The sequence below is a fragment of the Camelus bactrianus genome, chromosome 10, assembly GCF_048773025.1.
Source record: "Camelus bactrianus isolate YW-2024 breed Bactrian camel chromosome 10, ASM4877302v1, whole genome shotgun sequence".
In the NCBI taxonomy this organism is placed as follows: domain Eukaryota; kingdom Metazoa; phylum Chordata; class Mammalia; order Artiodactyla; family Camelidae; genus Camelus; species Camelus bactrianus.
The window spans coordinates 38,322,891-38,454,010 of record NC_133548.1 but is presented as its reverse complement, the minus strand read 5'-3'; the positions used below and the strand labels follow the sequence as shown (position 1 = coordinate 38,454,010).

At 37.7% G+C, this 131,120-nt stretch overlaps 2 protein-coding genes across 4 annotated transcripts; both read right to left on the bottom strand.

Annotated features, from left to right (window-relative positions):
- Positions 1–67,629: 67,629 nt before the first annotated feature.
- COPB1 (COPI coat complex subunit beta 1) lies at positions 67,630–102,360 on the bottom strand. Its single transcript, XM_010964835.3, has 22 exons — positions 102,208–102,360; positions 101,282–101,431; positions 97,127–97,356; positions 96,550–96,719; positions 94,941–95,055; positions 93,594–93,686; positions 89,721–89,858; positions 87,789–87,908; positions 86,286–86,393; positions 86,056–86,202; positions 85,170–85,315; positions 83,758–83,854; positions 82,474–82,634; positions 81,490–81,610; positions 77,463–77,690; positions 77,121–77,300; positions 74,797–74,941; positions 73,620–73,739; positions 70,873–71,018; positions 70,206–70,295; positions 68,418–68,573; positions 67,630–67,976 (listed from the first exon to the last, which is right to left on the bottom strand). The coding sequence occupies exons 2-22, from the start codon at positions 101,370–101,372 to the stop codon at positions 67,917–67,919; spliced, it is 2,862 nt and encodes a 953-aa protein (XP_010963137.1). The 5' UTR covers positions 101,373–101,431; positions 102,208–102,360; the 3' UTR covers positions 67,630–67,916.
- A 3,797-nt stretch (positions 102,361–106,157) lies between these two features.
- Positions 106,158–117,512, bottom strand: PSMA1 (proteasome 20S subunit alpha 1). Of its 3 annotated transcripts, none has more exons than XM_010964834.3 (10): positions 117,419–117,512; positions 116,024–116,068; positions 115,643–115,744; positions 115,420–115,523; positions 113,607–113,695; positions 112,914–112,984; positions 112,671–112,800; positions 111,449–111,528; positions 107,824–107,934; positions 106,158–106,525 (listed from the first exon to the last, which is right to left on the bottom strand). In XM_010964834.3, exons 1-10 carry the CDS (start codon positions 117,419–117,421, stop codon positions 106,469–106,471), a joined length of 792 nt encoding a protein of 263 aa, XP_010963136.1. In that variant the 5' UTR covers positions 117,422–117,512; the 3' UTR covers positions 106,158–106,468. The 3 variants fall into 3 exon arrangements, with proteins under 3 accessions (XP_010963136.1, XP_074228451.1, XP_074228453.1); XM_074372350.1 differs by lacking the exon at positions 117,419–117,512 and adding an exon at positions 117,233–117,328; XM_074372352.1 differs by lacking the exon at positions 117,419–117,512 and having other exon boundaries at positions 115,643–115,739.
- Positions 117,513–131,120: the final 13,608 nt, after the last annotated feature.

Here is a 131,120-nt window from a genome sequence, read left to right as displayed (position 1 = left end):
GGTTGTGCTTTTTAAAACTTTTTATTCAGTAATAATTTCAGTGTATAAGATATAAAGAACACCCATACACCCTTTACCCAAACTCAACTATTGGGAGCATTTCCCCCCACTTCCTTTATCATTCTCCCCTCTCTAATCTCTTTCATACACATGATATATAGTCATTTATATAAATTTATGATAAATTAATGTGTGTATACATATATATAATTTATATATAAATGAATTTTTCAACCATTTAAGAGTAAGTTACAAACATTATGGCTCCTTACCCCTAAATGCTTCAGTGTATATTTCCAAAGAATAGGGATATTATCTTATGTAACCACAGTATAGTTATCAACTTTAGTAAATTTAACATTGATATGAACACTTTCGTCTAACCTACCATTCATATTCCAATTTTGTTGGCTGACTCAATCATGTGCTCTGGAGCATTTTCCCCCTGTAATACAGAATCCTGTCTAGGGCCAGGCATTGCATTTAGTTGTCAAATCTCTTTTATCTTTTTTAGTGTGATACAAAATGGCTGTATGAAGAACCTATTTTTTTGAGGGGAGAGGGACATTTTTTACACAGCAGCAGTAGCCAAAAAAGCCTTAATGCAGAAAGTTATCAATGTGAAAAGAAAGAGAAAAAGGAAAAAGAAAAGAAAGAGAACCCATATCAAGGAAATGCTGAGAAAGGACCAGTTATGCGTCCCTCAGTGTCTGTCTAGCTCTAAAATTTCCCATAATCCTTCAGGACCAAAAAGATAACTAAAGAGTCCTCCTTACACAGGTTCCCTTCTAAAGTACTAGGCAAAATCTCTCTCTGCTTTCAAGAAGATAATGATAATCAGAAAATATCCAAAAGAAAGAAAGTTATTCCCTGACCAAAAACCATAGCTATACCAGTCATAACTATTTAGACTGGGGGAATCAGGTATTAGTCCTAAAGTGATTGTAATGAATTCCTTACTATTCTGTGACTCTGCATCTGTCACAGGGGCACTTAGGGGACTCTGAACCTGATGATAGTTTGAACAGTAAATGAAAAAGAGGATAAGGCAGTAATAAATACCAGCTAGTGTGCACATATTTGTCGAGTAACTATAGTTTTCAGGGAGAAACTTACCTTCAGTAGAACCTATTTCAATATTTATTTGCCGAGCTTCTTCTTTCCTGAATTCTAACCAAGATTTCCTTTCCTTCCTACTCTGCACCACTACAATCCCTGTGTACAGGGCAATTTCAACACTAAAACCAAGCAAGCAAACCCATCCTGTAGAAACCATGTATTGGTTGCCTCCCAGGCATCCATCTCTCCTTCCTTTGAAATAGTATCTCCAAATTTCTGTAGTTCTGGAATGACTGATATCCACTCCCCAGCTCTAGGGGTTCACCCTAATTCACTTAAGATTATCAACTTCCACTGGCCACAGTAATTAGCTGATGGATGGGCATATGACCTAGGTCAGGCCAATCATGAACAGATTCAACTGCAGAATCAAAACTACAGTGAGAAACCACCACACATCCACTAGGATAACTATAATCAAAAAGACAGATAATAACAAATGTTGACAAGAATGTGGAGAAACTGAAACCCTCATATACTGCTGGTAGGAGTGTAAAATGGTGCTGCTACTTTATAAAACATTATGGCATTTCCTCAAAGGGTTAAACAGACTTACCATACAACCTAGAAATTCTACCCCTAAGTAGATACCCAAGATCAATTAAAACATGTGTCCATATAAAAGCTTGTATGTACAAGTTTATAGCAGCATTATATGTAATAGCCAAAAAGTGGAAACAACCTAACTGTCCATCAACTGATGAATGGATAAATAAAATGTAGTATATTCATACAATGGACTATTATTTGGTAATAAAAAGGGATAAAGTACAGATATATGCTACAACATAGATGAATCTTGAAACTATTATGCTAAGTGAAAGAAGACAGTCACAAAAGACCACATATTATATGATTCCATCTATATAAAGTTCCAGGATAGGAAAAACCTGCAGAGACAGAAAGTAGATTCATGGTTACCAGGACTGAGGAGGGAAATGCTCTGTGACTGGTAATGGGTATGGAGTTTCTTTGAGATACGAAAATGTTCTGAAATTAGAACTCTGCAAATATACTAAAAACCATTGAATTGTATTCTTCTTAAAGTGAATTTTATTGTATCTTAGTTAAATCTCAAAGCTATGAGGAGAAAAGATTCAATTGCAAGGGTTTTTTTTAAGCTAGTAAGGAAATGTCTTTTTACTTCAAGATATTCCTCCTATAAACTCTATTCCTTTATTTTTTTTAAATTCAACTCCAAGTTGAGTGCTCATCAAGCAAGAAGCCCATATGTTCAACTCCACCTACATATTCTAGTCCAAAATGATTTCTTGCCCTTAGGAAATAACCCAGAAGTTCACAGCAAGAAGAAACTCCCCTGAAAAAACAAATCGCTAAACACATAGGAGAATATGGAAGGAGGAACTAGTTGTCATTCAAGCCAATTAAAGATGAATTTTCATCTTAATCTATAAAAGCTTCCTTCTTAAGTACCTAGGAGATAATAGGTAAGTACATAAATCTTCATCAGAAGAATGACCCAGAACCTTGAGAAGGACCATAAAGATTATCACCCTTACCTTACTGAAAGAAATCCTGTGACTAGGGAAGTAATTGCTTTCCCAATGTCACCTAGCAAGTTGTTAGCAGGATACAAGTCCCCTGACTCCTATGCCCAGAGCTCTTTGCCCCGTGCCAAGCTGGGTGTTATCCAGGATCCCGCAGAGCCTCACAGCAGAGACAGTGTGATGCTACCAATCAAGAGAGCTGTTGAACGCACCATTTTAACTTAAGTTGAGCAATGATCTGGCTAAAGGACTGTCAAGAGACTTTAATGGGCAGAGGCAGGGTCAGATTTGGCCAACAGGTATGTTTTGGCCCACAATTTAATTTTTAAAAGATTTTCAATTTGTTGCCAATATTTGAGTTTAGACTACTTCACAAACAAATTCAGATTTCTAACTCTTCCTGAAAAAACTAAATGGGATGCCTAGCAACACTGGGTCAGCCTTATCACAGGACAAATGGCAAAAGGTAAATACAGACTGCCCTTGAGACAAGGTATCGGTGTTCCTGTTCTTCAGAGTGACCAGCTCTCTTGTATCACCCTCCACCCATTTGATGTTACCTGCCTGGCCTTTGTGGGCTTTAAAAGTTCGCAAATCCTACTACTAAATGTCAGTGTTCCCCACCTAGGTTGCAATCTGAATTCCCTTGCTACAATGAAGAACCTGGGCTCTACCCCAGACCTGATAAATAGGAATCTCTGAGGTTGCAGACCAAGAATGTGAATTTGTATATTTAAATACCCAAAGTGTCTCTGAGACACCGCCACAACTGGGAACTCTTGGAGGAGAAAAGACTCATCCCTACCCACTCTTTTTTTCAGAACAAATGATGACCCTCTCATCTGGAATGTTGGTTACTCACCATCTCTAAAAACCACCATTGCCCAAATACCATCCCTGGCCCATCCCAGAGAAAGGATCTGGGGGTGGAGTGCGGAGGGAGGTGCTGAAACTAAGATTCCCCTGATCTCATCTACAGCTGAGTCAGATAGACCCCAGGCCTGGTGAGCCAAGAGGGTCAATCCCCCACATTACAGAGTATTCGATCCTTATCATGGTTGATGGAAGAGCACCATCTACTTGTTTCCTTAATGGGCCACTGCTTCTAATGTCAATGAATGGCTGGTGGAGAATGAAACAACCCAGCCGGAGCTGCATGCATCTGAGATGAGACAGACACACAAATCTATTCCTTGTATAAAGATCATGCTGCTAAGAATAGAAACTGAAACACAGGCTGGAGCGTGCGCACACACAGCCGTAAGAAAGGCCACAACAGAGCTGGAGGAATCCACAGCTTAGTGGAGGATCATCTGAGAATCACAGAGCCTTAGAGCAGAAGAAGCATCTGAGTTCAATCCCTCTAAGGCTCTCATTTTAAAGATGGGGAAGCAAAGGCCCAGATAGAAAAGAGCAGTCCTCAACATTGCCTATAGATAGAGCAGAAGCACAACTGGAACTCAGATTCTGTCCCCTAGGCTGAGGACTGACTTAATGGAGTGCACTGCCTTGGGAGTCCAAGATAAGGCTAAGCACGGCCAAAGTCACACCACCCTTCTCAGGCGTGGCTGCCAGAAGGAAATAAGCAAGGGTGTCCAGTAATGCAATTTTTTTTTAAATAATAAAAAGTGAAAAACTACCTAAATATTCAACAATGGAGACTTGACTAAATAAATAATGCTATAGCTATAGTATGGAATACTATGTGGCCATTAAAAATAATGTTTATTTATATAGGAAAATAAAAAGAGTAGGATACAAATCAGTGTATACAGTATGATTCCAGTATTATAATATATAATAATGTATATATAATGTTTATATAATGCATTTTGCATATACACACACACACAATAGCTACCATTTACTGAGCACTTAAGATGAGCATGGCACTGTGCTAATCATAATAAACATATTACTCAATTTAATCCACAAATCAACCATATGAAGTGGGTTCTATTACTGTTTCTATTTTACCAAAAAAAGCTTCAGCACAGAGATATCACACAGCTAATAAATGGCAGAGTGCATATTTGAACCCATGAGGTCTGGGCAGCAAAGCTTTGGACTTAATCATTATGAACAGATTTTTTAAAAAAGAAAGATTGTCAGGATATTGTTACCCTAGGTAGTGAGATCACAGGTGAGTTTTATTTTCTACATTTCATTTTACTGTATTTATCTTTTTTTTTTTTTTTGCAATTCCCCATACTCTCCTACTCCCAGCCCCTGATAACCGCTAATCTACTTTCTGTCCTTACATCTACTTTCTTCCTATTTTAGACATTTCATATGAGTTTAATCATACAACATTTGTCCTTTGGTGTCCAGTTTATTTCACTTAGCATAATGTTTCGAGATTCCTCCACATATTCATGCTTCATTCCTCTTTATAGCTGAATAATATCCATTGTATGGATATACCACAATTTGTTTATTCATTCATCTGCTAATGAACATTTGGGTTGTTTCCACCTTTTGACTATTGTGAATAGTCCTGCTACAAACATTTGTGGACAAATACCTGAGTTCCTGTTTTCAAATCTTTTGGGTATTTGCCTAGGAATGGAATTGATGAATCAAATGGTAATTTTATGTTTAACTTTTTGAGGAACTGCCAAACTGTTTTCCATAGCAGCTACAACTTTTTACATTTCTACCAGCAATGTGAGAAGGTTCCAGTTTCTCCACATCTGCATCAATATTTGTCATTTTCCATTTTTTATTACAGCCATAGTTATCATTTTGATTTGCATTTCCCTAATGACTAATGATGTTGAGCATATTTTCATATGCTTATTTGCCATTTTTATATCTTCACTTTGGAGAAATGTCTATTAAAGTCCTTTACCTATTTGTTCAAGTAGGTTGTTCGCATTTTTGTTGTTGAGTTCTAGGAGTCCTTTATATATTCTGGATATTAAACTTTTATCATATGTTATTTGCAAAGGTATTCTCTATGGCTTTTCACTCTCTCAGTAGCATTCTTGGATGCACAAGTTTTTCATTTTAATGAAGTCCAATCTCTATTTCTTTTTAGTCAATAAAAATATAAAATTATGTTTATAAACAATTTTTAATGAGATAGGTAAAGCAGAAGCCAGAGTTGTACATGTATGATCTAACTACATAAAACAGTTGTACACACATGACCTAACTATATAAAAATAAATGGTAGTTAGATAGTCTAGGAGAACCAGCTATTCCAGAGAGACTGCAAATCAAGGTCAATATACAGAAAATACTTACGTTGTCCTCCATCCCTCAGGTTGAACTGTAATGGCTGCTTTATCTCTTTCTTTGCTGCAGCAGCCTTCCAAAGAGAGGCATGCTGCTGCTCTGTGGGAACTAAGCCCTGAAAACTGACCTCCATGTAGCACCCAGGCCTGGTTTATAGCAGCTCTCTCTTTCATCCACACCTCTTAGCAGGACTGTGACTATGGCTATTTTAAAGATTTGTGAAAAACTCAGAAAAGACCAAAAGAATGGGAGAGAGAAGAGGGGAATCCTTTCTTCTTTCAAATGATAAGCTAAGAGATCTCTAGTCTCCAGAACCAAAGGGCAGACACCACTTCAATTGCAGCTATATGACCTAGGTTAGACAGATGGTAGAACCTGATAATAAGGCAGAGCAGACAGCTCCTAGCAAGCTTTTTTAAAATACAGTGGTTTCTAGACCCTGTTCCTGCCCTCACAGAATTACACAGTTTCAGGAGAGAACTGAAAGGGAACGCTTTGTGATTGCAATCTTTCCTCCTGTGCCCCATGGGACATGGGCTACCTCTGTCTCTCACAGGTACAGCACCAGTGGTCTGGTCAGAACAAACAAGGGTTTCTTCATGGAGCCCTCAGGAGCCCTGGAGTGAGAGTGTGAGACATGGCGTCCTTAATGTTAGAAAGGGAAGGGGCTTGACAGATACACTCCACCCACTATGTCAGTCAGTATTAGAACACTAAGGGACCCCATCAGTAACAGCCCTCTTACCTACCCAAGTTTTGAACCAATTGCGAAAGAAGAGACAGAAAACCAATAGATGGAGATCCAAATTTCAGCTTTATTACTAATAAGAAATAGACTGGAGGATATGGCTTAGATGCGAGGCCAATTGTGCTTGCTTACATTGTTCCCAGAATAAATTTACCACTGAGTTACAGGCAGGGCTGGAAAAACTGCAAATCTCATCTTATGGGGATAACATCTGCCTCTGTAAAGCTTGTAACACATGGAGGAACACAGAAAAACTGCCCCCCTTCATCGGGCTGGCTCCTGAAGAAAACAAGGGAGGAGTTAAATTGAGCATGCCCAGATCATTGTTCCAAACTCAATTAGATACATCACACCTCTTCATGGAGAAGGAATGCGGAGATAATAAGGGATGGGGAGAGAGGTTAGGAGCATTACTCTGCTGATTTTAGTGTGCATCAGAATCACCTGCAGGGTTTATTGCCACACAGATACTGGACTCCACCCCTAGAACCCTGATTCAGTAGGTCTCAAACAGGGTCTGATAAATCTTGTTTTTTAACAAGTTCCCTAGTGACGCTGATGCTGCTTATCTTAGGACCATATTTTGAGAACCAATACTCAAAGAGAATCTCTCTGCTTAGAAATATAAAGAGGAATAAATGATTCTCTTGACAGTCAGGACTTGTCTGGACTGAAATAAAAAGAATTTATTAGTTCATGTAACTAAATGATACAGCTGTTGATCCAACTTCAAGGACGACTACACTCAGAGACTCAAATGGTATCTTCAGGACTCTTTCACTCTCTGTATCTCTCAGCTGTTTTTGTTCTAGATGACGCAAGTCTTAATCAGGGTTTCCCCTGGTGTTGGCAATATGGCCCACTTATTTCTCTTCTTCTGAGCCAGTGTTTCTCAAACTTCAGCATTAATCAAAATCACCTGGAGGGCTTGTTAAAACACAGATTGCTGGGCTCCAACCCAGGAGTCTCTGATTCAGTAGGTCTGGGGTAAATCCCAAGAATTGGCAATTCTAACAAATTCCCAGGTGATAATATTGATGCAATCAGAAAAATGGTGAACGGATGCTGGAAAGACTCAAACAATAAACGTTTACTACTCTATGTTTTATAGACCATGAAACTGATAGGTTAAATGGCTGGTCTGTTTTATCCCATTTAGGAGAGAAAAGTTTTTCCAAGGACACCTTGGTTTTGAAGTAAGAAAATCTGATGTCAGATCCCATCCCCACGGCTGACAAACTGATTAGTTTCAGGCAGGTCATTAAACCTCTTTACTCCTTTCTTTACTGTTTTAAAATGGGAATAACTGTAACACCTATTCATAAGGGGTGTGATGATTTCCTGAAACATGTAAGAGTCCTTCATAGTTATGGAAGTATTAGACAGATGGTGAGTTTTAAACTGGTTTATTTTAAAAGCCAATGTGATGAAAACAAATGTATGTATGTATATGTGTGACTGAAACATTATGCTGTACACCAGAAATTGACACAACATTGTAAACTGACTACACTTCAATTAAAAAAATATACATACAACAACAACAACAAAAACTATACAGAGTCACTTTTTTTGTTCTATTAGTACTATGTTCACCTATACAGTTGGCAAGATCAAATATTTGCTAACACTATGGAGCAAAAGTCAAGGGAAACAGTAACTGTCATTCATTGCTAGAGTCTAGCCTACATCCTATACTTTCAACATACACAGGGACCCAGTGTCCCAAGAATTTTATCTCTTTGCCCGAGGGATTGTTCTGAACTGTGAAAGTCCATTCTGGCACTAGCAGGCCAGGCCAGGCCAGGGAACTAACACCTCCCTCCTACTTCCCTATCCTCCTGGAGTAGCCTTCAGCCAATGATTCTTGGGAGAGGCAGCTTCCTCACCTTTGTTTAGGAAAAATCCAGAAGCAAGTATTCTCCACCATTTCTCATAATTTCCCAGTGGGATTAAGGTCCAGTTACCCACGGTAGTAGCTGGCTTTATAACACATCCCTTTAATGGCTGCTTTCTTTTCCCTGTATCATCCCCCTTCCCTTCAGCTTTCTGGTGTTTCCTGCATCCTCCAAATACACTACTTGCACTAGGATCATTGTCGCAGAGATATGCTTTCTTGTGTTGAACCCCAACCAAGATATAAATATTCTTTGGGGGTGGGCAATATCTAGCAAAATTACAAATTTACATGCCCTTTGACTTAGCAAATCTGATTCTAATAACTTATTTAATAGATATATTCATGTACAAAATAACAGATGAGGCTATTTACTGAAGCACTATTTGCAATAGCAGATAGCAAGAGACTGACACAATTTAAATGTCCATTAATTCAAGACTGGTCAAATAAATCAAGGTACAGTCACACAAGGAAATACTATGCAGGGGAAAAAAGAGGAATTCATACTTCAAGACGCATTTAAATGAAGTACCAAAGAGTATGTATGTATACTACCATTTGTGTAAAAGGGGAAGCATATATAAATGTGTAATTGGTAGTAATCATTGATTATTTATAGAAGGATAAACAAACTGGGAGATTATTCTTGTATATACTCTTTGGCACTTTTTGAGTTTTGTACCACATGAAAGCATTACCTATTCTGAAAAAGAAATTAACTAATTAAAAACTTCTTTAAAATGAGTGTGGAAAAAGAATTTTATATTCGGAAAATTATTTAAGAATTAGTCATTTTAGAAACTTGTTTATTTTTATAGAGTTAGATACCACTGTGATATCTATAACAGTACAAACTATAAAACTACAAATTGCAACATGTCCAAAAAATGTATATCAACAGCCATCCAGAGTTTTAGAAGGTATAGACAATGTGTAAACTAACCAGGGAGACAGGAAAAAAAATGACAGGGAAGGTTGTTGAAAAGCCCAAAGTCACACTTGGGGATTTTGAAGCAATCATTATAAATAACATTTCCCCTGTCCTTGAAACCTGCTGTGAGTTGGAACATTTACGTGCATATTCTCTTATGTTCACTGCAGCTACTATCATCACAATTTTACAGGTGAGCAGACTAAGGCTTGGGGAACTGAAGGGACTGGCTAAAGGTCATGTAAGCAGCACCTGAATTTGATTCCGGGTCTCTCTGACCCCAAGGCAAGATATATACAAATGTCCCCTCAGAGCTACCTATTAAAGATGCAGACTTTGATAAAAGCCTTGAAAAAAGGGATCATATTTTAGAGTCACAATACCCCAAGGTCCAGGACAAAAAGTACCCTAGTGAGCCGGAGGGAAAGCCCTTTCCTCTCGCCCCTCTGCTCAGATCTTCATGCCAGAGCAGGAGCTTACAGCCCAGCATGGGGGTTCTTGGTTCATATCTTTCTGTGTCTGGAGCATGCCAGCACCTGGGACCATACTACAGGGCAGGAATCTATTAAAAATGATTTGGAAAACATTTTTTGACAAACATTTAGTTTTGCTTCTGCAGTTCCTCACTCAGCGCCTGGCACACAGAAGTTTCTCAGAAAATATTTGTTGAGTGAAGGAATGAACCAATAATTGGGCAACATACTGTAAAGTAATGCAAGAAATCCAGAGGGGCAAAATACATAGTCCCAGGTCATAACTCAGTTGAGGAGACAAGACAAAAGTACCACCATATTTAGGTAAGAGTAGAAGACTGGACGACAAGTAAGGCCTCAGCTGAAGCCTAAGCCATAGGCAATGAGAGATGCAATCTCGCCCTGTAGGCAGGCGTGATGGGAAGATGACATACAGATAAGCAGAGATAAAGGGCATTCTGGGGAAGACAATTTTTAGTGGAGATGTGCAATAAGCCCAATATCTTGATGCACTGGAAAGAAGCACAAGGTTTGGAATTAGATAGGACCAGGGTTTGAATCCCATATCTACCCATTATCGATGGGCACAGTTACTCAACCACTCTGATAAGGATAATTAATAATGGGGCTTCAGAACCAGGCAGAGATATTCAGACAATACAGCCCCCACTGGTGGCCATTTTAGATGTTGGTCTTCAGGGTTTTGTCCTTCCTTGAATGCTTGCCTGAAGTCAGACCAGAGAGAAGGAAGACTATGAATAGGAGAAAGGAAAGATATTTCCCTCTGGGCCCTTGAGATTCCCCAGATCTGGAGCTAACTGGAGAATAATGGGGAAACTGAGGTCCACAGTGGATGGGTTAAAGCTGGATGGGGCAGCTGTACAGGAGATCCCCCATTGCTGGCCTGATACCATCTGAGCCTCTGCCACGCAGTCCCCCAGCCTCAGTGGTCACCAAGCCAAGCTCTAGGCCTGAGTCATCCAAACCTTCTCCTACAATGGACCTCACTTTCCTTTCCTTGGCTTCTTGCCCTTTGAGTCTTCACTCCTCTTTATTTCTATTTCAGTCTCCATTTCAGCTTTTCTGTCTCTGTTTCAGTTGTTCCCTCTCTCTCTTTCTACCTCAGTTGTCTAAAGTTCTTTTTCCATTTTACTCACATTTCTCTCAATAACAAGCCCCATCCCCCTGGACAATATTCCCCAAACAAAGCAAAATAAACACCCAGAGGCTTGGCTTACTCACAAAAGCATATCAATCAAAAACCCAGTGTGATCGTTTAGATTCATGCCTTTACACAATACTCAAAAATATATCTCAGACAGATAAAAGAGTTAAATATATAAAAGCCAAATCACAGAAAAACTGGCAGGAAATTGAATTCTTTCTTTATCAGATCTTTGAAGGAATAGTAACTTTTCAAGCATTGAAGCCAAAAAAGAAATCACAAAGGAAAAGATGAGCAGATTTTACTACATAAAAATGTGGAACTTCTGTACAAAGGGAAGTTAACAAGAGGTAGATAAAAAGAAAAATAGAAAAGTGTTTGCAGTAAGTATTCAAAGAATTAATGTCTAAATTATATGATGTTGGTGTCATAAAAAGAGAAATTGAAGCTTGAATAAACAGACCTCTTCCATAAACAGAAATATAAGGAAATGTGTTTAGCTTCATATTTTCAAGTATGTGCAAATTAAAACATTAATAGAAACCATTTCCCTGTTATTATATTAGAAAAAATTGTAACAGTGAGAATACCCAGTGCTTGTGGTTAAGTAAATTTACATAATTCTTTTGGATCCCTCTTTGGCAATCATTATCAAGAAACTTTAAACGGTTTGTACATTTGTACCTTAATTGCAGTCCAAAGGATTAGTTCTAAGGCAGCAGATTTTAAGCTATGCTTGCAACACTGGAAGTTCCACAGAATTGTCTATGGAACGGCTAGGAAGGGTATGTGTTATGCAGGGTTTGGAACTATAAAGAGAAATTAACCCTGGCTATCTTAAGCCAGAAGTCAATGCACTGAAAAAAACCTCAGAGGTTCACAGAATTAATGGGAAGCTACACAACCAGGTAATGAAAACAGGCACGAAACAAGAGAATTCCAGAGGGCTAGGCAGCTGGAACCACACCACAGGTCACAGAGCAAGAAGAGTCTGGTGCATGCGGCACTGCTGCTGAGAGAAAAGTGACCTTGATCACCCCCATACTGTCACATGCTCGTGATTCAAAGACATAGGAAATAATGCCTGATTAACTGAACCTAAATCACATGACTTGGGTTTTGCAAGAAAGCAGGAGGTTGGGGTAAAGAATCTGGGTCTTTGGCTACCCAGTGGAAGATGGGAACTCTCTCCCAAGTCTCCACATATATGAGGAGTCCCCAGACAGAAGACCTGGGTACAAACTGCAAGATGATATAGGTGCTAGACAGCTGGAAAGCAGGAAATACCTTCTACTGGGTGATGGGGTGCTGACCACATAAAGCTCTAGGCCCCCATCCTCACTTCAACTAAAGCAACTCCACTTTGCATTTCCAAATAGGTTTCCAGGCAAGATTTATTATTTGCAGGAAGGTTTCTGAAGCTTCAGCACATTTGAGAAGCCCTCTGACAGCATCAGGAAGGCTGGTTTAATGCACACTACCTGTCTCTTTTCTTCTTTGTTGCCTTCAAATAAAGAGGTTGGGAAGATGTTTTTGTAGCCTCCCTTGCAGGTAGGGGTGTTATAACACAATTCTACCCAGACAGACATAAAATCTATGGCTACTGGGGGTGATCCTGGGATGACAAAAAACAAAATGCAGATCTAACCCATATTATCTCTTCCTCTTTTCTTCCTTGAATGATGTCAGCAGCCATTTTGAGAACATGAACATGAGAAAAGGGCCAAGGGAACCAAAACTAGTTATCATTCACCTCTGAATGATTTGTTATATGAGAGAGATAACCCCTTATTTTAAAGGCCACTTAAAGAACCCTTCTCTTCCTTGCTGCTAAAAACATTATTGATACACCCAAGAGAAAAATTTTTTTAAAAAAGTAAAAATACATTCTAAGTTGTTCACTACAGAATTTTCCAAATTGCTTTAAAAAAAAACCATTAAATTTAAATGTCTAACTATAGGAGATTGCTTAAATAAATTGAACAAATATTAAGCTGGATAAGTATGAAGTCTTTATATGCTTATGACATAATAATTCAAACACTGTAATACATAACTTTATCTATGTTATTGTAATATACATAAAAACCCAGCTACCTACTATAGCCACAATCACTTTTTAAGGAACCGAATCACCCACAGCACCTGCTGAGCAAAGTAGCCCAAACAGCCATGTTCTGTGCCATGTGGCTCTATGATCCCTGCTCTCCACACAGCCCATTGCTGGAGGAGGGGAAGAGGCCAACATCCTCTGAGATGCTTTGCTGCAGAACTCTGCTCCACCAGGAGTGACCTGAACCAATGTGTTTCTCATCCTTTGGAACTGGAATTGGGGAATACCAAGAGAATCAGGCAAACCTCATCAGGGGCTGAAGCTTAAAGGATACACAGATCATGAGGTCAAGTATGAGAATGAGAGCCTGTGAATATGTGTGTTATTAGGAACTGAGAAATATTAGGCTGAGAAGAGATACAGGGTAGAGTGTGAGGAAGTCAGCCAGGGGGATGGAGAAAAAGAGATAAACACAGAGAGAAGCAAAAGCACAAGAAGTAGCTAACTGAGGTAAATGACCAAGTGTTCGTGTGAGATCAGAGGGCCCTGCTGAGTTCTGGAAAGCCGCCTTAGATCTGGAACAGCTTTTCCAGCTTCAGTCCAACAGGCCTCACTGGACTCCAACCCCTTTTGCTGAATTTTGATGGGACTCTTCCCTTCTAGCTAAGTGGTTTCAAATTGACCCTGTAGCTTGTGTGAGCATGCATTCCTGGGAATCATAATAGCCTAACATATGTATAAATGCAATCACCTTAAAGTTCTCTTTGCATATGGAGAGGAACATGAGCAAAAAAACAAAAAACAAAACAAAAAAACCCAATTGATTTGTCAGAGAAGGGGTTTGTGGATGATATTTCTTTTGAAGAATTCATTATTGTTATTCATCGTTGTTTTTTGCAGTAAATAAAATTATGTTGTAAAGCCACTGTGGAACTCCTGGAGCGAAGCTTTAAATGTGTGCATGCTGTTTGACCCTACAATACTACTTCCAAGAATATAACCAGAGGTAATGCATCAAAATGTAAGTTCTTGAATACTTATCACAGCATTATAGGGAGAAAAAAAAAAAAAGGAAATCAAAAAAAAAGGCCAAACAAGAATATCAGTTAAATAAATTATGATATACCCATGGTGGGATGCTGTACAACCATAAACGATCATACTGTAGACAACTATTGGATGGCACAGAAAATATTCACAATTTACTGCTAAGAAGAAGAAGAAGAAACCAAACAAACAAAAACAAAACCCAAAGCCCCCTACAAAATAGTAACTATTTTAGTGTTTTTCTTTTCCTATAGAGAAAAAAATGTGTACTACTACATAAAAAATATTAACATGGAAGGACAGATGCTAGCATGTTAACAGTGGTTGTCCCTAAAGCTGGGAGGCAGGGATGATTAGAAAAAATTTCTGTGTGTTCCCTTTTTGCTGTTTTTGTATTTTCCTCCCTTGATTACAGAGGGAACTAACCAAATCAAAGCCTTTGCTCTCAGAGCAAAGTGCGTAGATGAGAAGAAAGGACAAGAGGACAGAGACAGGGGTTGAGCAGGTTGGAAGAAGCTTGAGGTGGGGGTGGCCTCGGGTGCAGAGCTGTGGCCCCCACCCCTACCCAGGCCGGTGGGGACATGCTTGGATGCAGAGCTCCGGAAGGGCCTGGGCTGTTGACCCCAGCTGCTAACAGGCTGTGGTCACAGAGTCTGAAGCTTTAAGCCTGTGAAAAGTCCAGTCCACTAGGCAGAAGTGGTTCTGCAAGCATCCCAACATGCTGAAGGTGGCCTTGAGCACTCAGAGCCTGCAGAGGAGCCATGAACCCAGTAGAGGGGCAGCCAGGCCCCCTGGGCAGCCAGGGTGATGGGGTCTGGAGAGGACCACGTGCTGTGAGCTCAGAGCCCCTGGCAGGCCTCACCTGCTTCAGTTCTCTTTTCATTTCCACCCAGAGGGCTGTCTACCTTGTTTTAAACGCACACGAATAAAGCAGTTAGGGAGACATTTGTCAATAGGGGGAAAAAAAAAAAGCACAATGTGAGAGTCGTGAGTTAAGTTTTGTTTGGGGCAAAATGAGGAGTATAGCCTGGGAGACAGGACAGCCTCTCAGATAGCTCTGAGGAACTGCTCCGAAGGGGTAAGAGGGGAGGTTAGTTTATTTGTGATTTTAGTGAAGGGGGTACATGCAGTCAAGCACACGTTTTGGCAGAAGGTTGCTGCTAGTCACGAGGAGCAGGTGTCTCTGTTAATGATTTTAGTACTTTCCTTGATACAAGAAGCTGCAAGAAATTGAGCTCATAAAATCATCTCCTGAAAATATCTATCTGAAGGCCTATTCAGCCAGTTTTCTCAGAGCACAGAATGCCTCATTCCTGTCTTGGCCCTGAACACCTTTCAGGTTGTGCTGACAGTCCAAGACTGCACTAGCTAGTGACCTAATCCTTGTAAAGGCAGATGGTAAGCTACAAGTTCCACCCACACATTGAAGAAATACGGAAATGGGAGTCAGATTTAGATCTGACTCTCAACTCATGTGACCATCAGCAGGTCCTCTTCCTGCTTCATGCCTCAGTTTCCCACCAGTGACATGAGGTTAATGACAATATTTACCCCAACAGGTAACTCTGCATCTTCTTAATGGAGACAAAAAAGGATGTAAGAAAGGATATGTGAAAACTGCTTTGTAAATTATGAAGCACTGAGCTAATGTTAGTCCCTGTTCATCAGATGTATGCTTTTTAGTTCTCTGATTTTGAATGTTATTTGTATATCATGATATCTCACTGCCTTCTGCTTTCCACAGCTTGCAATGGAAGTTTCCACAGAGAAATGATCATTTAGGTGGAACCTCCTAATATAAAGATCACTACAATTTCTGAGGTGGAGTTTTGAGTTTAGCTCTGAGTCTCACAACAGAGAAAGTGTAAAAGGAACTGTTTAGGGAAAATGGAATATTCTTTAAACCCACATTGCTCAAGTAACAGTCGCTGATGCCCCACCCTCACGTGTTTTCCTGTATCTGTATGCCACCTCTGCTTTTAGTTGATGAATACTTTAAACAAGTCTAGCAAAAATTAATTCCTAAGAAAAAATATAGCACTCCTTTAAGTGCTTGCTGTATACTTTCCCTAATATACTGTACTTTATTAAGAAATGCATAACCATTAAAACAGGAAATGTTCATTCCCTAACCATCTAAGACCCTCTAACATGACACGTGTGCATGCACATTATGTGTTGGCTACGCATATAATCCTTTGGGAAACTCTGCTCTGGTTGTTTGATGAGCCCCTTCCAGAGCCTATCATGGCATGTCCACAATGACCCAGATCCTAGTTATCACCATGGACAACTCCCTGGACTATGCTGAGGAGAGTGAGACCCCTACAAAGGGACCAGACTTTCACATCAGGGGAGGGACAGGCTGAGGCTACCTGATCTCAAGTCCAATGCCCTTGGCTTCCCTTTACCAACTGCCTCTCCTGGGTCCCTTCCCCCTACATCCTAGATGACCCCTCAGTCAGGGTCTGTGCCCATGAGGTCTCATTAATGAACCTGTGTCTGATCCTGAGAGGAGGTGAGTTGATGCAACTTGGGTGACTCCCCAAAACCACCTGGGATTCTCTCCTGGTCTCTTTCCCTAGACTGTGATTTAAGGGGCTGATGCAATAGGTATGGAGGCGGAGTTCTCTAGACCACTAAGAGGCAAATGAGATTTGGACATACTGTACAGGATAAAGAGAAATGGCCAGAGGAGGGGAAGGATTTCCAGGGCTCAGAAGTTTGTGTCCTGAAGGAACACACCCAGCAGAGGAGGCAGTTCAGGGCCCCAGCTGAGACTAAGGAAGGGAGGCTGTTTAATGTGGGCTCCCAGAGAGGCTCCTTTTCCCCATTTGTCACCAGAGAGGATGCCTGCTTGTAATATACCCTAAGGTGCTATGTGAGCCAGCAGAGCCCCAACTGGGTCCAAGGAAAATTTTTACCAAGGACTGCAAGGTGATATGAAACCCAGGCAGGTCCCCTGGGGCCAGGCAGGAGTATGTCCACCTCACACAGGAGCCCTCCCAGGACCCCTGCAGAGCTGATGAGCAGCACTGCCGTGGACTAGTGTGGACAACCTGCAGAGCTCACCTGGAGATAAGCTCTAATACAGACTGTGGCTAGGAAGAGGAGTGGAGAGACCCCACAAAGTCTCATAGTTATGCTGCCAACACTCAAGACATGGACATGGGAATGCCTCTCCATTTCCCCTCAGCCTCTGTCAGGTGTTGCTGCTTGGGAGACACTGGGCTGGAGGAACCAGCCCTGGATTAGGAGCCAGGAGGCTAGAGTTCTTGCTCTGGCTCTGGGTGATGTTGAGCAAATCACTTTGCCACTCTGGGTGTCAGTTTCCTCATCCACATAACTATCTTCTTAATTCTTGCCCTGCTGCAATGACTAGGAAATTTAGGCTCTGAGGTCAGACAAACTTGGTTTCTAGTCAAATTCTTCCCAAAGGAACTCAATTCAGCAGAGGACACAGCCACACAAAGACAGACAATAGAGATTGGCACAAAAGCAGTAATCTGGCTTCTTGCTCAATCCCGCACAGACAGTGAGTGGCAGAATGAGGACTGGAAGACAGGGTCTGGACTCTAATGTAAAGACACATCAAACAGATAGTCATACAAATAATTAATGGAATGATAAATGTGATAGGTGCTGTGAAGGAAAAATAGAGGATGTGATGAAAGCACAAAACAGATGATAACATGACAGATAAACCATGTTAAAGGTTTTGGACATTTTCCAAAGTCATAGGAAATCATTTAAGCAAGGAGTGATGGTAAGAGTCTGTTGCAATGAAGACTGGATTGGACGGACACAAGAGTAGAGACATGGAGGCCTGTTAAGAGGCTCTTGCAGTAAACCAGACAAGAGATGGTAATGGTCTGGGTTAGGTTACAGGGACGTTAGATATACAAAAGGGAAGGGAGAGGCAATGTTAAAGATGTGCCTCGAGTTACTGGAGTGAGCAATAGAGTAAATGATGGTGCCACCTACTGAAACTGGGATATGAGAGGAGGGGCAGCTATTGGGGGAGAAGACCTTTAGTTCAACTTTGGCCGTGTTGGGTTTTCTAGTTGTGATGGTAGTTATTTTGGTTGTTTTTATCTGGGCAGAATAAGCTTGCCTGTGAAATTGAGAAAGTAGTTGGATTTGTGAGTCTCTCAGTCAGAGAGGAGTGGGCTTTGGAGTCAACCCCACATAGCAACAGAAGCCACAGTGAGAGAGGCAGCCTGCCTGGCCCTAACGCAGAGCAGGGAGTAGATAGAGCACAGACTTTGAATGACATCCAATGATTTCCATTCCTTCTTTACCACTGGCCATATGACCTTGGGCAAATTGCTTCATCTCTCTGAACATAAGACTCTTCATTTGTAAAATGGAAATGATTTTAGCAACCTCACCAAATTATCATGAGAATTATACTATAATACAATTAACAACTGAAAAGACCTCATCTGCTAGATGTGATGACATTTCAGACAAACACCCTTGTAGTGTATCTTATAAGCTTGGTGTGAAGTCTAATACCAAGGCTATGTTTTTGCTTGTATTGTTTGTTTTCTGAGGGGGAGGTAATTAGGTTTCTTCACTGATTTCCGCTGGGAGGAGGTACCAGGGATTGAATCCAGGACCTCCTGGGTGCTGAGCATGCATTCTACCACTTGAGCTAGACCCTTCCCAACACCAAGACAATGTTTTTGAACAGAGTAAGATATCCAAAGCGCTCATCACAGTAGAGAGACAGTATAGCTTCAGTTTCCACAGCTATTTTAGAGACAGACAATCCTGAGTTCCAGCCTGGGTTTACCACTTCCGAGTTGCATGACTTTGGGCAATTATTTCCTGAATTTCCCTTTCTGAAAAATTGGATGAATAATGAAATCAGCTTCATGAGATTGTTGCACGGATTAAATGAAATAATGATATAAAGTACCTTGTACTTACTATGCACTCAAAATATGCCAATTATTATCTGTAATAGGGCGTCTGGCACACAGTGAGTGTTCATTACGTTTGTTCCCCTGCGTCCTCCTGGCCATTCCTCAACCCTCCACATGTCCATCTGTGTGAATTTTAGGTGCACAGGGCTCACTTGGTGTCTGTTCACAAAGGAACCAGAGCTCTCTAAGTCCTTATTCCTCACAGCACCCACAATTCAGCTCACTCCACAGCAATCTATTCTCCCTGCTTCATCCAACAAAAACAACAGATAATATAGGACATTGTCATGTTGTTCTCAAGTACCAGCTCCCCTCCCTCACTGGGAATGTAAGAGACAGAGGCTCTGGACCATATGCTCTCATCATCAGCTGTGTTTCCATGACGACCAACCCAGCATAACTAGATGTTTCGGCAGAGATGAGCTGTGACACCCAGCTCCCCACCGAATGTAGCTGACTAGCTATTATTATATTCCTTGCACTGATCTAAGGGCTAAAGCAAGCTAGATATGGCTCTGAGGGGCGAGGAAATTTGTGTTTGCATAAGTAAGAGTCTGAATTTGGGAATGCATTTGGCTATCATTGCAGCAGTAACTGCTTTGGCTGTAATAAGTTAAAAGAAATCTGAAACAAAAATTGGGTTCTAAATGCCACAACAGAGGAAGATACCTATTGCTGTATGAACAAAACAAAGATACAGACCTAATTCTTCCTAAGAGAGTCAGAGCAGATTTCATTTTAACAAAAACTTTGGCATTTGCTCTAATAAATAAAAGGGATACTATAATACTATAAATGTATTAGTTAGGATGCTTTCAACTGCAAATAGCAGGAAACCTAAAGTAGTTTAAATAATTAGGATATTTGTTATCTTCATGCTCCAGAGAACCACTTTTCCAGGGTGGGTTAATTCAGTAGCTCAGGAATATCAATAGGACCCAAGTGCTTTCTGTCTTTCCACTCTTCCTTCCTTAGTATGTCTGCAATACCTCCTCTCATGGGTAAGAGATGACCAAAAACATTTTAGGTGTCAAAAGCTGACATTTCATCTCGAAAGAAGAAGAACATTTGCTCTTGTACACCCCTTTTTCACAGTGAGGAAAATCTTTCACAACACTCCCCTTGTTTCCTCTCAGGTCCCATCGGCATGCCTTCATCATGGATTCAAAGTCAAGGGTTTGCATTTTATCCTGCAGAAAATGGAAAACTATTAAAGAATTTTCAGGAGTCACAGACTTCTGTTTTCCATAGATCGCTTAGAGAGTAATATGGAGGATGGAATAGAGGCAGGGAAGGATGAGAAGCAAAGAGGCCCGTTAGCAAACTGTTGCAAGGTCCATAGAGGAGATGACGAGGTCTGAACTAAGTTTGTGATGATAGGAATTGGAGAGGGAGATAGGAAGTCTGATGGAGGAAACCGGAGATGTTAAATTGTCATGACATTAGACACATTGATTGGCTAGAATTCTACATTGATTTCTCATTTCTGTACCTGACTAAAAGAGTTTTACCATCAGATGAGCTGAAGAACATCACAGGTGCAAATTTGAGGAAACTGATGATTAGCTCAGTTGTGTAAATACGGAGTTGGGGGGACCATGGTCTACCCAGACAGCAGGACAATATAGAGGCTGGAAGCTCAGAAAAGAGATAGGGAGCTAGGGTCATTAGTATGTGAGGGATTGGTGAAAACCAAAGGAATGGATGAGGTCACCCAGAGCAAGAAGGGAAGGGTGCCAAGGACACACCCTGGGTGAGCAGCGTTTAAGGAATGGGCCATGGGCAGGAATTCAGTGAAAAAGATGGTTTCAGAGAAATCAGAGAGGTAGAAAGAGAACCAGGCTGAATGGTGTCTAGAAAGCTAAAGGAAGAGGACTTCAAAAGAGTGTTAATCCTACAGAGGAGCTAGGAAGACAAGGGACTGGTTTCAGCTGTAATGATTTTAATGAGGACTATTGAGGTGAGACGGTGAGCAATGCAAACTCTTTCTAGAAGTCTGACTGTGAAGGGGAATAGAGAAATAATGTGATGACTGAGGCAGTTAAGGGAGGATTGTATAAATGTGGAATGAGGCTTGAGCATGTTTATAGGCTGAGCAAAGGAGCCTAGAGCCAGGGAAATGCTATACATACCCTGCCTGGCCCAGATATAGGGCAATTTCGGAACAGAACTCTAGGAAAAGTTAGAGTTCTCTCCCCAACCAGGGCTGTTCCAGGGCTCCCTAGGCTCCTCAACCAGGAGGTTGCCAGGTGTCCCTTAGCCTCTCTCTGCTCCTTCAATGACATTTATTGTTCTTAGAAGATACAGGGAATCAATCATGATCTCCACTTAATACTGGACTACTGGGAATTATGCAAAATGCCGGCTGTCTCCCAGATCACCTTATTAGTGCCTTGGGGTGGTAATTTCATGGAAATGCCTCGGAGGCAGGAATGAGCTGCCCAGCAGGGATCCTTTTACACTAGGCATCTGTCTTCTGACTTCTCAGCCTTCTTTGGGCCCAACCCAGTTGTCCCCAGGCCAGATGCTCAGGGAGCTGCACTCTCAGCCTTCCTGCTTCCTTCAGACTCACAGTGCCCTTTGCCCTGGCCAGTCACTCACTGTCCATTTTCTGGTGGCACAACTCGGACTAGGAGCAAAGAGTAGGGGGCATACCTTGGGAGGGTCAGGAGTATGTAACCTGGAGGAGACACAAGAAAAGCTTTCAACACTGAACAGATTCCTTCAGAGCCTGGAACACCCAACCCTTACCTTCACAGCCCCCCTGAAGTATTGGTGTCTCTATAGAAACTGTCTGCTTCACCCCAGGTGTTGACTCCCAGGAGCCAGGTTACTGCGTCATCTCCATCACTGAGTAATTAGTCCAGGGTGGACATTGGGCCCAAGAGCTTCTTCCATAATCTTTTTCACTGCAGAACCCCAGCATCCACCACTGTACCTAGCACATGGTAGGCACTTGATAAATAGTTCTTGAATTCATTTTTTTAAATTGAGGTATGGTCAGTTACAATGTGTCAATTTCTGGTGTACAGCATAACGTCCCAGTCATGTATATATATATATTATATTCATTTTCACATTCTTTTTCATTAAAGGTTATAAGATATTGAATATAGTTCCCTGTGCTATACAGAAGAATTTTTTTAAGTCTATTTTTATATATAGTGATTAACATTTGCATATCTCAGACTCCCAAATTTATCCCTTCCCACCCACTTTCCCCTGGTAACCATAAGATTGTTTACTATGTCTGCAAGTCTGTTTCTGTTTTGTAGATGAGTTCATTAGTGTCCCTCTCTTTCTTTCTTTCTTTCTTTTTCTTTTCTTTCTTTCTTTCTTTCTTTCTTTCTTTCTTTCTTTCTTTCTTCCTTCCTTCCTTCCTTCCTTCCTTCCTTCCTTCCTCTCTTTTTTCTTCCTTCCTCTGTCTTTTTTAAAGATTCCACATATGAGTGGTATCATATTGTATTTTCCTGGCTTACTTCACTTAGAATGATGATCTCCAGGTCCCTCCATGTTTAGAATCCAGGCAGTGAGAGGGGCACGCTGATTGGGCCACATCAGAGACTCTAATAACCCCTTTCTCTCTTTAAGCCTCTAGTATTTGGAGATGGGCAAGAAAGAAGTGGATGGTTGTCCTAATTTGAAGGCCCTGGCTATGGTCCTCCCTCTATTGGTTATTGTTGCTTCTCTGGCTGACGGTGATTAACCATTGATGACCTCTGTGAGGCAGATTTCCAAAAGTAGGCTTTGTCATGGAGAACCTGTGGGAGTTCTTTGGGAGGGAACTGCAGGAACCTCCCCACTGCAGACAGAGTTGTCTGACACATCAGTCAAGAGTCCAGTCAGGAAGCAGACACCACATTCAAAAGAGTAACCAAAGAGACTGTAATGAATGGACTGGTGGCAGAGGAGTGGACAAGGTTAAAGGAGCCACCCAGGACTACTGAAGCACCCAGGGGGAGTCGGGGGGAAGCCTTTACCACTACTAAGCTGGAAGAGATATAGGGAAGGAATGGTTAACCACAGGAGAGGGCTGTATCCATAGGAAGATGAGTGAAGCTACTGTAAACTTGTGGCCCGGCATGGAGGGAATTGGGGCTAGGGATAAATATCTTTCCTCCTATCCTCTCATCTCTTACTGATGTTTCCTATTGCCTAGATCCAACTGGAAGCCAGATGGCAAGGGAGCCTAGCGATAAGGTCCGTAGAAGTAAACCTCCCATGCCACGGAGAAGGGCAGGGCAGGGAAGGGTGGAGAATGGAGCTGGAGGGGCAAGTGGATGAAACCCGGCACATGTGACATGGAAGATGGGGCTCTGCTCTTCCACGCTCCCTAGGCCATGGCTTCAGGGTGATCGCAGCAACTCTGCTGTCCAAGTTGTTTACGTCTAGTGTACGTTCTGATTAAGCAGCAGCTGTGCCACCTAGCTGTTAAATATTTACTTTGAATATCAACCCTGGGTACACTTTACATCTTTTTAATGTTGGAGTCTCCTGTCTGGCAGGCGGCCCTATTGGACAAAACAGCAATAAGAGGACCCAAGTGTCCAAATTGTCTGTGACATTCACTTCACCTTCAGGGAATACACAGAAACTTTCAGCTCTGAGCAGTGGGTGTGCAGACTATTCCACTGCACCTCTTCTTCTATCTGGCCTGCCATCTCCCTCCAATAGTCTTCTCTTCTGCTCAGTTAAACACTGAAGTTATTTCAGTAATTTACTGCCTAAGCAGACATCCAACTGTAGAATAGAATTCTGGTCTCTTCTTGTAGGCAACTCTAATGTCTACAAAGGGGTCTTTCAGAGCTCCTCCTCCATGCCCCAGCACTTGGCTTCAGGCAGAGAAGAAAGAGCTCGCTCACCATGGAGAAATGCTGCAATCTCCACAGGTCAGCTACCCTCAAGAAATCTCTGTTGTTTCCCCTATTCTGTATGTTAATAAATTTTGGAAAGGAGGTTATTGTGGTGGAGAGGTGGTAGATGGTGGCAGCTGGACAAATTCTGTACCCTCTTTGCAAGCCCAGGAGAAGAGTGATGGGTATGCGGTTAAACCTCCAAATGTAGGCTGCTCTCTTTAGAAGGTTAGGTGTTTAATTTTTTTTTCCTTTTGCCAGCTATCAGCTTTAGTGTGACCGTAGGGAAGTAGGAAAAGAGTCACCAACATCTTATTAAAAAAATAATTCCTGCTCTTGCAAAAAACTTTATTATTATTATTTTGTATTAAAGTCTAGTTGATTCACAATGTTGCATTACAAAAATTTTTAAATACTATAAATATGGATGTGATATAGAAAGTACAAAGCTCCCATAATCCCAGTTCTCTGAACAAACACCAGTGCTAGCAGTTTGATGTATATTCTTCTAGGCCCTTTTTTGCAATGCATACACATTTTATTAACTTTAAAAAACAGGATCTTAGAGTGTATATACCATTTTGTAACTTCCTTTTTTCACTCAATAGAATCTCTGACACATTCATAAAGATTCTCACTGTCAAAGTCTGGAGTTAAAAATACTGAAAGGGAGAAAGCCAGAATGTAGTGTTGAATTAGAAATTGATGGAAATCAATGAATTTCAATATATGTGGATAGATGTAGAAATATACATATAAGTGTCTATATGTGAGCGTGCACACACACATGCACACACACACAGATATACATTTATATATATACCCTAGGTGCCTAGTCTTAGGGTCTGGAAGCAGTGATATCCAAAACACAATGAGCATACCCAGCACTCAGTTTTTGGTTTCTAAAAAAACATTCTCCAATAAAGGAACTAGGGCTCCTTAGAGAAATGGTTGATTTCGGGGCTCAGTGAGGGAAAGCACAAGATGAACCCAGAACCTCTTTTTGTACCAGAAAGTAAGGAAATGCTCAAAAACCAACAGGGACAATTCAAAAGCACAAAGAAGCAAGCTTGTGGGGAACCCCAGCAGCCAAATCTAGAACAATTTGCACATTAAAATAAATAATGATAATAAAAGAGTATAATCCACTACATAAAGCAGGAAACAATGAGTGCATATATAAATAAGTGAGTAAATTGAAAGCTTGAAGAAGAACAGTATATTTGCATAATTTCAGAACACATCCCCACAAAATACTTACTAGTTTAAAAAGGGGAGTTGTTGCTCACTGGATAGAGTTTCAGTTTTGCAAGATTAGAAAGTTCTAGAGAGCTGCTGCACAACAATGTGCATATAGTTAATGCTACTGTGCTGTACACTTAAAAATGGTTAACATCGTAAATTTTATGTTTTTAACCACAGTAAAAATACTTATTAATTACAAAAGGAAAGTAATTTTTCAGTGGAGAATTCTGCAAGACACCACCTTAACCAAGTGATCAAAGTGAAACCCTGTACCACCTGATAGGATGCAATGAGAACACAGCATCATTCCTGTGATATATCTGCCAAAGATGCAGAACCTAAATCTCAGGCAAATCTAAATTGAGGGACATTTTACAAAATAACTGAACTGTAATCTTCAAAAGTGTCAAGGTCGGGAATGTCAAGGAAAGACAGAACTATGTCAGATTAAAAGAGATTAAAGGGGTATGACAAATAAATGCACCATGTGATTCTCAACTGGCATGCTTTTCTGTAAATGATCTCATTGGAATAATTGGTAAAACTTGCATGCGGCCTGAAGAAACTCACATAGGTGTAATGTGTCAATACTAAGTTCTTGATTTTTTTGATGTACTGTGGTTAAGTAGGAGACTGTTCTTGTTTTTAGAAAATACGAAGTACTCAGTGGTACTGGATCAAGTCATTGTGTTCTTCCCAAATAGTTCAAGAGGATAAAAGTTATTTTGTGTATGTTGAAATTCATCTGGTTCCACCAATACTTCTGTAGGTATTATTCTTGCAAACTTTCTGTAGGTTTGAGGTTTAAGAAAAAAAATTAGTACTCTTCTGAAGAGTGTGGCACTAAAATGCTGATTAGAATCCATCCACCGGCAAGATTGCTGGTAGAGGCTTCCCTGTAGCTTCGCCATAGGCAGAGAGCTGGCTTGTTCATTGGAGAATCTCATTCCTGACTTCCAGAGCATCTGGTGCCCCTTCAATTCCCGAGAGTACTTTCCAAGGTACTGCAGGGAAATCAACTTGCTTCTTGTTGGTGTCCCCTCTATAACTACCTTTGTTTGATTTCTCCCACAAGCAGAGCCTGAGACAAGCACTTGGGTGCAGTGGTGTATCTAGGAGATGATTCCAGGAAGTAGGAGTAAAGAAGCAGAGAGAAATAAGTCAAGGGAAGAAGGAAAGGTCACTATAAGGGTAAGTTATTGAGGTTATTGCCTCAATTATTGCCAGGGGCTGGAGAAATGTCGAACAAACCTCCCATAACTGTCTGCCTGGAGTGCTGGATGCTGGAGAACTTACACACTCTTTAATTCTCCTTTGGTTGAGGACTGCCTCTCGGTAGCATACATTCAGTCTCCCACAAAACACACTTTCACTTCCACATGAGCCAAGCAGCTCTTGCAGCATCAGAGAAGCCCCAGGGCAAGAAGAGAAGAGATGCAAGTCACATGCTGTCAGGGCAGCATCAGAGAAGCCCCAAGGCAAGAAGAGAAGAGATGCAAGTCACATGCTGTCAGGGCAGGCAAGGTTGAGCTGTGGCTGGAATCAGGTGGGCTGAGGAGATGTGAGTGAGGCATCCCAGGCACCTGCTGGAACAGCTTTACCTTCCTCCACTTTCTGAAGACAGTCTCCTCACCTGCTTTTTCAAGTTCAGACTGTCATCAAAGATGGAGTTTCTAGGGTTTTTTGGGTTTTGTTTTTATTTTTTAATTGAAGTATAGTTTATTTACCATGTTGTGTTAGTTTCTGGTGTACAACATAGTGATTCAGTTATACATATATATATTCCTTTTCATATTCTTCTTCAATATAGATTATTACAAGATATTGAATATGGAGTTTTTGTTTTTATTGATATTATCTTTTATGTGGGCTAATTTCTGAGTAAAGGAGAGGAAAAAGAACTTGATTTTGCTATCTTGTAATCAGAAGTCGGCTAATTGATACTTGTAATTTATTCAATACTTGCTCTGCTGGGAGAGATCCCCAAGCACTGTACCCAGCCTTCCTAATTATCTTATTTCCCAGGATTTCTCTGGCATTGCTGGGTTATGAAATGGGATTTGCTCATCCTAGGCAAACCACAGGTTTGTCTCCTTCCATCCAAGAAGGAACGCAATACAGGCTCTACAATTTTCACAGAAACCTGTCATCTCTGGTCCTGTCGATCTTATATTTTAAGTCTATAGATATTCCTGTAGTCATCAGATGGATAGTACAAGCCCTTACCAAGAAGCAAAAATTAGAACTGAGTGCAAACTACCTTTTTATAAGAAGCACAGTTGACATAGAAAAGACCAAGTAAGAGAGAGACTGAGAAACAAAGGTGCCACTCTCAGATAAGATCGGATCCTCTCTTACACACGTTCTCTTTTGTAGCATTTTATACTATTAGGATTAAATAATTGACTGTGAAATCAGTTGTCTGATGTCTAGCCTTCCCCCATTATAAGATAAGCTCTATGGAAGTAGAGATGTGTTATCATCTAAAAACTGTTTCTCAGCACATAATAAATAGTTGGATTTCAATAAATAGTTGGATTTCAATAAATATTTGTTGGGTATATGCTTTCAGTTGCAAGTGACTGAAGCCCCAACTGAAGTTTGCTTTAAAATACATTTAGAGATAGGATAGGTTCCCAGCTTGGTTGATTCGGCAGCTCAACAATATCATAAGAATCCTGGTTCTTTACAGCTGTCTGCATGGCATCTTTGACATTGACTTCATCCATCAAGCTGCAAGATGTCTGTACAAGTTCCAGGCATTACACAAAATGCAGAGGAAGAAGAGAGAACATCTCTCTATGGCTCTTTCTTTGAAACAAAGAATCTTTTCCCAGAATCCTCCAGTGTTCTTCTCAGCTCTCATTGGCTGGAATTGGGTCATATGCATATTCCTGGGCTAATTGTGGCCAAGGGGTAAGACTACCATTAGACAATCTTAGTCAGCCAGGCCTCTCCCTTGGAGCTAGGAGCAACATTAGCTTCCCCTGATGCACACAGATGCATGAAGAAGTGGGTAGCAAAACAAAATCATAATTTTGTTAAAATGGAAACTGTAGGCAACAGAGAGTGTCCACTATGGGTTCACACACCATAGAACTGTCCACTTAGCACACTGCAATTCAAATCTGCTAGCCTGGGCCAGACAACAGTCTCTGTAAGAGACATGGGCTGCCCTCACTACCCCCCCCCCCGAGGTAGACTGCTCCCCAAAAACATTTCTCCTCCCTCTTTCTTATTACCCACCTCTCCACTGAGTTCTGGAATCAGCCCTGTGGGCACAGCCTGAGTGTCCCTTGAGGTTTTTGCCACACTTCCATGGAAAACACAGTGTCTGCTCTTGCTCATTATCCTTATATAAGAATTTGTGATGAATTTCTCCTTGAATTATAGGTTTGTATCTATGGACAAACATCCTCTCACCACACAAGGACAATTACACAATCCATTATCATTCTTTCTTACAGCAGTGAAACTTAAGAGCTATGTGTAGTGCTCAACAGTCATGATGATCTCATCCCAGGCTCTTGGTACCATTATGTCTCTCCTCTCTTATACTGTGTCTAAGATCTGGCTGTTTTCTTATGTAATAAGTTGATTCTGGGAAAGACTGGACCCCAAGATTTTTGAGCCCTCCAGGAGAGACCAGTTTCCCCTTGAGTCAGCAATTGCTATCCCAGATTACACATCTTAATTTGATTTGAATTTGATTTCTAAAGCTTAGTGACAAGACATTGGACATATACTCAAGTCAGATGCTTGTGATTGTCTTTGGGGGACCATAAGGCCAAAAGACACCCTTGTGGGCATGCAGGAGATAGTCCCTGAAGGGAATGGATAAATTGATACTGCCATTGTTAATCCTCATGGCAAGAGTTCAATTCTTTGGTTGGAAGTAAGTTCTGGTGAGTCACTTCCATAGACTGGGGTAAGGGAGAAAATTCCTTCTCTCTCTGGAGCCTAGGGCGAGCTTGGCTTCTTCTCTGAAGTGGGGACATTCCGGGAGGGTTCCTGATGATGATCAACTCCAACTCCTGCACAGTGAGACCAGGACTGGAACACAGCAGGGAGATGGACCAGTAGGGGATCCTGAGGAAGAATCGGAGTTTGCGCAGTCATAGGAAGAGATGGCCCTGTGTTACTCTTCTCTTTCTTTATTCTGGAATCATTCCTCTCTCTGTAAATATTATGGGCTGGTCTCTGCCGGGATATGGGACACTGAAGAGAAGATCTTGTCTCAGATTTGGGCCAGAGAAGCCAAAAGGAGAGTCGTTCCCTTCATGAAACTCAAACACTGTTGGTAGTAGTTGCCAGCAAAGGACTGCTGCGCCTGTGGAGCAGCAACCTCGCCTGTCATTATAACAGAGGCAGCAGTTTGGCTGCATGGAGAGAAGGCCAGAGTGAAGAAATAGGAATAATTCTCCCTCTTGTCTTCCTTCCCTCTCTTTTCTTCCTTATTCCCCTTCTTCCTGCCTTTTCCCCTCCCTGTCCTCTACTTTCTTCTTTTCTCCTGGCTCTCCTCTCACCTCTTCCATCTTTCCCCCATTCCTTTTTTTTAAATAGGCAATGTATTCACATGGTCTTAATGAAAAAGTATAAAAAGTATGTACCCCAGACATCTAGGCAACCAATCCCCTCCCCACCCTCATTACTAGTTTCTTTTGAACTCTTTCAGGATTATCCTATGGATATGACAGCAAGGATAAATATAGAAATAGTTTACTCTTGCACAATGCAGGGGTTAATCCGCACATGTTTTCTAGGTGGCCCTCCACACCCACGGTTCCTCCACATCTGTGGATTCAAACAACCATGGACCTCATAGCGCTGGAGTCTACAGTATTACAAAACACCCCAGTATAAGTGGACCTGTGCAGTTCCAACGCGTGTTGTTCAAGGGTCATCTGTAATACATATACAGTTTTTTACTCTATTCTATAAAAATGGTAACATACTCTACTTACTGTCCTGCATTTTAAAAATTCATTTAACAATATACCTTAGAGATTCTTGCATAGCAGTACATAAAAAGCTTCCTCATTAAAAAAAAATAGCTAGATGGTATTTCATTGCATAGGGACATCATATTTTATTTAATCTTTTCCTTTCACCAACAGTGCATATTTCATTTCCCATGTGGGTAAATATATCTATTGGAGAAATTCCTAGGTGGACTTGCTGAGTGAAATGGTATGAATATTTGTAATTTTGATGTATGGTGCCAAATTGAGGAGGGACCTATTCTTGAACACATATGGACTAGCACCCTGAAACATTCTCAGGAATAACTAGAAGAGCCCATAAAGAAATTTTTTTTCCAGCAATTAATTTATGGGACTCAGTGGCTTGGGCCTAACAATTTGGGTTAGGATTTTATCTCCTGAATAGTGGTTATTTATTATTATAAGTCCCCTAGTGACAGAATGCCAGGTAGCCTCCCAAATCCATTCTCCTCATCTTTCATAGCAAAAGAGGGTAAGCGAGGCAAATGGCCATCCATTTCCAGGCTAATTCGCAGCTGGATGTGGCCTTGTGACTAAGTCATCACCAACACACTATGAGTGGAAGTGAAGGATGCCACTTTGCCTCACTTGTTTAAAAATAATCACTTGCTCTGGACTTCTCTATCCTCTTCTCACGAACTGAAACATGTCTGGGTCACACATGGCCCTTCTTTGACCATGCAGAGGAAGACAATGGCACTGAGAATGGCAGAACAATAAGGAAGAAACTTGGGACCCTTAATGACTAAATGGATCAGAAGGGCTCAGCCACTCTGGCTTGCTTACCTTGGGTTCTTTTGTAAGAGAGAAATGAACTTCTATTTTATCTAAGTCATTATATTTTGGGCCCCTTTGTTATAGCAACCTAGCCTTTACTCTAACATCTATCCAATTATTATCATTATTATTATCTGGAAATAGGCTCTCTCTTGGAGTGTTACCCTCAATGTCTAAGCCAAATTATTTACTTATATATAGTCTGCCTATCCAAAAGGACAGATAAGAGATAAGCAAGGGCCTTCCACCGAGTAGGCAATCCCTTTCTTCCTTCCTTTCACAATATTTATTGAGTATATACTATGTGATAGGCATATTGCTAAGTGCTGGGGATATATTGGTGGACAAAACACACACTGTCCCTGCCTTTCCAGTCTGGTAGCAGAGACAGACATTATTTAAACAGTCACACAAATAAATATAAAGTTACAGAAGTAATGAGTATAAGGGAAAGCAATGTTAGAGGAGATTGGAGAGGTAGGCAGTGGCTAGATCAAGCAAGATGGTAAGTCTGAGTGGTCTGCACCAAAAGTAGCTGCTGAAAAAGCTGGTCTCCTAGTCAGATTGACTGCCCGCCCATGCTGATCCCATTTCATTCATTTAACAAATATTTATTAATCAACTAAGTAGCTGATAGACATGAGGGAGCCCTTCTGGTCTTGGCAAGACAAAGTGATTGGATCTTGGGAAAACCTTAGGCATTAGTGCACATATTCCTTGGAAAAGAGAAATTCTCCAGTTAAGGTTGGGAACTTTTCTGGGAAGGCATGAGTTTCTACTCAATGAAGGTGTTCAAGCAGAAGCAGGATTAGTGCCTCATAGAGAAACAAAATTTGGAATTTAGAGACAGAACATAAGGTTTGGAACCCTGATGTTAAACAATTCTCACAAAGTCAGCAAGGAGTAGCAGAGCTGGAGCAGGAAGCCACAGCTTCACACAATTTTGAACTGACTGTCCTTGCTAAGGCCTTCCCCTCTCTGTGGCTAGGAGGGAGCTGCTGCCACGTGCCCCACCAGGGTCCCTTAACGGGTCCAGGCTTCACCTCTGCTGGTGCAGCCTGAGTTTGAGAAAGAATTTCCCAGGGTCTGGCAGAGGCCTGTAGGTATTTTCCCCTGCCTCCAGGAAGCCCCAGCTCAACCTCACCATTCCTCAAATATCTCCAGGGAAGCTGAGGAGGATTGTGGGTTTTCCATCAATATCACTATCCAGGGAACAGCGAGATAATGGAATGGAAAGAGGACTGGATGAGAAATCTGGTTACAGATCCCTCATGTTGACAACTCACTTTCCCTCAGTTTTCTAGGCTGTAAGACAGGATATAGAAGGGGAGGGGAGCTTTCCCTCCAAGACCCCTTTCTGCTCTAACACTTGATAGTGGGAGTTCTCAATGTGTATTCCCCAGTCAAACAGCATCAACAACAGTGGGGTCCCTCAGTTTGTGAACCACTGTTTTACAGTATGGTCTATGGTACCTAGTGCCTCTCGAGCCTGTATCCTTTCCCCTGGCAGAACGTGTGATGGTGTGGGAGGCTGCTGCTTGAGACTGTGCAGAATATGCTTTGCACAACTCCAGGGAGTAGCCTTCACATTGCAGACGTTCTAGATTTGTAGAGCTGTTAAGACAATTTTCTGGAAGACAGCAGTAAAGTGCCTTGAAGAAGGGACATATTTTTTCAATTAGATTGGAGGTGAAACTGGCAGGTGCTGGAATTTGGGGTTAGAAGCTGGAGCAGTCTGAGCTTGCCCATAAGACTATCCTCATTCTCCAGCTTTCTGGGTGTGAGCCTCTGCTGCTGCCCTTGTATTTTCAAAGCCTAAAAGGAGAGATTGAGGGAAAAAAAGAGTGGGGGAGGGTATAGCTCAATGGTAGAATGCATGCTTAGCATGCACAAGGTCCTGGATTCAATCCCCAGTACTTCCACTAAGAACACAAATAAATAAACCTAATACCTCCCCCACCAAAAATAATAATAATAATAATAATAATAATAATAATAATAATAATAATAATAATAATAATAATAATAATAATAATAATAAAAGAGATTCCAATGGAAACTTCCTTCTGTCACTGGCTCTCCTCCGGAAGGCATTTGTTTCAGGTCCAGCGATTCAGAAATGGAAAGACCCTTAGAGACTTCCTCACTCAAAGTTTTCCTTTTCCAGATGAGGAAACTGGGGCCCAAAGAGATTAAGCAATTTGCTGAAGGACACAGAGAGTTAGTGGCAAAGCCAGGATTAGACCCAGGTCTTTATTAGAGGTACAGCTCTGTTATAATCTGCATTCAATATGGCTCCAGCCCAAATTCTGAGCATGTTTCTTCTGTCAATTCCACCTTTCATATCTACCTCCAACACACACACACACACACACACACACACACACCCTCAGGCTCCTACTGTTCCTGCTATCTTCCTCTGCAAACCAGATAAGACGAAAGGATGTGAAATGCAGTCTTCCATAAAACCCATGGGACTGAGATCAGCTTTGAGGACAGTCTTGGGTAGTACAGGGAGTTGCATTTTAACTGGGAGCAAAGCCTCCATAGGTAAAGGGAAGGCCCACTGGCTTATTTTAGGCATTCAGAGCAGCTAGGGAAGGCGTGCTGGGAATGGAAAGTTTCCAGGCCTCTCAACCTTCCACCCGTATATGGTCAAGTGAAGCCCACCCTGCCAGCCTAGAAGAGTCTCCGGGCCTTTGCAGCGACCGCCCATTGCCGTCCATGCCAAATTTGGGAGGCAGCAGATTTAATTCCTTAACTCAGCTCTGAGTCAGAGGTGGCCCAAGCTTCAGAGCCCAAGCCAGTGCTGTTAGGGATAAAACTGCAAACTTCTCCCCCCAGGCTCCAACCACATCATCCTTGAATTACTAAGGGCCATAGCGGAAAATCAGAAATTCTCCAGCAGCCTCTGCAGCAGGCTTCCTCCCCAGGGACAGTGGTGTTTCTCTGTGGCTCTGAGCCCCACACGTGGGAAGCATTGTCCTTCTCTCCCTTGCTGAAGTATTTCTAAATTGGGGAACAGAGAGGGTAAGTCTGAGTTGGGGGTACAGAAGGAGAGAGAGAAATGGGTTTGCCCCAACCAAGCAACCATCTGGGAACTTCTGGCTGTAAACAGAGTCAATTCAGGTCACAGAACCAGCTCCCCAGGGCCCAAAGCCTCATGGGAGAATCACAGCATCACAGATTCAGCACCTGGAGATGGTCCCAGCTACTGCAAGCTTTAGAGGATGATATTCAACATGTCAATGAACTCAACTGTCATATCCACAGACTCCGCTCATTGTCTTTGCAGCCAAGGGTGGCCCTGCTTTTACCATGTGACCCTACCTTCCTTTGGCTACAACTGACTGGGAAGTGGAAAGCTGACCTCAAGTGTAACAAATCCACAGGCTGGCCAATGACCTACAGTATGAGATGGCACAAAAAGAGGGGGTGGGATAACTGTATTTCCTCCTTTAGAGATTTAAACAGAAACACTGAGAGAATGAGATATTTAGCTAGCAGGAGCAGACATTCAGGGATTATGATTTTGAGACAGCCAGGGCAACTATGATGAACAGGAAAGAGTTTTAAGGAAACAGAAGTTACAAAGAATCAGAAGCTATGAGTAGAGGCAGTGGTGAGAAAATGGAGCTGACATGTAGATATGCAGATCCTCGAGTCACATTCACAGACCAGTGCCATGAAGGTTCATGGAAACCCTGTTGTTAAGGGCCCGTTGAGCCTCTTTAGATCCAGAGCAACCTTCTAGGCCTCATGGCCCAGCCACACAATACGGGTCCTCTCCCTAGATTGGATAAGTTTGTCTCCCTTCTCATCTCTCTCTCTCACTCATAACAGACACATTACTTTAGATAAATTGAATGTTTCTTCGTTCCCAACAACTGAAAGAACGAAGCATAGCCTGAGCTCAGATTTTTAATAAACGTAATGATTTAAATAGAAGGCAGGACAATGTTGAAAGAGCAAAATAAGATCACCTACCATGCTTCCCTATTTAATAAATAACTAATAATGGTAGTAGCTTTCGTGTATTAGATATATACTTCGATGTATCCTTGTACACATTTGTACACAACTGCGATTATGGTGAACATATGTTTTGCTTTTGACTTTCACTGGCTTTTTGGGACTTCAGGAGATATTTAGAAGAAACATGTGGAAGAAATGAGGATTCAGGGAAGACCTCTACCTTTCTGACCTGTGTCATTTTATACACACACACACACATACATATACATACATACACACAGATACATACTTTATATATATATATATATATATATATATCTGTCCAACACTGTAGCCACTAGCCACAGACTATTTAAATTTAAATTTAAAATTATTAAATGAGGTAAAATTTAAGTTTCTCAGTTACTAGCCACATTTCAAGTGCTCAACAGCCACACGCAGTTAGTGACTACCATATTAGCACAGATATAGAACATTTCCATTATTGCAGAGAGTTCCACTGGACATTGGTAGGAGAGACTCTTCCACTATGCTCTATCCTACAGGGGTAGGAAAACTTTTTCTGTAAAGGGACAGATAGTTAATATTTTAGGCTTTGAAAGCCCTGTGGTCTCTGTTGCAGCTCTTCAACTCTGCCAATGTAGTGTGAAAGCAGCCCTAGATAAAATGTAAGCAAATGCCCATGGCTGTGTTCCAATAAAACTTTATTTACAAAGGAAAGGCAGTGAGCCACATTTGGCCCGCCTACCATTTGGAGTATCCTTGCTTGACCACATCACCCTATTTGTTTGCTTCACAGCACTAAGCATTTTGTAAGAATTACATCTTCATTTTTGAATTGTCTTCCTCCCCACATTAGACTGTAAGCTCCATGAGGACAGAGACTGTGTCTGTTCTGCTCATCACAGCAAATTCAATACTGACAGCACGTACTTAATTGATATTTGTGGACTGAATGAGTGAATAACGATGTTGCCCTTTACTGGACTAGGGAATGCCTGAGAAGGCACAGTTCTTTAGAGAAGATAATGCGCTCCCTTAGGGACATGCTAGTTGTATTATAATTGAGTTCCCTTAGGGACACGCTAGTTGTATTCTCTCTGGGGTACTTTTCACCTTCAAACTTCTTTAAGCCTCATTAGTGTGGAAGCCAGTGATATTTTTCAGGAGCAGGACAGAGTTACTGCTTTTTGGACCCCCTCCCTGGGAGGCTGTAATTGGAGGCCCAGCCATGGGGAAGATTCCCTGGGGCGTGAGCCATGAGCCAAAGGAGCGGGACTTGAGCCTGGCCTGGCCCTCTGCACATTTGTCAGTGTTGGCTCCAAGAACTTAGATTCTTTTCCCTTTTGGTTTGCACTGAACGAATTAGAAAGACCAAGTCTGTGACCCAAGGAATTACTCAAGGTAGAATTTTCCAAAATTTCATTCATTCATGTGCCCCTGCACAGTTTTTATTGCATTTCCATACCACCCCAAAACAGGTTTACTGAATATTTCCAACCCTTTCAAAATCTTTAAAATGTTTAGATCAGATGGGGTCACTCCTTGCTCAAAAATCGCCAGGGACTTCCCATCTCAGAGTTAATTTTAAGAGTTCTCAGCACAAGCCTACAAGGACCATACACTTTAGCCCTTGAAACTTCTCTGACCTCATTTCTGCCACTCATTCAGTCCACTCACCCACACTGACCACTGCGTATTCCTAGAACATTCCAACGCAGCTGCTGCTTCAGAGTCTTGATTCAACCTGCCCAGAATGCTTCACTCCTCACAATCATCTCTCAAGCCTTTTCTGACCACCTGGTACAAAACTGCTCTTTCAAATACATTTAAGAATCAGCTAGAAAAATTTGACACACATACACAAACAAAACAAAAACCTTGTCCATGTATTGTTTGGGATTGCATATATTTCTAGAATAATTTAGGAGAACTGACACCTTTATAATATTGAGTCTTCTTCCTATCCATGCTACATCTCATTGTTACTATTTTATTTTATTTTTTCATTAAAGCTTTACAATTTTCTTGATAAAGACCAGGAACATAGCTTTTGTTAGTTTGTTTCTAGATGCATAAAATTATGTTGCTTTTGAAAAGAGGATCTTTTTCTAAAAATTGTATTACATTAGATAATGTTTTTGCTGTTATATCATTTTAATATCTTGTTATGTCAAGTGCTATGACCCTATTTTGAATATTTTTTATTTGTGCCTTTGTCTCTCTCTTTTTTTTTCCAGATGACTCTTACTGGTATTAGAGAGGTGTCAAAGACCTACTGGCACCCAGCAGATATTCTTTCTGATGTAATCAAAAGTGTTGAAAAAGGAAGTAATTAAATATTATTTAATTATGGTGTTTATATGAAATCTTTAAGTTATTTTACATTCCAACAAGGCCATACTGGGAAACATTGATTTGTTAAATGTCACAACCAGAATGAAGTACCTTTTGAGTTATCAGTTGCTTTGGCTCACCTCTGGGCCTGTCTTTAGCTCAGGAGGTGTTAAATGGATGCTGAGCTAAGAGAAATGGGTGTGGAGGGTGCCTAGGGGAAGTGGGGGATCCCAGAGTCTGGATAAACGGAGGGGCCTCCCTCCCCTCTGCGTCCTGCTGCCCATACCGCTTCTCTGAGCAGCTGTGCCCACGGAGGTATTCCCCAGGGTATGTTTCGAGGGTGGAGGGAGCAGCCAGTGAGGGCCTCCCCAACTTCCCCACCCAGGCTCTGGATGGGAGGCAAGAAACGGGGGCTTCTTAGAACTGTCAGAATTTCCTGGAAGCCGATGAGAGCTGGGGCCATCTGGCTTTCTACAGCTGGCTTTCTGGTGGTGTTTGGGACCTGGAGGAGGGAGGCCCCTCTGGGGACATAAGCCCACTAGCTATAAACGCTGAGGCCCTGTGGGTGTTCGTGTTGGACTGAGAAGGAGACTTTCAGCCCTGGCTTTTCCACTCTCACTGCTGGTCATCACAGCCCCACACCCCCATCCCCTGGGCAGTCTTTGTTGCCCATACTTGTCAACTCAAACTACAACTTCTGAGAAATATGATCAATTTAAAGCCTCCATCTCTGAGAAACCCTTGAACTGAGGAAGGCAGGAAGCCACAAGCTTCTGGGTGGGCAGAGCCTACCTGGCTCCCCCACCCACCCCCAGAGGGGAACGCAGCTGTTCTGAGTCATCAAAGAAGCCTAACAAATAACACCTTCTTGCAGGCTAACACCCTCAAAAAGGCAGGTGCAGGTCAGTTGACAGCTGGCCTGAGGGCGCTGAGAAGAATGCAGACTTTGGGGCTATAAGGCCCAGGTTCCAGCTCTCCCACCTCCTGGCCGTATCTCTCTGATGACCTCTCTCAGTTGTGAAAGCCAAGTGACATTATGGTCGAATGTGTGATCATACTTTTTAAAAATATGTGTAAGTGAATACACAGTAACGTAAAAGAGCTTGTGTTTGTATATGCTGTGTTAATTATGGTACTGCTAGCTGCTGCAATGAACAAACCTCCAGATGTATAAAGACTCAAATGTAAAAGAAGTTCATTTCTCCCTCGAGTAAGTTCAAGGTGGTTTGGCAGGTAGCCCTTTTCCCCTTAGTGATTCAAAGACCCACAGTCCTTTTATCTAGTGGTTCTGCCATCCCCTGGGGCTTCAGAAGACAGAAGGAGAACTGGATGTGGAAGAGTCAGGCTCAATTCCTGAAAGTTTGGCCCTGAAATGATATATGTCCTTTCTGCTCACATTCCACTGCCAAAAACTATATGCATGGCCACACCTGGGTGCAAGGATGGCTAAAATATGCAATTCCTGCCCAGGTAGCTGCTTCCTGGCACCCATTTGTATCGTGGAGAAGGAACTGAAATTCTGGAGGACATGCCAAATGTGCCAAAAAAAAAAAAGTCTGGAGAATATACACTAATCTATTAACCGGGGTTACCTATGGGGAGTGAGGTTAGAGAAGATGGAGAGACTTTCACTTTTTAAACAAGTAATATTTTATAAGCACATGTCAACTGTATAATTAAGAAAAGAACAAGAACGATGAGCAGCTTCCTCATAAATTTCTGAGCAAATACATGTTATGTGTTGTTACTTTTATCACTGTTCTTTTGTCCAGTCCTAGAGTCAGAAATACACCCAAGAAAAGAAGGCTCCTATTACCTGTCCCTTATTAGAGGCAGACAGGTTTTAGGGTGGGAGTTTTATGGGGGAAAGCAGAGATTTTTTTCCCCTCAATTTTTTTTCATATTCATACCAAAGAAGACTTCAGAGAGGATACAAATTTAGGAAGACGTGGAATGGTAGACTCTGAAGGACATAGAGGGAAACACTTCATACACATTTCTGTAAATACATAATGTATTTACAACACATGTGAAAACATAAACATAGTTCTCAAAAAAAAAAAAAAAGAGATGCCAAGTCTTAAATCTTTGCCAGATGAAAAGGCAACTCAAGTTTTCTAACTTTATTTGAACACAAATTATTTAATATTTTGCATGTAGAGAATAAGAGGTAATCATTAGCATGAAAAAGGAGAAGAAAAAGATTTACAATCAATACTGTAGAGAAAGAAAGCAAAATTACAAATGGCAGCCCACTCTTTAGATGTGTATTAGAGGGACAGGGAGACAGATGAGGAGAGAATCAATGGAGAGAGACAACAGGGAGGGTAAAAAGGAGGATCTGTGAAGGCTGCAACTATTCCTAGGGCCTGCAGCAGGTGACAGCCTCCAAGGAAGAGTAGAGGAGTCTGGGTCTGGTCAGAATCATTAATTCATTAAAAAAAATTGTTATTGTGTGCCTATATGGGGCCAGGACTCTTCCAGGTACTAGAAATGCAGCATTGAACAAACCAAAATCTCTACCCTCATGGAGTTTGTTTTCTAGAAGAAGGCACAATAAACAAGTGAAGCCAAAAGTACATGAGGTATCAGGTAGAGAGAAGTGCTTTAGATAAAATTAATGCAGGCAAGGGAGATAGGAATTGCAGAGAAGAGGTGTGGAAGGGAAAGATAGATGTGTCCGTGTTATTTTATGTAACTGGTCTCATGGTCAACAAAGACCTCACTGGTAAGGAGCCTTTTGAGCAAAGGCCTGGAGAGACCCATGTGACCTAGCTTGCAAAAAATGAATGTAGAGGATGCTGCTGGTTGTCCAGCCAACATCCAGATATTCCTCCCTTCTCTCTAACAGAACCCCTCCCCACTTGCCACGATGTGTCTGGGTGACCAGGAGAAAGTTGGACTCCATTTCTGACTCCAGAGGTGGATCCCAGTTAGTCTAAGCCAATCCTGGCAATTCAACCTCACTTAGCAGTAACCAGTTCAGGAAGCCAGGCTTAAGCCAATTAACACAGGGAGAATCCCCCTGGTCACTATCATTGGTTCAAGGGTAGGTATAACCTAAGATGGCCTAAACAGATTGAAAGAAGGGATTTATATTTCTATTTGGGGGAGGAGGTTTTTTTTCTCTGCTGTGATAGATGTGAACAAGGAAGTATTTTGTCACAGTTGCTCAGGACATGGTGACACAGCCATCTCTAGACAATGAAGGAAGCCAGCCTGCAGACGAAGCCAATACAAAGGAGAGGGCAGAGCTCAGAGAACTGCAGAGAAATGGAGTCAGAGCCCTGATTATTCCATGTGTGGAGCCTGCACTCCTTCAAGCCTCCCTATTATAGAAGATGAAGAATCTCCTTACTGTTCACACCAGTTTGAGTTAGATTTTCTGTTCCTTGGTGTTTAAAGATCCTTAACTATGACAATAAAAATAATAGCAGTAATATTTCTTGAGCATTACCTTGTGCCAGGCCCACTCCTTCAATCTGTAATTTCATTCAATATTCTCAACAATCTTACGAAGCAAATAAACTATGTACTTATTTGTAGGATGTAAGTGACTTTGCCCAAGATCATATGGGTAGTAAGTGGCAGAACCAAAATCTTTCACAGTTCAGAACCTGCACTTGTAATCACTTTGATGGTTTGATCAGTATGTGAGGCAGAGAGACAGAAAGAAGGAAGAGTATGTGAAGAAGCTGGAGGAAGAGGCAGAGGAAAACCAGGTTGCTGTTATTAAAATGGGGAGAGGATGTCAGGGTGGGCAAAAACCAACACAAGCCCTCCATAGAGGAAACGTATGATACATGAGCCATTATGTGACAAGGCTGTGAGTGATACATGTCTTAAAAGCTTACAGTCAAAGAGTAAGTAGGAGAAATGAGTCACTTCAAGTACAGCTGTCCAAGAGCATCTTCTGGGAGCACGCCTATGAACTAGACCTTGATGGATGAGTGTGACGATAGGTAAAGATACATGGAACAGTGTGAACAAAGGCAGGGAGGTAAGGATCCTTTGGAGATTTTTCTCATTTGGTGGGAACTTCGGAAAACTAAGGCTGGAATTTAGTTGTGGACTAGATCTGTAGATGACAGCATGCTGAAGCACTAATCCCTTTTGCAGATGTCTTCCATTTTTTAATCTCAAAGAAGAGAATAATAATTTTGATATGTTGAGGAATAGAATTATTCTCCTCATGTTACCAGTAGGATGATGGAGGCCCAGTGCTAGAAGGCCCTGCTGAGAAGTCATCCCGCCCAGAGACAGAACAGCACAAGACACACAGTGTTCTGCCCTCCAACCCAGGACAATTCGCCCCACCCACTTACCACTCACAGCAAAACCGAGTAAGGTTGGAAATCACCAGGACAACAGCTGTGCCTCAGTCCCAGAGCCAGCCTGAGGAGACCTTTGGAGGAAACTTCGGGAACAACCAACCAGGCTGAAAGAAGGTATCTGACTTGCACGGCGCTTAACTGCAAAGACTCTAGTCAGACAGGACTGGTTTCATTACTTGTGATGATACCTTGGACCAATTATGTAACTTCTCAGATCTTTAGTTTCCTCATTTGTAAAATGAAAGTGAAGAACAGTACCAACCTCATAGAATGGTTAGTGGGGTCCGAATGAGGTCATGTAATGCACATGAAGAATTTAGCACAATGTCTGTTCTATAAAGGGCCCAATAAACGTGAATTTGAGGGCCGTGCAGTGTGGTGCAGGCCCCAGAGTCAGACAGACTTCCAGAGGTCAACTCCAGTACAACTACTGTACAACTACTGTATTTCATTGATTCTGTAATGTATGTTCCCTACCCCTCACCCCTTGATTTAAAATATCTCTACATCAAAGCATCTTAGAGCTGTAACATGGTTTAATTGCCAGTGTCTCTCAGCAGTACAAGAGACAAAAGTGTGACTTAAAATCGACGTCTTACATTGGGAAAATCTTAATCTTTTGGTACCTCAGTTTCTTCAGTTGTAAAATTGAGATAATAATAGTATTTGCTTTATAAGGTTGTCGTGAGGGTTAAATTAGATTTACCTTGCAAATTTCTGGCACATAGTGAAGGCCTAATACATGCCACGTATTGCTATTATCTTTATTACTATTACCCAAATCAGATAATGTGGTGGTGGGAGCTGCGTGGGGTGAGGTGCTGGAGGCAGAAGCAGCCCAGGGTTAGGTAAAGGTTAGTATCAGAGGGGCAGTGCTCATTCTCAGATTCAGGAGGGGAGTGTGAGGAACAGTAGGAAGCCACCCAAGAGGCCAGTGGGGTGTGAGGTGGATCAGGGAGTTTGGTTTTCAGGTGAAGACTGGAAAGCATGCAGGGATACCCAGGCCAGGTGGAGACGGGATGGTGAGTTGAAAGGGCTGGTCAGGCTGGGCTGCGGATCTACATGATCGCTTTGAACTCTCAAGTTCTGTGACTATAAAAGCCACTGTTTATTTAGTGCTGCCATATGTCAGGCACTGTGCTAATTGGTAAGTCCTATCTCATAAAATTCTGTTGTCAACTCTATGAGTGAGATCATTTTATTAGGTCAATTTTATAGAAGAAACCAAGGCTCAAAGAGGTAATTTCACACGTTCAAAGTCACGTGGCTGTTACAAGCCAGAGCTGGAATGTGAATCAGGTTTTTTGGATTTTACGTGCAGTACTGAAGTCCTCCTGCCATATTGCTCTTGAATTACATTTGCCACTGTCTCTCTGTACGTTGACAAGTAATTTTCCTCTCTCCTCACCTCCACTCTTTCTTCCTCCCTCTGCAGGTCTCCACCTCCCAGGCCCACAAATGCCAAGCTCACAAGTCATCTGTTTGCCAAAATTCTGTTCTGACTTGATAAACTCTGGCCAGGCCAGCTCACTCAGCATGATTCAGCCAGAGAGAATAGCAAGACTGCATGCTCTGCATGCCGACCGGCTGAGCTCAGGCAGGATGGGCGGCGCAGGAACCTCAGCCTGACAGATGGCTCCACTCGGCTGTCTCCCTGGGCCTGATGCCAGGGGCAGCACTCGCTCTCTGCAGGAGGGAGGGTGGGAGCCAGGTCGTGTGAATCTCACATGCATGGCTGTGTGCATGTGCATGTGGTTACATATGGAGCGTGCACGGGAGAGGCTGTGTGTGACGCAGACCATCTATCTATTTGTATGTGGCTGGTTTGTGTGTACATGTGTATCTGTGTGCGTGAAGATGAATGTGTATGCGTACGCCTGATTGTGTGATTGTGGGTGTGTATATTGTGTGAATGCAGCGGTGTGTATTTGAATTCTGAGTTTGCATTCATCCTGGTATGTGTGTTTATGAGTGTGAAATGTTGAGACAGAGGGAAAGGGAAGGAGGAAGAGAGAGAGAGAGAGGAGTGTCCTGTGCTTTGAGAAGTCAGCCTTTTGACTGTCCCCTCCTGTGGTAGAGAGCTACTGCACACCTCACCCTCCAGTTCTCTCCTGATCCCAGGACTGAGTGACAAGAGATGCAGCAGAAAGTCATCCCATTCCCAAGGTGAAGTTTAAGCCTCAGGTTTCTGAAAACAACTTCCTGGCTATAGTTTCTCTCTAAGGTAGAGGTACTTGAATTCTTGTGAATCCAGGACCCTGTGAAAATCTGTTGACTAGAACGGATCTTCTTTTTAGGAAAATACCTTCAAAATATACAATTTCACATACAATACAGAGCACTCAAGGGGCCCTCCAAAGCCTACTGTAGATCCCAGTTAGGAAACCAAGTATGATACAAACACTGAGCACTATTGCGTGTTCAAGGTGTGGACTTACTGAATACTTGCTGAGTACTGTTATACTTAGCTCTTGTTAGAGAGATAAGAACATAATAAGGAAGAAGATGGCCACTGTTTGGGGAGAGAGTACAGTCTAGTAGGGGAAATCGATGTACATGTATAACTAGAGGCCACTGTGACAAGTGCAGTGGTAGCTGAGTGAAGGAACTGCTGGGGCAGGAAAGGAATGAGAGGATGTGCTTCTTCGGTTTTAGGGATAGATTCACTGAAGAGGTGGACATTTATCTTGAAATACGAGAGAAGATGAAGAAGCACTTTCCAGGTAGAAAGAAGAGCACGTGAAAAAGTAGAGGGGATGCTACATTTGGGGATAATACATCTGCGAGGAGCAGGAGGCTGAAAGGGAGTCTGGAGGCTGACTGTGAAGAGCCTTGTACATACTAAGGTAAAGGTTTTAGGTTTTAATCTGTAAGTGATGGGGAAACCTTTGGATGGGAACCATTTAAACAAGAGAGTGACATGACCTAATTGGTGTTTTGTAAAACCATAATGCACCCAGCACTTATCCAGAGACCAGATAAGAAGCTATTGCAAATAGTTCAGGTGAGAGATAAAGGTGTGAACAACAGGAATATGAGAAAACCAGGGCACAGGTTTGAAGAAAGGAGATATTTAGGAGACAAGCTAGTCAAGAATTAGGTGCCTCCATTCAATGTATGGGGGTTAAGAAGAAGCAAGAAGGACCAGTTGAGCGTGGCTTCCCTGTTTTTAACTTGGGGAGAAAGGTGGACATTAGTGTATTCACTGGGATGGAACCAAGATGCAGATTCGGTTGTTGAGGAAGATAATGAGTTTCATTTGGGACACACTGTGAGACATTGACTAGAAATGTACATAAAGCAGTTGGCTATACAGGGCTGCAGTTGGGGAGAGAGATTTGGAAATATAAATTTGTGAGTCATAAGCAGACAAATGATAACTGAAGTCATGGGTAATAGATGAGATCACTCAGGGAGAATGTGGATATCGAGTGAGAGGCAAGAAAGAAGTCAATATTTAAGGTACACAGAGGAATAGGAATTTGTGAAGGAGACTGTGAGGGAGAATTCTCAGGGTTTGGAAGGGTTGAAATAGAACTGAGAGAGAGGGATTTCCTGGAAGTTAAGAGTGAACAAAAGTTTTAAAGTGAGGGAGTGGTCATTAGTGTCAAGGGCTAGAAAGAAGTCAAGTGAGGGGAAAATTGATATAAAAACCATGCAGAATCAAAGACAGAAAGCAAACTGGAAGGTAATATGAAATGCACAAAACACTAACCAGAGTTATTACTGTAGGGGAACTATGGGAGTTTTTAATATTCTCTTTCACATTTGTCATCTAAATATTCCCAGACCAATCCTATTAGTGCACCAAATTTGAACAATGAGACAGAACACCTGGGAAAAATTTAGGAGGCTACTGGAATAGACGAATTCCACTTCTGGCCAAGATGGAGTAACAGGCATTAGATATAACCCCTTGTGAAAACAATTATAAAACAAGACAAAAGTATACAAAATGACTGTTTTCAGACACTAGGCAACAAGCAGTGAATGATACTGATCCCTGAAAATAGGAGGAAAAATAAGATGAGCCTTAATACTAGAACTATATACTAGATGAGACCAACAGATTAGACACCGAGGAAGAAAATACAGGCATACCTTAGAGATATGGCAGGTTCAGTTCAGACCACCACAATAAAGCAAGTATCTCAAAAAACTGAGTCACGTGCATTTTTGGTTTCCCAGTACATATAAAAGTTATCTTCCTACTCTACTGCAGTCTATTAAGTGTGCAATAGCATCACGTCTAAAAAAATGTATATACCTTAATTAAAAATTGCTTCAGTGCTAAAAAAATGCTAACCATCATCTGAGCCTTCAGTAAGTCACAGGAGTAACATCAAAGACCACTGATCACAGATCACCAGAACAAACATAATAATGGAGAAGTGTGAAACAGTGTGATAATTACCAAAATGTGACACAGAGATATGAAGTGAGCAAATGCTGCTGGAGAAATGGCATCAATAGAATTTCTTCATGAAGTGTTGCCACAAACCTTCAATTTGTAAAAAGCACATCTGTGAAGCACAATAAAATAAGGTATGACTATATTAGTGAATTTGAAAATATAATAATAGAAATTAAACACAAGAAAAACACTAAAAAGAAAGAATGGAGCATCATTGAGCAGTCAGAAAACTTCCAGGGGCCTAGTACATGTATAATTTGGAATCCTGAAAGAGGATTAGAAGGGGACAGAAGAAATATTTAAAGAATGAATGCCCCCAAATTTTCACATTTGATGAAAACTGTAAACCGACACACAGATCCAAGAAGTTTCATGGACCCCAAGCAGAAGAAACATGTAGGAAACATACTAAGGATCAGAATCTCAAAGAAATATCAGCACTGTCATGTTCATTGAAGCATTACTCACAATAGCCAAGATATGGAAACAACCAAAATGTCCACTAATAGAATATTATTCAGCCTTAGGAAAGAAAGAAATACTGCCATTTGTGACCATATGGAGGACATATTGGAGGACATTATGCTAAATAAAATAAGCCAGATACAGAAAGACAGATATCACTTATATGTGGAATCTAAAAAAAGTTGAACTCATAGAAGCAAAGAGTAGATTAGTAGTTCCCTGTGGCTGGAGAGTAGGGGAAATGGAGAGATGTTGGTCAAACGACACAAAGTTTCAGTTATACAAGATGAGAAAGTTCTGGGGATGCAATATGCAGCATGGTGATTATAGTTAACAATACTGTATTGTATGTTTGAAATTTCCTAAGAGAGTAGATCTTTAAAGTGTTCTTACCACATACACAAAAAAATATAACTATGTGAGGTGATGGGGATGTTGATTGTGGTAATCATTTCACAATATGTGCATGTCAAAGCATCACATTATATACCTTAAATATATACAATTTTCATTTGTCAATTATATCTCAATAAACCTGGAGGAAAAAGAAAGCACACTAAGGTACATCATAATACTTAAACCAATGATAAAGAAAAAAAATCTTCAAAGGGCTAGAGAAAAAAAAGATGTTGCATACAGAGGTACAAAGATAATGACAGCAGATATCTCATATGAAATTATGCAAGCCAGAGGAGAGTGGCACTGCATTTTCAACGTGCTGGGAAAAAAAGTGTCAACCTAGACTTTCGTATCTAGAAAAAATACCTTTCAAAAATACAGGAAATCAAGAAAAAAATAAAGGAAATCAAAATTTACTATGATCCAAGAGATGGTGATATTGGCACAAAGATACACATTTAGATCAATGGAACAGAAATCATATTCCAGAAATAAAACCTTACATATACGGTCGTTTTATTTCAACAAAAGAGCAACGACAATTCTGTGGGGGAAGGACAGTCTTTTAAGCAAACAGTGCTGAGACAATTGACTATCCACATACAAAATAATTAACTCAGACACTTAACTTTACACCATACATAAAATTAATTAAAATGGATTGTAGACCTAGATGTAAGAGCTAACGTTCTAAGACTTCTAAAAGAAAATGTAAGAGAAAATCTTCACAGTCTTAGATTGGGCAAAGAATCTTTAGATGTGATACTAAAAGCATGAGCCTAAAAGAAAAACTGATAAATAGGACTTCATCAAAAAAGAAAAACTTTTGTGCCTCAGAGACACCACTAAGAAAAAGAAAAGGCAGTGGGGGTGGGAATAATAGCTCAGTGGTAGAGTGTGTGCTTAGCATGCATTAGATCCTAGGTTCAATCTCCAGTACTTCCATGAGAAAAAAGAAAATGAAAAGACAAGCCATAGATTGGGATAAAATATTTGCAAACCATACACCTGATAAAGGACTTGTATCTAAAATACATTTAAAAAAAACACTTAACAACTCAATAATAAAAAGAAAAACAAACCAATTTGAAAACTGGCAAAAATTTTTAAGAGACACAAAGAAGATAAACAAATGCTGATAAGCACATGAAAAGATGCTCAATATCATTTGTCAATGGTGTTCAAATTAAAACCACAATGGGATGCCAATGAAGCACTTCCCAGAAGGGCAATAATAAAAGATATAAAGTATCAAGTGTTGGTGAAGAGGTGCATAAATTGGAACCCTTGTGCATTGCTGGTAGGAACGTAAAATGGTACAACCATTTTGGAAAACAGTTTGTCAGTTTCTTAAACTTACCACACAACATAAAAATTCCATTTCTATAAATCTACCCAAGATAAATAAAAACACACGACCACACAAAGATATGTACGCAAATTTTCATAGCAGTATTATTCATAATGCCAAAAATGGAAACAATTTAAATGTTCATCAATTGATGAATGAACAAAATGTGGCATATCTATGTAATGGAGTATTACTATTTAAAAAGAAATGAACTTCTGATACATGTTACAACACAGATGAACCTCAAAAACATGCTAAGTGAAAGAAGCCAGAAGCAAAAACTACATATATAATTCATATATATAATTTCAGGATGTTTTTCTCTTGTGTGGTCCAAACACAAACTTAAATAGTTACAATTATGACATTATACTCCAGGAAATACCTATCCTGGGAACTGGGGGTACATAAATGGAACAGGCTGTCTAGTGGGAACAAGGTAAGCACTAAAGGAGAAAACTGCAAAATAGACAAAATACACTGCACAGCAGGACATGGTCTGATAAAGGCTCTTTGGTGTACAGGACTGTGGCGAACTTAGCTGAGGGAGCCAGAGTTTCCTGCCCTTTGGAGATGGCATGAAGATAGAAGTGTGCTGAAAACTGAGATGGGCTCTTGAGTGAAGAGCGAAACCACAGTGTGGCACCCACAGAGCCACTGCCCTACTGTCATTCAAGCTTAAAGGAAACAAACCCATGAACAGGTCTTGACACTGGTGACGGTGAGAATTTCCTTGGGTGTCTCAACAGCCTGGAGATGAAATCCCCAGGAAGGCAGAAAATAGGGACAGCATGTTGGTTTTATTATTTTTTATTATAATTACAAAAGTAATGAATACTTATTATAAAATTTTGAATAGTACAGTGAATACAAAGTGGTAAATAAAACCCTTTTCCTGCCAATCCTACTCTTCTGAGACACCTAATGTAAAACAATAATCTCTTACCCCGCCTCTCCCCTCCCCATTCCCCTAAGTATCCTTCCCCAGAAATAACCATTTTAGACTCAGCTGTTTCTTCTGGCATTTATAAATACCTGTTTTTCTTAAATAATATGTTCTTATTGCTACCTTCTATTGATTTTTTTTAAACCAAGATTTAGTTCTCTTTACCTCCATTCCTTCTATTTCTTTTCTTCCATCCTCCCAATAGAATTTTATTACAATTTTTGGCTAAATTGGTATTCAGTGTTTTTATTATTATGCAATGCAAATGCTATTTACAACTGACCACTGAAGTATACCAAAATTATATACTTTTTCATACTTTTGCTTTTCCTAAAGTTAACACAGCTTTGGTTTCTTCATGTGCTTAATTTTCTTTGTAATTATTACCTATAGCTAATTCTTCTGATAGCTTCCAATAATCCTCCACTACAGCTTTCCTCGTGGTCAATGGCATCAGATAATCTATCAGGTCCAATTTTTCTCTTGAAGACACTCCTCCTGGAGACCTTCGTTTTCCTGTCTGAAATGTTTGCATGCTAGCTCTCCTGCTCAGCTGTCTTTCTGGGACTTTCCTGTCATCCTGGGAATTCTTCTTCTTCTTTCCTCCTTTTCCTGAGTTGGAGTTCCTGTTGCCTGGAGTTGGTATCTTCCTTTTTCTTGGATTACGCCCTTATTTGGGAGATCATATGTACCAGTGCCTTCATCAGTTTTAGCCTGATAATAGCCCACAACATTCCTCTTTTGAATCACCTTACTCTCATTAGGACTGGTTGCCCTCTATACCTAGTGCAAAGCTGCAATCCTAGGATTTCTCTTTATTGCCACCTTTCAGTTACTCTTCATCTTTTTCCTTGTTGGAACTTCTGTTTTCTTGGTTTAGCATTTTCTTATTTTAGGGAGAAAGGGTGCATTTCAGAGATGGCATATCTGAAAATTTCTTTGTTCTATCCTCACACTTGATTATAGTTTGGCAGGCTATAGAATTCTCAGTCAGAAACGATTTGCCTACAGAATTTTTAAGGCATGGCTCCATCATCCATTCTTGCTTCCAATGTTGCTATTAAGAATCCTAAAGTCATTCTGATTCCTGAGAGTGTATGTAACCTACTCCTTCTTCCTGAAAGCTTTTAGAATCTTCTCTTTGTGTTTGGTGTTCTAAAATTACACAATGGTGTTCTGAATTTCACGAACTGCCATATATGGATATATTTTCATTCAATGTGCCAGATACTCTGTGAATCCTTTCATTCTGGAAAACCAAGACCCGTAGTTCTGGGAAAATTTCTTGAGATATTTCTTTTATGCTTTTCTGCCCTCAGTTACTCCTGTTCTTTGAGTGCCTGTTATTTGAGTATCAGAACTGTGGACTGGTCTTTTAATTTCCTTATCTTTTCTCTCCTACCTTCCATCTCTTTGAATTCTCCCCTTAACTTTCTGGGAGATTTTCTCACTTTTAAGTTCCAGTCTTCCTATTGAATTTTTCATTTCTGCTACCATGGTTTTAATTTCCATGGGCCCTGTTTTGTTTTCTGAATATTCCTTTGTTGAAAAATAGCAAGGAAATGTTGCCTCTTATCTCTTTGAACATATTAATGATACTGATTTAGAAGTTTTCCTTTTCCTGTATTATCTTTCTCTCCCTTAACTTACTTTAATCTGCCTGTTTGTTTTGGTCTTTATATTTCCTGTTAGACGTTTTACTTAGAAGTTTGTTCATCTCTGATTGTCTGCTCTTGTTGAAGAAGGGACACAAAATAGATCTGAAGCTCTGAGCATGTGGGTAAGGCTTGTTGATTTGGAGTTTCAATGTGGGATGATCTGACTAGGCCATTTGTCAGGGAACCCCCAGTGACAGTATGCTGTATTTGTTTCCCCCTTGGCTGATCAGATTCTCCAGAAAAATGTTTTAATCATCTGTTGGGAGGGTGGATACCTGGCTGCCTACCTTCTGGGAGCCAGGAATGGAACAGGAGCTGGGAGATCTCAGCATTCAGCCTTTAGTAGACACAGATTTATTAGTCTATAATTGTGCCATGCACCCATTAATACAGGGACTCTTCTTCTTTTTAAAAAATCCTTTCTAGAGAATAATCCTTCAGTCTTCCGCTAGAGTGCAGTAAAGGTTGTCTGTCATTCAGGGGGATAAAATATGAAGTAGACTCTATGAATATGCTTCTTAGGCAGTATTCAATTTTTCTAAATTTATTTCCCACTTCCTTTGTCCTCAGTTCCTGAGCTTTTTGAAGATTCTGTAGTGTAGATCAGGTTGGTTCTCTGCTTTTCCCTCTTTATATGTAGGATTTCGTTTCTTAGCTCTGCCAAGTCAGTTTACCACTTGTCCATCTGCTTTCCAGATTCCAAATTTTTATTGCTGTTGTGTCCTCTCCTTTTCCTCCATCCTTGTGAAACTCTGTTACTCTAAATCCCTTTACTCTGGTTTTAATGGGTTTTGGGAAGAGAGCAAAATTATATGTGTGCATTCAGTCCATCATCTTTAACTGAAAGCTCTTAACACTTTTGTTAACTAATGGATGCAACCCTGAGGTTCAAATTATTGTCCTCATTTTACGTGTTAGAGAGGAAATAACTTATCCAAGATCATACAGCAGGTACAAGCTCAGGTCTGTCTCAACCACTTTCTATTTATACACAAATATATAGAACAGAAGTTGCAAACTGGAACCTGCAGACAGACACAGCTTATAGAGATTTTTGTTTAGCCCCTAGAGGGTTTTTAAATTCAGGAAGTTTCAAATAAAAATCAAGTGTTTTTGGCTTTGCTTGAAAAACCCAAAGATCTGGCAACAGCGGACTTGCATTCCAGCAGGACAAAATCGGCTGGAATGGAGTTGCATCCGCTCCCTTTAAATGTGGGACCCTCCGGCTTGCTAGTTATAGCATGTGCTACAGTCTTACACAGGTAACACTCATATATATCACTTGCCTGGGCCCTGTTTGCACATTTTATGAATTTTTAGTGAAAAATGAGTCTTACTAGACAACTTGTTCTGGACCTTGCTTTTTTGACTTACTTATAGTAAGTACTTCTTTGTGTCTGTTTATCTTCTCCATTTATAGCTGTTGTCCTTTTACTGTGAAAATGAATCAGATACACAAGCAAAGGCCTCCTGCAATCAGGTCCTTGCTATTTGATCCTGTTTCTTTTACCCAGAGTTGACTGATTCAGGGGTAGGCACCTAACCCAAGCTGAGACAATCAAATACTCTCCTTCTGGGAATCTGAAACTTGGACCATCAAAATTCCCAGAGCTGCCCTCATTCCTTCCCTGCCAAGATTTGGTTATTCAGTAATTCACTGGATTCTGTGAACTACCCCAATAGTCTTCCCATAAATTCCTCACTTTCCTTCGCTTAAGCCAGAGTTGTATATGAATTTCTTACAAACCCTTTCCCCTCTTTCCCTACTGATGCTTCTACCCCTTTTTGTTTTGCATTTCCCTGATGTCTTATGATGTTGATTGTCTTTTCATGTGCTTATTGGCCATTTGTATACCTTTTCTAGAGAAATGTCTATTTAGATCCTTTGCCCATTTTTAAAATTGTGTTGTCTTTTCATTATTGAGTTGTAAGAATTATTAATATGTTCTGGTTAAGAACATATAAGAACAATACCATTAACATCTTCAAATTAAAACATCTTTAAATTAAATTAAACTTTAAGTTAAATCTCAGTTTTAATGATATAACTCCATACAATTCCATACATACCATACAATTTATCCATGTAAAGTGTACAATTCAATGGGTTTTAGTATATTCAGAGTTGTGCAACCATCATCACAATTAATTTTAGAACATTTTCATCACCTCAAAAGAAACTCTGTACCCATTAGCAGTCACTTCTTATTTCCCCTCAATGCCCCTACCTATTCAGCCATAGGCAATCATGAATCTCCTTGCTGTTACTATAGATTTGCCTATTCCAGATCTTTCATTTAAATAGAATCATACAATACGTGGTCCTTGTGACTGGCTTCTTTCACATAGCATAATGTTTTCAAGGTTCATCCAGGCTGTACTATATATCAGGACTTCATTACTTTTTATTGTCAAATAGTATTCTATTGTATGAATATATACCATATTTATGTTGATAGATGTTTAGATTGTTTCTGCTTTTTGGCTATTATGAATAATGTTGCTGTGAACATCCATGTATAAGCTTTTGTGGGGATGCATTTTCATTTCTCTTGAATTTATACCTAGGAATGGAACCACTGGGTTGTACGGTAACGTAATTTAACTTTTTGAGGAACTCCCAGACTATTTTCCAAAGCAGCAGCACTATTTTATACTCTTAATAGCAGTGTATGAGGATGTCAGTTTCTCCAGATCCTTGTTAACACTTGTTATATCTGTCCTTTTGACTATAGTTATCCTAGTAGATATGAAGTGGTATCTCATTGTGGTTTTGTTTTGCATTTCCCTGATGTCTTATGATGTTGATTGTCTTTTCATGTGCTTATTGGCCATTTGTATACCTTTTCTAGAGAAATGTCTATTTAGATCCTTTGCCCATTTTTAAAATTGTGTTGTCTTTTCATTATTGAGTTGTAAGAATTATTAATATGTTCTGGTTACAAGTCCCTTATCAGAAGAAAAAGAAATCTAATTTATCTATTTTTTTAACTTCTGACCATTAACATTTTGATGTATACTCTTCCAAATATTTTCTGTGTATTTTAACAAATATGAGATGATGTATACTTCACTGACTTATATACTTAATAAACTGTGAACAATTTCCATGTCTGTACACTATCATTCTTGTCTTCATAGTGCACATCGCATAAATTTACCATAATCTGTTTAAGCAGTCACCTAGAGATGGACATTTAGGTCATTTCCAATATTTTGCTATTATAAGCAATCCTTGTACAAGCATCTTTGCACACATGTCTAAATTATTTGACAGGAGAAAGCAGGACAGAAGCATGTGACAGTTGCCGGAAACTGCCTGATGAAGGTCAGAGGAGGAGAGCTCATCAAGCTCGTACTGGTAAAGTGTAGGCTGAGTAAAGAAGAATATCTGAAGCTAAAGATGGAAAGATAGGTTGTGGCTAGAGGGTCTCAAATGTCAGTTTAATAAGTGTAGATTTGGAAAGTCATAGAAGTCTTCTAGTGGGGCTTTAACTTGAAAAAAGCAATTCAGTTACACTTTGACAGTGTGAGAAAAAAATTGACCTCCAAAACTGATGTTCTAGAGAAATCAGAGGAAAACCAAGAGATGCTAGCATCACAGCAGCCAGAAGAGAAGATGCTTCAAGAAGAGAGTAGCCAACTAGGTCATATAGTACAGAGAAATGAAATTACATGATTTAACAATAAAAGAATTGTGGTGGCATTTGCCTGAGTAAAATGTCAATGCAGAGGAGGAGTCTGAGGGCTAAAAGTATGTCAGAAATAATGAAATTCTTTATAAAACAGTGCACAGGAGGTGAGGAAGTAGAGGCAGTAAATGTATTAGTTAGGCCAGGCTATGCTGTAGTAACAAACCACCCCCAAATTACAGCGACTTACAGTGTTTCTTTCTTATACTGTACATATTGGGGGAATTGCTCTACAGAGTCACTTAATCAAAGTAATGGAGGCTCCATCATCTTGAAACTGTAACTTCTGGAAGACAGAACTCCCTCCACAATTGCCGTGGCCGCTGAGTAACTCGTTGGAGGGTCACTTGCCAGCTACTCTATGCTTCGGTACAGAATGAGATACTAGTCACGTAGGCCTGCCTAACGTTGAAAGAGCTGGGGAATGTGGGGAGTATCAGGGATACTTGGTGAGCACCACTATCCCTGACATGGGGAGTGTAGCCTATATACAGTTTGTTATAAAGGGAAGGAGAGAAATAAGGCAGTTCCTAGGGTGGCAGAAAGTGAATTTTGTTTTTCTGTTTGTTTACAGGACAGGAGTGGATAAGCAATGGAGCATGGTACTGGTCCTGGAGATGGTGTAAGGGGGAACGACGGGCTTCAGAAAGAAGATCTGGCCGTCTTTCTTTGAGACTGGCAGGAAGGAAGGGAAGGAAGTGCAGTTAGCTAATATGTGGGTGTACAGGCAGGAAACTGGGGAAGTTCACACCTGATATTTTTAGCTTCCTAAGAAGTAGGAAACAGATCAATTACCAAAAGTGGCACCAGTAGTGGTGGTGGTGGGAGGGATAGAAGCAGGTTATGGGCCTTTTGGAGTTTAGAGAAGGTTCTCAAATCTATCTACACTAAGTCATCAGCCCTTAAGTGGACAATTTATAATAGGTTTTTATCTGGTTTACTTACCTCCACTCAACCCTTTCAACATACTACAAAGGGGGTTGACCTTTTTCAAAAGACCAGACAAATGAGATAATCCCATCTTTTTCACGAAACCCTACATTGGTTTGAAATCCTTAAAAGGACCCTTGATGTGATTCACATTGACTTTTCCAACCTTGCCCTCAATCCCCTCCATATACTTTCACAAGGCCCCTTTCATTCACTTCTTCCTTCCTGTCTCAGGCCCTTCACAGATATCCTTCCCTCTACCTGGAAAGCCTTTCCATTCCATTTCTGTTCCTTTCACTAAGCAAATTCAAACCCTTCCTTTAGGCCTGAAATTAAATGTCACCTTCCCAGGGAGGCCCTCCTTCAGAGTAGGGTAGGTCTTCCTATTGTATGCTCTTATACCTGGAGTTTTTTCCTTTGCAGCACTCTTCACAACTGTAACTATATGTTTGTATATAGTGGACAAGGTCTCTCTTCTGTGCTAGACTACAATTTTATGAAGGTCGGCACTGTGTTGCTTTTGTCTACTGTACGTATTTAACATGTAGTGCATTGCCTGGCATTTAATAGATAAATAAATATTTGTTAAACCAGTTTTTCTGTTTTTTTTTAATCGGTTTTGGTAATTAATTCATACCTACTGTGAAGAGATGACCAAGGTGGCAATACCTATCAGAGCCCTGCCAAGGATGAAGATCACAGAATTGCTTTAGAGCTAATCTGCATGGTTGCACTCAGCGGCCTAGGTATAGGTGGAGAAGGCAGATGGTTGGACTGATACAAAGTCTGGACTTTTCAGACAGGGTATGGCAGAAAGAGGACAATGTTGGTTTTCATGCAGCACTATAAGCTCTAGGCAGAGTAGGGAAGGAAGGGAAATACTAAGGGGAGTGGTGGACTTGGGAGAAAACAGTGAGGCCAAAAGCCTGGTGGTATCCTGGACATCAAGGAGCAGGTATGGTGGGAATAAACAAATGAGAGAGCTTGGGAACCAGGAGATGACAGTCTGAGATTTAGTATACTAGACTGTAAGATCTCTAAAGTGGAGTGGTTCCAGTTCTTGAGCAGGTCCAGGGTATAATCTTGGTTGTGAGGTGGTAGTTATTATTGCCAACATTAAGGAAAAAAGAGGTTAGCATGTTAAATGGTTTCACATAGTGAAGTCTCCTGGGTGATGGCAGGACTTGAAATGGAGAAGACTTTAGGGACTGAGGTGGTCAGAATAAAACCACTGCAGATAGCGTAGATGGCACAAGGCTCAAAGAGAAGCCCTCCCCTTGTTCCTTCCACTCTTGGATCACTCATTCAAACGTCAAGGTCCTAGGGCAGTGTCTGATGGGCTGAGCAGGACGACTTGAGCCTCAAAGGAGAAGTAAATTTTGTATGCGACAGAAGTGTGGTGGTAGATTAGTGTCAGTGGGGAATGATGGGATGGCCAGTGGAGGCCCCAGTGGAATATCTGAAAATAGGCAGCTTCTAATCAACAGACTTGAAGAAAATATAATATGGGAGGTGTGGCTTTGAGAGAGAGCCAAGTTTCCATTTAGCAGGAGATGAAGAGAGTAATAATGTGCCAGGAACGTAACAGTTTATAGGAGAGGTTTTTGCCTGTTTACTTGTTTTACAATGAATCAAGGGTTATTACAGCAGTAAAAGTAAAAGTAATAACATGTAATAGAGAGCAGGCTCTGGGTCAAAGGTCAGAGTTCCATTTCTGGCCTCATCACTTACTTGTTGAGCAACCTTAGCCAATTACTTCACTTCTCTAAGCTGTTTTCCCATGTAAAATGATAAAGTCATAACTGGTTTACTATGAGGATCGAATAAATAATGGATGCAAAACTGCACTGTAAATTGTAAAGTGTTGCCCACATGTGAGTTGTTATTATCAATTATTGCACAGTGAGTTAATGGTAGCATGTTAGCAAAAGTTCTTAATTCTTGACTCTCACTTTAGAACAGTCTGGGAGAAAGGCGGCAAATGCTATCTCCATTTTACAGGTTCATTTATTCAAGAAACCTCACTGAGTGTTAATCCTCTGTCAGTTACAAAGTTGGAAAGGGGATGGTAAGATGAATCAGACACAGTCCATAACATTGGAGTTCATAGACGAATGGAGGAGACAGACATGGTAACATGCTTAGTTGTGCTGCGTGGCACAATCATGGAACAGAGAGTGCTGTGTGTGCACAGAAGAAAAAACAATTAGGGAGAGCCTGAGAGAGTTTTATAGCAGAGGTGGAATTTGAGCTCGGCCTTGAAGATTAAGCCAGAAAAGAGGATATTCCACTCGCAGTTAGTGGTGGAAACCCAACCAGAACCCAGGGCCGCAGACAGGCAGTTACATGCTACCTCCTGAGTGCTCCTGGAAAGGGAAAGCAGATTCTTTGGTCCCACACAGGACTTACTCTCTTTGCTTTGCTAGGGGCCTGGCTGCCATGGGAAAAACACCATTTTTGCTTAGTCCCTTCGCAATTTGCCATCAACACTTTACTGTCAGGGTGCAGACATATAGTTTAGATCCCCCAGCTATGAGGCATCCTACTTGTTTCTGCCTCCTAGCCTCTTCCCAACTGTCTGATGAGGCCTGTTAGTGCCCTGCCTTATGTGAGAACCAACGAGAGGCCAGTGGGTCAACCCGTGAGCAGTTCTCCCAGGAAACCAGCAGGGCTCTAAGGAATCGTGACTTGTTACACACCCCTTCTCCCTTCACTGTTTCCTTCAATAACCTTGAGGAAAAACCAGATCCTGTCTGGTTCCCTTCCTCCTAAATCCCTTAGATCCCAAACTCTGACAGTTCCTTTCTCACTTTTTCAAAGGGCATTGCTGAGGACCCACCTCATTCCTGGAAACTTGGTCACCCAGGGCTGGGCCCTATTCCTATTTAATAGCCAATAGTAATTAAAAAAAAAAAACATGGTATATCTATTCTATAGATGAAGAAATTGAGCCTCAGAGAAGGTAAGAGGTGAGGGGCTTAGATTGGGGGAGCCATCTCAGAGGGGCACTGGAACATGGGACTGGACTGCAGCCTAAGGCAAGAGAACAATTTTGGTGCCAAATTTTGGTGGTCCAGCATCCATCTCCTCCTTCCTAATAGCACTCTGATTTCTGTACACATTATGTGCAACCTTGGTGGGAGCAGGTATCCAGATGCCTATCTCCCACAGTAGTCGCTGAAGGGCTACAGAGTTCTGACTTGTGTGGCTGAAGAGCAACAGCAGGTTATCTTCCTGCTGAGACTAGCACCAGTACATGCCAACAGTACATGCTTAGCACATGTCATTTCGGCTTCAGCACTGTCTGTTACTTATTATCTATGTGGTGGTAGGCAAGTCACTTAACATTCTTTACCTCAGAAACAATGTGTATAAAATTACCAGCATTCCTAATATGTATTAACTACTATGACTGTCATAATTATTATTAGTTCCCAAAACAATGAATCAACTGTGGTGTATCATCAGCATGACAGAAACTATTTAAAGTAATGGAGATGCAAAAAAAAAATAATAAAGTAATGGAGATGCAGACACTGACTTATTGATACAGAAGTTTATACCATTTGTATAAAAAAGTCACATTATAATAATTTTTTGAATTAAAAAGTATATAAATGAATACATATCTGAAATGTTATATCCAAAAATGCTAACCAGTATTTATTTCTGGGTGGTGAGATTGTGGACAATTTTAAAAAATTTTTGCCTTTCTTCATTTTCTATCTTTGGTGAGTGGACATTATATAGCAGTAATTAATTTTTAAGTTAAAAAGAGGCCATCCAAGAACTCTGGCTTGAGTTCAGCCAGGGGAAAATTTAAGAGAGCAGGGCAAGGCAGTCAGGTTCCATGAAACAGAGATGGAGTCAGATTGGCAGTCATGGCATAGTTCTGTATGGCTCACTTCTGGTTTAAAGGAAGGTCTTGCACAGTGGCTAGATGCAGAGTCCAACCCTCCAAGGGAGCGAGGCCAGAGCTCAGAGAATAATTTTTGTCTCTCTCCTGCCTACCTCTCCTACTGCATCTTCTACCATTTTATCCCTCTGTCGCAAAAAAGAAAATACAAAACAAAACACACCACCACCCACTCATTTCCTCAAATATGCCAAACTCACTTCCACCTCAGGGCCTTTTAACCTCTTTACTTCTCTGACAATCCTTCTAAGTTACCCTCCATCTACTAACAACTATCTATCTCATTAGCCTATTTATTTCCTTTACAGCACTCATCCACTTTGAAAACACCTTATTTGATTGTTGTCATAGAAATGTAAGCTAATGAACAGAAAGATGTTGTCTGTCTTGTTCACCATGTACAAGCTGTGACAAGAAGACACTTGCACAAAGCAGGAGCTCAATTAAAAAACCCACTGAATTAGTGCAAAAATAAAACTCCTTAACAGGGAAAAAAAATGGTAAGCAGGGAAACTGAGGCAGAAATCCATTTGTGCTACTGGGACCCAGGAATGTGGAGGGTCAGCAATTGTGAGTTCACCTTTTGGGGTTGGAATCAGAGTTAGGGATATAAGGAAATAAATACTATTTCCTTTGCAAAAAGCAGTTATCACATTAAAAGGAAAAAAAAGGTGATGACACTTCTAGGGGAATATGACACAGTCTGTATGTATGAGTTTATTGGCATTCTGGGCTAAATGAGTAACTTCCTGAACGAGGCGAAAAGTGATGAGGCTTGTGGCATTCCGGAAAAATTTGACACAAATTGTACATTAAAGCAATTCCATGAAATGATATTTGATAGTTTAAATGGTCACCTCATTTAAAAGGTTTTGGCTTGAAGTTATGAGAACTGTAAAATTTTCACACACACTGGTATATAGCTGTTAATTCAGCTTTTCTGGGACACAAGGGAGCATGTAACTAGAGTTCTAAGCCACACCCTCCGTGAACAAGTAGGACAAATGAGGAGATGGGGGTGTAGGGAACAGCTGAGACACACTTTTATTTGACACCCTTTACATGCCACACAGTAGCAAGGCATGAATTTTCTTATTTAATTAAGAAAATTAATTAAAGCAGGCATTATTTATTTCTAGATGAAACAAACTGACTTGCCCAAGATCACAGTTAATAAATTAGAGGAAAATCTGATTCCAGGTTTATTTGACTCCAAAGCCTGCATACTTTCTACCACACTTGCCTCCCTAGCATTCCTGGAAATCCCCTTGATGAAATGAATCACTCACCTTTAAAAAAAAAAAGAAAGAAAGAAAGAAAGAAAAGAAAAGCAAAGGCAACGATACAGCCTAAAGGGAGGCAGGAAGTAACAGGAAAAACTACGTTAACCCTCACATTATTAGGTTGAATCACATGACTTTGCCTTTTTTTTTTAAAGTCCATAAAAGAGGTGATTTCACATCGTTTAGCCCCATGGTTTATGTTTTGTGGATGAAGATCACAATGAAAATACTATTAATAACTACTCCATCACCCATTTGTACATGACTTTACATATTACTTTTCATTGCCATTTCAGTAACACTTTCAGATAAGAAAAGTAAGGATAATCACTCCTGTTTTCTATGAGGAAAAGCAGAATTGGTAATCCAACTTACCTTAGTGGAGCAGAACCTGCCCTTAGGGAAACCTGTTACTTTTTTTTTTTTGAAGGCTTTCACATGTCCCCACACTGTCCCATGCTCCACATCTCATCTTGTCAAAATAATTTTTGATTTTTACTCCTACGACAGGCTCCTAACTGGTCTCCCATACCCACAATCCATTCTCCAAACTGTGGCCGGAGGTTTTTCCAAATGCAAATCTGATTGTTTCACTTACCTTCTTAAAATCCTTAGTAGTTCTTCATTCCCTACAAGATAAAGTTCAGATGCTTCAGCCTGTCCTTTATGATCTGAGCCTTGTCTATCATCTCTAGTCTCATCATCTGCCATTGCCCCTAACACGTCCTATGCTGAGCAGAACCCGCCTCTCTGTGCTATGCACCTCTGTGACTTATCCAAACTGTTCCTGTGGCTGAAATGGCTTTCCTGCCCCTTTTCCCCACCCCTCATCTGACAGTCAGCAAGCAAATTCATGCTTTTCAAGGCTTAGTTCAAATGTTACCTCTTTGTGAAAACTTTGACTTTCTTCTGATAGTCATCAGTTTTCTGTGCTCTCACAGCAGCTGGTATATTTTTTTGTTATAAGACTTATTAAACAGTTCTCTGATTGGGTGTTTATGTGTCCTTAAAATACTCACCAAATTGTATCTTACCTTCAGTAACTTCAGGACATCACACAGCACCAGACATACAGCTGGTATTATCAGTTGGGACCCAAGGGCCCTAGAAAGCCCCTGCCTTGTGCCTTAGGTTGGGGAATAAGGGGAAAATCTTACAGGTTGAGTACCCAAACCAGGGCACTCTCTTCCACAGCTTTTCCTGAGTTCTCTACAGTGAAGGAATAGGCCAGCAACTACCTGAACCTGGATTTATACTTCTATTACCAAGGCTTATTTTCATTAAATAGTGCCTATGAGTATACACTCTGTATGAATTACATAAGAATGTCTGGATTTTATGTTACATTTTATATAGACACCCAGGCCAGTGTTGGAGCATCTAGGAATCAAGTTATCCTCTGCTGCCACCATGATAGTGATTCATTTAATTCAATTTGATGAACAAGGAACTATTTACCAGCAGAAAATATAAAACAACCAGGATTACATATGGTCACAAACTATTAGATCAAGACCATTCGGCTAGCCAAATATTTCCATAATGCTTTTTTTTTTTCATTTTTAAAATTTGGTAGCAAATATTAATGTGTTAACATTCATGGAGAAGAAACAAAATTGACAAAATTCTTTCTACCGTTTCTTTTTGACCTGGGAAAAAAAGACCACCATTATTTGAGTTTAGCTGTGGGAACACACTGGTCCAGCTTGTGGAATCCTAGTGTACCAACAGAGAAGTTTGGAAACCATGCTTTTAATAATCATACCTTTACTCAAAGCATGAGTAACAGTCATAGTTTTACTCAAAGCACAGGGTCATTAAAAACAGTATGACCTTAAACAACTTTATAGAAAGAGAACATTTTGATTACAACTAATTAAATTCACTTTTTTATGTTGTTGGGCTTTAAGAAACTATTTGCATAGCTTAACAGGGTTCAGAAATTTTCCTGGACAGATTCCTTGAGCCACATAGCATTTTCTGGCTGGTGAAGTCCTGTGTGGTAAGATTCAGTCCCTATACTCTTTTAGGAGAATGCAGTGCTTACTTACAAGGGGATGCCAGCTCTCAGGGTGGGCCCAAGATGTCAAGATTACGGATCTAAAAATCCCAAGAGTTGGAATCAGGGACTCCAGCTAATGAAAGAGCTAAGTCACACCCAATGACCTTAGGGGGTAAACAACATTTATTTTCAAGATGTACTACTAATCATATGACCAATGTGATATATTTTTTTTCCACTTGGAGAGATAGACAGTATATCTACTTCTGACCATTCTGACTATATGCTCATTTATAATAATGTACTTTCATTCCGCCCTACCCCATTACCATCCTTTGTGTGCTGTCCTACATTATATTTCTACATGTCATGTTATCAACCCTGTAATACATCATTATTATTTTTGCCTTAAATAGTTAATTATCTTATATATATGCACCATTTTCTCCCCTTTTCTTATTTATCTAGTGTCTGGACTCAGGGAGGGAGGGGACATACTTAGCCAGTTGTAAAAAGTTGAGAGTTGGGAACGAGGCAGTATATCTATAACATATCTTGATTCATCTTAATGTAGGAGACATTCTTATGAGTGGTGTCTTTTTTCGCACCTAACATTATTTCACACGCACATACCAGTGTGATTTAATCTACACCATGTTCTCTCTATAGCTACATGTTTCATTCATTTAGTCACTCAACAAAGATTTATTGAGCATGTTCTATCTACTGGGTACTCTGGTACACACTGTATATACTTAATACCATTTACTTCTCAACACACATTCTGGTATGGCTCAATCATTTTCAATTTTCATTATTTGTAACATTATTATTAATAATTTTTGGATTTATTTATTTTTAGTTATGTCTCTCAAAATAATATTACCAAGGAAGGGTCTGACCAAGTCAAGGAATCATATAGCTACTGTTGTATGTGGTCAAGATTAAAGTGTAGGCTTTAAATTTAGAATAATATGTAAAGTTTATGGTTAGGCTACTACAATAGACCACAATAAAGATGACAAAAGTCTAAACTAGAGCGATGGCAGTAGGAGTGGGAAAAGAATTAGGAAAATACTGAGGAAGGGAGAAAATTGGGTTTGGTGTCTGAGGAGCTATAGGGGGTGAGTGTAGAGTTAAGGGTGACTATTAGGTTCTAGCATAACTAACCAGACAGGGGACATAGCAGAGGAAAAAGTCTGAGGGGTGAGGTAAGCTCCATTTCATAATGTTGATTTTGAGGTGTCTGTGGGTAGGTAATAAGCCCACAGAACATAAGCCCAACTGAGACATCTCAGTTGATTTATAAAGTTTGTTGCAGAGGTATATGTGAAAACACAAGGCTTTTTAGTATGAATTATCTGAACTAGAAACACTAGAGGTCAGTTAATTGTATTACTTCATTTCACAGATAAGGAGATAGGCCCAGACAGATAACATTTATTTTCAGAAAGCTACTCAGAGAATTGAGATTCGATTTAGGAAGAATCTCATTCAGGGCTGTTTCAGCCTACCATGCTACATTCCATTTGTGTATCTTGTTGGTTTTACAATTAATCAAAAATACATAGAGTCGTTTTCTCAGATTCCCACAATTATATACCAAACCCCAGATAAAAGGCACAAATCCTACTTGCCTTCTCTTGTCACTGCATAACTAACTTCTTAATCAAAGAGATTCTGCCATGCTAGATAGAGAAAATAAAGAGAAAGTGGTCAGATTACTAAAAGTGACTTTTGATCCAAGTGAGTATCTCTAAATATCACATTGTTACTATAACGTGGCTATATCTATTTCTGTATTCAGCTGATAAAGAATCAGTCATTTGATTGTCATTCTGAAAACCAATAAAACCAGTATGTTCATCACAGACCATCTATCACATGAGGTATATGGATTGTAGCAGTTACATTTAGCTGTGATAACAATAGTTTATAAGCAACAGTGCTAAGGGCTAATTTAAAAATTGACACAATAGTGACAATGAATATATGTATGTTCATGTATAACTGAAAAATCGTGTTCTACACTGGAATTTGACACAACATTGTAAATTGACTATAACTCAACAAAAAAAGTTAAAAAAATTGACACAGTAAACACTGTTATAAAGAATTCTTGAGAAATGAAGCTTCTTTTAAGTAAGCTACAGGTGTTAAGAACAAAAACAAAGCATTCAAATAGAGTAAGTATAAAACTAAGACCTAAATTGTGGGGGAGGAATGAAGATAACCTGGGGAATAGGTTTCTGTCTTCTCTGCAGTGTAAGGAAGGTGAACAGGGGAAGAAATGGAATGAATACTTATGGATAAGCCTCTACTATGTGCCAAACATTCACAATAAATACATTGTTTCATCTCTCACATCAATTCTATGAAGTAGAGGTGAAAAGCACTTCACAAATGAGGACACTGAGGCACAAAGAATTGAGGCAGTAGTGTCAATGTATGACTAATTGCAAGGGCTTTCATGTCAGATATAAAACCCTGGCCTTATATCTGAGTTCAACTCTTAATATTAACCCGTAATTAATAAGCAACACCCTCTCTTATGACTCTCATCATTACCTGTAAATGATGGTATTAATAGTATTTGCCTGATAAGAGTTATTGGGAGGACTGTATATCCCATGGAAAAAGCACTCAGTGTTATGCTGGCACATGTAAGCACTCAGTAAATCAGCCATTTACCACTGCACACACAGCAAGTAAGTTCTGATAGGATTCCACACTTTTCTGATTCTAAACTGAGCTTTTGCCCTATATCTAGTTACTTCCTTAGGCTCCTGAGATTCCTGGGGGTGCAGAGTAGGTAGAGCTTAAGGAGGGGGACAGATAACATTGGGAGAGGGTAGTGAGGCAGGGAGCTGATATGCCTGGCTCTACTTTGAGGACAGCATTCAGAACTATTAGGACAAAAGACAAACTATAATTTTAAACCCAATCTTGATTTAGGGGAAAGGCTATAAATTCTTAGTTAAGGACATCTGCCAATGTGGAAGGAAAAGGTCACCAGTAAAACTACTTACTTTAGCCAATAGATAGCACAGATATTTCACAATCAGTATTATTTGAGTTTTTAAAAATATTTTGGTTCTCTTGCCTTTTCAGATACTCTGAAATGAATTCCTCTGTCTCCTGTATTTTTTATAAATCATGTGAAAAAGTTTCTCACAACTAGCAAAATATCACTAAAATCAATCTCCTTGCTAATAGAAAATTTATCTTGTTTTTCCTTCTTATAAATAAAACTTTAACCTCCAATTACTTCTAATCTCAAAATTAAAGTAAATGCATAAAGCTCCATCTAGTGTCAAGACAGCAAAATGTTAAGGGCCATTTAATTTTCTTAAAAGAATTACACATTAATTCATTTAATTCATTTAATATATTAAACCTTTCCTTGGTGTCAGAGCTTGTTTATTCTCTTACTAGTAAGACATCATGGTCTTAATTATATGATATCTTATAATGTGAGCATATAAAAGGTATTTTAGATCCCAACTAAGAGAGATTTAAAAATGCAATAATGGTTTATTATGAATACAAAACCAAAATCTTTAACCTGCTAAGTCAATTTTCCTGTCCTACATATAGTGAATAGGTGTTCTATGAAAAAAGGATTCCCTGGTTAGGTAAGATTAAGATACGCTGGGTTAAACCAAACTAATCTACTCTTTACTGAAGGACCTCTCAAAAATTTTAGTATGCTGATGTGTACAGTGAATTCCCAGTACAGTAGTATAAAGCTTCTCCCAAACTTACTTGACTATGGAACATCAAGGATGCTAATGTTTAGTGGAATAAAGCTCGGGAAATGATCTAATCCAAAATTGCATCAGTTCCTCTGCTCTCATTACAAATCTCCAAGCTTTGAGTCAATGCATCAAACTAATCCCTTTCTAGTTTTCCTAGTATCTTTCCCATTTGGTAGCCATTGACTTTGTTTTGAGACCTCTGTGCTTTGGAATCTCAAATGCCCTGTAATCCTCTGGTTCTTTCTGATTAAAAAGGCAAGTGGCTTCAAAGCTTGACTCATACAAGGTATCAATCTCCTTCACACTCCAAACAAATCATTCCATTCTTACTCAAGTACTGAAACAGGAGATGCTGCTTTCACTCTTTCATGGACCTTATCTATGGACTCATCCTGAATGCAGCCTGAATCTTAGCTGGAAGACAAAGTATAACAGCTTAATGTTCAGAATTAGCTAAAAGATCAGACTACCTCAACCATCTCCAAGGAAAACAAGGGCCAAAAGAATAGCAAGCACAATCAGACTCTAAGGAACTTAGCTCAGAGAGGCATTTGGAATCACACTGGGAAGTGATGGTGCCCAGCCCTGGTGTGAAATGAGGAATAGGGGAGAGTGAGGCATGGAGGCAATATGGAAACAGGACAGATTTCTGAACCCTCTGGAGTTTAATTCTCCCAGTGAAGCTTCAGTAAGTGGCTGAAATCAATTTGATTCCTCACAAACATAAAAGAATACACAAAGGTAAATGTGAATGATCAAAAAATCTATTTTGGGTTATCTACTTTTCATTATGATTCAGGATAATTAAGAATAGTATGTTTATTTTAATCATGATTCATAATACTTTTTTAAACTGAAGTTGAACCTGTTTTCTCAAGTTATTTGATACTTTCTTTCTGAACCTAAATTCCAGAGAAAAGCCCCTTAGAACATGATAAAGCATTTTTAGAGATACTGTTATCAGAATATTAAATTAGTTAAAATTAATCAAGTAAACCAAGGCCTGTCTCATTCCCTATCACTGTATTTGTAAATTCTCTTAATAAAGTTCATATATTCACAACTCAAATAGTAATTTAAATTTGTAATAGAAATCTGTAACTCAACTAAAAGAAATCCATTGCTACCCTAACTAAAATTATGTAATTATACATTTATTTATAAAATAACAAAAGATTTAGGAATAGATCTGTTTATTGTGCTATGAAAATGGTCTTGATACATGTGAGAAACATTATATATTTTGAGGACAGTATTCAGAACTGTTAAGACAAAAGACAAACTATAATTTTAAAATCAATCTTGATTTAAGGGAAAGGCTATAAATTATTGGCTGGAATGCATTCAGCATGTACTCAGATTCTATATAACATAAAGCATGAAAGAGTATAAAAGATGTTGGAGTTCAATAAACCCATACCTAAATTTTAACTGTAAAGCTGCAAAGACTTTTTTGTTTATTCTTATATACTAGTTTTCTTCTGAGACAAGTTGATTTTATCTCCAAGACTTAAGGCCATTCCCTGTAAGAAAGAATGAAGATGTTTACCATTATTAAAACAATGTACAATCAGTAGGCTATTCTATCTTAATCAAGCTCCATTCAATGACATCTCATCAACAATGAAACCGAAGATGAACAAAAACAGAACCACCAAAACTTAACCTGGTTAAGTACTTTTTGTGCTAGATTTACAAACAGTCACTAGATTTGTAGCTTAGATTTCAAAAAACATTGAAGAATTCATTTCACATACACTCTATGGGAATTAATCTGGTTTTAATGGTTTAATGATAGACCCCAAAGGTGGGCCATTTTAATGAAGGAAAGTTATATTTCTATTCAAGAATACTATTATTATAAATATATATATGTATCTAATGCACAAAACACTAGTATGACAGGATACTTTCTTTCTCTTTTTGTTCAGTTCAGAGACCATCTCAAAAAAAGCAACTGTTACCTGACTCTTTGCACGAATTCTTATGTGGCCAGTAACAGGAGCCTCTGGTCCCTGTTGAATCGGCTTCTCAATGCTGACATTTGCAAGTGCATCTTCTCCAAATATGGAACGGGCGTAGAGGTTGGCTGCCATAAAGCCACAGTAACCAGAAAGTGCCTGGAAGAAATTCATGATAAATTCAATACTCTACTACAGAACAACATATAAGCAACACCAGAGAGCACATGTGAATTATCACTTAACATAGGATTTTTTTTTGAGAGGGAAGTTGTTTATTTTTTAAATTGCAGTAAATAACACAGAACATAAAATTTATCATCTCAGCTATTTTCAATAGTGTTAAGTATATTCACATTGCTGTGAGATAAATCTCCAGAACCTTTTCATCTTAGAAAACTCTATTCCCATTAAACAACAACTCCCCATATTCCCTCCCTCCAGGCCCTGGTAACCAACATTCTATCTCTATGAATTTGACTACTTTAAGTACCAAGTACCTCAAATAAGGAAAATCATACAGTATTTGTCTTTTTGTGACTGGTTTATTTCACTTAGCATAATGTCCTCAAGGCTCATCCATGTTGTAATACGTCAGAATTTCCTTTTTTTTAAAGGCTGAATAATACTCCATTGTGTGTATAGACTATAGTTTGTTTATCCATTCAGCATCATGGACACTTCGGTTGTTTCCACCTCCTGGCTACTGCAACTATGCTGCTGTGAACATGGGGTGCAAACAGGGAAGCTGGTTTTGAGCCCCACTTCTCAGGTGGTGCCCTGAAGTGCTCGGTCCCTAAGGCTGTGTACTGTCTCTTGCAGTACACAGAGCCTGAATGATAGGGCCCCTAGGGGGAAGGTGCCAAAAATGTGTAAATGAAGCAGACTCCAAACCACTCTTAAGGTTCAAAAATTTAAAAAATTTAAAAAAACTTCTTATGTGGTGGTAGTTACATGACTATGAATTTGTCAAAACTCATAAAACTATACAAGTAAAAAGTGTGAACTTTACTGTATCTATATTAACTCAATAAACCTGATTTTAAAGAAATCGAACTTATCTCCATCTGTACTTACACATTCTCTGTTTAGAGTTGTCTGACTACCTCCTACACCTGACCTTAAGCTCCATGAAGGAAGAAACTACTTTTATTTTGTTCATTATTGTACATACAGCAGCTCACAGGGTATTGGGCATATACTATTTGTTTGAATATTTGTTGGAATCAGTATTTGTTGAATAGACTAACATGAATTAAAACCTACTTATCTGGCAGCATTCTTTTACTGATTAAATCAACATAACATTAACAGAAATTTTATAAAGAAAAACAAATTCCTTAGAGCCTCAGCTTCATTTTTTGGTCTTTCTTTCTAGTCTTCTTTCATACATACACAAACATAGCAGAAGATCTGAGTATATTAACAACTCTGTCATGAGCAGATATATTCTGACCCATAATCAGACCCAACAGAAGAGGTCATGGACATTTCTTAACTCAGTATCAAAAAATATTTTGGAATAAGCCTTTAGCTGAAAGGGAGAAGACTAAAAAGAAAAACCAACCTGACTATTCAATTGGGTCACTACACTAGAAACAAGCAGATATTGTTTCCATTCCATAGAAAGCAGTAAGCAGGTACCTATATTCTATGGGATGACTTCTTTAGCTGGTTCAGAATGACACTGCTTTTCTCAGGCTAAATAATAATAAAATACAATAGAGGAAATACAACAAAGCTAACAATCTACCATGTTACTTTCTATCAGATTTAAGAAGTAAATCTTACCTTCTCTGGAGTGAGGCATTTCATGTTGGTGGACTTTAATATGTGCTGTAAATAGTCATTTAAGTCAATTATATTTGTGTTAACTGTCACCTGTGCAAAGGGAGAGAAAAAAGTCGAGATTATAATTCTTACAATAAGAAAGTTGTGAATTTCTTATCTTGGGGTTGAGAAAACAATCATTTGTATGTCATAATAGAACCTCCTTCCAAGAATTTAGGGGAAAAGGGTGGGCAAAAAAAGTAATGACATCTACAAGATCCAACAGCTGTAGGTTGGCATTAGAACTTTCAGATATAGATAACTTCACAGAAGATCAACCTGCTGTATATAAAATATTTCGAATAAAAATCAAGGCTCAAAGAAACAAAGTTCCCCAGCAGGCCACTAACTTTGCAAAGCTTCTTTTGGACACTGGATTCAATGGTAAGTTACTATTCATATATACAAGGATGGAATATTGTTTATATCTTGATCAGATTAGTTATAGAACTGTTACTCTCACCAATTTACAACAGTCTCACCAAACTACTTGCATGAGTTCCAGTTAAGAACAGATATTGATTTGCTTTTCACATGTGACACTTTTTAGTGGGATTTATTTTATCAGAGAATCCCTCAACACTAGCCAAAAAGAAAGATAAGGAAGTCAAACTTTCCAAGGACTAACTTTGTTTTCCCATTCAAATTCGGCCCACATCTGACGGAATTCAGCATCAGTGCAAGTTGCAGGCTGGATATAGTCCATGATGTCGATGTGAATATCACTGAGGACCACACAATTTCTGTCACTTGCTGCTCCAGAGACATCATAGACTGCAATGCATATACACAAAATGATCCCCAATCACCAAAGGCAAATTTTAACTTAAAATTCTTAATATTTCCAAATAACTATGATATTAGCAAATAGTTTTATTATATGCTGGGCTCCAATCTGAATGTTTTATAAATTATTATTTATTTAATACTCCTGTTAATCCTATGTTATAGTATTACTATTTTTCCATCTTACAAAGACACAAAAACAAAGAGAAGTCAAACAAGCTGTTCAAGATCACAGAACTGGTTAGTGGTGGAGGCCAGGATTCAAGCTCAGTGAATACTTACACAGAAGTTACAGTGTGTAAGGCACTTCAGAGGGATACACAAATAGTAGGGTTCCCATAGCAGGTGCTTAAGGATTATTTCTGAATGAATATTGCTGAGCCATAGTACTTAATGACACAAGACTGTTTGCGTCTATAACTGTTTCTTCAATGGCAGAAAGTCATAATCTGACTGGAACCTATCTTTCTTCCTTCGAGCCTCTTCTCTTGACATTCTACTACCCTATCTACTTTTAGAGAAAACTGAAGTTACCAAGAAAAAGTTCCTTTAATTTTCAGCCCCATATCTAAAAATAAACTTATCTTTCTCCGAATCAACTCTTACCTCCTTAATTTTCATATCAGAGAAATGCTGCCTCTTCTCTTCAAGGCTAACACTTGCTGCCATCTGAGATACCTGCTTTGGTTCAGGACCTCACTCCATCAATCATTACCTCTTTTACTCTTACGTCTTTACCTTCATATTCTCTACTTTCTTCCCTTATAGTTAATAAACATAGTCAAGACTCTCTTATCTTAAAAAATCTTCCCTCATCCTTGACTTCTCTTCTGGCTATTGCTCTCTCTCATTCTTATTAAAACCAAGGTCCTACACTCTGACTGGTCTATACTCATTATCTTTATTTCTCCATCTCCTATGTAGTCTTGAACCCATCACCATAGCCCAAGACATGCCACAAGAATGTTTTAATATCACTGAATACCAAATCCAAAGGACCCTTCTATTGGATCTTTGGCAGATTCAGATACTTCTTGAAGATTTTTTCATACCTCTTTGACCACATTTCCTTCATAGGCTTCTCCTTCTCTGACCATCTTTTAATACTGTGTTGAATAAAAACTCTGAACAACTTTTACTATTGCTGTTTCTTGGAATCAGTTTTCAAATCTCCCCTCTTCTCACTCTTTTTTTTTTTTTCCTCTTCTGATTCTTTATGCCCTCTGGATGATTTCTTCCGTTTCTATGGCTTTTGAACATATATTTATCTCTACTTTAGACCTCTTGTTTAAGTTCCAGACTCATATGAAGCTACCCTTCAATATCTTAAGGCACTTTATTACTCAACCTGCTCACATTTAACTAATTATCTCTCTCAATTTGTCTTTCTCTCCTATATTCCGTTTTGGTGGTTAATATAAACACCAACCCAACATACCCAAGCATGAAATCTGAGGGTTGCCCTAGCCACTTCCTCTTCAATTAGTAAGCATGTCCTAGACATTCTATCTCCTTAATATCTATTATATTCAGCCCTTCTCTTTCACCCCAGCCACTACTGTGTTGGTTCAAACTCTCACCTGTGCTACTGCAAGTCTACTAGTTACCCTTTCTGCCTCTTACACTTACTCTTCTTTAGTGTTGTCAAAGAAATATTTAATCGTGTAACACACTAATTCCTCAATGGCTCCCCTTTACATCCAGGATAAAGTCTGAAATCCTTATTATGACAAGTATAATATAGCTGCCACTAACCTTCCTAACTTCATTCTTTTCTACCACCACCCTCTAGCCCATTCTAAACTCCAAGTATGTCAAACTACTTGCATTTGTTCCAAGTAAATCCTCTGTCTATATGGAGACCACTTACTGACCTTTCAAAACCCCACTTGAGTTTTACCTTCTCCACCAAGCCTTTCCTTACCTTTCCTCCCAACCCCCCACCACTTTGAGAGAACTGACAGAACTTCTTCATAGACTTCCACTTCACCTAGCACAGGCCTCTTTCATAGCACTTACCATTCATCATGTGTTGCATATATCTGTTTCACACATCTGTTTTCACTTACTTGACTATAAGCTGAGGACAGAGATCTTTTGTTCCTCATCATGGCAGCCCCATCCCAACCACAGAAATTACTCAAACAAACAAAATTTACTGAATACTACCTCTGTATAAGCTAGTCCCTAGATGGCCTGGCAACAAATGCCTATACAGAGCTTTAGACTCAGTTCAAATGTTATCCTTTGATAACATACCTTCCTTCTTTACGAAGCCTTCTATACTGTTAGCATTTTCCCTCTATGATCTCAAAACACAAAGTATACAAACTAGCCCTTATCACATTGTATTGTAATGATATATTTACTTATTTTTACTTATTATGTTTCTTGAGGACAGTGACTCTATCTGGTTCATTTCTGCACATCCAGCAACACTTAGCAGCATAGCTGATGCCCCATAAATCAATGAATGAATGAATGTATGAATTCAAGTCTTGCCCTCAAAAAATGTCACAAAGCTACTCATTACAGAAATTCTTTAATAAAAATATCTATAACAGCCCATGCTATAAAACAATTCCTTACCTATATTACCAAAAATTATTCCATTTTCTGTTGATGCTACTTTGACATTAGCTTTAATATTTGCAAAATCATGAGGAGCAAGAGTCAAAGGAGATGGCTTTTCCACAAGTTTCAAGTCCCCTGAAAAAAAATTTAGACATGGCTAAAAAGACGTTTATATTAACCTCTCAAATCATAAAACCTTAAAATGTATACAAGCTCAATGTTTCCAGCAAAACAAGGAACAAGAGAAGGGTTATGATTCAAATGTAAGGACAAAAATAAAGAAATCATTTAACACTATTATTCATATCAACATGCACCTTTTCTTTTAAAAGGTAATAGGCTTCTCAGAATAATTCTATATTTAATTCATGCATGTGTATGTGTATGGGCAGGGGTAATTTGGGCATACAATTTTATTCCAATGAATGCATACAAACTTCTCAGGAAACTTCAGTCTTAAAATATACACTCCATTACAAGAGAGATAAAACAACCTGAAAAAAGGATTGTAAGATATTAGAAATATAGTTCTTTATACAAGCCTCAAACTATGCTGAAGAGAACAGACAGAACTATGTTTTCCTTCAATTTCTTAAAGTCCCTTAATTCTTGCTTAAGCTATATGAAACTTCCCAGGGGCAGTGCACACTATTCCTGTATGGAATTTATGTTTTTCAGTTTCAATACTATATGTAGAAATGATTAGATAGAGTCTGATACATGTGTCTTTATTAAGATGACAAAAAAAAAAATCACATTGCTAAATGTGATAATGATACATTACTTTGGCCACACATGGTATGTATTAGTTATGGACTCAGAAAATACCTCGTTTTGTACTAAGGCAATTAAAAATTTAACTGAACTACTTGGTAAATCTGTAACTTAAATAGCTCTTTTTTACATCTAGAAAAACTGACATTTGTTAGACCAAGCTCACTGAATAAACCTATCTAGAAGTACCATAATATTAGTGTAAAAGTCTGTATCACAGAGGTTCAGAAAATTGGAGTTGAAGGAGACTAAATATTAAGTGTAAAACTCAGACTTCATTCAAAATGTCACAAAGGGCTCAAGAGAATTATACTAAAACTTATGTACTTCTTTTAGTAATCTGTCCTCTTTAGGACAGATTTTACTATGGACATTTTACTACATAACAGTATCTTTCCTTTATGGTAAATTTCCTCACCCAGAGTAGCTAGTTCTAATGTGCAGTTCTGCAAGGTATCACTCGTTTGGTTCACAACAAGTACATCCAGGACGATATCATACTGGTTGACATGAACATAAGCTTCCGCATATACAGGATCTGAGAAACCTGTCAACTGGGTGACCTGTCAAACAAAAAGAAAGAGATAATCAAATGACTAAAACAATTAAACCAAACATACATTACTCAAATGACTAAGTCTGTAATTAACATGTGCTTAAATTGGACAAGTCATTTTGAAATAGGTATAATAAAATTGTTTTGTAATGCAGACATGATAATTTCTAACTGAGACGTTAGAATAACAGGTCCTACAGTTAATAGCTCAGTAGTGGAAAGATGTTAAGTATGTTTAGAAAATACATTAAAAATTATCCCAACTTAGGAATGGAACAGATTTGGATAGATTTTCAATTAAATCCCTCAGCACCTAAACTCACTAGTTGCTACAAACTCAGGAACTAAATAGATCAGCAACTAAATAATTATAAGCAAGAAATGCTTGTAATTACACAAAGATAAATTTTTAGATGTTCCCCTACCAAAAAAATTTTTTTAAAAAACCTCTGAAGTATAGCATTTAAAAAAATGTAATGCTGTCACCAAAAATACATACAACAAAATTAAAAAGTAGATAAACTGGACTATATCAAAATTATAAACTTTTGTATATCAAAGGATACTATAACATAGTGAAAAGGCAACCCACAGAATGGGAGAAAGTATCTGCAAATCATACATTTGATAAAGGACTTGTACCCAGAATATATAAAGAAATCCTACAACTCGGCACAAAGAAAACAAACCACCAGATTTAAAAAATGAGCAAAGAATAGACATTTCTCCAAAGAAAATATATAAATGGCCAACAAGCCCATAAAAAGATGCTCAACATCACTAATCATTAGGGAAATGCAAATCCAAACCACAATAAGCTATCACTTCATACCCACTGGGATGGTTACTATTAAAAAAGAAAAAAAAAAAAAAAGCGTTGGCAAGGATGTGGTGAAATCAGAACCCTTGTGCACTAAAAGCTGGAATGTAAAACAATGCAGCTGCTACGTAAAACAGTATAGTAGTTCCTCAAAAAATTACAGTAGAATCACTACTTTATCCAACAGTTCCACTTCTGGGTTTAATCCAAAAGAAATGAAAGCAGAGCCTCGAAGAGATATTTGTACATCCACATTCATAGCAGCATTATTCACAACAGCCCAAAAATGGAAGCAACCCAAGTGTCCATCAACAGATGAACGGATAAACAAAATATGGTATAAATTCACAATGGAGTATTACTCAGTCTTAAAAGGGAAGAAAATTCCGACACATGCTACAAAATAGACGAACCTTGAAGGGATTAGGCTAAGTGAACTAAAGCCAGTCACAAGAGGACAACTGCTGTGTGATTTCACTAACATAAGACACCTGGAACAGTCAAATTTATTGGGATAAAAAGTAGAATGTGGTTGCCAAGGGCTGAGGGAAGAGGGGAATGGGGAATTACTATTTAACGGGTATAGAATTTCAGCTTTGCAAGATGAAAAATGTTTAGGGGATAGATGGTGGTGATGGTTGCAAGATAATGTGAATGTAATTAATGCTACTGAACTGTACACTTAAAAAGAGTTAAGAGAGTAAATCTGATGTGTAAATTTTACCACAATTTAAAAAAATAAATTAAAAAAAATTTAACTGTAATATTGTCAATATTGATTCCCAATTTTAAGGAAGAAAAAGTGTTTTAGTAGTTCCAATTCTGCCACTAATCTCACCTTGGACAATAAAATCAATTTGAGACAGTTTACTCATCTAACACAAGAAGGATCAAACTAGATTACTGATTTGTAAATTTAATATTTGAACAGTAGAATCATCTTCCTAATAAAATCCTACACATAACTTGATAAATTAAGAATATGAAAGTGGAGCTGCCCTGGGAACAGGAGGCACTGAGGGCAGGGTATGGGGGAGGAGGCTAGTGCCCTATCCTTTAAAAGCTTTAGTTTATCTCCAAGGACCCCTCAGCTCTATGTTTTAGTCTATGTTACTTCCACACACAACTGAAACAAGTTATAAAATCATCTACTTGACTTACAGTACTATCACACAGAATAGTACTTTATCAGGTTCTGAGTTTCAAGTCATGTTTCATGAACCTTCCCCACAGTGACTTGACAAAAACTGATGCTATACAACTCGTTTTTCTTTTTTTAAAACCCACAGTAGCACCAACAACTTCCTGATTATTACTTTAAGTAGCCAATTTAAATAACTTACCAGTGTACCTGACATTTTATTACCTTGTTAAGTTTGGATGCTAGGGGATCTGCTGCCTCTTTTCTCTGTGTGTTGCCCATTGCTGCCAGCAAACTGAGCTGAAACTGATCTTCCTTGCAGTTCATTTCATTCTTAGCAGTTAGTTGCATGAAGGAAATGGGGTCATCAGGCTGTACTGTCACATTCCTCTTTTCAGATTCCTTCTGTGTTGAGAAAACAATACATCGTCTCTCTTTAATATGGGAAAAAGATAGCTTTTATGAATCTTCAACAGGGACAGCCCTCACACATGAGGACTGAAAAATCATCAACAACAATAAAAAACCTCACAAAGCACTTTTATGTCTTTATCATATGTATCTTACCTTTTGGGATAATTTCTCTTCTTCAAGTTTAGCAGATAACATGTGAGAAAGAGACTGTCTGCATTCCTTATTGAAAATGTCATTCATTAAAGGTGAACATTCAGATAAGACCTTGAGGCACAGGGAAATTCGATCTACATCATCATCTGTAATTGGTTTCTTAGGAAGAGAGGATTTTCCCAAATGCAGGATAGTGGCCATGAGCAACATTGCCTCAGCGACAAAAGACTAGAGAAGGAGAGAAATGGCTTATTTGTTGTCAGGCTTCTCCAACTGCAATAATGTCATTTTATTGTAACTCATAATCCAAGAAATATACCTAAATTTCACTTCACCTAAGTAAAACATTTAGATTTTAATCTCCCTATTTTTTCTGCACTCTTCTTCTTCCCTTCTATTCTGCCACCCTCTGAAAACCTTCATTAACCCTCAACTGATAAACAGCAATTGTTTTTTAACTATATTCTTAACTGTATTCTGATTCTAACCCCCTCACAAGCCAATGTCATCTTTTAAAAATTCCAACTATGGAAAAGTTAAAAGAATGATACACTTCACTAACTGTTAATACTCTGCCATAATTATTTCTTATTCTACTTATGTATGTGCACTTATTTTGTGGGGGGAGGCTTAACATATGAAAGTAAGATTCTTCATCTAATACTTTAGTATTTATCTCCTAAGAATCAGGACAGTTTCCTTTATAATCACAGTATCATTATCTCATCTAAGAAATGTAACAATTCCAAAATATATCTACTACACTCCAAATTCAACTAAATCTTCTTAATTGTCACAAAATGTTTTTATTAATTTTTTAATCCAGGATCAACTTCATGCATTTTATTTGGCTGTTATTCTCTTTAGTCCCTTTCAATCTGGACCAGCCCCCTGGTTTTATATATTGTTTCCCATCATGACTTTTTTAAAGAGCCCAGGCCAGTTGTTATTCAGAATGTCCCCTACTTTTAGTTAGAATACAGGATAGGTGATGTTTTGTATATCTTATATTACATTAGGAGGCACATAATGTCAAGTTGTTCCATTAGTGTTGATGCTAAGTGGGATCACTTGTATCTTAATCCTTATTGTGCACCAATCATTTCACTCTCTGCGCAAATACCTTCAGTAACTTCCTACAGCCTTCATGTTGAAGTCTGTATCACTTAGCCTGCTAGTCAAGGTCTTCCACCAGTGAATTCAACTTAATTTTTCAGTCTTACATAGCATTAGCTTGACACATGCTCTATGTCCTTGTCAAACTGTCTTTAGCTAAGTATTGATCAGCACACATGCATGAAAAAACTACCAGAAGCCTGAGAAAGAACCGCAGAAGAATAAATATAATAATCCTTTGAGCTGAGGTCTCCAGGAGAGGAAGGAAGAGGGGACAGAAAAAAACAGCTGAAGAAATAATGGTCAAAATTTTCCCAAATTTGATGAAAACTACAAACCCACATATCCAAGAAGCTCAATGAACCACGAGCAAAGGAAACAAAGAAAACCACACCAAAGCATATCCTAATCAAATTACTGAAACCTGACATTACAGTGTTAAAGAGGAAATCCAAAACTAGCCAAGAGAAAACAGGACACATTCCACACAGAGGGACAAGAGTTACATTTTGACAGTACTACAAGCCAGAAGATAATGAAGCAACATCCTTAGTACTAAAAGAAAAAAAAAATTGTCAACCTAAAATTCTATATTTGCAAAGATATCTTTCAAAAGCAAAGGAGAAATAAAGACTGTTTCACATAAACAAAAACCAACAGAATTAACTGCCAACAGCTCTGCACTACAAGAAAAGTTAAAGCAAATTCTTTAGGCAAAAGGTATATGATACCACAGAGAAACTAAGATCTACACAAAGAAATGAAGAGTGCTGGAAAAGGCATAAATGAAGGAGAGCCAATGTGGTGATCAACAACCAAACTTCCTTTTGCCTTGTACCAAATGTAGTAAACTTTCTGAACCAAAAACCTGGCTGTCTTAAGCAGGTATCAACAAATGCTCTCCCTACGTGTAGAACTGAGACACAAAATGTTAGGGATTTTTTAAAAGCATAATTTAAAGAACAGACAAGACCAGAATAAACAAATAATGGCCCACAGAGAGTTACGAAGTAAATTACTTTAAAATAAATCGATAAAAAAGAGACAATACACCTTGTAATTTACTTGGCCCTCTAAATCTCATTTATGGCTCTTTATATTATGGAAGTTAAAAAAAATCCTTTGAAAGTCTCAAATCTAAGATGAAAATGTCTAGTTATATGGAAGTTTGAGTAAATGAAGGAATCTAATGGACTATTATGCAGCTATTAAACACTATTATGATTAGGAAGGGTTTAGAATAACATGGGAAAATGTTATAATGTTAAGTGAAACTGCAGTACTGTAAAACACAAAATGATCACTACTAGGGAAAAAAGTGTTTCAGAAATAAAAGCCATAATAAATCCTTTCTGAGGAAGGACTTAATTAATATATCTGGTAATTTAATTCTACCTTTTGATGTTTCTACCTATTCTGTCTCCACCACAAGATTAACAAGATTTGTACTTCAGTGCTTTAACCATGAGTGATTTTTTCTCATTAATTTTTATTACATCACTCCTTATTTTAGCAATGTGAAAAACATATGAACAAAAATAAAATAAAAATATTCACAATTCTACCAGAGAGAGTTTTTTTTTTTAAATGAAAGTAAAGATTTTTCAAGGCAAATGAAAGCTGAGAGAATTCATCCTCAGCAGACCTGCATTATAAGAATGATCAAGTTCTTCAGGCAGAAAAGAAAATCAGACAGAAATCTGAATCTACACAAAGGAATGAGAAACAACATAAATGGTAAATATGTGGGTAAATATATCTGTATTTCTCATTAAAGATCTTTAAAAGAAAGTGACTATAACGGATAAACAAAAATAGAATATTACAGTTAAAAAAAAAATTCTGACAGTGCTACATAGGAATGAACCTTGAAGACATTATGCTACGTGAAATAAGCCAGTCAAAAAAGGACAAATATTATAGGCTTCCACTTAGAGAAGGCATATAGAATAGGCAAATTTATAGAGGCAGAAATGAAGACTGGTGGTTTCCAGGGGCTGGGTAAGGGAGTATGGGGAGTTACTGTTTATTGGGTACAGTTTCAGTTTAGGATGATGAAGAAGTTCTGGAGATGGATAGTGGTAATGGCTGCACAACAATTTGAATGTACTTAATGACACTGAAATATACACCTAAAAAGGGTTAAAATGGTAAATTTTATGTTACACATATTTTACCACGAAGAAAAATATGAAAAAAAAAAGGCACCCAGGAAGGTAGGAATGCACTTGAACTCTGCCTTGTTTCCAACTCAACTTTTTACAACTGGCTAAGTATGTTCCCTCCCTCCCTGAGTCCAGACACTAGATAAATAAGAAAAGGGGAGAAAATGGTGCATATATATAAGATAATTAACTATTTAAGGCAAAAATAATAATGATGTATCACAGGGTTGATAACATGACATGTAGAAATATAATGTAGGACAACATACAAAGGATGGTAATGGGGTAGGGTGGAATGAAAGTACATTATTATAAATGAGCATATAGTCAGAATGGTCAGAAGCTTTGATGAGGTATAAACTGCAGAAATGGGAATACATTTAAGAGGCATTTCTGGTATAAAACAGACAATGACTGACAGGATGAAGATGCTGGAGTGGGAGAGGCCTTTCCTTCACTGGGCCTTGACTTAACCCAGTAAACAGAAATTGCTTCATAAACTCTTGTATCTCTTCCATTGAACTAATTACAAGGTATTGTTATTGTATTACTCTGTCAATTTTACAATCATTACATTATATATACACATATATTACATTATATTGCTGTGTCCATTTCCGCCATTAAATCATATGCTTTTTCATTACAGGAACTTCAGCATTCACTTTTGAGTCCCTCGCTGCTCAACGCATATATCAGGCACTCAATATTCATTTGTTGGGTGAATGTAGAATAAATGACCTTACATTTTGCTTTTTCTTCTCCTGAACCAAAGCTACATAGCGCAAGGCAATCTTGGTCAGAGTTGTGGCAAGGGAGGCAGCAACAAAGAAATCTCCATCCAGAAGGAATCCTCTCAGGGGAGGTCTGCAAAGCCAAGGAAAATGAAAACCACCAATTTCCTAAGCAGTATGCAGCTTTTGTATAAATGATTCAAGTAAGCCTATTTAATACTCTCACTGCCACCCTTCAGCAATAAGGATCTCAAAATTAGTTCCCTCTTTAGCTTGCAGAATGAAAAAGGATTAAAAAAAATATGGCTTTAAAATCTATCTTCAAATAATACAAGAGCTAACTGAATAGAGAAAGAAAAAAATGGTTTCATATGAAAACCAATGAGCTACATTCAAATCTAGTGTTTCTATTTATTTATTCTGTCCCCTTTGGGTAAGTCGCAAACCTCTGTAAGCCTCAAATTCCTCTTCTATAAAATGGGGAAAATGGTATACTCTATCTCAACAGCATATTGTCAAAAACTATATAAGATAAACTATTTAGCACAATGCCTAGCACATAGTAACTAACCATTAAAATCTTTCATCATCTTCTCTATAAAATTGTAGAGCAAAATAAGGAAGAAAACATCAAAATTTTATTTCATCAATTAGAAGTGGAAAATCTTCAAAATATGTTTTCCAAACGCTAACAGGCAACAAAATTCAAATACCAGTTACCTTCACTTAGCATTTTCCACGTGAGTGAAGTATTTTTAGTTTAAACAGAACAGCTATTTCGATGAGAACAGTTATAAGGAGCAGAGGATTAAAACCATGCACACAATTTCTGGGAGAAAGAACTTAAACATTGTTCTCTTTTCAAGTATCTTAAAATGGCAAAGATTTCCATTTTGGTCAAAAGAGCAAACGAATCAGAAATCATTTGACTGTTTTATACACAGGCGTAATAATAAAAGAAACATAGCTTGATAGGTCACAAGTGCTGCAAATTACCTTTCTTCCTCTTTCTTGGTGGGCCTAGAACTGCTAAGGGCACTCTGAGTTGCATAGGTGCCCATCTCAGTTACCAATTTCTGAACTGGCCCCACAGTTATTTCTTCTTCAGGTTTTAATTCACCAGCTTCTTTTTTAATTTCTGACTCTACAATTGGGATCTAAAAATCCATCAGAAACATCAATTTAGTAATAATATCAATAGCAAGCAAAACATATTTTAATATTCAATCATTTCTATAGAGAAGGCATTCCCCCAATGGGATTTTTGCAACTTGGGACTCTGCTTTCAATTTTCTTTCCTTTCCAGGATAATTTAGTGAGAATAACAGAGGTTTTGAAGTTGCATGCCACTTACTAGTTGTATGGTTCTGGGCAAGTTAATTTAGTTACTTTGACCCTCAGTTTCTTAATCTCCTAAACTGAAATCTTAATTCTTCCCACACAAGTTTCTTAATAGGAAAATGCTTAGGACAGTGACTAACACTAAGTAGTTACTCACTAAAGCTTATTCCTCTTCTTTGTCCCTTCCCTTGAAATACTAACTCAAAACAGCACCCATTCTTCTATAAAATGAAATAAATTTGACTTGTTTGTACCTTATAACTTCATCAACTACTCCTTTTTCACACCATATGGGTACTTTGTACTTATTCCTCAGTACCACTCTACCATCTAACTTAAGAGCTCTAAGAGTCTTCACCTATCATTACTAAGAGTCATCATCTATCAATTCCTTTATTTTATACATGAAGATCCTGATGTCCATTCAGGTTAAGGAACTTATATCCAAGATTCCAGAGTGAATTACTGGAAGAAGCAAGACTGGAACCCAGTTTTCCTAACAAACACTGTTCTTTCTATTCTAAAAAACGATCTTTTGGATGAGGAAATACTGTCAGTTTTAGTACATAAATACATATTCTAAGTTAGCCCTGTTCTTATAATATATGCATTCTTTTTTCCTAACACAAAGGATAAAGCAGAGTTTTGTAAGTCTTTTTCTTTTTTATAAAACACAGAATCTTTTGTTCAAACAAAATCTTACCCAGAAAGGTAAATAATACAGAAAAAAGAACAGGTGTTATTGCTCAATGTAGGGGAGGGCAACTCCCCTAATTTTCCATTGCCCACAGGCTTAATTATCTGGGTAATTAAAATTTTTTGTGTTCTTTAGCCCAAGCACAACTAAATAAAAACACAAAAGCAAATCATCACATAAAAGTCAGATTTACTAAAGTAAAAATCACCGTATAAAATAGCATTTACTAAAGAATAACATACCTCCCCAAGGGACCTGCGAACCTCAGTCATCACACTTTGAATGTCTTCCTTGGTACTACAGTATTCTCCCAGGATCCATAACGCGCCTCGGTAAATCCTAAGGCAAGAATACAAGCTGTTTTTGTTTTTCTTTTTTTGCATTCTTTTTTATTGAGATATAGTCAGTTTTTACAATATTATGTCAGTTTCTGATGTATGGAGTCATACATATACAGTATACTTGTTTTCATATTCCTTTTCAAGAATACAAGTTCTGAAATACATTCTGCCAATAAATTTTGAGGCAGAGATCTTTCTATGTGAATTTAAGCTTATGTAAGAAAACAAGATTCTGCAGTTCTAAGGGACTATGGATGAAATACTAAGAAAGAATATAACAGAGACTAAGTTTCTTTGATTCTCTCCAGAAATCACAAGGATTTAAAGAAAAATAAGTATTCTTATCCATCAGTTTTAGGAACATTCTACAACTGGTAAACCAAGTGGTAAAAATAAAACAACAAAATGCTTCCCAGAAAGGTGTTACCTTCCATTTAGGTCAAAGTTTAAGGTAAATTTGATTTTTATCACTTACCACTATGAAAAAGGTATTATTTTACTATAAAAAGTAATTCACTGAAAAGAGGCAAGATGCTCAACAGAACAATAAACAAGGAAGGAGTGCAAAGGATCAGTAACAAAAAAACCAAAAACATAAAGCAAGCTACAATTCTCTATTTTAAAATGTTAAACTTAATAAAGTCTTCAGTGATCTTTTCTCTGATATTTTCATTAAATTTATTAAAAAAAAATTCTAGAAACTGAAGCTTTAAGAGATTACAGCTGCCAAAAGCTAAACTTTGATTTTTTTCTTCCAAAAAGGAAGCAAATCTTTCTCACTTTCATAAATATCAGTAATTTTCATGTCATAAAACCAATTTTGTAGTCCCTTCTTTTCTATATAGGCAGACATAATACAAGTCTATTATGAGTCTATCAGATGATTTAAATGAAGCAAAACTTGGATGCAACAGTCCTTTATCACTAACAAAGACTATCTGGAAGGAAACACGTAACTCAGATTTACGTTGCACTTTCAATCCTGCACCTCAGTAAATAATAAAGACATCCCAAAAGCCGTACCTTTTAAAAATATCTCCCTTATTCACTTTAGGATTCATAGTGTTTTAGAGGAAATAAGCCTAGCTAAATCACACCTACCAAAATTTTTTTTTTTTGCCCAAAGATTATGGGTTAACTGAGGGTGAGAGTGGAGGTGACATGATGTTTACCGACATGTTTCGTTTGTCTTATTTTGGCTTGACTGTCTTGAGTCATCTCTCCTTCTTTACGTTTTCTATCAACTGACCCTTAAAGACAGAAATTGGTAAAATGCTTACTTGACTTTACATTTAAACAGATTTTAAACGTACTTTACAGATTTGATAGCATGAAAGACTTCAAGCATCTTCTCAACAATAAGCATTCTCAGGTTATCAAAGCGCTGAATGGCTTCGCGAACAAACTCCAAGACATCAGCAGCTGCTGCTTCATTACTGTCACTGAGAAATTCCATTAACTAAAAGAAAAAAAGATAACAATTACATATTTTCAAAAAGGAAATTATCTAAGGTTTAATAAGTACATTAAACAAGTTTACAAAGAATGTAATCAATACTTTTCAAATATATAACAAAATGTAAGCTGAGAGACAAGTACCATTATGTAAACAAAGTCATGATGGCTTTTCAGTTTATGTGCAGTGAAGTTTATTACAAAACGCATGATAAAACAGAGGCTGGAAATCCACAATTCAAAATAAATTAACTGTATACACCTAAGTTGCAACTAAAAGTAAGATCTTTTTTGAGAACATTCAGAGCTTAAAGGTAAAATTTCAAATTACCACAACATACCTCATTTATCTAACAATGACAGAAAGCAAAATATTCTAAGTAGGTTAATTTTTTCCTATAACTAAATCCTTCAACGTTTAAGAAGTAAAACTATTTTAAAGAAATACTTATTTGCCATACTGAATGACCTATATACAGAGTAAAGGTAAAGGTAATTTTACTTTAGGTATTTGTAATAAATGTTAATTATAATAATATACAGAGGCATTTTTGCCTCTGTTTTTGTTTGTTTATTTTTTTGGTAAAGATGTAAGAGAAAGAAGTCAGAGCCCTTATCCTTCTGGGCTTAAGGACTCACTGACTCCAGACAGTTGAGATTTTCAGAGTTTAACTGCTGAATAACCAGAATTTTGTGGGGGGTGTAAGGGTGGATTTCAGAATTAAGATCATCAAAATTACATACCACAGGAATAACATTTGCAGCCATATCTGGAAATCGAACAGAACAGGAATGCAGTGTTCGCACAAGGAGTTGTCTATATTTGTCAGTATCTTCATGCTCTGACACATTATTTGTTTTAATCACTTCCTTCTTCAGGACAATAACCAGCTATAGAACAAATTAAAAGTAAGTGAGAATTACATCATGGTTGGCTTGACAGCTTACAAATTGCTCTCAGAGTTTTGTTTTACCTCTTCAACATTCCTAGAAGAGACAAGATCCAGTGCTAACTGCAGAGTTTTCTTGCGTACTTCTAAGTCTGGTGTGCTCAATACTCTTAGGATGTCCATAACCAGATCCTGGAAAAAAGAAAAAATTACATTAGTATTTCTTGTCACAAGAAGAAAATCTTAACTGTGGAATGGACGGTTCTGTCGATCACAACCTTAATTCTTTGATCAATAATAAAATCACTATTGGTGGAAGAACCAGATAATTTGGGTCTCCTTGGTGTAATAAAATATGAAGTCTATATCACTTATGATGCATTCAAACTAAAAATGTTTACTTTGACACTATCAAGCTTTAGCTTTAAACTTATAGTTTGTAGGAAATACAAAAGTCAGAGGAACAAGCTAAATGACACCACAAAAAAGGAACCAGACACATCCAGAAGGAGATCAAATAATTGGTTTGGTCTCTTAAACAAGTCAGAGCCGTGAAAAAAATACACTGCTCAAATTAAGAGGTTTAACGAACCATACGTCACAATCACATACATTATAACCAGAAATGCTGTAAAGTCATGAATTGGACAAACCAAACAAAAAGGGCATTTTGGAGACATTTAGGAAAATTGGATAATAGTAAGAAATTATTAACAGACTTGTTAAGTATGATAATATTATTTTGGCTCTGCAGGAAACTAATATTTTAAAGATGCATACTTAAAGAAAATCTATGGCAAGTATTTTTAAATATGGCAAAACAAATTATTTTACTTCTTTAAGATTTTCTATTTTTTAAAGATTTCTCTGATAAAAATGTTCTAAAGATTTTAAGAATGAACTCCTGTGTAAACTTCACTTATACTCACCAGTTGTTAATATTTTACCACGTTTGCTTTATCGTACACTCTCTACTCCTAAATGTTTTAGTGTATATCTCCCAGTAATAAGAAACATTTCTTATATAACCACAGTAAAACTATCAAATTCAGAGAACTTAACACTGATAACAATACTACTAATACAGAGTCTATGTTCACATTTCTCCAATTGTCCCAATAATGTCCTTTTAGCAAAATTTTTGTTGTAATTCTGATCCAGGATCAGCACTGAATTTAGCTATCATGGGGCTTTATTTACAACAATCATTATTCTCACAGATTAAATAGGTATGCTGATAATTTTCTAGAATCTAATCATCTTTTATTCTCAGTTGGTATAATTATTTTTCAAGAAATGTAAATTATATTTAAATTAAAACAAATATATCTCTATTGCTAAGAATACCAAACACAATACAAATAAAGAAGATAAAAGATAACATATTAATTCCTGTTATAAATATTTTTTATAACAAAGACAATACCTGAAAAGGCTATAGTGCTTCAAGAGTTATCCCTTAGTTGACCAAAATTTAAACTGCCCAGTCTCCCGAGCACTTACGCTAACCAAGATGATAAGGCTTTGGAATCATCTCAACTTGGAAAAGATTTTATTTAGGATTTCTTTCTTTCAGGTAACATTTACCTGTAGTACTCGCTCATGAGCAGGATGTTCCTTTAATTCTATCAATCGATCCAGAACTATGAGCTTTACATTGTTGTCACTCTCCTTAATAATTAAATCAATGTAACACTGAGCGGCAGCCTATATAACAAAAGAAATACGTTTTAAGAACACATTCACCTATCTTAAATATAGAATCTGAAAATAAGAAAAAAAAGCCCCCAAGCACCCAAAATAGACTCACTACTCCTACACTAAAAGTTTATGTATTTTTCTCAGGGCGATGTTTTTATTTCTTAAGTTCTAACAAATTACATTATTTTTTCAAGGTTACAAAAAATTTTAAGTATTACAAATTAAAAGGGTGAAAAGAGCTGTTACAGGCAGAAATACTTATTAACAGCCATAAATTAAGGGTTGAACCTAAGGAACAAGGCAGAAATAAGCAGAGAGGGAATCCCAAACAGTTACAGCTATTGAGCATCTTTTAGTTTAGGTGCAAACTGTAACACACCCACATTACAGCACAGAAAAATCAAGAATATAAAGATGACCTTGAGTCATTAAAAGCAGAGGACAAAGGAACAAACCTGAAAAGAGCTCCCAATGAACAAAGCTGAAACAATTTGATCAACAAAATGAATAAAAATATTGGATTATAACCCATAGAATAAAATATCCATACTGACATAAAGAAAGAAGGAAAGGAAGGAAAGAGGGAAAAGGAGAGACGTAGGGAGGGAAGACGGGGGGAAGAAGGGACAGCTCTTCCTTGTGGAAAAGCTCCAAATAATAAATGTAGACTGACAGAAACAGAAAATCACTGTTAGAATACCACAGTAATAACTGCTGTAGGGGAGAGCCACTGAGTGATGCTAACTCAACACTGGTGAAATCTGGCAGACACCACCTTAATCAAATGAGCAAGGTTAACATCACCAATAACAAGATATATCAACATCATGTACTCCTTGATATGATACACTGAGATGGGTGCATCACTTCTGTGGTATTTTCCCCCAAAACGCAAACCTTAATATAATTAGGAGATAACACCAGACAAATAAAAATTGGGTGGTATTTTATAAACTGACCCAGTACTCTTCAAACATGTCAATGTCATGAAAAACAAGGAAAGGCTGAGGAACTCTCACAGGCTGGAGGATACTAACATACGACAACTAAGTGTTACATGGCATCCTACGTTATATCCTGGGACAGAAAATGAGTATTGGTGGGGAAACTGGTGAAATCCAAATAAAGTCTATTCAAATAACATTGTTCCAAAGATAATTTCTTGTTTTGACAACCATACAAGTGTCATGCAAGACACGAACATTATGGGAAGCTGAGTGAAGGGTAATGGGAACTTGGTCCTATTTTTGTAATTTTTCTGTAAGTCTAAAATTATTTCAAAATAAAAAGTTAAAAAATAATTTTTAAAGTATTGGTGGCTAAAGCAGTATACACTCCTATTTATACAATCTGGATTTCTAGAACAATTCATTCTCTGAATACAGGAGGGGTTCCTTACATAGTCTTGACAGAGTAAATCAAAAAAGAGAAATATTCCACTGCTGGAAATATTCATTGGAACCTTTTTAGGATCCATCATTTAGGATCTAGCATCCATTTCCCCATATCCAGTTTTTAATGTAATTAAAGTATGGGGAGAGTTCTTCAAAATACCAGTATCATTCTCCAGAAATTAAAAATATTGCTATTCTCTCTCTGTCTCTCTTACTCTCTCTATATATAAGTATGAAAGTAGGAAGGAAGGCAAGAAGGAAAGTCAGACTATGTAAGGAATCAAGTAATTTTCTAAAATTTGTAGTTGTTATTTCTATACCATGTAATGCCACATAACCAACAGTAAATTGCAATGTCACTAAATCCTAAGTGATAAGACAGTATATCTATCATCTAACTGATATCAAAAGAAACAAGCAGTACCTTGATTGCAGTAGGTGCACTAGAGAGTGTCACTAGTGTTCCAGCGGCTTCATATTTTACAGCAGGGCTAGACGACTGTAGTAAATTATAGATGCAGCGGATGAAACGAGCCCTTTCCGATGGATTAGCATGACAGACCTGGGGAAGAAAACATTTAGGTTTCAACTGACTTCAGGGACATCTGCTTTTAAATAGATTTTTTAAAACAGGTGTCAGCTTATGGGATGCTAGTTTTCTTAATTTAAAAGCTAAGAATAGTCTGATAAGGACATCTGCAGATGCCGACCAATATAGAATAAGACATGACACAACACTGGTAATTTCAGAAAAAAAGAGGTTTTACTTCAAATAACTATTAGTTACTCATTCACTTATTCATTCAGTAATGACTTGTACAAAAAAATTTCAGATGGCTTATAATTAAAGATATGCATACTATACACAAGTAAAATAGAAAAAGAAAACGTACAATAACAAAAGCAAGGACAACACATTAACCAAGTATACTAACACAGATATTGTGATAGGATGTTAAATTTGGTCCTACATTTTTATTCTGGATGTCATGTCAAAAAGAGAAACATGATGGATCATACAAATCTCAATAAATGATAAAAGAAAAATACCTGTTCTCAAAGCTAGAAAGATGACCTCTTTTACAAGTACTACTATTTATTATTTGGGACCATATTCAATTTGAGAAGACAACCAAATTTTTTTATCCTGTTCTAAATGCATCTTAATACTTTTACCTATGAAGCAAACAGTCCTTATTTTTTCTCTTTTGAAGTTAGTATTTATATTACATTTTCCTAAAATATATATAGTCAAATCTCTATTACTCCAGCATAACTCAAAACCTATTCCTTCTTACTATAACTTGACCCTACCAGACAAAGAAGTCACTGGATAGCAGAGAATCTCTATTTCTGAGAATCTCAGTGGTATACCTAAACCATATATATGAATTATACTTATGTATCTTTTAGGTTCTGGTATTATCTTAAATGCCAGTTCCAAATGACTGGTACCCTGTGTTGAAAGGGCCTTTTTCCTGCAGAAGTAAAGATGGCTGTAATGAGTTAGCAGTGTCTTCTATAGGTATTCTGCCCATACCATCCTATTTAATAAAGTCATCCCTGACATATATTTTTGTTGGCCTCCAATGGTATCAACAGCAAAACTGGATGTTATTAATTACATCTTTTATTTTCCCAGAACATTAATATGCAGTCAATTCTTTCAAAAAAATAAATCAAATTAAAATGTTGCCAATGAAGTACTTCATTTTAAAACCCAAATCTCTTATTCAGTTTTAGAATTCCTGTGAGTCAATGGCCTACAATGTCATATTAACATAAAGTCTTCCTATTCTCTTTTACAAGCAGGAAACAAAAAAATAAACTTAAGGCTTTTTTGGTTTGTTTCAGACTTCCAAAGCAGTCTGATACGTATTCAAGAAAAAAATCTTAGCTTTTATTCTAAAAAGTAATTCATAATCTATTCAGTGACTGAACAGTACACAATTTCTTTGCAGCTGTATTACATCAAGTTTGCATGAGTTTTTATAGAATTCTTTATGGCGTTTTAGAAAGAATAGAAGCAAGTTCTTGAAAAAATGATAAACCAAAGAAGGAGAAAAAGACTTTAATAGGCCATGCTATAAAATATACCTAATACTAAAACATATTATCCTAGACTGTACTACAAAGCTACAGTAATCAAAACAGTACGGTCCTGGTACAAAAACAGACACAGAGATCAATGAAACAGAATAGAGAGCCCAGAATTAAGCCTACATACTTATGGTCAATTAATCTATAACAAAGGAGGCAAGAATACACAATGGAGAAAAGACAGTGCCTTCAATAAGTGGTGCTGGGAAAACTGGACAGTAGTATGTAAAAGAATGAAATTAGAACATTCTTTAACACCATATACAAAAATGAACTCAAAATGGATTAAGGACCTAAGTTTAAGACCAGTAACCCTAAAACTCCTAGAGGAAAACATACGCAAAACACTCTCTGACATAAATCACAGTAATATTTTTTTAAATCTGTCTCCTAAAACAAAGGAAACAAAAATAAAAATAAACAAATGGTACCTAATTCAATTTAAAAGCTTTTGCACAGCAAAGGAAATGATCAACAAAATAAAAAGACAACCTACTTAATGGGAGAAGATATTTGCAAATGATATAACCAATAAGGGGTTAATAGCTAACACATATAAACAGCTCATACAACTCAACATCAAAAAACCAAACAATCTGATTAAAAGACAGGCAGAAGAACTGAACAGACATTTTTCCAAAGAGGAAACAAGCACATGAAAAGATGCTCAACATTGCTAATCATTAGTGAAATGGAAATCAAAACCACAATGACACCAGTCACAATGGCTATCATCAAAAAGAAAACAAGTAACAAATGTTGGGGAGGATGTGGTGAAAAGGGAACCTTTGTACACTGTTGGTGGGGATGGGTACAGTGTAGCCACTGTAGAAAACAGGTTGGAAGTTTCTCAAAAAACTAAAAATAGAACTACCATATAATCCAGCAATTCTACTCCTTGTATACATTAAAAAAAAAAAAACAACAACCAAAAACACTAATTCAAAAAGATACATGAGCCTCAATGTTCAAAGCAGCATTATTTATAACTGCCAAGATATGAAAGCAATCCAAATGTCCATCAACAGATGACTGGATAAAGAAGATGTGGTATATATACACAATGCAATACTACTCAGCTATAAAAAAGAATAACATTTTGCCATTTGCAGCAACATGGATGAACTCAGAGGGCATTATGCTAAGTGAAATAAGTCAGAAAGAGAAAGACAAATACTGTATGATATTACTTATACGTGGAATCTAAAAAATACAACAAACTAGTGAATAAAACAAAAAAGAAGCATACTCACAAATATAGAGAACAAACTAGTGGCCACCAGTGGGGAGAGGGAAGGGGAGATGGGTAATACAAGGGTAGGGACAAAGAAGGATTATTGTGGGATTATATGAAATCATGTGTATGAAATTTTTGAAAATTGTAAAGCACTATAAAATTTAAAGAATCTTTCACTGAATTAAAAAAAAGCTAAAGAAATTTTTTTAAAAAGTCAGGAAAAAAGGGAAGCATGATCACTGATCATTTAACACTGTTCCAGATGTACCAGCCATTTCAATTAGAGAAGAGAAAGAAATATGAGGAACACATACGAGAAAGGAATCAACAAGATTATTATCATTATTTGCAGATGATCAGGATGCATTCCTAGAAATCCCTAGCCTAGCAAGTGATATTGAACACTATTAGAAAAAATAAAATAAGTCAATAAAGTTACTAGTCACAATGTTAGTATATAAAAATAAATAGGTTCCTAAGATAGAACACAAACAGCCATCTTGAATATGCTCCCCATACCATATGGATGAATTACTGCCTTGTTGGGGGCAAGGAGATCTCGAATAGGGAAGGTTTGTTAATCCTGTCCTCAATTCATGGCACATTATTGCATATGATCTGTGCAAGGCCCCTTTCTTGTTTATTTAGTTATTTGTTTATTCCCTTTACCTCTGTACCCACTATAATTCCCCTAATACCCTAATAAATATTCAAATCTGCTTGATGTGTTCTTGCAAAATGCTGTGGTTACACTAATGGTTGTATGTTCTTTCCTTGACGTTCATGAATACATTTTACCTAGACACTCTCCCAGTAGACAGCAATGGATTAATTTTTTTAATTAAAAACTTATTTTAAAAAGAAAAAAACTCCATATTATCCTAGCAATTAAGCAGTATCCTAGAGACTATCTAACCTTGCCTCAAACTTTTAATTTTACCCATTGTAGATTAGTCTTACCTTATAAATTAGTTCAACAATAACCAACTGAAGAATGTCTCCGAAAGTTTGAACTTGATCAATACAAGTACTTAGGTAATCCAAAGCCCGATCCTGAAAAAATAAGAATATATTTATCAAATTCTACTTCATTCTATAAAAGGACTAAATGTGACTTTAGAAAACATACACAACTAAGTATAAAACAAATGAGGAAATCAGAGCAAAGAAAAATTAATTGAAGGAAAAAAATGAAGGTTAATACATAAATGTAAAACACAAAGTCAAATATATTTTCTAGAAATGGGCCACAAATCTAAGGTCTGAATTTTTTAGCAGCTAAGCCAAGGAGAAAAACATTATGTATTACATGATTCAGGGAATCCATACAATCAAAACAAACCAACTGCTTATGACTAGTTACTATTTCTGAGACTCAGAAGAAAAATCTCATTGAATTTCATACATTGAACTCTGTGATACAGAGAACTATAGCCTCAACAACATCTCTACAGTGAAAGTGTCAACAAATTTTTTTGAACTATTTCTGATTATGTCCCTTCATGCAGGTAAAAAGCATAATACCAAAATCATAGGTCAATAAAACCAGTTCTACAAGAGGACAAAACATTGTGGCTCAGATAAGCAGCTTTCTTATAACCTTATTTACAATGATAAAATGACAGCATCTAGATTTCAGAGGAATGGATAAATTCTGTATTTTTCAGTCTTCATGTATATTATTTCCCATATTTTGATAATAAATACTGGACGGCAAAAATTTCAAGATTAGATACCACCAAGGTGTGCAAAGTCACTGCTAACCACCAGCAGATCCATAAACTTTAATCACCAGCAGGGTTGAATGTAGAGCTGGCATTAGCTTATGAAATTTGAAGAGCCTAATAAAAATGTATGTCTACATTGAAGGCCACCCTTCTTTCAAAGCCATGGCTCAGAACAGACCCTATAAAAAGCTACTATTTTTCTCTATTAAAAAATTTTCTATCTATACCAAGAGAAGGAAAAATAAAGCCTCAAAGCAGAGTGCCACAGAATATGGCTGCAATCACTTCAATCTGGAAGAACTGTAAAGGGGCTGTTATGAAATGCCTCTCTGATGTTTTACTTAAAAAAAAAAGAATATATATATATATATACACATACACACACACAAGCAATATTCCACAGAAAGAATTTTTTTAAATGATATTTTTATACAAATTAAGTTCAAAAACGTAAAAAAATCAAAATATACTAATCACATGTGCTATAAACAAAATTGCTAAAAACTTGATTAGGCTTCTGTCATACTTTTAATTCTCATTTAAATACAGTCATAAAAGTATTTTTTAAAAAATACTTCACCTGATCTGCATGGATTAGCATCATAAATGCATTCCTTTTGCAACTTGCATCCTTTTCATTCACCAAAAAATCGTGTATCAGTTCAGGAGCATCAGGTATAAGATGTTCAAAATTTCTTGAAATAAAACAGGTAATATCCGTATTTTAATAAAAATCGACTTTGTTGTTTTAGTAACTGTCTGGACACTACCAAAATTAGCCTTTATCAAACTTTATAACACTATCAATTAATTTGCTTTTTGAAACTTTAAATCAATTAAAAAAATTGTCAGTATGAATCAGCTTACATCTTCATCATCTATTAAGTTATCAAATTATGTTTTCTCGTTTAATATAGGAAAAGTTGATTTATTCAACATGCTATCAATGGAATAACTAATAATTCTTTCATATACTTTAGGAATATAATATTGATGCTCAAAATGACAACCTCAAGGTACTGAAAGATCCTTCATTAAGAATTATCAGGGTAAAAATAGTCCCTTGAATTTTATTGAATATACACTGTATTTATTTACTTATTTAGTAACTTATTGTGAAAATTGAAAGTATTTTTAGTATACAGAATAATGAACAGCAGATTAACAAAAACCATCACCTAGCTTTAATGATTAATTCATAGTCATTTCTGTTTCACCTATCTCTGCCCACTTACTCTCCTCCCATGTTACTTTGAAGCAAATTTCAGACCACTCATTTCTTCTGTATCAGTAGGCATCTCTAAAATTAAGACTCTTTCTTTTTTAAACTATTAGTACCACTATCATATCTTAAAATTTTTAACCATTCCTTACTATCATCAGATAAACTGTTCAAATTTCCAATTGTCTTATAAATGTCATGATTTTTGTGTGTGTACTATAGTTTAAATTCTGAAATTTATGTAATCTGTATGGTAACTTTCAAAGAACTCTACATTATTAACCAGAATACCACTTCCCCTAATAGACAACAAAAGCTAATATAACAGTAAGAGAGCTACGAAATTAACAATCAACTATTAAGAGTACAAAAATGTTCATAAAAATTACATCCTACTTCTAAATAGATTGACACCAGTGATTGTAAAAACCAAACATTCCAGCCTCATCTAATTCATCTTTTGAATTGCCTTTGAAGTCCAAAATCTTCAGCTTTCTAAGAACAGGAATCAGTTGAGAATTGCAACCCTTCCCATTAAAAAAGTTTCCTCCTTAAGGCCTCTAAGTGTAAAAAGAGAAGACCCACATTCCACAAAAAGAGAAATCTAAAAAATGGTCAAAATCTCATAGCTACGGGTTAAGCAAGTTAATAGATTAATTAAGCGGGCTGGAGTACTACAACTGAGAATGACAGACACTGGTCTAAACTAGAACGCGTACAACCTGTTTAAAGGGGCCCCTGCCATTCACTTTCAGCAGACTGTGTCATGCAGAAAACAGGACCCAGTGTTGCCACATCTTTTGACTTTTCAATGTTAACAACTTAATGATAATAAGGAAAAAATGTTCAGGCTAAATAAAGCATATTTGCAAGCTACACATAATCTGCACTGAATCACTTCGGAATCCCTAGTCTAAAAGACTAAACAATACTCACAGGGCTAAGACAAAGAAGAACCATTATTTACCTATAGATAGTATAGATGGCCAAAACGGCATTTCTTCTAACATAGCTGTGTCGGTGCTCCAAACAAGCGCGGATAGCTGGCATTAAAGGTTCCAGCAATTCTGCCTCTTTCAATTTGCAAAGAAAACGAAGAGTAGATCCTCGAATAAATTCATTAGGATGCTGAAGATCCTGATAAAAAATTTAAATATGAAATGTTGAGCTCCAGCATTTTAAAAAATATGTAATTTTTAAATACTAAATTTTCAAATTAAAAAAAAAACAGAAAGTAGATTTGAGGAAAAAGACTTAGATTATTATACAGTTTCCATCAGATTTCTATTGATTAAAGCAATTTTTACTTATCACATCAATGTCTTATATTCTATATGTCACTGTTTTTATTAATAACACATAAAAATGCATGGAAAATATGTGAAGAGTAATGACACAATTTTTCACAACTTTAGTTCCAAATATCTACAACTAACATCTAATCCAAGATTTAGTTTAAAAAAGTTAAAACAAAGCCCATTCCATCAAGTTTACAATTATTTTAAATTAAAGCAATATTCAGAAATAGTTAGGGTTTGGTTTACCTTTCTATATGCATCACATACAAGGATCATTTCATGTAAAAGTCTCCCGTCTGGAGTTGTTTTAGGAACAATCTCCCAAAATACCAGAAGTAATTTTTTGATGGTGTGATCCTGGAGAGGTAGCACAAAGCGAATGATGGTCATCAGAAGCCCAGGAAGCTTTTCACCATTTAGAATCATAATGATTACTTTCTTCAAAGCTTCAGTCTTTGACTTCACATCTCCTTTTTCTGATTCAAAAATTCAAAAAAAAAAAAAAGCACAAAATTATTTAAAAAAAAACTCTTCAGAAAAATTTAAAAGCAATTAGCAAAATAAAATATTTTCTCACTTTATCAGTGGCAATGTTAATAAAGGTACTAACCCAAATGACAAGAGTTCTCCACCTGGCTCTGCCAAAAACAAGCTATATGACTTTATACAAGTCATTTACCTCTGAACCTCATGATTCTTTACACATGATGCATAGGCACTGAATAGATGTTTGGTTCCTAACCTATGGAGTTAATGCAGAGGGTATGAATCTACAGGTATACCAAAAAATGTATATCTCAAACACACATGTAACTATTTTTCAAAATTTAAGTACTTCTCAATTCACAGTAGCTTATTCAGTGTGTATTTTCTCAATTGAAGTTACAATCACTATCAAGGGATGTTGGGGTGGGTATCAGTGACATGTTTTCAACATTAGGAAGAACCCCAAATTCAAAAAGGTTGGGAATTAATAGACTAGATTAATCACAAAATCTTATCACATTTCTACAGGCTATAAAGCTTTAGAATCTTTCTTAAGAAATTACCTAGGTGGGAATGTAAACTGATACAGCCACTGTAGAAAATAGGTTGGAGGTTTTTCAAAAAAACTAAAAATAGAACTACCATATGATGCAGCAATTTCACTCCTGGGTACATATCCAAAAAAATCAGAAACTCTAATTCAAAGATACATGCACTTTAATGTTCATTGCAGCATTATTTACAATTGTCAAGACATGGAAGAAACCTAAGTGTCCATCAACAGATGAATGGATAAAGAAGATGCAGCATATAAATATATACCATGGAATACTACTCAGCCATAAAAAAGAATAAAAATTTTGCCATATGCAGCAACATGGATGGACTTAGAGGGTATTATGCTTAGTGAAATAAGACAAAGACGAATACTTTATGGTATCACTTACACGTGGAATTTAAAAAATACAACAAACTAGTGAATAAAACAAAAAAGAAGCAGACTCATAAATACAGAGAACAAACTAGTGGTCACCACTGGGGAGAGGAAAGGGGGAGGGGCAATACAGGGGTAGGGAAAAGAAAGGTTTATTATACGATTATTGAAATTATGTGTGAAACTTTTGAAAACTGTGATGCACTACAGAATTTAAAGAATCATTCAATAAACATAAAACAGGAAAAAAAATTACCTAAAAAAACTGGAAGAAAATTAAAATATACTGGATTAGTGACCATTATTTAGAGTTAAAGATTACATATACATTTAAGATAAAATGCTAGTTTACTGATACTTAGCCTAAAAATATCTGCTATGTGCTATGTGAAGCAATCTATAATTTCACATCATTATCACTGCATACTTAAGAATTTATGGTAAAAATCTTTTGGATCCAAAATTCAAAGGTAGAAATATAAAGACAAGCACCCTGAATACTGATGAATTTATGGTATATATTAAATATCCTTTGGATCCAAAATTTAAGGTAGAAATACGAGACAAACACACTGCTACTACAATTGTTTAGATCATAAAAATAAACATCTAAGAGAGGGAAGGATGTAGAGGGATGACAAAAGTCTTTAATAATCAAGAGGAAAAAAACCAGAAGTAAATTTTCAACAATTTGAACATATGTGACTATTAAATAGTTCCTTGTATATATTTTGATATACCAAAGAGACACAGACTCTGAATGACTAGTTGGTGAAGTTATAGGAAGGATTTAAGCTTCAGAAGAATTTTACTAAGTAAATCAAAAGTTCTTTCTATCCACCAAAGGCTATACATCTGTTACTAACTTGATATGGTATTTTTAACACGTTGCAGAATAGAGAATATCCTCAGGTATTTGGAGTGCGAACATAGTGAGGGTTATTGCCAAATTTATCCCACAAGGGAACATATTTTTGTTTAAAATGGACTAACTTCTCACATATCTCTCCACGCTTCAGATTATTATATCTTCTGCCACATATTTAAAAAAAAACTGTTGTGTGTCATATCAAATCAAGAAATGAACAAATGTAAAAGGATAAAGTATCAGTCTGGACAAAACTTCAGTTTTTAAGTCTGTGAGGGTGACAAAAATAAAGCATCAGGAAAGATGAAAATACTACAAAACCATGAAATAAGACAGACCAGGCAAAGTTCTAAGTGGCTAAAGTTGTACTCACTGAGCCTAAACAGGTTTTCCTCTCTTTGTCCCAAAGTTTCTTTTGTAAATTAAAAAAAAATTTTTTTTCCTTCTCATCCACTTGATCATGTAAAGGACACAAGGTCCAAAAGGCATAAAAGTTTATTACTAAAATGCTGATGGTTTCTTTTTGTTCCAGTTCTGGGCTACTAGTCACAAATTAGCAAATCCTAAAAGTTTAGCAGGATAAAAGGCCACTTATAACTAAAGGTTAAAAAGTTTCAAAAGTAAGTTTATTAGCAAACTTGTAAAATATTGACACCATTTACTTCAGGACCCTCCACTTCAATTTCCATTTATTCTAACAATTCAAATTAAGGTGACGAATGCTTCTTTCCACATCTTAAAAATTTTCAGAACTTCAAAAATATGAAAAATTTCAAGTATCAATTCAGTTCACCAAAATATACTAAGTACTTTCTACTCCAGGGAATATATACTCATCAGGGCTCATATCCAATGATTAAAGGTAAAGAAAATTGTAGGTAAAGAGAACAAAAGTTATTTGTCATTCAAATTGGAAACTACTTCTAAACTTTTTCTAATCTCAACCCTTTTGAGATAAAGTAAAAAATACACATAAAATTCAAGACTACTTATTTATTTATTGGTAGGTGGTGGGAAGGTTAAGAAAAGGATATTTTTATAATTAAGGACAGGTTTTGTTCTTTACCTTCCCAGCAATAAACTTAAGTATTTTGGAGATTTTTAAATGAAAACTTTTTAATTATAAGAAAAAAACAGTATTGAAAGTTTATTCATTAATTTGCATTCCATTCTACTATCTTATACAACTATGAAAAAAAAAAAGCAATACAGTACATGCAGCTTTTGTAAACTAAGGACATCAGTTTAAATGCTATTAAAAAAGTTTTCCTTTTCCTTCTCTCAAAATAAACCCCAATAGAAACCTAATATTAAGTAACCTAAAATCAGGAGGTATTCCATTACTGCTGATTGAGAGGTGGGAATATTCAAGTAAAATACTGTCTCCTTTTAAACTGCAAGCTATCTTCTAAAAGATCCTCTCAGGATCTGAAGCATAATTTTCTTCCTGCTCTGTTTTAAACAGTAATTACCAGTTTAGGTTAAATTTATTTTTAGTAGTTCCATTAAACAAGAATTATTATTTTGGAATGTGCATTACTTAAAAAATTTTTCTTGACATAATCACTCACAGAAAGGAGACACAGTATACACTTTTAAAATTCATAAATATAGTTTTTGTTTTCTTCTTTGCAAAAATGCTTTAAAAAGTTTAAATTTTTCTGGAAAATATACACGCATTCCAGTGTTGACTTCATTTGTACAACATGTGGTGAAACCAACGAACAAAGTTCTTTTGGTTGTACAGGTAATACGAAGCTAACTGCACAGAGGAACTAAAACATTTAAATACCTGTTCCTTACTTAGAATTGTCAGCTACAGTTAAACAAGCCATTACGTTATTTTGAGAAATATCTAAAAACTAAACCATTACATTTCATTAGCTCCACCCCATCATGTTATAAGCTAAACTGAGATGTTATTTTATTTCCAAAAACCAATACTACAATCTAAAGGTAATAAATTTTCGTTTTTAATAAGACAAAACTCTATTGAAGAGACTAAAGAAAAAAAAATTTAGACAAAAGTTAAGCACTTCTAATTACAAAGAAACTGGAAAAGCAAATGAGCTTTTTATTTTCATTTCATTCTCAAAATATTATCAAAGTTTACCTAGATCATTTTTTAAGCTAATTTCAGACGGTGGTTCTGAATCCATTGGCACATTAATTAACGTATAGCATACGTTCTCGGCAGCCGTCATGGTTTCCGGTTATTGCCAACCCTTGACGCAAGACTTAAAGATAACAGATGCCAAAAAATCTAGAAAAATAAATGCAAGGATATCATTACAAGTGAAAACCCAAAACCACAACCAGTAGCTATTGTGATATTTCCTGTCTAAAAATCATTCAGTTTGGCTTATGAATTTTTAAGTATTAGAAGAGGAGGGTCAATCTATATTGTGTCCCATAAAAATAGATCCTGATATAATTAAAACACAAACACACACACGCACACACTTGTCAGCCTTGGCCTAAGGTACATCACCTCCCACCCCACAACCCCGCCCAGGGTTTAGAATGCAGTACTGTAGAATTAAATACAGTGACAATATAGTGACAGTGTCACCCCATGACGTTACAAAAGTGATTTTAAACATAATATACAAAATGAACCGCTAACGTTAAGAGACCCCCGTGCACGAATACGCTGCTGAAAACCTTAAAGAGCTTTATCGAGTTCATCTGTGGGACCCGAACTTGTGAACGTGCGTCTCTCAAACGGTACTCTGTACCTCCACGCCCTTTCCCCGGCAAGCAAGCAAGCAAGCAAGCAAGCAAGCAAGCAAGCAAGCAAGCAAGCCCCGGCCCAGAATGGAGAGGCCCGGGGGCCTGGGAGTGAGAAGACCCCTGCCCAGTATGCAGGCCGGGATGGGGCGTCGGACTCAGAGCTTCCCAGCCCCGCGTTCCTCTTCGCCAGGCCCGGACGTTAGCGGCCTAGTCGCTCCCCTTCCGAATCTTCCCGCTAGAGCCAATTCCTCCGACTCAGCCCAGCCCAGCATAAGCCTCAGGGATTGGGGGCTTGTGGCCCGCTACCTGACTCCGAGGGGCTGCAGCTGGGGCAACAGCGGGCCCGTCTACTCCGGCTCCGACCCGCAGCAACAGCGGCGGCTCCGCAGAGTCCTTGGCTGACGTGGAAGGGGGTGGGGAGACGGCCGAGGCCACAGCCACCTAGCCCCTACGGCAACTCAGACAGGACATGCCTCCTCCGACCTGCGCCTGCGCGCCGCAAGTATGTTTCAACAGTTTTCTAATTAAAAAGGAGCTGAGTTTCTTCCTCTTTGGTCTGCTGCTGGTTTAGGCCGCAAAGGGGACTGGAAACATATATTTATTACTTTTTCCCTGCAAGCCTGAATTAAGCGCTGTAGTCATTTAAAAGTTAACTAGAAATTGGTTTTTTTCTTCCAGGAACTGAAACAGCCAAGGAGAGGAAGTGCTTGGAGAAGGGGGGGGGGGGGGAACATTTTACAGGACTGTGTGGCCCAGTGGAAAAGAACGCTAGACTGAGACCTGGAAGCCCTTTTCTGCTCATCCACTAATAAGCTAAATGCTATTTGAGAAAGTAACTTAAGTTCTTCTGATAAGAGACACTGGATTATCTGACGATCCATTTCAGTTCTTAAGGCCATAGTCTGAATCTCTGCCTCTGTAGTTAGTGTGGAGTTGCTTGAACATCAAAGTCGCACTGGTATGACTTCTGGTCTTCAATTAGTCACGGTCCCTTTCATGATCCTTTACAAGCAGCTAGATTAAAACATTTTTATGCGTAAAGGTAGACTGACAGTCAGTTTTAAAGGATTTTACCTATCTCCAAAGCCCTGTTACTGCTACAATCCGCCACAGTAGCTGTGGTTTTGTCCACTTAAGTTACATATCCCTATCTCCCCTACCCCCCCAAAAAAGGGTTTTCTGGCCAATTATTAATAAAAATTTTATTTGAAGCCTTAAGCAAAATACCGTCAATACAAAAAGTTTGACAGAACCTGACCTTAACAGGCTCACCCCAATTAGGGAGATAGAACACAAGTAATGCCTCATCTATTTAGAATCCAGCTCTTTTAAGGTTTCTTTTTTTTGGAAACATCAAGCAAAAAACAAATTCTTTGAGAACCCAAAATAGATCTCATAGGCCACATGCTCTTCAAATCCTGTACATTCATTTTATTAAAGCTATTTGTCTTCAGATAATTATAAAGTGACATAAATACAGAGATCCTCTATATACTCTTTACCTAGTTTCTCCCAATGGTAAAATCTTGCATAATTACAGTACAATATCAAATCCAGGAAATTAACATTGATACAATTCACTGGTTCTTATTCAGATTTCAGCAGTTTTATGTGCACTGTATATTTAGTTATAGGCAATTTTACTATGTTTATTTCATGCAATCATCCTAGTCAAGATACAGAACAATTCCATTACAAAGCTCTCTCCTATCCTTTTATAGTAATGGTCACTTCCCTCCCTAACCCTTGGCAACTACTAACCTGTTCTTCATCTCCATAACTTTGTCATCTCAAGGATGTAACATAAATTATACAACGTAACCTTTTGAGATTGGCTTTTTTTTCACTCAGCATAATTCCCTTGAGATCAACCCAAACTGTGTGTACAACTGTTCCATTTCTGTCTTTTTTTAAATTATACTCAGTTTACTATGTTGTATTAATTCTAGTGTACAGCATAGTGATTCACTACTATATATTCCTTTTCATATTTTTTCATTATAGGTTATTACATAATTCTCTATGCTATACAGTATGGCCTCATTGTTAATCTATTTTGTATATAATATTATCTGCAAACCCTGAAGTCCCACTTTATCCCTCCACACCCCCTTACTCCCCTGGTAACCATAAGTTCTATCTTCATTTTTTTTTTCTATCTCCATTTTTAATATGGAATTTTCACAAATGCAGTTACCTGGTTTCCAAGCCCACTTATCAAGGAGTGACAACCTATCAGCATGAAATGAGGCCCCAAAATGCATAAAAGCTAGACTTAGCAGTAAGAAACCTCAACAGTTTGGATGTGCACTGAAATAGTCATTAGCAGTCTAAATTACTGTATATTCTTAAATACAGAACTTGTTGAACAGATTATCAGGATCTTATAGCTCAATTCTTCCTCACTTCTCATAACAGGCACTTTGTCTTGGAACTTATTTTTACTCTAGCATGTAATTATACCATTTTGAATACTTTTTAATTTATAAATTATTTGAGAACAATATACCAAGAATCGAAAATTTATATGTCTAAGAAATCAAGGCCTAGAGAAAAGGGACTTGCCCAAAAACTCAAAATGGTTAAGCACTGAAAAAACTGGGGTGAGAAACTGAATCCTGTCACCTACTTTACTGCCTCTTATTTTTAACTATACCAGTTCTTCAAAGTTGCACATATAAATTTATGCCTAATAAATTCCAAGTGAATTAATGTTATCTTTTTATCAAAGTGATAGGTTTTATGAAAGGACATTACTAGGAGTTTTATTGTTTAACACAAACAGAATGACCAAGTATAAAGCACAAGACAAAACATGAAAAGGTATCACAATGAACTCTGTACAGAGAGTGGAGCTGAATCTTACTGCTGTGGGGAGGATTTTAAGTTCTAAAGTCAGTGTGTAAGACTAAAATTACATATTGAAAAAATTACTAAAATTTTAATTTTTTTCTCAGCTGAGTGCCAGTCAGTAATTGGTTTATATTTAAGGAACAGGTACAGAAATTACACACACACACACACATATAAACAATAAAATCATTCAACAAAAACAGAGGTTCACACAGTGAAAGTCACAGGGCAAAATCTGCCTGAGGAAACAACAGATTATGAAATTTCCCACTCATGCTCCTACTGAGTCTGAAGGCAGGTGGAAGGACTCCCTCTTTCACTGATCTGTGTTTGTGAGTTACAGGTGCTGGATGCAACTCCATTGTAGGTCAAATGGTACGTATGGCCTCATCCCACACTCAAATGGCAGATTCAAGATTATTTTCAGAGTGGAGACCAACATCTCCACTTTCCTATATTTAGTCAGAGGTCTTTCTTTCAACAAGGTGGCCAGAGTTTCTCTTACCATTCTCCCTTCAAGAAGTCACAAGAGAGATTTAATCCTACTAAGTTTCACATAAGTCCTCCCCCTTAAATTTCATAATTCTCCAAAGAATTTCCTTAAAACAGGGCTAAATAACTTCCTTAAAGCCAACAGCAGCTAATAGTAGAATTAGGTCTAAAATCCAAGTTCCCTACCTATAAAGGAACTGTTCCTCTCTAGAAAGTTAGGAATCTCAGAAAGTAAAATTAACTCCTCTAGGCTTCTTAGCAGCAAAATTCTGGATTATAGGCTTTGTTTTTTAAATCAAATGTCTTCTATTGCCAGAGATTTTAACACTGCATTAACATCACTAGACAGATCTTCCAGACAGAAAATAAATCAAATGTCTTCTAATTTCATTTTGCATGACCTAAGATAAAAATTGTACTGCTGTATCTACATACACAGCTCAGAGGAATAACTGAGGCAGCCTAAAGATTATGCTGGAGTGGGGCTGGGCAGAATAAGAAGAAATGATGGTTTGGGATTAAAATTTCCCTTTTGTTATTTTTGCAAAAATTCCCTACACTGAGACCACAGATGGTACTACTGCCATCTGCTGGACGGAAAGAAAAATCACTCATAAATTAATCTTACCACTATTGTTAGAAAGTGGTGGTTTCTTAGGTTTTAATCAGAATATCCAAGGTTGAATACTGAAATTTGTATTCTGAACCAAATCACCATGGATTCTCATGCAGGCAGTCTATACATTGGGGAATTACTATAAGGTTGTTATAGATAAGAGGTATTATTTCTCCTGTCACAAAATACAAGACAATTTAATTTGGAAAACATGATGACCACACATGATGACACAGTTGGAATCTCAGACTACTATTTACAGTTGAAGTTACTTAAGAAACAAAAACCCAATACATCAGCAGGTAAAACAATTTTATTTCACAGTTGTCTTTAAAACCACAAAGACACTATGTTCTCCATATAAAAACATTAGTACAGATAGCTATACTTTCTAGAAAATGATTATATAGACCCTCTTAAAGAAAAATGCACCCCATTGTATGGTTTCAGTAAAGTTGCTTGGAAAAAACTCACTTCTGGACTGATTGCTAAAACATACCATTCCACCATTCTGCATCTTTTGGTTCAAAGTATAGATTACTGTCCTCAGTATGTATTCCTGCATTCTTACATGTTTGATAATCCATATATAGACTGATCTATCATTTAATGTTCCATTGGTTCATCAGCCTTTTCTGCAGGTTCATCAGCAGGTTGAGCAGGCTTAAGAGAGGAAGGAAAAAGAAAATGTAAAAATGAACACTTGACCAACATATACTTTTAATCACAGATATTACATTATAAAAAATGTATAAAAAAAGGAGGAGATATTTTAGATATTCAATTTTAGTTCACTGTCCTGTTAAAATTTCTGAACAAGGTTTCTAAAATATAAGATATAATTTTACAGTTCTGAAAATCTAAGCATCACTGAACAATTCAGCATTTCATTATACTTTGACTTGCTCAAGAATAAAGGCTTTCCTTTTATTATCACTACTAGCCCTAAAATACAATCGGCACATTTTAGACATTCTTTTCCTCTTTAGCACTGATAAACACAGCAAAAATATAATCAAACAAACCGGCTGTGTGGCATTCTACTACATTCTTCCCAACAGCTCTGGTTCTTAAAAATAGTAATTAAATAATGCAAATCTTGCTTCTCCAAATAATACTAACAATATCCTTTCCAAGTTGGAAAAAAATTCATGTTGTAGACTAAATTTCTGTACAGGATACTTTCTTTTCAATTACACAGCTATCATATAAGCATTTATGAAGAGCAAATTTGTATTCTAAACATCCAACAAAAAAAGACCAGTGTTTAACTTGGATTCTTTTCTCAATATTTGTGAAAAGCCAACTTGGTTTCTAAAGCTGGTCCTCAATGAATTTTCTCTCTGTCCTCACTCCTGCAAAATCTTGGCTGGCCCTATGACTTACTTTAACAGAATACGCAGAAGTAATGCTGTGCAAGTTCTAGGCCTCAGCCTTAAGAATGCCTGGCAGGTTGCACTTCTGAGCTTTTAAATGTTTGCAACCTGTGACCTGCTACCCTGCTAGAGAGATTCTGGTGAAGGAAAGGCCCTGAGACTACATGAACAGAGGCCCAGCCATCCTAACAGAGAACACCCTTCAAGCTGTCCCTCGAAGATACTTAGCTAGAGTGAGTAAAGAAGACATGTAAGTAAAGCCATCTTGGATGTTCCAGCCCCAGCTCCTCAACTGACTGCATGTTTGAGAGACCCCAAGTGAGATAAGCAAAAGAACCATCTAGCTGAGCCTGTCAACCCACAGAATTGAGAAACTACAGTAGATAACCAAATCATCCTTTCTGTGTTTCTGGAGGTCACTAACCCCTTGGTATTTTACTGTACTCAGTTCTTAGTTTTCCTACTGCCATATGAATTATAAGCCTATCTCAATAATTAAAGAGAAAAATGGAAGATTTACACAGTTGTGGTAGGAACAGCAATTTACGACAGAACTAAAGCCTCTTGGTTAAATTAATTACATACCTGTGCCTTTCTCTGTGGTCTTTCTTCAAGACCTTCCAGGAATGGAGACACATCATCATCATCATAAATCGTAAACTCTAAGTCTTTACCAACAATTCCAATGGAAACATTCTGCAGGGGAGAAAAGATAGAAATTAAAAGTCAATAGAATTTAGGTTGGAAAAATGCTTATGATAAAATGTTGTGTGGAAAAATCAGAATAAAAATTTATATAGCACTTGATTGAGACTTAAATTTGCAACTTGGTTCATAATGGGAATGTGAAGACCAGTGTGAGGGAACAAACCACTTAGCTAGGAAGCAAGCCTAACTTCTAAGAAATACTCAAATTTGTTCCTTATGTAAGTTAAGACATGATGGTTCTTAGGGAAATAAGTTTTGAATTCTAAAGTGGTGAATTTGGTGGGAGCTTGGAACTAAGTTCTACATGGAAAAATTAAAGAGCAATTCTTAAAAATGTTCAGTGAATGCTAACCAGTGCAAAACAGTTGCCGTAAGATTAAAATTTTAGTGAAAACTTAGGACATTAAGGATACATAGGGCATTCTCTATGATTCAGTAAAAAATACGAAATCAGGAAGCCAGATACCTGAGCAAATTTTTCCAAGCTGTAAATGTTAACAGTCAGCTGTATACCCAAATTTTAAAAGATAGTCATATTGAAGTGATGGCATCATAGGTATTTTAAATAAAAACAGTTTAATCTACTTTCTTAATTTTTTGAAAGAATTATTATTTTAGTAATAGGAAAAATTGCTTAAAAAGATTATATAGGCTATAAAGTCTTCATATACATATTAAATATTAATTATCCAATCATCATAACAAAATGGATTTTATATTATGCTGACCAATACCACTTTAGTTAATGATAATTAACCTCAAGGCCTTTAGTGGTGCTTCCATTGTCCCATACGGGTCCCTAGATCATTCAGTCTCCCCCTCCTTGGACAACTCTTTCTATTCTCACCTGTCCTTGCAGCTCAAAACCTCACTCTATTTCACTGAGAAAATAGAAGCAATCAGATAAGAATATTTTCAAGCTCCCACAGTATCCACTCTTTCCTGTATCTGTCCCTAAGTTCTCTCCTTTTCTGTTACTGGGAATGAATAGTCCAATTTCCTCTCTAAGGCTTACCTTTTCAACTGTGTGCTATTTAAGGAAACTGGTCCAGCAGTTTTTCTGATTTTTAACCTATATAAGTGTTTTTCTTTATACTTCTTTATTCTTATAACCATGCAACCAACATGCTCTAATTTTTCCCATCTTAAAACAATTTAAACAAAAAATCCTTTTTTCACTAGTCTCTTCCAGCCACCACCCCATTTCTCTAGACCCACAACAGAAAATCTCCTCCAAAGAGCTGCCTCCAATTTCTCTTCTCTCATTTTCTCCTGATTCCATTCCTATCAGGCTTTTGCCCACTCATTCCATTAAGACTGTCTAGTCAAGTCCCAGAAACATGATTGCTAATCTAATGGTTAATTCTCAATCCACATCTTCCATGATCTATTGGCAATTTTTCATTCTCTTCTCTTTCAAAGACAGTTGCCCCCTCCCCCTCATCTGTGGGTTCTGCATCCTCAGATTCAACCAACCATGGAATAGAAATATTAGGTGGGGGGGGGGGGACAAAAAATTCCAGAAAGCTCCAAAAAGCAGAAACTGAATTTGTTTTGCACTGGCAACTATTTACATAACATTTACATTTGCATTTACAACTATTTATATGCACTTACATTGTATCAGGTATAAAAGTAATCTAGAGATGACTTCAAGTACACAGGAGGATGTGCATAGGTTAAATGCGAACACTAAGCCATTTTATACAAGGGACTTGAGCATCCATGGATTTTGGTATCCAAGAGGGGTCCTGAAACTAATACTCCACAGATTCTGAGGAATGACTGTAGTTTGCTTTTAAGAATGCCTAATTTTCCAAGTTTTCCTCCTATCTCCCTGGTCATCTTTCTCAGTCCCTTTTGCTGACTCCTTTGCTACTTACCTCCCACTCTCTAAAGGGTAAGTGCCCCGGTCAAGTCTTCAAACTGCTTGTCTAACTATTCGATTCCTTTAGGAATCTAATCCAGGCCAATCTCTAAATGCCACTTCTACACAAAGACTCCAAAATTAGTAACTCCAGAATAGACCACTCTCCACCAAACTCTAAGGGGTGCAAATCTGATAACTGCTTACTCTGTATCACCAAATGGACAAACAAGAGGCATTTTCAATTCTGTATGTCCTAACTGCCTGATCTTCCTCCACAACCCCTATCCCAAAACCTGTTCCTCCAGCTCTCTTACCCATCTCAATAAATCATAAATCTGTCCTTCCTTTAATCAGGCCAAAAATCCTGAAGGCATTTTTTTTTTAAAGCTCACACCCCCACAACCAATTTGTTAGCAAACTTTTAAAATTCTAATTTCAAAATATACCCAAAATTAAACCACTTCTCATCATCTCCAATTCTATGACTCTGCTCTGATCCGCCACAATCTCTCACCTGACTAACTGTAATAGCTTTAAGACTATTTCTATTTACCCATGCCCCTACTACAATCTGTTCTCAAAACAGCAACCAGTGACTCTTTTAAAACCTAAATCAAGGGGGAGGGTTTATCTCAGTGGTAGAGTGCATACCTAGTATACACGAAGTCCTGGGTTCAATACCCAGTACCTCCATTAAAAAATAAATAAACCTAACTACCTCCCCCCATTAAAAAAAAAAAACAAAAAACCCATAAAAAACAAAAGAAAACAAAAAACACCTAAATCAAATCATTGTATTCCTCTGCTCAAACTCTTAACAGCTCACTCAGAGTAAAATCCAAAATACCCACAATGGTTTATAGGACATAAACAATTTGGTCTCTATTACCTCTCTGACTTCATTCTTTCTCTTCCTCTTGATCCCTGACTCCAACACTAGTGGCCTTTTTGCTTTGAATATGAGGAACATTCTGGACTCAGAGCTTTTGTACTTATATTCCTTGGAAAAATACTGCTTCAGACATCTGAATGGCTCATACTCACTCACTTCCTTTAGATTTTTCCCTCAAATTTCACTTTCTCAATGAGGCTATCCTTGATCACTCTATTTTAAATTATACCCACCACACCCGCTTCCTACATCCTACTAGTCATTCTTTCTCCTCTTAATTTGTTTTGTTTTTTCAATAGCATTCATCACCTTCTAATATACCCTATACCTTACTTGTGGCTATATTGTCTATCTTCCCCCACTTGGATGTACGTTCCAGGAATGCAAAGATGTCTGTTATGTTTACTATACATTCTCAATGCCTAGTACCAGCATGTGGTAGGGGCTCAATTAGTATATTTGTTAACTGAATTAATAATACGAAGAGATTCCTACCTCTTGAAGAAATGAAGGACATTCTACATCAGACTTACTGGTTTTATTGCTTTATACAAAAAAGAAATGTTTAAAACTCATTTCAAAATCAGTCATTTAGTGAATAGCTTAGAGAGAAAGAACAAGCCAAGGCAACTATCTCCTAAATTAAAGAACTGTAAGTATACACACCTCTGTTACTTCATTTATGCAATAAATGATTAAACTGTAATGTCAGTATCTATAATTGGAAAACATGATATTACCTTTGTAGTTAGGTCCTGTTCTGCAGGAAGTGTCTCCCGTAAGGCACGCAGACCATGCTTAACCAGTTCATTCAAATTGCCTAAATGTAAAAAATTAACAATTCTTCCTTAGTTCCACTTTCATGCTAGGCTTCTTTTAGTTTTCAGGTCTATAATCTGAAACTATGGTTTTAGTCATATACTAAATATATCATAATAAAAAAAGTTAAAAAATTTAATATTTAGCCATAAAATCTTCTAATAGTAATCAATAACATTGTTATTATTTTATTTAATGAGAGGATACATGATTTTTGTTATTAAATTTGACTTTTTCTTCTGCTAAGCCAAATCACAATCCTGATTCACAAATGATACAGCTCAAAGTTTTGTAGAATGCATTCTGTGGAATGCCAGTCAATGTATTTGCTCTTTATAAAAGGAATCTCCAACTCCTTTTATGTGGCCAGTATTACTCTGATACCAAAACCACACAAAGACATCATAAGAAAGTAAAACTACGGATCACTACCCTTATGAATACATACACAAAAAACCCTCAACAAAATACCAACAAACAAAATACCATAAACACAGCAACATTTATGTTTACATAAACATTTTATATAATTAATTTATACTATATACAATGACCAAGAGAGATTTATCCCAGGAATGCAAGCTGGTTTAACATTCAAAAGCCAATCAATATAATACATCACAATAGAATGAAGGGGAGAAAAAAACATATGATTACCTCAACAGATGCATAAAAAGCATGTGTTAAAATCCAAGGCCCTTGCATAAGCAAAGCACTTGAAAACCTCCCCTATCACCTCATCTTTCACCTTTTACCCCATAGCTACACTGATTTCTTACTTGTTTGCATTACTTAATGCAGAAATGTCTGTGGGACTAAAAATAAGAATCACAGAAAACTAGAAGTTGTAAACAGAACTTACAACTGGTAACTAGTAAAGTGGCTCTCAATTCTGGCTGGGGCACTCTTACTTCAGACCAATTGAATAAAGAATCTCAAGGTCAGGGACACATGGTTGTGTTTTGAAAAAGTTCTACTGGTGATTGAAACTACTTTGGTAGCCAGAGAAAGTTAAAAACTAGTATATAACAGAAATAATAAACACTTCAGGGGCTTAATTTTTCAAAAAATTCTTTCTGTAAAGCTGACAGTTTTCTTCATTTAAGATACTGTGTTTATTCACCATATAAAGACTTCACTTACACTCCATAAACTCTGACATATGTCTCTCCAAGTAAGTACGAGCTGATTGAGAACGGGCTCCAATAGACATAGCTCTGCAGTCAAAATAGTTAGCAGACGGACAGGTTTGGAAAATGTGAGGGCCCATATCCTATAAACAGAAGGAAAATATAGTACATAATTCTTGACTTTGAGCTAAAAATTAGAAGATTTCTAGTCAGTTTTAAAAAATCATTAAAGTATAACAATATTCTATGAACTTACATCATAACCAGCAATAAGCAGCCCAACACCATATGGTCTCCGGCCGTATCGTTGCGTTGGTATCTGGGTTTCTTAAACTAGTTAAAGAAGCCTGTTCTAACAAGGAATAAAGTACTATCTTTATTTTCAAATTAAACATTATTAACAAAGAGTGCTGGTTTCTTAATTGCTGCACAGTCAGCCACAGGAATAAGAAAATAAAACAGAGAAATATTTCTTTGGCCTAGTATTAAAAAATGTTTGACTATCCACCAAACCCAAAAGTGAGCGCTAGCAAAATGACCTCCTCTGATGTAGACAATCTCATTCATTTTGGATACAAGGGCAAGGATTTTTTTGGAATATCAAGAATCACCAATAAAAAACTTTAAATCTCCTCTACAAATGGTACTTAGTTCTTCTGAAATTTTGGCTATCTATATATGGAAAGTATCAATTGTTTATCTATAAGGGCTGATAAAAAAGCAACCCAATTCCTTATTTAGAACCCATTCTTCCATGGTAAAACTTCTCCCAACTCTCCTAAATTTTAAACATTCTGTTGTTGAAAAGCGACTAACTTTATAGTTTTCACCATCTTACCTATGTTATGTATTATCATATTCCTAATAAGTAACATAAGGATTAAGTATCAAAATGCTTTAAAGTCTACAGCCAAAATTGCTAAAATAAATGCATAAATAAAAAGGATACTGCTTCCAATTAGAGATACAAGACGAGACACAGGAAGAGGTCTGTCAAATACAAATCTGGAATCCAAACACTCCTGGCGCATAAAATTACTAAAAAAACAAAACAAACAAGAAAAATCAGTAATTTCAAATCAGAGTTATTCTAATCTAAATAAAGTAATTCGATTTCTTTTTGCTTTCTTCCAGACATTTACATGAATTACACCCATATAAGGGAACCATAAAGACCTGGCCACAACGATGCATTTTTATACTAACTCTCCTTCTAAATTTAAAGCATTCTGTTATTGAAAAGTGACTAACCTTAAACTTACCATACTCTTACCTATGTTTATGACTAAAATGTTCCTTAGCTCTAGATTAACCTTTGTCTTAGAGCACTTTATGGAGAAGGCTGAGCAAGAGAAAAAGAGCAGTCTCTCTTCTTTCACCCTTCCCACTGTCCACAAGACTGTCTTAATTCCATGTCTTGAACTAGCAAAAAGAATAACTACTATGCTTTTTTCTTGAAAGCTGACAAAAATTTCCCTAACAGAGCAATTACAAGAAACAGAATCCACACTAGGACATTGTTAACATGCTCCTGCCAAAGTTACGTCTATCCATAAGCAGCACTCTAGAGGAGATACTGGACACTAGACTGTTGAGTCTCACTGTTAAACCTGACAAGACTGAAGCAAGTATAACACTGGGGAAAAGAAAATTCATGCCTAACTATTAAAGCCAAGAGGATAAACAAGAAATGGATATGCACTTTTATGTTGCTTTGTATTGTTTATGTGCATGTCACATCTGATGATCAAATGTTGGCTGCAGGAACCAAGCTGCTTGTTCACTACTTTCATTTAAGTCCATTTCCCAAGGCTGTCTAAAGCTGCGTTGCCCAATATGGCAGGTACTAATCACATGTGAATAGTGAGAACTGAAAAAGTGTCTAATCTGAATTGAGATGTACCATAAGCATAAAATGCATATGAAATTTCAAAGACTTAGTAAAAAAACAATGCAAAATATCTCATTAATAAAGTTTTTATATTGATTACATATGATGTGACAATATTTTGGATAGGTCGGGTTAAATAAAATGTTTGACAACGCAACATATTTTACACTTCCAACAGCTGAAAAAAACCAATAATGCCATCATTATACTGCTGACCTAAGAGAGCAGAGAGCTCATCAGATAACTTGAAAATTTTAAACATTAATATTATTGTTTGTCGTTAGTGTTTATATTCTTTCTTTCCTAATTAAATCACAGAATTAAGAGATTTCTTCAGCTAACTACCTCCCACCTCCCAATACACACACTTCCAGGTTACCTGAAAGACACTGTATTAAATGCTATAGTTATAGACATACTACTAGATTTTAAGTTCCTAGAAGATGAGCTCTGTCTGATTCACCTCTGTATACCTTGCAGTATCCAGCATTAAGCTTTACAAAACAAAAAAAGTCAAATACTGATGTATTAAAGAAAGGAAGGGTAGTTCAGCTGATCCTTAGAAACCTAACAAAAGTGTCAAATTCTTATTAGACATAACATCAACAATATACACTGTTAACAAGTATCACATTATTCAATGACTTCTCAAAACCATCAATATTAATATGGTTAATTCTGTTAGTTACTACTACAGGGATCAAGAAATGGAATACTTAGTACCTAAGCCTAAATCCACTAAGGTATTCACAATTTTAACTAATAAACACTCTGGCAGACAACTTCCTAAAATATCTGGATCTTTTTAAAAAATGCAATCAATTTATGAATCAAAAGGGATCTTTCTCTTGTTTTTCATGATCATACTCACCATAAAAGTCTAGCATCAGCAGTAAGCCCCGCAATTGAGATACCAATATGGTTATCAACATGGAGAATTTTTTTCTGATGAGCTGCAAGTTCTGACTGCGCTCTCTAAATAGAGATATTTTAAAGACATAAGAACAAGTTTACAATTTTATTTTCTATAAAGTGAAACTTACATTTGATAGTTGTTTTCTAAAGGAGGAAGATATGTTTATTGCTTTACTTACCTTCAATGCAACTAACACTGCATGAGTTTTTGACTTCAGACCAACTGTGGCTGAACCTTGTTTGACAGCTTCCATTGCATATTCAATTTGGTGAATCCTGCCCTAAAAAGAAGAAAAACAACACACCTTACAGTCATCACACAAGACCCTTTTCTATACTTAAAATCAACTTAGATATCCTAAATCTCAAGTCAGCATAGTTAAATCTCAAATGCTGTTTTTTTTTAAACTAGTAAATTTACTTTAATGATAAATAATTTAGGTTTCAGGAATGTCTAAAATGATTATATTCCATTTTCTCATAGCCTACAATCCCATAAGTTTCTAAACACACTGCAGCCACCAAAAGCCACTTCATAGAAACAGTATAAAACATTTCACCTGAGGGCTCCAAACAGTAACATCATTGTCATATTGGTTGCGAAACTGAAAGTAAATGAAAAAAGATGATTAATACAAGAACATTACAAATCCCAAATCTTCACAAGCTCTATCATTAGAAAATGGTCTCTGGTCTGCTTCCATCCAACATTAATGAAAGGCTGTTATTGCAGACTCATTGGAAGATTACTACCATACTTAGTAGCAAGCCAGTTTTACATTTCCAGGGAGCTAGTAGGGCAAGGGAGAACAGATCAAGATGGACAGGGAGCTAGTGGGGCAAGGCAGAGCAGATCTAGATGGGACCTATCTTCCCAACTTCCAATTCTACCACTGTCCATAGCTCTCACTTTCCGTTCAGTCAACTGCTAAAGTTTCTATGTGTCCGTATCTTCTACCTATCTCTGCTTATGCTCTTCCCTTACACTAGGCCCTAATAAATGGTCAAAAGCATTCCTTTGCCTTAAACTAGCTCAAATGACTATCTCTTCAAGTCTTCTCCATCTTTTCTTCCAAAATCCCAACACATATTCCCAACAGTTTTTTAACAACATGTCCCTTTCTACCTTACATTATGATTAGGGACATATCTGATTTATCTTTGAACCTTCACTGCACTTAAAATAGTGCCTTTAAAATACTTACATTTAATGAATAAACACATGAATGTTCTCAGAAGTTAGAGGTAGACTCAAATAACCACAGCGACAGATCCATTACTGCTTTAAAGACGGTATTAAAACAAGTCTACCAGCACAATACTTAGAACAATCACGAGGATGAGAAGGCTGACTGCCGGAATGGCAGACATAGGACTGGAGCCCTGAACTCCGTGCTGTAACCATGATTCCATCACTTCTATCAGCCTCGATTTACTCAGTTGTAAAACTAGGTGGCTGGACAAAGTGATTGAAAAGGGCCTTTTCTGATCGAGCGCTCAAGGAGAGATATTAGACAGACCCACCAGGAAAATGAACGCGGTCCAGGAACCCAATCCCTGAGGTCAAGTCCCCACTTGGCAGTACAGGGAGATCTCGAGTCAAGTCCCTGTTTCTCCTCTTTCTTCCACACAGAGCACTAGGGGCCTCTCTGGACAGCTCGGAATCTACTCCACTGAAGGAACGTGAGGGGCGAACTCGGCCAGTAGACCAAGGAGGTACTGTTCAAGGCCGGGTGGAAAGTGAAACAAACCCCGGAGAAAGGCCGTACCGACAACCGACCTCCCCTGTCCCGGCCAGGCCGGAGATGCTGAATCACTGCCGGAACCCTCCCGTCGGCTGAGGTTCCCATGCCCCGTAGCCCCAGGCCGCTCTAAAGATGACAGGGGAGGCGGCTCGCCAAGCCCCAGCCAGCCGACCTCTGCCCAACCCAGCCTGAGCTCTGAATCCAACGCACCATGGTTCCGGCGCGAACCTGGCTGCGGCCTCCTGCGAACCGGCGGATCAAGGAGCGCTGCCGAAACTACCGCTCGGCGATCTACAGAGAAGTCTGCGGGACTTTGACGGCGGCTGCGCAGGGTAGAGCAGTCTATTCCAGAGATATCGATAGGCTTCCAGAGCTTCCCCGCCCTCAAAGCTCTCCACGGGCTCCGGAGTGGGCGGGGCCTCGGAGGATGAAGGAACTGAGATTGGCGGGAAACCTTGCGCCAGGCAAGCCTGAGGCAGCTAAGAGCTGCTGGCGGCTGCTACCAAGTCATCTTTCTTGGAACCTCAATGAAGTTACCTGTGTGTTGCAGATTCCCGCCAGTGTCTCACTTGCCCGGCCGGATGCACCTGAGACTCCCGGTGATCGAGTGTGCGCTCGGCTCAGCCCCCTCTCCTTCAGCGTCCTCAGAGATTTGGGGTGTTGTGTAGTGTGAGAAGAACGGGACAGCAAGGAAGGCCACAAATAGTGGTCCGTTTCTGTGTATCAACCATACCCTTTCTTGAGTATCTTGTTTGTGGACAAGTTTTTTTCCCCCTTTGGAATCCTTTTCCTTTCTTGGATAACACGTCTTTCAGAGCTTCGTTGTCATTGATCACTCTTAATCATTATTGTTGGTTCCCCTCATCAGACTTTGAACTCTTGAGGGCACTAATGTCTTTCTGTGTCTCCAAAGCCAAGCACGATGCCTGAAAGATGAGACGACTAAGGTAAAAAGTGGACATATCCTTCCGAAGCACGTATTTTCTCTTTTGTGAGAATTACATGAATTACATGAATTAGTTGAGGACAGCTCTGCAAACAGCTGCTAACCAAACATTTACCGACTGCCAATGATGACATATTTTCTTTATAAAGAAGAAAGGATGAGTACCTAGACTCAGGTAAGGTAAGAGTTGAAAGAGTCCTTAAGGAGCTAAACTTTGCAGATGTAGTAAGAAACTCAGATCACTTAAATGATTTGCTCAAGTTCTGAGCAATTTAGTATCACATTCTTTTTTAAAAAGAATTTTGAACTTTTTTTCGTGTTAAATATTTTCTAGGTTAAACACGACTTCTTAGTATTATAAATAGTATTATAAATATATGATATTTTATTTACCAAATCCTTATTGTTTAATATTTAGGTTACCCCCTTCCCAAGCAACTCATTTATGCTTGACATATTTTTTGTGTGTACACCTATACTCCTCTCTTTAGAATAAATTCCTGAAAATGGAATTGTAGGGTCAAATGAAATGGATATTTCCAAAGCTTTTATAAAAAGTGCTAAATTGCTCTCCAGAAATGTTTTACCAAAATATATTCTCAGCGGTAGTGTATGAAAGTGCCCCCCTTCTTAAATTCACCAATATTGGTTGGTGTCATTTTTCAAAATCACTGTTAACTTAGTGGATTAAATTAACTGGATTGTTCTCTTTAGTTTTCCCAGCACCTAACATAATGCATAGAACATATTAAGAACTTAATAGAGTTAAATGAATGAATAATGAATATTGAATGAATGATTAAATGATCATTTAAAATATTATATAGTACATAAACATTTTGACAATTCTTTTCTACATATCTGTATATTCACATGCCTCACACATATGTATTATAAATATATAACTTTTTAAACAAGTAAAGTCATATTAAACTGTTTTATACTAGACTTAAAAAGTTATAGCCATCTTTGCATGTCCATAAGTAATAATCTATATTATTTAAAATAGTTGCATAGTATTCTATTGTGTAGAAATTCAATAATTTACTTAACTATGGGTGGGCAATTAGATTATTTCCAATTTTTCTATTATAAAAATACTATAATAAATATTCTTGTACATGCACACACTTTTTTGTACTTTCCTAATTACCTCCTTATGATGAATTCATAGAAATAGAATTGCAGGTTTAAGGGAACCCACATTTTCAATTATGATAAATATGACTAAATGGCAAAAAAAAAGAGAAAAGTTATATCAATATATTTTCTAGAGTTCATGAGAGTCCACTTTCTTTATACCTTCACCAACACTGGATAGTATACATACTTTTTTCCTATGTCAAGTTGATAGGCAGAGAAAGAAAAAAAACCTCTTGCTTTAATTTTAGTTATATTTTTTGATTACTGGTAAGAAATATCTTTTCATGTATTTCTTGGCTGTTTCTGTTACGTTAGTGAATTACCACTTCATTCCCTTTCTTAATTTATTTTTGTGTTAATTATTTTCTCATTGATTTGTAGGAGCTCCCTGCCATTAGGGATGTAAACCTCTTATTACTGGATTAGTTTTACAGAAGTAGCCTGATACAAAGGAAAAAAAAAAGCCCACTGAAGCTAGCTAAAGTAAATGTTGAAGAGTGGGAGTGGGGATATTGGAAATATGTAACAGAGAATCACACAAACAACCAAGGATAGAAAATTTTGACTTTTTTATTAACTGAAGTAGTCCTACTGCCTGAAACAAAGCCTGTCATTATAGTAGGCACTCACTAAACATTCACTGAATGAATGAATGAATGAATGATCGATCTGTCACTCTAAAACCTGTCCTTTTGATTATTATCTCTTAAGCAAATATCTGGGGCTTTGTTATATATCCCTTATTCACAATAATTGACTAGGCTCATCAGAGTGGTTCTTATCAAAGCTCCACTTGTCAACCATCACAAGGGGCATTTGGTTGGCCTTTTTGAGAAAACTGAAGGTCTCAAGCACTTACTAAAGTGTTTATATCATTTTCAGGTACTCTATGCATGTTTAGGAGATTTGGCTCAGGGTACATCTTGGTCCCTTTTGTAGAAAGACTGGGTCGGCAAATGTAGCATTACTTTTTAAATTTAAAGATCATTGGTAATGTCAGGCTTTTTTAGAATCAAATAAAAATAAATTCTAAATAAAAGTCAAGTTGAAAATTTTTTTCCCATAGATAAATCTCATTGTGTTACTCTGTTCAGCAACACTAATTGGGATGTTGAACAAATGAGATGTGTAGGGTGTAACTGCAAATAACTTTCCTACCACATGTTTTTGGGGTTTTTTTTTGAAAATTCTTTTAATTCAGAAGTAAAATGGAATATATTCAGCTTACCAGTTAAATTGGTTAGTTTATCTGCATTGTTAAGGAATAATGTACATAGACGATTTTTACATCTTTTTTACATTTTTATATATTATTGACATTTACTTCTAAAAAATTGCTTTTCATTTTGAGATTCTATTTCTATGAATTTATCCTAAAGAATACTTTGCAAGAGAGCAGAGGTAAAGAATGATAATCATAGCATCTTTTGTAAGATAGACAACCCAAATGTCCATTCTTGCCTGCTCTGTGAATGAAATATGGCACAAATATCATGACTCTTCTGTCATTCAAGTAAAAAAAAAATGTTAACTAGTCAATTCAACAGTCTCAGGTTACTAGTTAATAAGGCAAAGCCCTTTCCCCCCTCCACCAGCTTAAGCCTGCCATGGCAAAAAGGGAATGGTTGACACTCTCTCTGTCTCGGCCTAAAATTTCTCTCCTAATGCCCTCTCCACCACCACCACAAACTGAGTTGCCTTACTTCTCCCAAGTTGAAATAGAGAAAAGGGCAAGAGAGTTCTTAATGTGCCTAGTACAGTTCTTTGATTAGTGGTTGATGCTCTTTGAGCTTAGCAGGTGTTCACACTTGACTCATTACTTTATGGGTTCTTTGGAAATGCCTTCATCTCCAATGAGCAAAAGCTCAATCTCTCACTTGCACTTGGGTAAATATGTGTCATCTGGTTTTAAGCTCAATCTCGTTGCTAGCATCTGTGGTATACAACTCCAGCTTCTTTCTATAGAAATATCCTCATATTTTTACTTGACCCTCTCCAGTAGCCCATATCCGACCCAAAGAAACTCACAGAATGGCTTTGCTTTATACCTCTGGGAGTACAGACTTTGACCAAACTTAAAACTCATCTTTACAGTTAGCCAACCAAAATTTCTTGCTGCCTAGATTCCACTAGAATCTTAGCTCCATGAAGGCAGAAGATTTTCATCTATTTTTTTCACCTTAACAGTCACCTGTGCCTAGAATAGTGCTTATACTTAATAACTGCTATATAAATATTGAATGAGTGAATTGCTCAGGTATGAGCCAGACACTAATCCACTGTGATTCCCCCAGTTTAGGGGTCCTACATATAATTTCCATTAAAGCCTCTCTTACAGGGGAGGGTATAGCTCAAAGTGGAAGAGCACATGCTTAGCATGCATGAGGTTCTGGGTTCAATTCCCAGTACCTCCTCTAAAAAGTAAATAAATAAACCTAAGTACCTCCCTCCCCCACAAAACAAAATGAATAAATAAAGCCTCTCTCCCTAGGCATGAAGTGAGGAAGTGGAAAAAAGCAGCCCCCTCCTTTTTAAAATTTCTACTTTTGGTGGTCTTCCACTTTACTGTGGGAAGTAGGAGTAGTTGGCACATTCTTAGAGCTTCAGCCAAAACTGAAACAGGCTGAGTTCCATTTTAATGTCCTGCTTCAGACATATAACAATAGTACTTATTTGTTTACAGGTTGTCTCCATCTTAAATCATGAGCCCCCGGAGGGACTGTGTTATATTTCTCTTTGTACATGTATCTAATATATTCTACAAGCTGGGTACTTGATAAAGTTCAGAATTGGTGGATGCATGAGTACTTTAGCAGTGGTAGTTATTCCAAATATATTGCATAGTACCCAAAGATTGAAGTCCAGAACTCTGTTTCTAGTGTTCCTCTAATAGAAATCTTTAAATTTGGAAATATTTATGGCAAAATTACAGCATTGCTTGCATTGTCGCTATGCTAGATATTCTCTGCTGCCCGTATAGATCCACTTCACCCTTTACGGATTACATCAGCAAGTTCCCTTCCCCTCTGGCTTCTGTTTGAGCTCAGTTGATGGAAGACACTAGCTTGAGATTAGAAGGCTGGAGAGAGAGATCAGTGTATTTATTACCATTTCTCCCTCCACATTGGCCACAGGTTGGCAGTGGTGCTACTTCAGTTCTTGCTGTTTCCCTGCTCATCTGATTATACTCTGTTCAGTTGCCCCTTTTGAGTATGCCATCTGTTTCTTGCTGGAACCCTGACAGATACAATAATATTTTCACTTTTTACAGTGTGCAGAAGGCATACAACACTCTTTTAATGTGAGAAAAATCTGTTCTCTTTTCTTGAAGTTTAGCTTATATTATACTTCTAGGCACATTAATATCAGTAATTCTGAAATAGCTGGAAAATAGAATCTAAGATTATGATATATGTTCTTTCCTGTTTTCTACCTGCTCAATTATGCAGGGAAAAAAGTCAGCTTACAGTTGGTTTTATATTTTTCCAATTATAAAAGGAATACACATTTATTTTAATTTTTTCAAATGTAGACAGTATGAAAAAATAGTCCCATAAATCCATTAGGTAGTGAAAATTACTGTTAGAATTTTAGTTATTTTTTCTTACAATAATATCTATCAAAGAAGGGAGGGAAATTATCCTGAGAATATATTTTCCAATATTTATAATATGTAGTACATTGTCTTTTTGTGCATATGCATATTGTAAAGTGTGACTCTTTCCATAGAAAGAAATACTGCATTTCTTTAGATCAGCATGAACCTAACCCTGAGTTCCCATCCTGCCATGCTTGTGGGAAAGTCATTCTCAGTTATTATTGAGCATTTCCTCTCCATCCAGGATTGCACAAAGTTTATAGGGTCTTAATTATTGTGGAACTACTTGGAATTACCTCAGATTATTTTGTTGTCCATCCACATTGATTTACTGCTGAGATTCCATTTTGTGCCATCTTCTCTTCAGGTCTGATGACTGCAATATTCCTTTACCACCCTGAGAACTCAAGAATCTGGAATCAAGTGAGTCAATTTGGCAGCCAGTGCACCCAGGTGCAGCCTTCCTGTCTGAGGTTTTGCCACCATCCTGGGCTCTGTCACAGAGCAAGACAGGAATCTTAGCTGTTCATTCAACTTTTGGGCTTCAGACTTCTAAATCTTGAGGACTCTCTCTTCCTCCCTCAAAGGCATTCCTTTCCTTTTTCCCTCTTCTCATTTCAAAAGACAGGAAGAGCCTAGGTTGTCTCCAAGCAGCTTTTGCTTTTTCGCTTTGCAGAAATCTGAGGTATGGATACCTGCTTAAATAGAGTCCAGGGGCAAGGGATAGGAGAAATCATAGAATTAGTATCTTGACAAAATAAACTGCCATAAAATTTTGTATCAAATTATATATGCCTATTTTTACCTGCTGTTTAATTTAAACATTATACCACAAACATTTCTTCATGTCATGTGCTTTTAAACATCTGCATAACTATAAGGTATTCCATCATATGAATGTATCATAATTTATTTAACCAACATTTGATAGTCTTTAGATAGCTCAATCTAAAGGTAGCTTTATTTGTATCCACTACCACCCTTTTTTTCTTTGAATAGTTACTCAGAAGCTAAGATTATTTTTTAGTACTAGCTAAAGCTTGGAATAGAGCAAATTAAAATTAATGTATGTAACTTGGAAGAGTAACACCTTAGAGTTATATCTAAACTGTATAATATAATTTTCCTCCCTCAGTGTGTGTGACCAAAAGAGAGGCCTGTATAAAAGCCATTGGCATACTTGAGTTGTTTAGAAATATCTTTTCCAGAAATTAAGCAATTATTACAGAATGTCGTCTAGATAGTTGAGTAACAATGAATATTACATGTCCATGGGAAAGTTTCAACTTGGCTCTTATTAGAATTTATATTTATTTAACTCTAAAAAATCCTGAAGCGACTAACAATTATCTTTTAAAAAGAGGAATAGTGCCGCTTTTCTGGCCTATTCTTCCTGCAAAATACCTTTATTGATCAATTTTCCAACTGCTGGTTGAAAATCAGGGTATATACCCTGAACCAGATCCTTAAATCATATTTAAAGGAGCTGAAAGCCATTAAAACTCCAAGAAACCAAAATATTTCTTCTGTTGGACCACAAGTGGGTGTCTGATATAAGACCACTCTGAATAATCCTGCTAAACACCTTCAACTCACAGAGCCACCAATATAGTCATAAGAGGGGAATGATGAAAAGAATGGGTTTTGGAGTCAGATATTTTTCATTCATTTAACAAATATTTGTTGATGACCTGACTATATACCAAGCATTATTACTAAGGTGCTGCGAATACCTCAGTAAACGAAACAGACAGAAATTCCCGAGGAAGAGTGTTATGGGATGAAATCAGAGAGGAAATGGGTTGGAGGTTGCAGATAGCGTAGAACCTTTAGGCCATAGTAAGGACTTTGAGTAAGACAGAAAGCTACTGGAGGGGTTTGAACAGAGGAAAGTCAGGACTGACATTTTAAAAGGATTATCCTAACCCTTGTGTTGAGAACAGACTATAGGAGGCCAAGCACTTTAACAAGATCAAGGCTTTTAGTAATCCAGGTGACAGATGACAATGGCTTGGACCAGAGTTGTAATAGTGACTTGGTAGGAAGTAGCTGGATTCTGGGCATATTTTGAAGACAGAGCCAACAGTACTTTGCTAATGGATTGGATGTGGCATGTAAGAGAAAGAGAGGTTTCAAAATGGCTAACGTTTTTGGCCTGAGCAAATGGAAGAATGGAGTTGCAATGAAATGAGACAAAGGAGAGATGGGAGGAGCAGGTTTGGGGAGAAAGATGATGAATATGGTTTTGTATATCTCAAGTTTGGGATGCCTATTAGACATCCTAATGGAGAGGTGGAGTAATAGTTGGCATATGAGTTGGAGTTGAGTGGAGAAGTCCAGGCTGGAGATCCAAAATTGGGGATCATCATTGTAGAGGAGTTATTTAGAGCCGTGAGACTAGAGTGAGAATAAGCAGAAAAGAGTTCCCAAGCATTGAATGCTGGGCACTCCAATTTTAAGAGAGAACTGGGTTTGTATTTAAGCTGAGCTACTAATAAGCTCTGAGACCTTCCATGATTTATTTCACCTTTCTGAACCTTTGTTTTGTTGTTGTTGTTGTTGCTTAAACCTGTAAATTGAGATAATATTGGGTACTATCTTTTATGATTATTGTGATGACTAAGTGAATTTTTCATTTAAAGTGCTTAACACACTGCTTGGCACATAGTAAATAATAAATATTAGCTGTTGTTACATTTAAAACCAGCATTTGTCTTCCAAAATGTTGCTAATTGCCTTAGTGATAATATATTCATATAATCAATACAGTAGCAATTTATCTAGATAAAAAATGGCGAACTGGAAGAATACAATGAGCCACTCCCCCGTATCTAACATCTTAAATCAGTTACGCTTTTAGCCAAGAACCTTCTTTTTCAGCTTGTTAGCTTTTGAAGTCCTCTTAAATGTTTAACTTTGCTTTAATCTCTTTTGAAAATTCTGGTTATTTTTATTTAGCTGCCAAGATCTATGAAACACCATTATAAAGAGTCTCCTTTAAAGCTTTGGCATTCAGTATGGCTGACTGCTACAAAAATAAAAACATGGTTGGTGAAATTTGAAATAAGGATGCACTTCTTTGACAAATTTGAATAATCATTTGGTCTGAAAATTATTTCATTCTTTATTTTAAAATGTCCTTAAAATTTCAAAATAAATGACTTTTTATTGTCCTAGGAAAATAAAATATATTCTGATCTCATTTTCATAGAAATCACCCTGAGATTATTTGGGAAACTACTTTCTGTATTAACAACAGGCATTTCTTCCTTTAATGGGCCAAAACCAGCATTTTTTCAGTGTTAGAGTGGCTTCAGAATTTCTTTTCCTTTGGCCTGTTGCTAAAATGGCAAGGGTAACCACTGAGAAACAAAAGAACAGAGACATTTTAGGATGCAAAGAGTATTCTTGAAATACAGCAAATGAAAAATTTTGCCTTATTTATTTTTTCTCTCCTCATGACAAAAGAGAAAAAAATTCAAACCCTAGTCTACCAGTAGACTAATAATTCCTTAGATATTGGTCCTTTAAAAACAATGTCTTCAAAATTGAAGTCCAAAGTTACGTTAGCAGTTCCCTTCTCTGCTGCTAGGTGGCAATTAATGCCTTGGAGAGACAAAAAAAAAATCTGCCCCCTACCCCTTCACCTTCCCCACCCAGAAAGATACATGCATTTTCTGTTCCTTAAGGTAAGAATTATCTTAAGGATAATATTCTCTTTCCTGCTTTGTTTTGCCTGGGTGAATTTACATTCACCTTTTCCTTTAATTGTTAAGAATAACACATACAAATCCAACACTGCTGCTATAGCTAAGGGAAGAATAGATCATATCTTTTAAAGAGGGTGGTTTCCAAACAGAGTGTATGTTCACGAGTGATATAGAGTAGGAAGTTACTATAATTCCCCTGCAGAATTTATTTTTCTCCATTTTAGTAAAGAAAAATTTCCTGTGAAAGGAATTAAAACTGGTCCACACTAACATTATGCCAAGTGTAATATAATTAAATATAGAACAAAAATGGAGAAAGAAAATAATTTTAAAGACCTAGAAGCGATTTCAATGTGGTGAAATTGCTTTTTCAAGTGAACTATAGGAGAAATAAAATAATTCTTCATAAGAATCACAGAGTGCTACAATATAAAAAATTTAATTTTTTTTCAGACAACCTATCCAGATTTATCTATTCCTAGCATAATTATTTAAAAACTACATATAGTTTCTATGTATTTACAAGTCTAGTGAGTCTGGTCTACATCCTTTTAAAAATATATTTAATCGTGGACATTGCTTTTGCTGACCTTCTTTACCAAAACAGTATATGTAGTTGGTGTTTTATATAAAATTCAGAATATCAAAACCCTGTTTAAAGAAGACTTTCAGTTTGGGTCTTAAACGAGAAAGACTCTCCCCAGGCTGAACTTAATGAAGCCTAACACCAAAAAGAAAAGCTGTTTCTGGCATTCTAGGCCTTCCCTGCATCCAGATGGCCTGTCTGTAGCCTAGCCAGAACCAAACCCTTCCTGCTGCTGGCCTTGGATGACAGCCCCAGGCTGCACCAGCTTCCATACCCTTTTAACTCTTCAGTGTCCAAGATTTTTAAGAAGAGATGAGACTTCCAATGTGAATTTGGCTGAAAGGGTAAATCAAGTTTTAAGCTTGAAGTTTAGTTTTTAAACTTAGTTTAAATTTAGTTTTAAAATTTTTATCCACATGCCCTACCCTCCCTTAGGCTCCCTCCCACAGTAGCTCTTTCAGCCAACTGGCATCAGAGGAGCACCGTTTGGAAGGGAGTGTGTGTGGGCAGCCTGCAGGTGAGGACAGGGCTGCCAAGGCAGACCATGTGGTTTGTCTTGTGCCTACACCCAATACCTGACTTGTGCCTTTCCAGAGCATTTGTATACACACACAGCAGTCCTGTGTAGGTTACTTCAAACACTATTTTTTTTTAAATAACTGATTCACAAGACTTAAGTTCAGCAAACAAGAATGCATAAATGGGAGATATAAAATGACCATGCATGAATTTAAGTGAGAACTTTTCTGGAGTAGCTGTGCCAGGAAAACAAACCTACTTTGTGTTTTAAAAGTACCATTGGAAATCTTACTAGTGGCAGCCATTGTTTTCATCTTGAGTTTTCAAAGGTTTGTTTATATGTGGGAGTTTCACCAGAGGGTAATACACAAAGCAAACTTCACACTTGAAGGCAGAATTTCCCTATGATTTTGCTTTTCTCCACAGAGAGAGATGTTATTAGCTGATCTGTAATGGTGCTTCTCAGTTGGCCAGAAGAGATGTTTTCAGATGAAAGCCTATGTCACTTTCCTTCTTATTTTTGAATCTCATTTCTTTGTTCTGTGCTCACTGTTATTTTTAATTATTATTATTATGCCCATTGCCAAGCTATTCCACTTTCCGGAGAGTTGATTAGAGACCTGAGAAATTCAGGCCAACATAAAGTCCTGGTTTCCAGATCAGGCTACATGAACAAAGAAAAAAAAAAAGAAAACAGCAAAAGTGCTAGCTTTTACAGCACACTTAAAGAAAAGAAAACAAAAAAGTCCAAAAAGAAGCCTAGAACTCCTTTGGAGTTTAAAAACAATAACCCACAGAAGGAAGAAGGAAAGGATAAAAAAATCCATACAGTGCTGAGATGAAAATAAAGTATATAAAAGAGAGAATAAAAGTAGATCTGATATATCTATCGCTTTGCAGTGTTTAGCCTGGAGTGCTGGGTGGCTCCTCCAAGCAGCAGAACCTCTCTCAACATCTGACTTAAAAAGGCACACTGGCACCAGCCTCCCATTTGTGGCTTCAGAACTGAAACCCTTTCCTTGACCCTCTCCATCTGCCTAACTCAGTTCAGACCTTCTCTTCTCTGGTTTTAGCTTCACTACTTTCTTCTCTGCATTTGCCTGGCCCTCAAATGTACAAGGTTGTCTTCTGTGCCGTGACCTTGTCTCTTTGCAACTAAGGTGATGAAAATTGGGCCTCTCCATCCAGCTATGTTGTCTCAGGCCAACTTAGGCAATATTCCTCCCCATTGGACCCAGTCCTCAGGATTCTTCCTTCTGTAAAAATCACAGTGCAAAGCATTCAGGAAAGATTTGTCCTCAGGGGAGATAGGATATCACTTTTGGTTCAATGCGCATTTCCAGAAAATAGGCTGAGATCATCTAAATGCAGAAAGAGCAAAAAAGGTCCGTCAATTCTGCACATAATTGTCTGTATTTCAGTTTTATACATACTACCCTACTTATAACTGATTCTTACTAATAACTGATAGATTGCAATTGGATTTTCACATGGTGATAAAATACTACTCCCACCAAAGAGTAAATGTGAGAAAAAAAAATTTATGAAAGAAAAAAAGGAACTAACACGTGGAGTTAGGTATCAACTTTTCCTCTTAGAGAATCTGAAGAAAAGCCCAGTTAAAAGGAAACAATGTTTTACATTAAGTCATCTAATGTTGGTTTAATAGCCTTTTTTAATGTGCATTTTATTTCTGAGAAAAGAATTCTATTTCCCCTTTCATTTTGGGGAGGAGGAGCAAAAACTTTGGAGCGCCATTCCTGTGTTCTAGTGTGAAAGGAAAATTGTTAGCATGAGAAATGCTACGAATTCATGAAAAACAATAGTTTTCTCCGCTAATTAGAATGTTGTATTGCCACTACTTTCCCCCATCACCATGAAAATACATGTATAAAAAAACAGCATCCTTGCATACAACCCTTTGACCAAATTTCACAACTCTAGTTCTACGCTAATAAGAAGTCTTTATTTAGTTTCAGTCTTTCCAAATAAGCCTGTAAGTTTCTGACACAGCAAATATCAGTCTGGTCCTTTCTGTCCTCCGTCCCTTGACCCCCTGCTGAAACCTGGCTTGATCTATTCACCTAAAAAGGTGAAACTAGACCCTTGCTTCTACAGAGCATTTTTGTCTTTATGCAGGGCCACGCAAAACCGTGGGGAGCTCCTCTCAGGCCCAGGGAGGAGATGGAAATTGGCTGCCATCCAGTTCAGCTGGCTAAGGAGAAGTCCAGCTTCCTTGTCCTCTTGCGGAGAGTCCCTTCCGTGCTGACCTTTAACTAACTGGCAGGGCTGTGGAGCTTTGACCCTGCTTCCTCTCTGCCCATACTCTTCTTCCCTACATTGGAGGTTCTTCTTGAAATGGGGAAGAGCCTGAGGAAAAGGTGCTGGGAAGAGCAAAAGTGGAAGTCCTGGCTTTCAAGCCTTTAAGGGTTTTTTTTTCCCCTCCTTGATAAAGGTTACTTACTGTTCATTTAAAATGATGTCAACACAAGGCAAGCAAACTTTGCAAAAACATGGGGAATTTAACATGGTCTATGCATCAGGGTAGATAGCTTACAAATCTCAGGAGAATATGCTAGCTCTTCTGCAAATATCCCATAGTCTTTTTTTTTTTAATTGAGGAATAGTCAGTTTACAATGTTGTGTTAATTTCTGGTATACAGCATAATGCTTCAGTCATACATGTACATATGAACATTCCTTTTATATTCTTCCTGATTACAAGTTACTACAGGATATTGAATATAGTTCCCTGTGCTATACAGTATAAATTTGTTATTTATCTGTATATAATAATATCTACAAATCTCAAACTCCCAATTTATCCCTTCGCACCCCTTTTGCTCGCTGGTAACCATTAAGTTTGTTTTCTATGTCTGTGAGTCTATTTCTCTTTTGTAAAGAAGTTCATTTGTGTTCTCATAGTCTTTTTAAAACTCCATATTTAGCGGAACTTTTAGCAAACGTTTTGCTTTCTTTTTAAAATTATTGTGATTGTTAGTTCCACTGTGTAGAAGTAGATCCCAGGAAAAATTACAATGTATATAATGATCAAGTAGCTTAAAGAATTTGATGCTAAAACTTTTAAAAATGCATATGATTTATCCCATAATCATTTAACTTAATTTTGAAAGAGACTCAACCAATGTATACTTAAAACTCTCTATACCATGTTTAAAATTTTTTAAAAAGGTGTAGAATATGGAGTAACAATTATAAAATTGCAAAAGTACCTTTACAATTGGAAAAGCAAAGATTTGATTGTATCTTCCTGATTTTTCTTATCCTTCGGTGACTTCAGTAGTGGTGCCTCAACTGAATGTGTGGCATCTCTTCTCCTGCTAACTTTGTACCAAAAAAAAAAACCCCTCCTTCATTTGGGGGTATTTGTAACCTTTTCATCAAGCCCA

Excerpts from the sequence above, each read along its gene's own strand:
- PSMA1 (XM_074372350.1), bottom strand. The coding sequence starts at position 117,313 with ATGGGAACCTCAGCCGACGGGAGGGTTCCGGCAGTGATTCAGCATCTC. Across the intron at positions 112,985-113,606 it reads TGTATCTCTAATTGGAAGCA|AAACCCAGATACCAACGCAA; the intron begins GTATCCTTTTTA and ends AACTAGTTTAAG. Across the intron at positions 111,529-112,670 it reads TATGTCAGAGTTTATGGAGT|GCAATTTGAATGAACTGGTT; the intron begins GTAAGTGAAGTC and ends TTTTACATTTAG.
- COPB1 (XM_010964835.3), bottom strand. The coding sequence starts at position 101,372 with ATGACGGCTGCCGAGAACGTATGCTATACGTTAATTAATGTGCCAATG. Across the intron at positions 71,019-73,619 it reads AATAATTTTTGGTAATATAG|TCTATGATGTCTCTGGAGCA; the intron begins GTAAGGAATTGT and ends TATGCATTGCAG. Across the intron at positions 70,296-70,872 it reads AATTTGAATGGGAAAACAAA|GTGACAGTTAACACAAATAT; the intron begins GTTAGTCCTTGG and ends CCCTTTGCACAG.